The following is a 100928-nucleotide window of genomic DNA, read 5'->3' on the forward strand; positions in this document are numbered from 1 at the left end:
CACCAACAGCAACAGGGAGTTTTTAATATATCTCTCTCTCTATTGCTGCTCTCTATCGTTTCTGAGAATTTCTCAAAATAGAAAATGAGCACATATAAAAACTGCTCAAAACAATTCTTATGGATAAAAAATTGCGTGAACTACCAATTTAAGTGTAGACAGATAATGAAACGTAAACGACAATTAAATGAGAAACCTGGTTACGTGGTACTATTATCATTGCAGTTAGCCCCCCTATAGCCGTAAGACCCTACTACGGAATTATCGAATGTTGTATCGAGAAAACAGGAACAGGAACATGTTGGAGTGGTTTTTAATGACTAGTTATTTTGCCCTCGGGACAAGGTGAGTGTAAGAGGCTGTAAGTTCTAGGACTCTGGGCACTCGATTTACGCTGTTCAAACTTATGCTTACGGTTTGACTGTCCCGGCGTTACCACACAAACCAAATCGAACGTTTCATTAATCGAACTTAATCGAACTCAGTCGAGTTTAATCGATTGATTACGTTCGATTAAGTTCGGTAATTAAACACAATCGAACTCAGATCTCACAAAAAAGTTTTAGGGGGTGTTTACGTGAGAAAACTCGCACCGGCGCGAGTTTCATTCCAGGATGACTTTTTGATTTCGTAATCGAACCCAAGCAAACTTTGATTGAGTTCGATTAGGTTCGATGGTCGAATCTGGCATACATTTGATTACAAACGGGACGTTATACAGGAAAATTAACACGTGACGAAAAAACGGATTTAACGAACGTCAAAGGTGAAGTCAAACGCGAGGTAAAGACCACCTTTGCACACCTTTGTACACCTTTGACGCGCGACAAATGTTTACCTTTGCCCACGGTTTCAGGCGAGTCTTCAGGCGATAAAGGCGGTTTTTGTCACGCCTTCAACCCTTACCTTTGACGCGCGTCAAAGGTATACTTGATTAGCATCGTCAAATATGTCTGAGATTCGAGGTAAAGGTGTGGCAAAAAGCGCGGTAATGTTATTATGTCTGAGATTAAAGTCAAAGGCTCGCCAAAGGTCTGGTCAAATGGCGTTCACCTGAAGCTTAGGTCAAAGCTGCGGCAAAGGTGTCGTCAAATATGACTGCAATTCAAGTCAAAAGTTCAACAAAGGTGCTGCGGCAGGTGCTGCCACTTTAACACTTGTTGTTTTTCCAGCAAAAAAAAAATAGGGGGCAAAAAAGCCAAATTATTTTGTTAAGTATATCAGGGAATTTCGGCTATTTTCCGACAATTCCCGATTATTTCAGAAGATTTCCGAAGACTACCGAAGATGTCCGAAGACTGGAGAAGATTTCTGAAGAGAAAACCGGAAATTTTCGACTTTATTGTCGTAGTTGTATTCATATGTGAACGATATATTTTACATCGATCAAATACGAGTTTCTCGCGAAAAACCCTCCAAACAGTATTTTCTCTTGAAACAGTAAACAATAAAAAATTGGCCAATTTAACAGCAAATGCAAAAAATTATGGGTAAATAACACTAAACACTAAAAAACATGATCAACGTTTTTGAAAACAGGAAAACCAGAAGATCAGGAACCAAAAATGAAGAACAATAATGTCATCTTCTCTACTGGATCAGAGTTTTATGCTCTCTTCTTTTCTCCTTATTATTTCTTTCATCATCACCCTTCTGCAAAAAAAAAAAAGAAAATGAAAAATTTGGAAATTTCGGTTGGAAGTTAGATAAAGAAGATATGGTGTATGTAACGGGGAGGTAGTAGCCTGCGTGTCTGACGTGGAGGAACGAAAAAAGGGAGTGGGGATGGGGAGAGAAGGAAAGGGACTCCCCTTCTCATTCTCCTAACCCTGCCCTCCCAGTTTTTCTGCCTGCCACTGACTCAGGCTAAGGAGCCAGATATGTCGTGTGATACCATCGGTACAACATTTTCGTAAATTATTGTTATATAGTTTATTAATAGGTGACTGTTCAAAACATATCGATATAACATATTTACAACAAAGCAAAGCATTGAAGGTACACTCTGTTATAGTTTGTACATGGTTTGTTTTGAAAATAGTCATTGAGGGAAGGTTATTTTAGCAATTAGTCGGGTGCACTATAATGGCCGTTTCGTTGTGGAATTGAACTGCGTAGAGAGATGCTGGCCGTTTCAGTACCAAAAGGTCAGGCTGTTTTATGGAATTATTTGATACAGGGAAGTTTAGAATTGACAGAAGTAAGAATTTGCTTCAAATAAGAAGAAAAGCGTCATAATCGTGAAAATATTGCTGCAAAAAATGTTTCTACATCAATTAAAATAAGTGAATATATATCAACTTACTTTCCTTCCGCACCTTTTCTTTTATCGAAGACCAGCAATCAGCTTTAGCAGCGTTAAAACAAAGCAGTAAAGTAGACCCCCTGATTATTGGATAAACAGAAGACATATTATTATATTGCGCCATTATGTAAAATAACAAATTTTAGTACTGGCAGACCTTTGGCCAGGAACACACTACGATTTCGGAACCCGTTTTTTTTTTTGTTAACCCGTTGTTTACCCGTTATTGCATAGAAAACACGAACAAAAAAATCGACCGACTTTAAAGTTCGGCCTACTACGAGAACACGCGAAAATATGAGCGCGTGATCTGATAAGGGGAGTCGGTGGCGTTTTTATTAGGCTGATTTAACAACAGAACGGCTGTTAACGACTGCTCGCGTAAATCAAACAACTGGCTTGACCAATGGCAGAGCGGCAAATTGGGTACCGGAAGTCGAGTTTAGTCCTTTCCGCGCGCTTTCCCGTCGTCAAATGACGTTCCCGTTCTGTTGCTAAATCAGCTTATTTTCGTGTTCGCGCTTTGTCGATTTCGCGGACCCGACTATTTAGGAGCCTAGAACGGGCTAGACCACTTATTAAGGCTGTGTTCATGCTACAGCGGAAAGCTTTTCGTACCGACACGAAAAGCTATCCAGTATAGCATAAACTTCTATAAGATATGTGACTCTCCACTTTAGAAATTCACTCGGTTACAGAAATCACTTCGAAATCAACGTTCTTATGTGAGAACAGAAGCCCTATCCGGAAAAGTGTGAACATTACCTAAGAAAATACCATCTCTGCCATCTGCATCTAAAAGGTGATACATAACACCAACTAGTGAAGCCTAAAATCTGATATGGCTAGTAATTTCCCTGAACAGTCAGGCAAAAAAAAGGAAAAAGTAAAGTAAAAGTACCAAGTGTAACTGTGACAAGTTTAAATTGAATACATACCATCTGTGATGGCTGCTTTTGATCGGACAGTACCTTGAAAAAAGGAATGGCAGATTATTCAACTTTCAAGATACGTTTGGCATTCATGGTATTGCTCTTCCGCCACAAAGAAAGTCCTAGTTATGAATTTTTGATTACACCTATCATGCTCCAAAATAACCAGGTAAACTTCAGTAATGTGATAAACTGAGGTTGGCCGGTGTGTCTATTCTGGAAATTCTTGTAAGATATATACAGTGAAACCTCCATTAAGCGGACACCTTCGGAACCTTCCCAAGTGTCCGCTTAATAGAGGGCGTCCGCTTAACAGAGGTTTCTAAAAATTGCGCAATGTTTGTTAACGATTAACTTTCAACGGTTACTCTGTACTTTGATAAAGTTCCATGTTGTTAAGAAAGCTAAGGAAGCTGTGCTGTACTTTCTGCAAGACCTTGAGGTAATCGCGGATGACAATCATATGGCCGGATATCGGTCTAAACTACAGTTTATTGACAGCCAAATGTGTTGATTTATCTTTATTAATCGACTACAGTACGTATTTCAGGGACGTAATCCAATACTACTACTGTCAGTTCCGTCCGGAGTCCGCTTAATAGAGGTTTTTAACAATAGAAATTAGCCAAATACTATTTACTTTAGTGTCCACGTCCGCTTAATAGAGGTGTCCACTGAATAGGGGTTCGTTATAAGGGGAAATATAAGAAGTTAATTTCGGGACCCGGCTTAGTGTCCGCTTAATAGAGGGTGTCCGCTTAATAGAGGTTTCACTCTATTCAAAAGATGTTAACTTTAAACAGTGCAATAACAGTAGCACAGTGCCACAGGTGATTTACATTGTTGTGGCCCACGATTAGACCTGTGGGGTGCCTTCCCGTTATGTTGGGGAAAAAACGTTGCTTTACTTCGTGACGTTGCCACCTATGCGAATGAGCTGAATTTTTTTGTGGCCATTTTGTCTTTGGACCAAGAGAAGGCCTTCGACCGTGTCGATTGGTCCTTCCTTTTGCGTACCCTTTTGTCTACAGGCTTTAGCCCCTCTCTCATTACCTGGGTTTAACTTCTGGGTTAAACTCTTGCGTGAGTTGAACACCGCTTTGTTTAAGTTTTTCTGGGGAGGGAAGAAGGATCTGGTCGCTTTTGGTGTTGTGATTCATCATCGTGAGGATGGTGGTTTTGGAATCGTTTCCATCTCTTGCAAAGTCTATGCCCTCCCCTCCTGGCACAGTGGATCAAGCGTCTGTGTGTTTCTCCTGGTTTCTTTGTTGAACTTCTGGTGTTGCAACCGTTTTGGCGTAGATCCTGTGTTTGTTTTCCACACCTTTATCCCTTGTCTATCCGGCTTTTGCTTCCTTGCTCGATTCTTAAAACTTCTTGAAAAAATGCTCGAGAAGGTTCGGGCCAGCCTGTTACCCCCGTTGGGCAAGCAATTGCTTTTTGAGGGGGGCCTGCGGTCGTGTTAGCTTGTTGCACGGGCACATGGCTATTGGCTGGTATGCATTTGGTGTATCCTGGTTAAATTCCAGGGTGGTGGGGATGGTCTAAAAAGCCTGGTTTGTACTGGACTGTGGCTGTACTGAAATTTCGACCGCGGCTTATTCCTGTTTCCCTGGGCTCAGTGTCTCCGTCCAGGTGGGTGTCAGCTGGTTGCACAGGCACAGGGCTTTCAACTGGTGTGTATTTCGGGTGGCCTGGTTAAATTCCAGGGGGTAGGTTTTCCTGCGCTTAGATGCAGTTTCTTTGACTGTGGAATTTCCATACAAGCAATAAAACAGCCTGTTGCTAATGTTTTCAAGTCATCAAGCAGTTAAATTAGAGGTTGTAGGGCCTCTTTTCTTCGAGAAATGGCGTTTTGGATTGTATTTGAGAGACCAATGGCATTGCAAAATTGGGGAAACTGGGGAAATAGCTTTGCAATCGGTGACGCTGAAAATGAAACAAATCCTTAAAATGTCCTATTTTCCAGACTAAAGAAGAAAGCTTTGCATGCAGGAATTGTGCCTAAAATATTTATTTCCTGGTAAGATTGTGCTTTTTCAGTAAAAAGGGCAATTAAATTAACAATCACTGGGAGAGAGACTGACATTTTTTAGTAGCCCGGTTAAAAAAAAAAACACACACACACACACAAAAGCAGGTATATATGAAAGAATTGTCCCCTTACCTTTAGTGTACATAATAGTTACATTGACCTGCTGCGGTCCTTTCATCGACACGGACCGCTGAGGGCTTGAGAAAATGACTTGAAAGGTTTTGTTGCCTTCAAAGCTGTTATCCATGTTAATGATACCAATTTTAACTTCCTTGTAAATCTCTCCCGGAGCAAATGCCAGTTGCTCCCCAGCGGCAGCCTTGTAGTGTTTGTTTGGTTCTGCTGTCAAGCTTTTCATATCATAGCTTAAGAAAGTACAACACAGACAATAGGTGTCACTGTTAATTTAACAAAAAAATTCTCAGTCTCTGACTGGCGGAAATCCCCGACTGATTCGTCCGCAATCAGTCAACGTTGACTTAATTTTTGAAGGCGTTTGCAATATCCGATAAAATGACATCAATGCTACAGGGTAATTGCAAGAAAAAGGCACAGAAACCTAGAAGCTCTATGACGAAGTTGCGCTAGCTTGGCTGTCTTGGTATACGTAGTGCTTGAGAAAATAGCGGAAAATTTCACACATTTTGCGAAGAAGATAGCAGAACTAATGCCTAAAAACATGGCGAAAAACAGCAAAGATATAACTCAACGTATGCAACTGATTTTTGAGCAACATCGGCTGGAGTAAACAATCTCTTTAAATCCGTAATTTGCCAAGAAGGTAACTTTACATCGCTCGAGGTAAGAATATAAGTTTGTTTCTAATGTATGAATTATTGTAAATCTATAGCAGGGAGTAATTCGCCGAGGCCGACGAATAACTGGTCCCTACGAACTGGATAAGTCTTCAGATCATACTCAGTCTCATACAATAATGCTATGAACTCTTAAATTTAAACTTGTCAACCCTCCGTGGGGTAACACGTACATCCTGACCAAATGGGCACCATGCGTATGTACTGCCGTACCAAGGACAGCAAAACACTGAAAACGTTTTAAGGAGTCCCGTCTGACAACGTTCTCATCCATATCAAGCACAAAATCAAACAATTCCAATTTCAGCACTGTAGCACACGTACCAACTCCGCGATATGGCCCGAGTACCTTACGCATGCGCACAACCATATCACCCAGGCAGTGGCAGCCATGGACAGCTGTTTCGTCCTCATTAGGACTCATTAGCATAGCATAGCCCCAGACGAGAGGTCTCACTTATGATCATCCACCCCCCGGAGTTGGTACGTATTCTTCAGTGCTGAAATTGATAACATTGGTTGTCTTTACACTAGGTTGTTAAGTAAGACTTAAGAGCCGCTAAGTTTTGCTTAACCAAAAATTCGTGTGAAGGCCTAAGTAAAATCTCAAGTAACTTTGCTTTGCATCTCATTAAAGTCGGAAAGTTGAAACGATTCAAGAAAGTTTCAAGCGACTTGAAAACCATCCTTATGACCGACTTAGCTGACTTGCGGTTTTGCGATTTCTTGAGCTTTGATAAAAGCGAGACATGTCAATCAATCTTAATTTTGTTGCGTGGGAAAATAACCTGAAGTAAAAAAGAATCGGTTGTGTGAAGCTTTAGTAAACTTGAAGTAATTAAAATTTATTTGTCTTGAAATATTTCTTAGCTTATTTATGCTCTAGTGTAAAGACTACCATTGATTAAAAACACCTCGGAGGACCGTCATTTTGAGACTGTTTATTGATTATACCGGCTAGTTTTTAAAACACAACTCATGGACGCCGACAAAGTTAGCCTCGGACCCGGTTCGTTAGTGGCGAAAAAAGGCTCATTTGGTTTTTTTCCTCTACCAAAAGGCCTGGTTCGAGACCATAAAAACGTCATTGCCATTTACAAACCACGAATTATACCATAATAAGAATTCACCTTCTTTTGGCATACCACATTAGGAGCTACATTCTTCTATTTTCCCCTTTTTTAGCGTGGACTGTTTCAGTACTTACTTCACTGCAGTAGCAATAGCAAGAAATCCCTGACGGCGCATGCGTATCACTGCCATGCCAGCATCTGCTGGTATTATTATTTGAGCTTTCAGAATCTCAATTGTGACGTTCTTTGCCTCCATTGCTGTTGGCGAAATAAATTGTAGTGAATACATCAATACATTCTACATTCTCTTGAATAGACCTCTAAGAATCGTTAATCAAACCGATCGAGTCTAGCTTAGGCTAGCCCGCCTACAGCCTCCTCCTCCCCTCAAACATAATCAAGCAGAGAGACGTTTCAACTTTTTGTTTGAGAGGCGACGGGTGTACTCGGACTAACTTAGGCAGCAGTTTGAGATTGGACTTTCAGATTTCTCCTTAAATTAATGAGTTGGTAACTTTAGGGAGATAAATGCTCTATATTATGCTTTTTGAGTGACATGACATCTAACAAATGTACTGTTATTGAACTTCTAGCGTGGTTATATTGAACTATTGTGTTTTCATTGAACTGCAGAGCGGGAAGCCGCGGACTTAATCCCCGTAGCCAGAGAAAACTCATGATGTTAGTCAAACAATGCAGAATATTTTAACGGCGACTGTTGAATTCTAAGACCAAACAAAAGTTTGCGGACCTCTACGGAAACTAATTTCCGATTAATTTCAAGTGTTTCATTTGTCTAAAAATAACTTTGGTGAAATTCACATTTCCTAAGGGCTAGAATGGGCGTTTCTTTCTCTGTCCATTTATTCTGTCTTGCTTAAAACAATTACCCTGCAAAAGGATTTAAGTTATACTTCATTTAATAAGCAACCCTTTATCATACCTTCTTTAAAACTCCTGTTCCCAAGTTCTTGAATTTCTTCTACACTCAGCTTAATTCCAATAAAGTTTAGGTTGCTTATAAAGAACCCTTTTGTGTTGGATGTGGAGCCAAGCTTCAGACGCGTGTTCCGGTCTTGATCCACATAGCTTTGTCCCGATGCCATCAGATTGTCTACTAGCGTGCCATTATAATTTTGGTAGAGGACTACGTTGGTTATTATTCCGTAATCAAAAGTAAAAACTATTTGAATCCAAGAATTGAGAGCCGCCAGATCGCTGCCCGCGCCATTACCGGTGACTGTCGCTTCAGCACTGCTAGAATAGGGAGAAATCTCAAATGACCAGCCATACTCGTACTCATCTGTTTGGTCATCAGCACGCAAGCCCGAATCCAGGACCTTTAGATCTTTATCGGCTCCAGTTTTAAATAGAAATGACACAGTAAAATTCTGACAGAGATATGGATTACTGATGCACGTACCAGCAAAGTCACCAAGGTCGACCTGTTCTCCTGCGGGCACAAACAGAGCCTGGATTCCATCTTCCACCTGAGTTCTGACGCCATTTGGGATTTTCTCGCTTTTGAAAGATTTGTTGGCTGCTTGGTCGTAACCATACAATGCCTGGTTAGCAATTGGATAAAAAGGCCAGGAGTAATTAGCTGTTGAATGATGAAAACAATATAGTCAGTGGGTCAGTCAATCTGGTCAGTCACTTATTTCAGTTCAGAAACATTTATCTTTTAATGTCCCCTATTAGAACTGTTAGAGGGTCTCTTTAGGCCAGCTAGAAGACTTGGCACTTTAAGAAGCGTCCTTTTTCGCTATGGATCTTGACAAATCACTTGTAAATGACAAGAGAGTGTGAATGACAAAATTACGGCTTCGTGTAGAAAAAATATGCCTTTCTCCCAAAAACTAACAGGCAACGACAATTACCTTTCAAAAATATTTACGCCAACAAGTTTTCAAAAAACACAATTGTAATCCGTGTTAATCTTCTTCAAGTTTGTTCATCCGGTTTCCGTCCATCTATGTTTGCTGTGTAATTATACCTTGTTTCAATGTTTAAGCAGTTATTTTTACTGGTGTTACAATCAGGTTGGCGACTGTTGCGGGTTCCCACGGTTTGAATTTTGATAAGTTTCGAGACTCATCTCATTTAGGGTGATGTTACACGGGACGATTCGCAACGACGATATTTAGAGCAACACAGCCTTGCAATGCTGTAGCAATGTTTTAACCATTCGAAACATCGTCGCAACAATGTTTCCACGCTGTGTTGCGATAAAAATCGTCGTTGCGAATCGTCTCGTGAAACATCACCTTTAAATGAAGATTATTATGAATGTACAATAATAGGCTAACTGAGCATAAAAGACAGTCACCAGAAATAATTTTTTTATTATTAAGAAGAAAACGTATCGTTGCTTTATTTCGTGATTCATGCAACATTCAGAGGAAATGGATTCTTCCAGCATAATTTAAACGGAAAAAAATAGATCAACAGAACTACTTACAAAACATGTGGACAGATTAATCTAATAAGTCCTGATAAGTAGCGGTCAAAAACCCATTAGTAGTCTTCACTTCGCTGGCCCTGGCGTAGGTTATTATTTAGGATGATAAACTCATAAACTGGCCTACAGAACTTGATATAACAAAATTGCTCGAGGCTTTCTACGATCGCCGAAAAAAAATCGTCTTAGAAATTAAATTTACCCTGTTGTTCTCTGTTACCTTTGGATAAAAGTATGTCTCGAACTACTTGCAAACAGATGTAACAACGCCCAACAACATCATTGGGAGTTGTTGCGTCCGTTTTCACGTAGCTAAAAGTTTGAAAAGTTTCAAACTTTGGGCAACAACTCCCAACAACACTCAACAACGTGCAACAGGGCCGTGCTAACGGACCCAACATGTAACATTCCACAATATTGGGAGTTGTTGGCCAACAATGTTTTCGTCCGTTTGTACGGGGCATACTGTAAGGGCTAAGATGAAAGCTGTTGTCTTACGTGAAAATCCTGAAAAGCAAACCCTATGACAACGAAAACGCATTCTTTTGAAAACGCATTAGTGTGAACAGGGCGTTGAAGCTTTAACAACAAAGAACGTGTTCTACTTTATTTACATTAATCATATTAAATCATCAAAAAATACCCCCGGGGGGGGTAATACATTATGTAAGCCCGATATAGGTTTGTGCCACCCCAAAGGATATGATTTTTACGCCGTTTTGGTCTGAAAACGAGTACAGACTTCGCCCATTTTGGTCTAGAATTAGGTATTATTTTCGAGGAAACTATAGGAGAGTATGAACGTATTTACCGTTTCAGTTCCATATGAATAAGAAAGAAAGAGAAATACGCGAATTCGCAGTTTAAGAAATCTTTTTTGTTGGCGTTCTTATCTAAGTAATTATGACATAATTTCAGGTCTGAAAACGGGTGTAAAACTATGACATTTTTCGGTCTGAATCGGGGTCAGGATTTGGAGAACTGTTCGGCACACCCTCACCGAGTTTTCATAGGAGTACCTCCCCAAATACCTCAGTGATGATATAATGAATTAACAGAACAAAAGATCGCGCAACACAATAAGCTACAATAGAACACCATACTTTGATGAAACAATAAAGGAAAATTGTGAATCACGAAATACACGAAAACCTCTCCTGCATGGAGACAGCATTGTAAATCTAATACGTATTTGACCAAAGAAAAACAAATTTAAATTCCCAAAAAATCTCATCAGATCTGTAACATCGCATTCCGAAAACTCAGGGCGCAAAGAATCAGAACTGTTTTCTATACGGTCACGCCACGGGTCCTATATGTAGGGATCAAAACCAGCGTGCACAAAATACAGTCGAACCTCTTCTGGTCGAACCTCTTGTAACATAATCGTTTACTAAATTGCCTCCCTATCACTATTCCGGCATAACGGCTAAAACTAAAGTGCTCAATACTTGTCAACTTTTTCGTTTCGTGCATTTAGCTTCTTTTCAGTGTACTACAGTTGATTGTGTTACGTTCTTGCAAGCATTTTAGCTCATTTTGAATGTATAAAATGTAACCTTGTTCCCAGTTTTACAAAGTGGTCTGTCCTATTACATTACATCAATTCCTCCTCGACTCTCCTTCCACTGATAACCTTTGCAAAGACAGTGGCCGCAAAAAAAGGTTCCTGCTCAGGCCCTAAGCCTTGGTGTGTGAGTGCGTGTCGATTTTCAGCTTTCAAGTAAGATATACAAAATATTTACATCGATATGCATATGTGATCGTGAAATGTAAATTGGGGCTCGTGTGTTATACTTTACCTGCATATGTTCCACCAATGAATAGAAGGGCGAAGAAAACCCTCATCTCTTTCCGCTATCCCCGCTAAACAGAGTACAAAAGAAAATATAGCGCTAGAAATTCAAGCACGTGGAATTGTAATTGATCATCCTCAATGTGAGGTTTGTGGGCATATTGAACGGGGGGTGGGGGGTGGTGGAGGAAAGAGTCTGGGGACTTCCCTTAGTTGGCAAGATGACGGCAACAATGTTAGCATTAGGAAAAACTGTTTGAATGCAGAGGTCCACGCAACGCGTAAATATAACTGACTGGTTCCTCTTGCCGGATCTCTAATCAAAGAGATGCTGTAGCCAGACGTCGCTTAAAGTGTAAAATAAAACCAAACTGAATGCAGGGCTGGCACTACAGCAAAGGGCTGATTCAGATTATAGGCCTATAATAAATCAGCCTTTTGCCGTAGTGCCAGCCCTGCATTCAGTTTTGTTTTAATATTAGCATTGTTGCTGTGAACTTGCTGATATTTTACATATTTTGGAAAAAGGAACAGTTGATGAAATGTAAAGAAGCAAAGCTGTGTACTTAAATTAAGCCCTGCTTTGAATTTAGTAGTCAGAGCAATGATTTATACAAAAAATCAGACTTTAATGAGACCGGCTGAACTGTATTGATTCAGGTAGCGTGCCAGCAGGCTCTCCACCATAAGTGGCGAGAGAGCGCGCGAGTGAGTCGCGAAGCCGCGAGGGGCGGAGGAAAAGGAGAGCTCTCCTTTCTTTCCCCAGACTACGAGCAGTCTCTCTTTTTCTCCTTTTTCTTGGTCCATCGAGCAAAACGTCCGAGACACGCAAATGACCACGCGCGTGACTGAAGTTCCCCTCCTCGCGCACTTGTGTCTCCTTTCGCTTGCGGCTCTCAAGTGACTTCTCTCGACACCCCAAAGTGGAGAGCTTGCTCATAGGCTATGCAACACCAGGAGCCCATCAAATTTGATGGGCTCCTGGCAAGACCGACTCCTAAGAAAGAAAGGAAAAAAAAGCTAGTTGGTTCTAACGAACGCCCAATGCGTCTTGCTAAAAAAGAAAAAAAAAAACCAGAACATTAAAATATCATTTCTCGCTGAAACGGATGACCTAACATGACCTAAACTTCGAGCCAAGACCCGAACCAAGGGTCTTGGTCTTTTCCTTTTTGAAAGCCATTGCTCGAGGAACCGGGCCCATAAGGGTAAACCTTGACCAACAGCAATAAGGAGTTTTTAAACTCTCTATCTCTATTGCTGCTCTCTATCGTTTCTGACAATTTCTCAAAATAGAAAATTACGTGAACTACCAATTTAAGTGTAGAAAATGATGAAAACTAAATGATTTTCCAGTAATCGGACACTTAGGTATGCGCACAGGATTATGGGATCGCCAGGGGGCAAACATTGCAAGTCGTTACAAAGAAATGTATGGCGTGGAGCTGTTTCTCCGTTAGAAGCAGTGTCTTTGGACAGAGAATGCAACATTTTGCCATGATTTTATGAGAAGCGGAGGTGACCAATGTTGGCGCAAAGAAATTGTAAGTCTTTGTGGGATCAATGTGATGAAATCTATCGATAAACACTGATTTTCGCGAAAGGTCGACTGTGAATTTTCTAAATGGTCTCGAAATATATAATACTAACTTAGGTATAAATGAGCGGGGAATGCGGACTCATTTAAGCCTTTCCAGTTGTACTTACATGTGCTCATATTTACAACAAGTGTAATTACGCTCCGCTCGGCGGCGATCACAATGCTGTGCCGGTTTGTGACAACGATCAAAGGTAAGCTTATGTATTGTCGAATTTGATATGTATTAAATTTAAAAACAAAAACATCTTCCGCACATTAGTATATTGATTTCTTCTCGCCAAAAAAACACAAGCGAATTGTTTTGTCATGATCCAGAGCACCGATGAGTTCTAATGCCTTTTCCAATCATTTTGAAGGAAGATATAGAATCTCTGAATATAGCACATCAACTTGGTATTTATTTTCAAACTCACCGCCTTTGTATCGGAAATCTTACTCGTTCGTACGATTTCTGCCTCATCTACTCATGATTAAATACCATGTACTTTCCATGAAATATTTTGTAGATGTCACTTTGTTTATACCAAAGTAAAGGAGGATTTTTTATTTTTATGGCCCCGTACATACCTACGATTGTTGTCTAGTCATATAACCCGCAAAGCGCCGCATACTCGTCGTAAATATCACCACACGTAATTATAACTTAAACGCTTACATGAACCAATCCCCCTACATGTATACCTAAATTTGCACTATATATTTCGAGACCTTTTCTTCGAATTCTTCATGTCTGTGTAAATTCAGTAAACATAAATTTCACACTCAACCTCACGCAAGGAGTGTTTATCGATAGAATTTATCGCATTAATCACACAGAAACTTGAAATTTCAACGCACCAACATTAGTGACCTCCGCTTCTCATAAAATCACGGCAAAATGCGGCATTCTATGTCCAAAGACACTGCCTTTAACGGAGAAACAACTCCACACCATACATTTCTTTGTAGCGATTCGCAATGTTTGCCCCCTGGCGATCCCAGAATCCTGTGCCCGAAACATGGGTATCCGATTGCTGGAAAATCATTCAAATGAGAACCTTGGTCACGTGGTACTATTTTCATTGCAGTTAGCCCCCCCTATAGCCGTAAGACCCTACTACGAAGTATCGAAGGTTGTATCGCGAAAACAGGAAGGTTAAACATGTTGGGGTCCGAGTGGTTTTTACTGACTAGCTACAGCGTCCCTCTGACCAGTGTGATAACGCTCGCAACTTTGGTCTTAACAACAGTGATCGTCTTCAGACTGTTTTCCAAAAGGCAAGTGAATGATTTTGGAAACAAATTCGTGGTGATTACGGGCTGCGACACTGGGTTCGGTCACGAAACAGCCATTCGCCTGGATAAGATGGGAGTTCATGTGTTGGCGACTTGTCTGACAAAGGAAGGGGAACAGAATTTGAAATCAGAGACGAGCGACAGGCTTAAAACCTTTCAGATGGATGTGACAAACTCGCAGCAAATCAAAGATATCTACGAGAAAGTAAAGGAAATTTTGCCCTTGGGACAAGGTGGGTGTAAGCGGCTGTAAGTTCTAGGACTTTGGGCACTCGATTTATGAAAACTTATGCTTACAGTTTGATTGTCCCGGCGTTACCACTCAAACCAAATCGAACGTTTTATTAATCGAACTTAATCGAACTCAGTCGAGTTTAATCGATTGATTACGTTTGATTAAGTTCGGTAATTAAACACAATCGAACTCTGATCTCACAAAAAAGTTTTATGGGGTGTTTACGTGAGAAAACTCGCACCGGCGCGAGTTTCATGCCGGGATGACTTTTTGATTTCGTAATCGAACCCAAGCGAACTTTGAGCGAAGTGCGATTAGGTTCGATGGTTGAATCTGGCATACATTTGATTACAAATGGGACGTTATACAGGAACTATTAACACGGGACGAAAAAACGGATTTACCGAACGTCAAAGGTGAAGTCAAATGCGCGATAAAGACCACCTTTGCACACCTTTGTACACCTTTGACGCGAGACAAATGTTTACCTTTCAGGCGAGTCTTCGGGCGATAAAAGCCGTTTTTGTAACACCTTTAACCCTTACCCTTGACGCGCCTCAAAGGTATATTTGATTAGCATCGTCAAATATGTCTGAGATTCGAGGCAAAGGAGTGGCAAAAAGCGCGGCAAAGTTATGTCTGAGATTATTAAAAGTCAAAGGATTGCCAAAGGTTTGGTCAAACGGCGTTCGCCTGAAGCTTAGGTCAAAGCTGCGGCAAAGGTGTCATCAAATATGACTGACATTTAAGCCGAAAGTTTAACAAAGGTACTGCCAAATATGTTTGTTTCTTTTTCCTCCCCTCGCATCCCCTTCTCGCTCGTCTCGCCCTTCGCATGAATTCCGCGTTCGCCTCGCGCTTGGAGCGAATGCGGCGTTATTGCCTCGCTTGGTTCATAAGCGCTTGATATACAGGCTAGACCCCAACTTGAGGTTTCAGTCAAATTCAATTGCGGCTTGGATACCGTTTAAAAAGGTGGGCAGATAAGAGACTGAGTTCTTAATCTTGTAATTTATTGTCGTAAACCTCATTAGATTAGAAAGTTGAATAATGTCGATTAAAACTTTTTTAAACGCATACATAAAAATGATTTTTTAAAACCTTTTTACGATTTATTGTCTAAAGTACTCAATGCGTTCAATGCAGTCAATGGACAATCATAATGACTGCCGGAAATTTTTAAAGCACTATAACTGTTAGATAAACGCTTTTGTCATGGACGGCAACCTGAAAAATAGTTTAAAACACTTCTTTCAGGAAAGCCAGTGCTAAAATCATGGTAAGTATGGGTTACTTTTGATTAGACTTAAGATTATTATTAGCTAGCAACTCTATTAACGATGTGTTTCAAGCTACTTTTCTCGACCGATGTTAGCAATTATTGTGAAGAGAGAAAAATAAAGCTTTTAATTAACGTTTATATAAAAATATGAAGAAATTTAGGCAGCAACATTTTTGCTCTTTGCCAATTTTTTAGCAACTTTTCGGCATTCCAGTGAGGGAGAGGCCTAGTGGCACACACTTATTCGACATTTATGGAAGTGCCCAACCGGGGCAGTGAGGATCGTATTTAGAGAATGTGATCTGGAAAGTGTTAACAAAACTATCGCGGATGGCTTGAGGGTGGGTTAGGGTTAGCAAAAGTGGCCACCTGTTCGAAAGTGGGCTCTTTTTTAAGTAATAAGGATGACGTCTGTTATTTGTCCTTATCTTAGGTCTGTGGGGATTGGTTAACAATGCTGGCGTATATTTCACCGCACCAATAGAATGGACTCCGCTAACAAAATCTAAACGAGCTGCTGATGTTAATCTGTGGGGACTTATGGACGTCACGAAAACTTTTCTGCCTCTTGTCAAGAAAGCTAGCGGACGAGTTGTGAATTTATCGAGTGCCCTGGGTGAGTAAAAGCGTCTTTTTGCCGCGTCGTATCCGGACATCTTAGGTAGCTTTCCGCGTCCGTCTCAGGCGATCTCTCGAAGTGCCTACGGAGGAGCGTTAAACCATTACTCTGCGTTAAGAGCCGCCTGCCTGGATAGCAAGCGTTTTCGCGCGATGGTAATTAATAGCTGGACGAGAGTACAAGTGCTGGAAGTAAATTTTGTTCGAAATAAAACAAAATTCTTTATTATTATTTTTTTTGTAGGCCGTACTACCCTTCCGCAGTCAGCTAGCTATAGTATCACCAAATATGGCGTGGAAGCATTCTCAGATGCTCTGAGACGTGAAATGCGCCCTTGGGGAGTACAGGTCAGCAGTATTGAACCAGGATTGTTCAAGACTCCATTGTCAGATGCAGAGCGCAATATACATTCATTACAGGAATTGTGGGATGCTCTTAGCCCGGATTTAAAACAGGAGTACGGAGAAAAGCGTCTAGAGAATAGTAAGATCATCCGCTACCATCTTTATTGATTATATAACTAAGGTATTTGCTGATTTTTGGAAACTAGGTTTTAACCCACACTTAGATTACTTGGCCCTTGAGCACATGAAATGAGTACACCTTTTCTGTGTGTTTAGATAACTCAGTTTGAACATTAAAAGACTAACTTCAAGCAGTTCGTGCTTTGTTGTGTTGAAGTACATACACGTGCTAGCTGAGTGAAGAACTCGAAATTCATTTAAATATTCTATTTTGTAACTATCCCTTGCGTGCACACCTGCAATGGACGGTGAAACTGACATCATCCTGGACGAGCATACAGAGCAGGGCGAGTTATTTTCTTGCGTATTTTTAGGCGTCCGAGGGAAGCGCGAGACGGGCGTGGGTGAACGTGGAGCACCAGAGGCGCGCGATGGAAGGGGGCCTGCGCGTCTGGCGTTCCACATCAGCCCACAACGGCCTCACGCTTATCCTCGGACGCCCGGACACGGAAAAAGAACGAAACCTGTTCTTGCGTTTACATGAGACTGGTCTGAAAATAAACTCAGGCCGGTCTGACTTGTGTGCGTGATTTCATGCTCATTTCAATACCATCTTCACTTATAGTGTTGATATGAAATAGGGATTGTGACAATAGCTGTCAAACGTAGATAAGTGAGCTCATGTTACTTTTCAATATAGATTTTCTACTGGGAGCGTTTTAGCGTGGTTGTGTGCTACAACAGTGAGACTGAATTGTGAGCAATTTCGTTGCAAGTGAGACATATTAAAAGGGAGAAAATGTATCGTAACAGGAGCCCATCACAGGCTCCTGATCGTAAACAGTGTGAGTTCACTAATTTCCGAAAACATGATATGATCAGACGTTCTGGGGGGAGGGGAGAGGAGAGAGTGCGAATGTCGGCGGAAAAAGGGAAGAAGGACCGCCTGATCGCAGGTTATGTCTGACGTTGCCTCGATCGTTGGCCCAAGATGAGTAGCTTCAGCACAGGAATGAGTTGGTACCGTCGTCGTGTACACGGAAATGAACCTCAGACCGGGTTCATAAATAACGCGTACTTTCTTTTCGCTTCATTATTTTTGCTTTTTCAGAATTAGATTAATCAGTTATAAATTACTTGACTGTATGCTTGTATTGAGATACTGCAAATTACAGGCCACCCAATGAGCGTTACTTTATCTCTTGACGATTTTTCTGTCGTCAGTCAATTCTACGGTTGTCCATTGGCTTAAATTTTGTGTGCTAGCTGGTAGTTAATTCTGAAGGTTATATTGCACCAAGATCTGCTGTCTTTGATCATTACCGGTCTCCTGTAATCGACCGATCATTGCACCCCGGTCTTATGTACAGTAAACTCAAGTTCATACTGGTGTAAGTTCGTCGCAGTCTCGTAGGGGGTACCCTTTTGACTGAACGAAAATCTATTCTAAGTTTTCATTATTTTCAACATTTTTTTTATTTCTTTACAGTTAAGAATGGCATGAGAATAGTGCTTGGCTCCCAGGCATGCGCAGACACATACAAAGTTGTAGACGCAATCGTCGACGCTCTGAAGTCACAAAGACCGCAAGCACGTTACGTCCTTGGATTTGATGCAAAACTGTACAACCTTATTTCGTTATTACCTACTTCTATAGGTGATCGTCTTTTGCCAAAATTTCTCTGAGCGAAATCAAACTCAAGCTTTCAATGCGAAGTCACCCTCTGAAGTTTTAACAGGTTTTAGGTAGCACCAAATCGGTGAAGATAAAGGACCTTCATCCTCTCTTGAATTGATAACAACTAAGCCTTACTAACTTACTTGAAAAAGATCGTTTTTACATGACGTCACGGCAGCCATATTGGTATTCCTAAACGATGAAACGGCGGTCATGTTGATGTTCCAAGCCAGTCTTGTGGAAATTTAACTTTTATGTAAACTCTTTCTTTTGTTCTAATGAATTTACATTCATAGACGCCGGCTACGTGAGTGAAAACGCTCTACTGGTATCCCAAAACATAGCCTGCGTAGCAAGCGTTTAGCAAAGAAAGACCGAGGAACGACGATCAGTTTTGGCCGCGCGAAAAATGGAACGAGAGCCAAAAAATGAACGAAGGGGGAGGGGGAGAGATTCCTTCCTTTAATCCTCACCCCGTCCCTGCTCTTTTACTCGCCCCATTTTTCGCGCGGTCTTTGACTTCTGTTCCTCGTTCTTTGTCCGGAAACCGCACGGAAACTCTTGCTATGCAGGCTACCCAAAACAATGAAATGGTGGCCATGTTGGAATCCCAGACCAATCCTGTGGGAGTTGAACCATTTTCTTATGTAACAACTTTTTTTTGTTCAAATAAATTTGCTTAGCCTGCTGGCCACGTGACTGAAAATTCTCCTTAATAGACCTATTCATTCAAAATATTTCTCCGTTTCTGATTGGCTAAAAGCACACGGATAATTCATCATAACCAGCTACTGTTGACCAAATTTGGAAGAATTTGACGTCAAAAGTGTAGCAAAGTTGCAGATTGCTGAACTGTTAACCAAGAAGACCTGGGGAAGAGTTTGAGTTGTTTTCGAAGTTAGTAATGGCGGAACATTTTACTCATTTTAAGGCGAACTATTGTCTAAAAACATAGCCAAGAACAGCAAGAAGACAACTCGACGGACGACATCTGCTATTTGGAGTGTGTTTGCATACCTGAACAGTCCTTCATCTCCTAAACTTCCCTATAAAAATGGATCTATCTGCTATATGAAATTAACATCGACGGAAGTAAGCATGTTTTAGCTTGTTTTAAAACTTGGAATTATTTTTAGTGAATAATAAAGCAATTATTGAATTGGGCTTTCGTAGAATATGAAGAATTATGAAGATCTGCATAACCACTCAGCCTCATTTATTATTTACTATACCCGCCATCCTAGACTCTTGGCGTATGACGGGAAAAAAGCAATGTCACGTAGTTTCTCAAAGGGCAAAGAACCTTTTATCTTAAAGACGATAATGGCAAGTTATGGGTGGAAGTGATCATTGTTAAATTTTTTGTATGCAGTAATAACCGTAGATGTCCTCACTGCACAGGGGCACTCAACGGCAATTTTCGGGAAAATATCTGTTCGGAAGACGATTTGAGATCCAGAATTTTCGGAGCATTTGTTGTAAAATTTCTTGCTTGCCTGCCTCTCCTAGGATTTTCGAACATCTACAAAATGGTATAATTACCCATTTTTAACGGATTTTGACTCTAAGAAAGGCCACCTAGAATCTTCGGGAGCCTTTTCCTGGCTGAAATTTTCGAGAAGGTAAGTTTTTATCCCTATAACTTTCGGATCACTAGACTTTCAGCTAGGAAATCCCAACAGATGAAAAGTTTTTAGGGGATAAAAATATGCCTATATCTACCGTTTGAATACTAAAATACGTTTAACAATGCTATGTTAAGTGGTTTTGAACTACATCCTCGTTGGGTGCCCCTGACTGCAAACAATAATGACGTAAAAATTGGCGAAACTCGAACTGTTCATTTTGTACTGACTATTAAATCGTCGTCACGTTTTGAGAGAATAAAAAAAAACGAAAAAAAAAACAAACAAACAAATTTTATTACTTGTTTGTCCCCCTGAAATACCTTCACGTGACAATGCTTTTATTCCAAGAATCCTAAAGCACTAGCAGAGATGGCGGGTGGTGAATAAGGTATACTAAGGAAAGTTTATTGTGTTACGACAAATCACCAAAAAGATAAAGGCACGAGCGTAAGCCACAATACTTCAAATCATTAAAGGCTTTTATCTTCTCTTGCTCAAACTACTAAAAATGGATTCATTTGGAACGTACGCTTATAGCCATCGCATCTATACGGTCCTATACATGTCCTTAAACCAATCCATCCTGAGTCTCACATACCTCTTTCACGAATCAACCTCTTATACTTTAAAGAAGTGGCTAATAGTCTAGTCTGCTACACAGCCGTTTTTAGTGTCGGTACACAACGCTCCTCCCCACAGCTTTGCGTGACGACACTAAAAAACGACTGTGTAGCAGACTACTCATAGTCCGGAATAGTTAAATGACCTTCAGGTCTGATGTTTGCTGAAGTGTGTAAATTGTGGGGAGTCATCTCTGCGATGTGGCCAGAATCTCACCGCCATGCGTAAAGTTAATCACTTCCAGAGTGGCTGCGCCATGAATAGAAGCCTGTGTGAGCAGATGCCTTTTTGGCTTCTGTTTCACATGTAGGCTTGATTATCATCCGCTATCCGGCAAAATAAGCCCGTGCTCATTTCCCCAAAAGAGCTAGCCTGTTCCAGGCGGTTAACGTTAGATAACATCAAGTGAAGCCAGATTGGACACCTTATGAATTTTACACAACGCATTATTTCCATAATGGAACGAGACTGGAATGTAGAATGAGGCAAGTTATGGAGAGATCACAGTAGCGAGTTAAGCACTGATCTCTAGTGATTAGGGTTAAGCACTGAACTGAAAACGGTTAGGTTTCAAATATTGTAATGGGGTACGGCATAAGAACATGTATATTTTAAAAATTATTGGATTTGGCAGCTAATCCTCGATGGTGTAGTGGATATGGATGTAGGCGATAAAGCAAGTGACCTGGGTTCAAAGCATCACAGTGGAGTTTTTCTATTTCATTTTATATTACACAGTAAAGTTGGACTTAAGTTGTTCTTCATGTAATTTTACTGAAAGAAACAATCTGACTTCAGCCGATGTTATCTAAGGCTCCAAGATAGTCGGGTCCGCGGAATTGAGAAAGCGCGAACACACAAAAAAAACCTTAAAAAAGCGGTAGGAAACTGGGGAGAGGATCGCAGGGGCGGGAGACGGCGGAAATCGAGCCGTCGAGAAAAGAGCCTTTCAGGTGAAGAGAAGCGACAAACGGATTTAAGGTTTCGTTCGCAGACTACCTGGCTTTTAATTTCGCCCCTCTTTCCCTCCCACGTTAAACCCTCCTCCAACAAATATGCAGAATGTGGCACGTTTCGCAAACAGAAGCCTCTACTTCGAATATCTGAATTAAAATAGCCAACCGTAATCCCTCCATAGGAATCAGAGATTCTTGTAGTTGCGATCTTTTTAGTTCATCAATCCGGCTGAATAGCTCTTGGAGACAAAAACTTTCAAATATTTCATCGTATCTCGCGCGTTTGGTGCATGCTTCTTATATCCAAGGACGAGACGTGGAGGGAAAAAAGCTTGCCTTTACGATACCTTTTCTCCAAAATACCTTGCCAGATTAGTTGCCAGCAAAATAAATACACATGCTTTCTTTAAGCCGGTTTGTAAATTTCCGAAGATTATCAGAAGTCTAAAACAATTAAATCCACTTTAAAAAATTCTTTTATAAAGACTTTGTGAAATGTTTCTACCACAGTGCTAATCTGAACGAGACAATGACGTGATTTTGCTGTTGTTTTTTTGTTTTTGCAGTGAAAGTGGAGACTACGAGCAGTCTCTCCTCGACGCTCGCGCGCGCAGGTACTCCCCTCACTAAATCTAAAGAAGAAGAGGGAATGAGCTAGTGTTGTATCATGTACCGTTTACTCCCAGTGGCGGAGGGGAGGGGGGCATACTTCCTAGTAGTAGGCTAACGGGTATGTGCCGCTGGACTGGGTCGCATTTTCACGAATGGATTGACTATTATGGGGTTGCATTTTTATAAGAGTTACTAGAATGGGGTCGCACATTTTCAAAAAATTCAGGTGTGTGGTAGCCTGCGAACGGCAGACGTTTCTCCTCTCTCATCGCCGCTGAGAGACGTTTCGAACCGTCTCAGCGGCGATAAGCGAGGAGAAACGTCTGCCGTTCGCAGGCTAGTTGCGTGGGGATTTTAAAATAGAAAGATTTACACCACTTTAAGTTTAACAAATGTGTCAGTTGATTCCAGGATGACCTAGTTTAAAGGCTTTAAAAAGTAGATGCATAACAGAAAGTGACTTAGTTGGGATTGCGAAAATTTCCTTTTTCCCAAAGTGACTAAGATGGGGTCTATAATATGGCCACAGAATAGACTATAATGGGGTGCTGAGAGCCCCCCCCCCCCCCCCCGGGGGCGTTTACTTTGAAATAAAATTGGGAATGAAAATCATCAGCTCTTTTTTCTTCACCGTTGTCTGCATGGTACTACGCTTAAAACATCTTAATGAAGTATGAAGTTAACATACAGTACTTTTAAAACCCTACTGTTCCTTTATAATAGTGTTGATTTTGTTCTAAGTTATGTCGATTGGATCATATTACTATTGTTTTTTTATTCATTGTTAACCGGGAAATACTTGATTTTGTCTATTTTATTTTTGGGCAGTGCAGAAAATACTCCCTCAAAGGATAGCGTACGAATACAAGTATAGCCGCAACGCTTGGTTTCTGTAATTTGGCGGCATGTTAATTTTTGCTTTTTTATTGAGCCGGCCATCATTCCACATGTGGTTTTAACACCTGTAAATCTTCCGTGAAGACATTTTCCTTGACATTTTCAAGATACATGTTATTAAAAAGCGGCGTGCGATTGCTTTATTTAAATTGTCTACAATTAACCAGAAAAACCGATCAGTGGTTTAGGAATTTAGTCTAGTATAGGATTAAAACTAGAAAATCTGGGATTGATAGGGATTATTGGATGCTAGTTGTACAGATCAGAGCCGGCGGGACTTGCTCCGAAAAAGGGTAAGGTTACAACATCTGCAATATCATTGTCATCACTCAAAAAATACAATAAGCATCGAGTGCCCCTTTCCGCGAAACACTGCTTTAAACAACTTACACGTGTATCGGTCTCAGTCTGCTAGTCAACTGGTTCATTATGGCCATGTCGCTCGTAATCGTCCCAGCAGCCGTTCTTTTCTGTGTTTTGGCCTCCGTTTTGTGGATTTTGCGGAGGAGTAGGGAACACAGGCTAGCTATAGATGGGAAGTACGTTCTAATAACTGGATGTGATAGTGGATTTGGTCGGGAAACGGCCATTTGCTTGGACAAGATGGGAGTAAATGTGCTGGCAACTTGCTTGACCAAAGAAGGAGAAGAGTCTTTGAAATCAGTCACAAGCAAGAAAATGAAAACGTTTTTGATGGACGTTACGAATTCCCAGCAAATTGGAGAGGTCTTTGATAAAGTGAAAGAAGTTATTGATGATAATTCAGGTAAAGTGAACAAAATATATAATCAATCTAATCAGTGCTCTGTTGGCTTAACCAATTTTACCAGATACCTCGTCATGTAAAAATCGGCAGTGCTTCGGAACCCCAGCTTGGGGCAATCCGAACACTATGAAATAGGGAATAAATTCATTTCTTCACAGAATAACCCAAATAATCTTAAGACAGGATATTTTGCATTCATTATTCTGTAAAATTCCCGTTGAGAAGTTAAGGTACAAGTAATACGTTAATTGCTTCCGGTTTATCAGAGTGTTTTTTTTTGCGGTAACACCGCTACTCTTCCGCCGCTAAATGATTCCCTAATAAAGAACCCAGGCAACACTGACGTCAATCAAAAAAGCAACAACATAAACAACAAAGATGCAATTTTATGCAGATAATCCAGTCTGTTGTCACTGGCCTGCCTCTCCTAGGATTTTCGAACATCTACAAAATGGTATAATTAACCATTTTAAACGGATATTTACCCTCAAAAAGGCCACCTAGAATTTTCGTGAGCCTTTTCCTGGCTGAAATTTTCGAAAAGGTAAGTTTTGATCCCTATAATTTTCGGATCACTAGACTTTCAGCTAGGAAATCCCAACAGATGAAAAGTTTTTAGGGGATAAAAATATACCTATATCTACCGTTTAAATACTAAAATACGTTCAACAATGCTATGTTGAGTGGTTTTGAACTATATCCTCGTTGGGTGCCCCTGTGTTATTAGAGATGTCGAAGGTAATCAACTGAAGAAACAAGAGCGACTTGATCCGGCCGCCCGCTTTCTCCCCTCGCTCCTCGCCACTTGGGACGTGCCACGAAACGTCTCTAGCGGTCTCCAGCGGCGTTCGGCGAAGGGAGATGAAAACCAAAATAAAACAAAACAATGTTTTTGGTTCAGCCTTTATAGCACGCTAGTTCAGCCCCCAGCGAAGGTTAAAGGTAGGGCACAAAGAATATTTGTCATCTATTTTTCGATTTAAAAGGATTAAATTAACTGCAAAAACCATGGACGAAGATCCTGCTAGCTGTAAACGTTGGATCTCTGGAAAAGAGATCTAATCAGCCAAAATATAAAGAACCAAGAACGAGAAGTCCAAAGACTACTGCGAAGCTGATTTCAAACAACGTGTATTGTTGTTATAACGGCCAGCCGAAATATTGTTATAAAAAACAATACATGTTGTTTTAAATCAGCTTTGACCTCTCGTTCTTGATTTTTCAGTTTGGATTTTCCTTTTTTCGTCGCCCAGAGGATCAATTTGCAGTTGTTTTTTGAGCTGTATCCACCTGCCGGGCCACTGGACTCGTTGGTTTGTAGTTATGGTTTTGCTGTTCTGTATTCAAACAGGAGCTCCAGATTCAAAGTAACTGTTTTTACAAGTATTGCAGAATGGGGCTCTCTCTTCTTTTCCTTTTGTTGCTATCGAGGGAACATGTTTCAGAATCCTCTCCCCTCCAATTAAACTCCTTGTGAGAAAATTATTGCGTCATTGTGGCGGGAAAACTCGTCACGTGATCTGAAAACTGAACTTTGCACAAGAGTCTTGGAATTGTGTAGTCGTTCGGAGTCGTGGAGCTGATCGAATGTGTAGATTGAGTGTAGATCATCGCAATTTTTACGCGAATTGATGTCGATGAATTCTTTAAGTGTAGAACATAGTACAGAATTCTAAAATATGAACATGTGAAGAAGGAGTGAAGAATTAAAGCTAAATGGAACTGGTTGTATCACACTCACACTGATAAACAAGAAAAAAACAAAAAACGCGTTGCATGCAGGCAAATGAAGGGAAAGAGGAAAGAAGAGGAAGGAGGAGTCACCATTGGGTTCTCCGCGTATCTCCTGTTTCTTTCTTCTCTTTGACAAGGAGAGTGCAAATGTGCTAAAACAAAATTAATCGTTTTATTGCCACAGGTCTTTGGGGACTGGTAAACAATGCCGGGGTCTTGTGCCTCGGGCCTGTCGAGTGGGTACCCCTGACCCACTATAAGAGAACAGCGGACGTCAATTTATGGGGAATGATAGACGTGACCAAGACTTTCTTGCCACTCGTTAAGACAGCCAAGGGAAGAGTCATCCTTGTTAGCAGTATAGCAGGTAATAAAGAAATATTAATTAAATAAATAACGATTTACATCGCTCCATGTAAGGGAATCCAAGATTGTGTTGGATTCTGGATTCCACGCCGATTCCGGATTCCAGGTACTGGATTCCCGTTTTTGTCCGTGGAACTTGGATTCTGGATTCCAATCATTAGTGCGATTCCGGATTCTTTGAGCTGTATTCCGGATTCCAAAACCCAGGAGTCAAGATTCCACATGCAAATTTTTCCTGGATTCCAGATTCCACAAACAAAATTTTCCCGGATTTCTGATTCCCCAAGCAAAAATACATGAAATCCCGAATCCGGAATCGTGATTCCGGATTCCCTCACATGGGGCGATTAAGACGTAGCACATCCACTAAGTGGTTCTTCTTCTACCTGATTCCGGCCAAAATTGGAATTTGAAAATGTTGGTTTTTAAGACGAGGGGGAAATAGTGTAGTACCCGGAGAAAAACCTCTCGGAGCAAAGGAGAGAACCCAACTCAACTCACATATGGCGTCGACTCCGGGACTTTAACCCGGGCTTCACTGGTCAGAGGCTAGTGCTCTCACTACTGCGCCACCCTTGCTTCCCAAGGGAATACTTTCATAGTAGGACTGGTTGAATGTCTAAATACACCTTTCCAGTTCTCTTTTTACAATAACAGAGCGAATCCTCGCGCGCTGATTGGTCGAGAGCTATGGTCTAGGAGAGTATAGACCATGGAAATGACGTAATATGTCACGTAGTGCCGCTTGTTTTGTTTTTGGTTTTTCGCAAAAAAATAAATGTTATTGTAAAAAGCAAATCGACCACAATTTTCTAGGTTATACACTCATAGACCATAGAAATTACGCCATAAAATGTTGAAAACTTTGTCGTGAAACCACTCGCCTGCGGCTTGTGGTTCCACTTGAGTTTTGAACATTTTATGACGTCATTTCTATTGTCTACATGAGTGATTGTGGTCGATTTAGTATTGGCTATTTCAAAGCTTGAGCTTGGAGTTTGGGTGGGTGTTACGTTCTGACGAATTGCACTATGGGACAGGTATGGGGACGCTAAGGCTTTTATATTGGATATCACAAACTTGCACGGAAGATTAGGTAAAAATTAATCCCCGAAACAAATTCATGGGAGAACTCTATTTAACAAAGACCCTGTCTGATGTGCAACCTCAAATTATAAAGTAAAAAACATACTACACGCACTCTGATTGACTGAGAGGTGTGTTTCCATGACAGTGTGTAAAATACGCGTACAAGACTTCGTGTATAACTTCGCAATTTGTAAGAATTTTCCTTTTAATTCGCACCCGTGACAAAAAGATTTGCTTCCGAGTGTTCTTGAGGACTTAGCTAGCGTATGCTGATTGCATGCCAGTATCAAACCGAACTCGTTGGGCAGAATTTTGCCTGTTCCCTCACAAAAGCTACCCCTATAGAATACATAGGGGAATATATTCCCCTCTAGAATATTCCCATTAGCGGAATATCCCCCTTTTCTACCCCTATAAAATTGAGTCGTCTTTGTTTGTTAGTTTGATGATGTGGTTTTGATTTATCTATACAAAGGAGTGGTTTCAGCTCAAGTATTCTCGCCGTATTGTGTCACTAAATATGGCGTGGAAGCTTTTGGAGATTCATTGAGACGAGAAATGCGCCCGTTTGACGTACAGGTCAGCGTTATTGAGCCGGGCGCCAAGCGAACCCCGCTCTTACAGAAATCTGAGGTTTTGACAGACGGTCTTAAAGCACTATGGAACAAGCTTTCAGAGGAGAAAAAAAGGGAGTACGGCAAAGACTATTTTGAGGACGGTAAGAAGTGATTTTATTTGGGTGTTGTTAGGGGTATGCTCTGCCTAAAAGATTGAGGTACCAATTTAACTGCAACTAAGGTCACATAAAAAAATGAAACACGTTTTGAAAACCAGAAGTTTCGGCTACAACTTCGACCACTCTTAGTGTGGACAGGCTTCTCGCCCTGTTCTTGGGATTAAGATATTGACAAGCTGTAACACTGAAGCGAGTTCGTGTGGTCATTGCCTGTTGCTGGTTAAGCGCTTCTTTGATTGTTTTGACCTGGTTTTTTAGTTATCACATCGCCATTGATTATAGCTATAATCGTAACAGTACTTTCTGTCGCCATTTCAGTATTCTCTTATACGAAAATCGTCCTTAGATTTCGCCACCAACAAGCCAGCGTACATACACACGACATTGTTCCCCCAAAACACTCGAGCGTAGGAGGATTTTTAGTGCACTTCTGACAGCGTTACAAAAAGACTGTTGTTAGCATAGCTGACCTATTGATTTATTTCATATATCATTAACACTCATTTCTTTCACCGGAACATATGAACCCACAATTGACCTGCTCCCAACATCACCTTTATGCAGGCTGGGCGAAAAAAGCGGCTCTTTCTCCAGGTACCGTCATCACAAAAGAATCAAAGGAACCAAACAATAGAGGTCTCCTGGGGGCTGTATTGTTTCGTTGTATCGTTTCTTTTGTTGTACGTAATATGTGCCTCGGTACATACAGTAGGAACAAAAAATGTTAGGGTTCGCTTTGTTTGAAAATTGAAACTAACCTTCGCGTATACTAATTTGAAATAACCCAAGTATTTAAAGAAAACCTGAAAAAATTCAATCTTGACCGCGGGTTTCGGATCCTAACCGTTGCAAAGACCAGACGCATGATAAGCTACAAGAGACGAGGACGACTAAGAGGACAACGAGAAAGAGATTTCTCAATACTCGCGGTGCGCTTGAACCTGCAACCTCATTTTTGGCGGGAAAAACGTGATAGCCGTCCTCAAAAAAAGCAAGCCATATGCAATAAGAGGTCATGTGACTTCGTTTTTATGAAAATAGAGGTTATATGATTTTGCCTTCGAAAAACGATTAGTGAGTCTTATCTTAAATAAAATAATGGTGATTTGTGTTTTCAAACCCACACCATTTTCTTAAAATGAGTAAGTGTCTGTTGGAAAGATCATGTGGTAACGTTTACAGCACATCTGAGCGTAACTTTCAAGATGTAGGCAAAAAGTAGTTTTGGCCGCGATGTTGGAGGGCATATAACATGGCGGCCAATACAAATCATACTGCTTTGTTGAAAAATCAAAGTGCCATAAAATATCTTCCTTAAACGCATTTCCTCTCAAATTTTGGGTGTAACTATAATTTCTATGTGCTCTGTCAATTTTTGGCATCAGCAAGATTCCAACTTATCGTTAAAAGGAAACATTGGTCACGTGACGTCTTAGTGCGTGTGGCCTATTCCGGGTTTCTGGTTTTTGAGGAAAAGCGAAAAAAAAAAACTTTGAGTCAAATCTAACATGCTCGTAGACCCAGAGGCGGTCGTCATTCAGGTTGGGACTGACGGAAGTGAAAGTGATAATTAAAGAATAAATGCAAGTGAGTTAGGGACAGATGTTACGGGCTGATGTGTTAACCAAGCTTCCGGTCTTACTTAGAATGACAATTTGATGACGCTCGGCAATAGTTTAAGCCGGTCCAATAATTCACGCGCGGAGACCCTTAACTGGTGAACTAGTGCAACGATGCTAGGGCTTTTGTTTCGTATACGATCATGCATCACACTAGAAGCCTCTAAACAGGTATACACTTCAACTCGTGCAGCCATTATTTGACTATGCTAATGTTGTGTGGGGGAAAATCTTAGAGGGGTGATGCAAACAGCTAGGTACAGCGCGTAAAGAACTGTGCAGCTCGAATTGTATTACGAAAGAACAACTCAAATGACACTTACCGCGCTTGTGCTTAACTGGTTAAATCTAGCTTCCAGAAGGAAAATGCACAAATGTAATCTAGTTTTTAAGTGTTTAAATAAACTGGTGTCCAAGTATCTTACTCAATATTTTACAAGGAATGCAGATTTGCACGATTCTGCAACTAGCTAGGAGAAGGAACTCGACCTGCAAACAACAAAGCCTAAACGTAACATAGGCAAAAGAACTTTGAAGCACAAAGGGATTATATATTTCAATTCTTTACCCAATTGTGTTAAAAGAGCCATGTCTGTAAATAGTTTTAAAACTATGATGATTATAATTAAGTATTTTACCCTATAACTTTAATTTCTTATCTCTTAGCACACACTTTTTATATTGACTTAGCTAGATTTTTATATTATTATTGCTGATTTTAATCATGTACATACCTTAGGAATTTTTAAATTGTATACATCTTTTTTTTTTCTAAGGCATACTAGCCTCGTTGCCGAATGAGCTACCCTAATAAAATTACTTACTTACTTTACTCAGTACTAACAGTCTCGCTAAAGAGAGTTTGCTTCATGGCACAGTCAATTTTGATAGTGTGTACCCCTCCCTTGCTGGCCATTTTTTGATGGGCCCCACGGCTTTCTACCGAAGTGACTCTACCACTTGGCAACTTTTCATAGTAGGAGCGACTTTCTGCTGGAAAGAGAAAGTACCACCCTGGCTCTTACTTCCGTCTGAAATGCGATAGAAGTGAGGCCAGGTGTTGGACTAGAATTATATTACTCATTATTACTCATTAAATCTCTTCACAAATACAGATAAGACAGTAAGGATGTTCACTGAAGTTATTAAGTTGTTAAGCCTGAAGTTTTTTATGGTCTTTACCTTTTTTCTTTTTATTGTCAGTGACAAGGGGAGTCAAGGACTGGTGTAGTACAGCATCCAATGACGTAAAGCAAGTCGTCGATTCTATTGTGAGCTCTCTGACGTCACAGACTCCTAAGTCACGCTACGTTATTGGCCGTGACGCATGGCAGCTGAAACTGAGTGCTCATCTTCCTGAATCATGGCAAGACCTGCTTCTCAAAGATTTCCCCTTAAAACCCATGGCAATTCGTCAGTAATTTTAAAGATCGATTAAATTTAATGAAGAATATTGTTATTCAACGACTGTAAAATACAAGGCACTTCAAATAATTTTAAAGCCCCTTTAGAACCGATGAATCTTAATATCAGGTTGATTAACTAAGCACATGCTTCAAGGAAAAAAACCAACCTACTTGGGGCACCTGTAAAATAAGTTTTAATCAGTTTTTATTTACCTTATTACATGAAATTTTTGCGACACGTCAATTAGCGATTTCGAAAAATCCTTACATAGGGGCACCTTTACTTTAGCGATTTTTCGTAACTTTTGGAAGTCCCTTAATTTTCGCGATTTCACAAACTAAAATTTTGGCGAATTAAGGGTTCAAAACTTTTACGACGACAATAAAACATTTATGTGATAAAATCATAAACGATAATAGCTTCATTTAATTCAAAATCATACAACGTTCTCTAACTTTATTTTGAACGGAAAAAAAACGAAACTGCAACCGTAATCGATTCGGTCATATCTTAACGCTGTCCTCATCACTCATTTTTAAGGTACGTTGTCACACAAATTCAGTGGTACACACCATAATCGTCCGTCAAATAGCGTATTTGTGCATGAAACTGACTAGATGGTGGAATTTCATATTGTACTCACTTTAATTTAACGACGATTTAAATTTAGCGACACCTAATTTTGGTGCATTCTAATTTAGTGATTTTTCTAAAAATCGCTGAATTCGCTAATTTCAGGTAATAAGGTATAGCTCTTTTTATATATCGACAATTCACCATTTTTATGTTGTTTCAATTTGCATTTTCCGGGAAAATTATTTTTTCAAAGAAAATGAAGATTCAGAAAAAAATAATAATCGATAAATAAAGAGAAACTGAACACTTTAAGTCAAAATATTAAAAAAAGAAGTCAAATGCTGCCCCAATAGATCCATTTTAACGATTCTTTTTCTAATGTATACCCATTAACCTGTTGTTATACCATCTATAGGTTTTTGTTAGCTTTCAAATTAATAAAAAGCCTCTGTGTGATGAGAATTCTGAAGCATTTTCATTAGTGACTTTTTTGGCATGGGTGGCCGAGTGTTTATATATAGTGGAAAAAAATGGAACAATAAGGTGGATCATTTTAGGGGAAAACGAATGCATGATGTGTAAAATCCTAGTTGGCAACTACAAAATAACGAATAAATAAAACTACAAAAATGTGTCAGAAACATACCGGTATGAAGGTAATGGTCTAAACATCACGTGACTGTATTCCAGGCTCCAAGACAGTTTGTGTAGCGTTCTGTTTCCCGTCACCGCCCCTCTTTTCTCAGAGAGCAAAAGCTATCCTTTTGTTTATACTTTCTGTTAATGATTTACCGTTTGGGCTTGAATGTCAAACCAGATTATTTGCTTATGACTGCCTTATTTATATATCCATTACCTCTGCTCCAGATATGGACAAACTTCAATCTGACCTAAGGAAACTATAACTAAGGCAGAACACCTGGCAGATGGAATTCAACCCAGAGAAATATATGTTTCATTATGGGTATATCAAAACAGAGGAATCCGCCTTTTCGAGAATATACTTTCTGTAACACTACCTTAGCATATGTTGAAAAGCACCCGTATTTGGGAGTCACCCTGGATGCAAATGTGAGATGGAATCACCATCTTCATGAATTATCCTCTAAAGCTACCAAGACCTTAAATCTGATCAAAAGAAACTTCTGGTTTTGCGATGAGGATACCAGATGTCTTCTGTGTAAGACTCTTGTTCGACCCAGTACTCAGTACTAGTCTGGGACCCGCACTATCTATGTGATGTAAATAAACTGGAAAATATTCAAAGGCCAGCTGCTCGTTTTTGTAAGGGGGATTATAAATATTCTTCAAGTGTAACTTCTATGATAAAAGGTCTGGAATGGGAACCCCTGGCCTCTCGCCGCAAACAAGCTCGCTTATGCAAAATGTACAAAATTTTAAATGACATCATTCATGTAAATAAGTCTAAGTACTTGACTCCAGCAACAGAAACTCGGACTCGTGGATCTCATGGTTTTAAATATTTTATTGAACATACAAGTAACGATGTATTTAATTACTGCTATTTTCCTAGAACAGTGAGGGAATGGAATAGCCTTCCTTCTGACATTATATCTGCCAAATCTTTAGATATTTTTAAGAGTATGTTAAGCGATTACTTACGAAGAGATTAGTATAAGGTGACCTTCCACCAGTGTTTATTTATTTTTATTTTATTTGTTATTTTTTTTACTAAATTTTAGATTTTTGTTCTTAATTAACGTTAGCGTGACTTCTGCACAAGGTAGTTTCTGCTGACTACTAAATGTAGATGCAGATGTAGATGTATACTGTGAACATAGCCTTGGACTCGCTCTCACCCCCTACCCCACGTCTTCGCTGTTTTTCTTTTACTCACATCTCTTTGCGCCGTCCCCACGATCAGAACGCCGGGAACAGGCTAGATAAAGGCGGGCAGTGGCAGCCATGCACACACTCCCGTCCCCTGGGGGCCCTCAACAAAGTTTTAAACGGGGAGGCTCCGCCTCATACCATTTTTTGATAGACGGGTACCCTTTTCAGTAGCCTAGAAAAAACGCGCGCGAGAGAAGGAGACACGCGTGTCTCCCTCGCGCGCGCACATTCTTTCTTACGCCCATTTACTTCCTGGCGCCTGCTACGCAGGCTACCTTTTCATATACCCGCCATTGACAAATGGTACCCCCTTCACATACCAATTGTAGTTTAGAACTTTGCATCCCTTCTGACTGCTGTAAATACACTGTTGATAAAATATGAGTAAATCACAAAACCAGGAAACTTCTTGACTTTTTCACAGCCACAAGATCCTTCGTTCTGGTAGTCCTTTTAGGTCTTATTGCAGACCGAAGTGACGGCAGTTTTCCCTACCCGTTATATACTTCAACTATAGAAATCCCTACCCTTTCATAAACGTTCAGCGCGAAAAAGGTATCCCTTACGGGCTGAGCCTCCCCATACAGGCAATTATAGGGAGTACCTTCCCCCCACCGCTAGGACACTCTCAAATCCTTACCCAGGGCAAAACCCAAGGCAGTTCTCAAAATGTTCCCCCACCCGACTCCCGCCAGCTCACCAGTCTCCGTCATCTCCACGCTCGGTCTGTCGGCAGCGGGATGGAGGTCACAAGCTCTCTGTCTGTCTCATCTTGGTTGCTGTTGTTAATTATTGGCCTGCTGACAATCTGTCTCTTAAAATCTCTCTTACCAAAACGGAGTATTGACATACGAGGAAAATACGTTCTAATTACGGGCTGCGACTCTGGTTTTGGTCGCGCAACAGCCATTCGTTTGGACGAGATGGGAGTTCGTGTGTTGGCGACTTGTCTTACAAGCGATGGTGAAAAGGGTTTGAAATCGGTGACAAGCGATAGGCTGAAAACATTTCAGATGGATGTGACAAACTCGCAGCAAATTAACGAAGTGTTTGAAGAAGTTAAGAAAGAAGTTGCCTGTGGTAGGTCACTAGGTTATGCCCTCTGCCCCTGCTTTGTAGATCGCATAATCTTTCCTGGAAGATTTGTCCCTTCGACAATTTTTGAAAGGAAATACTCCTTTGAGTATCGTCACATGGTGTAACAAAAGCAAGTGGCTTGTTGTGGATCCACAGGCCGCTCAGACTCTATGTGTTCGTTGGAATTTTTGAACACGGGCCTGTAGCAAGCATAAAATGACTGGGGGGGCTGAGCGAGTGGCCCACATTAACTCCCCCCCCTGCTTCGGTCACTCGGTTAAAGCATACTTTTTGGTACATGTCAGATCGCTACATTTGTCTACAATACCTTCCGGGTTGTTCTTTGATTCGGATTGTTTCTTCGACCACACCAGGCTCTGTTTCACTAGTGCATGGTTTTACCCACGATAAAAGTGTTCCCTGCTCATTTTTCGACTTGTTTGGATTTCTTTTTCGGCGGCTCTTGCGAAGACATTGTAAGACTTTCAATATTAATGCGCAAAAACTCAAGTTTTACTCCAGTACAGTAGTATATTTTACACTGGGGGACCTCTAAGGGAACCAATCAAGGTCAAGAGGTCAAGTTCAGGGATTGTCTTTGGTGCATTTCGATCCATAGTATTTTTGCTTCTGACTATTTTGATGCTTAATAAGCAGATATTTTAAAGCTGTTGGTTGTTTTTGGCAGAGCAAAAATATGATTTTGTTCATTTACACAATTCCAAATTGCACAGAAGAACAACAGTACATAATCTTACTATGATCGACAGTACTTTGAAACTTAAGCTTCCATTGACAGCTGTCCATTCTAGTAGAAAAATTCCACTTTTGTAGCAGAATTTAATTCAAGTCTGAAAATTTCTCGGGGGGGCTCGAGCCCCCCCTGCACCTCCCCCTGCTACGGGCCTAGAACAGTTGGGGCTGGAAAGGGGGGGGGGGCGGTTCAGAGTTAAATTGACAGGTCATTTACTTAAATACATAAATACAAAGTTAATGGTATTTCCTTAAATAGGCCACTGCAAAAAATACCATAATATTCTCAAATTGAAAATTAAGAGTACAGTAGAGGCTCTTGTAAGCAACCACCTAGGAAACTGGAAAAAGTGGTTTTAACTAGAGCTGGTTGCTTAAGAGAATGAGCTCTCATAATGGACTGCATGGTAAAACAACAGAGGGTGGTGGCTTACGAGAGTTTCAGGAACTCATTAATAATTCATTAAAAAAAACAAAAGAAATACTGAGTGGTTTCTTATGAGAGCTTAAAAACAATGGAATATTTGAGTTCAGTTGGGTAATCCCAAAACTGGTCTCGGTCACTTATGGGAGCAGTCACTTATGAGAGCTTTTCATAACAAAGTTTAAGTTGCAGCTCAAACGAGGTTTCACAAAGGTGGTCATTACTAGAGCTCGTTGCTTTTAAGAGCAGTTGCAAGGAGAGCCTCGACTGTATTATATATATGGTGGCCTACAGTAAACTGAAAATTGTGTTACGAAATGGTCAATAACATATTGAAATCACATAATAGGTGCAATCAAGATGATCCAAGTATGGACATCATTTTTCTCAGAATTTGTTGGGATGGTGGTAAAAAGCACAGAGTTTAGCCATGTTCTTTTTCTGTAGGATATATAAAAATACGAAAATTTTCTGTCACAAATTGAGCTTTTGGCCAGTGTACTAGCATGTACTAGTATGTAGTGTTTCCTCTTTTTAGATTTGGCAAATAAAAAATCTACTTCTTCTGACTTGCTAATACTTATCTGCTGGAGAGTGAGTTATCCAGTGGATAGTGTTAACCAGTGTTACAACAACCGGAGGAGAGTGTTATCTGTTAAGGCCGTAGGCCGAGGCGGATAACACCCTCCTTGATCTCCATAATTCTTCATAAGATACTCAGCCTCATTCATTAACTGTTAATTAATTGATCAACAACCACATGTAAATAATGACGTTTCATTTTGGTTTCAGCTGGAATTTGGGGGCTGGTAAATAATGCAGGAATTTTATATTTATCCCCAATTGAATGGACACCTCTTGATGTCTTCAAACGAAGTGCAGATGTTAATTTATGGGGGATGATTGATGTCACAAAAGCCTTCCTGCCACTGATCAAGAAATCCAAAGGAAGAGTAGTGAATCTTTCAAGCGCGGCAGGTTAAGTTTCCTTGCTAGTTGAATTATATAGTTGGGGTTCCACTTCTTTTTCTTTTTTTCTGTCTGGGGGTACATTAATGTATGACATGACTTTAAAACAAAGAAAAATAAAAGCCATGTGGGAACTGTTTCTAAAAGCTAAAATCCAAAAAAGGTTTATAAAAAAAAAAAAATGCTCTAAGTTGATTCCGCATTTTATCAATCAATTCTAAATGTAGAGTTTACGATTCCTAATCAATCTGTTCCTTTGGCTTTGGGTATACCAAGAGTATTCTTTGGCTATGGGTATATTCTGGGTATACACGGGGTTTACTTTGGGTATACCCTGGGTTTACTTTAGGTATTTTCTGGGTATACTTGGGGATTACTTTGTATGTATACTATGAGTATACTATACTCAGGGTATACTTGGAGTATACCAAGGGTATACTCGGGGTATGCTATTGGTATTCTCTGGGTAATATTCTAGGTATATCCTGGGTATACTCTGGATATACTGTGGATATACCCTGGTTATACTATGTATTACTACCGCTCTGCATGTATTCTGTGCCTGCAATGTAGCCATGTGTTTTTGAAACCTGATTCACTGTAAGTTTGTCATTTTAGAACTTACAACAGTCAGTACGTTTTTTTGTATTATTTTCGGATGTTTATTTTTGAACTTTTGAATGCTGAACTCATTCTTATATAATTATTGGCTTACATTTTGGTTTTAGAAAACCTAACTCATGCATATGATATGGTAGTGAATTCATTTGGACCTACTTGAACTTCAATGTATTTTGGACTTGACACAGTCATTTGGATCTGGATCTATTCGAAATGTGGAATGAGTGTTTTCTCTGGGTATACTCAGGGTATACTATGGGTATGTTCTTAGTATATTCTGGGTATTCTATGGGTATACTCTGAGTATACTCTGGGTATACTTTGGAGAAGAAGGTTTCTGATCAAGTAGAAGAAGGGACATGGAATGTTTCAATCTCTTATCCCTTATCATTGCAGGACTTATTTCTCCTGCTTTTTATGGATCTTACTCTGTGACCAAATATGGAGTGGAGGCTTTTTCTGATGCCCTGAGGCATGAAATGTATCCCTGGGGAATAAAAGTTAGCATGCTAGAACCTGGATCCCATACAACTAATATATGTGCTCCTGATATGTTTGAGCAACAGCTGAAAAAAGGATGGAACCAACTGAGTGATGTGGTTAAAGATGAGTATGGGGAAGAATACCTAAGTACAGGTGAGTTTGATGATAAACCAGCCTCATGCAGAAGGTAGCTCTTTGGACAGATGTTGATTGCCGGGGTGAAAATTGCAAAAAAGAGCTTGCTTATTATGGAAGCTGTTGTTGAAGTTTTTCCTAGCCCAGCCAATCCCCTTCTTAGTTGCAGCAAATGTTGCTTGCCCATTGTATGTTACTTATTATCAAAGCATCCTAGCCTTTTAGACTGTTTCTTTAGCCCTTGTTTATTGAACAGCTCTTTTGTTATGCTCTGATGGCTATCATACAAAATGGGGAGGATTCCATAAGCAAGCCTTGAAAGAATGTTTGCGTCTATAAAGGGGAAAGTACTAGGTAAATTAGGCAGTAAGGTATATATTATTGTTAAAATTTGTACGGACTGGTTACTGTCTCTCGCTTACAATCTTGGACAGAATAAAAAGGATTGTCCAAGATTGTAGATGATATACGCTGAGGATACACCCGGCAGATTCTTGGAAACTGCTTATCTGCCCTTCCCCTGTTGCAACATTTTGCCTTATGGGAGACATTAGTGTTAACATTGGGTTGGGGGAAGGGTAGGTGGGTAGTTTCCCAGAATCTTATACTGACCAACCCTGTGTTGGACTAATGCATCCTCTCCACAGGGACAGGTAAAGTCCTCCTAAGTAATTTGTGCTACTGAATTAAAATTAGCTGTTCCTATAACGTGCTTGAGTTTCCTTAGCTCAAGATATTCTTTACCTATCTTAGTTATGAATTGTCATTATATTAAATAAATTGAGAGGGTACCTGAAATAAAACCCTAAGTGTCTTCACTTGTAATTCGACCTTCCAATTTGCTGTGCATAATGCTTATAAATAGAAGGGAGATTTTGATATTAGATCAAGGGCCTTATTCCACACACCTCTTTGGCTGACATTACAAGGTCGGCAAATCATTGGAAAAATTTCCAGGGACTGTATTAAGTCTCCCAACTTATGCAGAGCTCATGTAGATTCTTTGCATTTCAGTTTTTGAATTTCGATGACATTGTATTCAAGTGAGCATAAATTTACACATCTTCTTTCTACTTTTTCCTGTGTAGGGATTGACATTGTGAAGAATATATATCGTTCTTCAAATATCAGCCAAGTTGTTAATGCTATGGTAGATGCGCTGACATCAGATCCTCCACTTGACCGTTACATAGTTGGTATAGATGCACGTGGTCTCCAATTATTGTCATATCTACCAACATCTATTGCTGACTTTCTCTTCCATTTAATACTGGCAAGAAAACTTGCTCCACCAAAAGGACCTCTGAAATAACTGATTATTTACAATTGTAGGGACTTTAAACAACGACAACAGCAACTCCAATACCGAGAAAAAGACTGGGCAGATAATGTGGTTCAGTCTTGCAGAATTTTTTTCTCCCATGCGGTTTAATCTCTATATTTTCATCCCCCAAAATACTGAAAAGTACTCTTACCTTCCCTAGATGCTATTTGATGCTAAATTTACAAAATGTTTGCAAAAATGCGAAGGAAAATTAAAGTTTAGTACTCATGTTTGGTCACAACAGCAAAATACCAATTCTCATGTTGCAACATGACAGCAAAGGCAGGTGTTTTTCCTACCAGACATGTGCATTTAGTGGTTTGGGTTTACCCTGCGGACTTTTACGATGTCACTTTTACGTTGTCACGCTTAAAGTCCCTAGAGTTGTATGACTGCACCTTAAATTACATTTTTCAAAAAAATGTATTTATTCATTACAATAACACTACTATTGTTTTCTTAATAATATTATAATTCTCATTAAGACTAAGAGGTATGTTTTTTATGTCACAATTATAACAGTGATAAAATTTTAAAAGTTTTCAAACGCACAAAGTGTTCTAAGTACTAAATATGTTTACATACTCAGTAAAAATGCACAAGAGAATAGGCTAATAAAAAATACAGCAAAAGTTGAAAGAACATTATTAGTAACCTTTTGAACTAATTATATATCCATTTACAGTTAATGCAAAAAAGTACAAAAATTAAAAAAGTTTCATGTACATAGCAATAATTTAATAGTTCACAATGCAATTTGCGTTAATCGATAATGATGGAGATTAAGCAGATGTACATGCTATCATTGCTTCACTAAAATAGTTCTTTCAAGGTCTCATGCAATGTAAGACCACAAATATTCACAACATTTACAGTAACATAATTTTTTAATGAAGATGTTCAACTTGTTGAAAAAAATTAGGTGGACATTATACTTTTGCTGCTGTCATACAGGGCTGAGTTGCTCAAAGCATGGTTAGCTTTAACCATTGGTTAAGCAGTATCAAAACCAATACGTTGTCAAGGTATTAAATGCTGGTTAACGCTAACCATGCTTCGAACAACTGGGCCCAGGTCGCTACTGATTTTCAGGAACTTTGGTACATGCCAGTATTCTCATGAATTATCCTTATTCTCAATTATTTATTACTAGGCTAATATTATTCTGTTTTGGTTAAAACTGTGAGATTTGAAAAATTGGGCTTAACATCTGATAGTAATAAAATTGTCCTAGTGAAGGGCATCTAAATTATCACAAAACATACTCTGTCATGGTAATTACTGTGTAGTAAAATGTACAGTACTAAATGTCACTTCTCCACACTACAGCCATTGTGTTTGTTACCAAGGTGAATGTTGTGCAGAAGTTAAACTATAAGAACTGAAACCTGATGAACTCTTGAGTGAGCAGGAATTAAGAAAAGCATTTAGAGTCGGACTGTGCTAAAGATGCCAGTAAATTCTCACATGATCATGTGTCTCTTATTGTTTTGTTATTAAATTAATCATGTTGAATGTAAAAACCTTGATCCTCATAGACCCAGGGTCTAGCCAAAAAAGTACACAAATCGTACCCGTAAGTGTTTCGAACTGGTTCAAAAGTAAGAAGGAGAGCCTACAGGCTTCACATTCTGCTCATTTTGGGAAAAATATTCTGATTTTGGTTGAATTTTACCTATTGGTATAAAATTATTTTGTTCCCATTAGCTTTCAAGAGGAATCCAGGAGAAATGAAAGACAGAACAGGACTCCTGGCTGTGCTGAGGGAGAGAGCTTGTCTAGGGAGATAAAAGATTTGTTTCTTTTGAAATGCACATGGAAGCCAGATGCACAGACTTTTTTACTCATCTCAATGAATAAGTTACTTATAGGGCCAGTAACAAGGCAGAAAAGGATAAACTTCATCATTTGATATAACATGGTATTTCTTCTTTTAGTTGAACAAATGTAAAAAAGGCTGACATAAAAGTTTTGAACCATAAGTTTCCAACAATGGGGTAGTACATACGTGTGTGGTGAGGATATATTTTATTATCACTATTTTTACTTTTTTAATAACAAAGATACAAAACAAGAATAGACATTTCACATTTCCAAGCATCTATACTATTCATAACTTAAGGTTTTCAGTAATTTAGCAAACTCTGAAACCGAGACGCACATGATTCTTCTTAATGGCAGACATGCATGCATGGGACATAGCCTATCTTAAGAAAGTGATAATAATGGTGGTAATGCATACATTCAAATAAAATTCTTTCAAGATTTCACAAGTAAGTTACATAAAAAGCAATATTTCTTACCTCTCATACTACTAGTTATTATAATAATACATTCTTGCTAAGAATCAAGAAAATCTTTCTTGAGACAACAGAACTGCTTGCCCACACTTCTTGGGAAAATATTGCAGATATTCATTACAACTAAAGCTTGCTGAACTATAAAACATACACTGAGAATGAAATCAAACCACTTATACTGACATACAGTAATCTTTTGTGCTTAGAGTCAAAATTATTGTTCAATAAACATTATTTTAAGGCTGAAGTAATATATTGTGTGGCAACAGAAGTGCACGCGAGCAGTTTTGTTGTTTTGTATTGTTGGGCACTTGTAAAATCAGTCAAACCCTTGCCAGTCACTATACTCTTCATCTTCTTTCTCGGGATGCTGAATGCATCTTATATTGTCCTTTAGCATAGGAGTTCCCTTGCGTAATCCAATGCATCGTGCGTGAAGGACGATCACAAATTCCTCACCAGCTTCATTTTTCAAAACAAATTTGTCCCTAAGGAGGCCTTCCTTGTGTCCATCTAACTCTAGTGTGATTTCATGTCCTTTATTATCTCCTAAAATCGTAATAAGCAAAAATTGCTTTAAATACAAAGACAAGTGGGGAAGAATGATTTTTTGAAATACATAGGCTGCTGGCAGTGTTCATTCTAAGCTCTGTTTTTGTGCAATTCATGCGCTACAATAATATTGGTGGTAACATTTCTGGGCAGTGATGTTACACCTTTGGCCATGTCTTCTTCATCCTTATTTCATCTGTGCTTCAACGGGGAACTTGGTGACAGGGATGTCTGGCTGAATGTGTTGGCAGCATGCGCAGTGGGGTGTTCTAGCACCTTGGGGTGTTTTTTCAATAATAATTGCAACCCCTGTGCCCCTTGCGCATGTCCCCTCTTTTTGTGACTCAGGCATAAACAAAGAAAAGAAATTAAAGTACACTGAGTATAGCAGTTAATTTGTGTGTCATTAGCTTTCAAATGCCCACTGTGGAGACAGTATTTTTAGTTCTTGGGAATACATGCACTTAAGTTGCTGCCGGGTAGAAAGGTACTAAGCTGCTGTAAAGAGGTTACAACTAGAGTGAGACTATGGAAAGACCCCAGAACAAAACAAGTGGCTATTTTGTTAGTTGGCCATAGTGGACAAGTGGCTGTTAGTGGAAATTAATTCGACTTCCGCTTTGGTCATTTTTGGTTGACATGGACCAATGCATATTATCCTTCCTGGACCCATTTAACTTTCCATTTATGCTATAAGGATTAGATTGTAATTACCAAAATCAGCGAGGATAGATCTCTGCACTGATTCCTCATTTAGCAAATTTTGAACAATCCTGACAGAGTAACAGACTTAGACAGAAAAGCAGCATTTGGGGAAAATATCCACAGCCAATTTGCTCTTCACCTACTACTGGTACTCTTTGCAGATTAAATTTGTCCCTATCTTGGAAGGAAAGCCAGCCAAATTTTCCAAGCAAAAGAAGGACAAGAAAGTGGGCAACAAAACTGTCCATAAAAAGAAAGGCATGAAAAAAGATCGCACGAAAGGTATGATAAATCACACGAAAAAAGACTGCAATAGATTCACAAAAAAAGGTCCAAATTTGGCTTATGGACATGCAAAAATGCGTTTTTTTCCCCTCATAAATGGCTGACAGGAGATGGTTAATAAATTAACTCACCTAAATTTTTTATACTTCCTACAGCAATGAAAGGAGTGTTAATTGAGTGTGTTAATGATTTGGACTCAGGTGACACAGGGAGAGTGAACTGTATTTCATACTTGTGCTTGTGTTGTAGAAAACCCAGGTGAACATTTACTGTTGTTTTACCATGAACCTTTTTTGTTTGCAACTGTATTTCTGTATTTGCGGTCATATCTTCTGGAAAATGTACATGGTGACCTGCAAAGCAACATAATAATAAATAACTGGTTAAGTACAGTTTGACTGCAGGCAAAGTTTATTTCATCAAATAAATCCCTGTGCTCAAGAAAGCACTCTTCCCCGCCACCAAAAAACTAGCAGATACTGTAAAATTCCAAAAATTAGCCGCTCCATGTATAAGCCCCTCCAAATATAAGCCCCCCAAACCGGTAACGCAAAAAACCCTCCGTTGCCCTTAAATACAAAGTGAAACAAAGCCAAAAAGGTAAATTTACTTCCAACTATAAGGCCAGCCCAATCGATTTTGAAATGAAAATTTCCCTCCGAAGATAAGCCCCTCCAAAAATAAGCTCCTCAAAAAGGGCCTTTGAAAAATATAAACCCTGGGGCTTATTTTCAGAATTTTAGGGTAAGTCCTCCCTACTGTCTCTGACCCCTCACTTTCTTAACATAATCAGGATATCTTAAGGAAAGCCTCTTTTCATCTAATTTTTATTTTCTTTACAATATTGGAAGAGTTTCTCTATTCCTTATTTCCAGTGTAAAATTTCCCACCATTACCACAATCCTGATACATTTAATCACCTAACACTGATGTCAAACATACGTTTTGATAAGGATTCAAATTCCTGGAATCATCTTCTGAGACTCAGTGACAGATAGTTGGAAAAGATCTACCAGTGGTGGTCACTGGTGTTACAGTGACATGGGCATCCCCACGTTTTGGGAAACCCATTCCCAAAAACCTAGTGATATGGGCATCCTCTGTAACCCTAACCCCGTATCACTAGGGTTGGGGAATGGGGATGCCCATATCACTGTGACAGTGGCTTTTGCTAAGGAGAAATATAACGGTTTTTCACAAATTATTTTTGAAAGATTCAGGTCTATTCTCACTGTATCTTGAATTGTATGCTTGATGCATACGTGTTCGCTATCATGAACCCGCAGAATGGATTGGAACTGATAGTTTGACCTCAGCGTTTTCGAAAAAGTTGCGTTTTCATCTGCACACGTACACGCGAAAACAGCGTTTTGAAAAAGTTCCACTCTGGAGAGCGTTTTCGAAAAGTTCCGTTTTCATTGATCGTTTTCATCGGATACTTGTGGACGGAAGCCGTTTCCGTAAAGAAGAAGTTGCGTTTTCGAATCAGAACGGATACTTGTGGACAGAGCCTTAGTTAGCCGAATAGGTCTATTTATGAAAATGACACGACAAATTATTTATCAGACTGGATTAAGTCAAAACACTGTAATTCATCACAAAATCACTGGCTGAAAACTTATAGCTGATAATGATAATTGTCCATGTTTAAAAACAGTGACACAAAATCATTTTAATTTTGATATTACCGACGACAGAATATAAAACTTGCGCTGTATTGCGGTACAAGCGCGCGAAGACTGCCTACTCACCAAGGCGGAATCACGCACTTTCAAAATTCCGCGTTTTAAAAACCGTTAAGAAAGTGCCAAGAAAAATGAAAATACTTTAGAAGAAAAAAGAGCAACAAAAAAGAACTTTTAACGCCAAAGGATGATAAACAAGTTTAAGGTGGTAATTATAAAAATAAGCTTATGCTTAAGTTTGTTGTACCCGTCAAATCATAAGCGAGCATCACGTAAACTCAAATCTGTCGGCCCATTTCAAAGACATTTTTAAACCTCTCAAAATCCTCACCATCTTCACTATCTTCCTCTTCGTGTATTGCTCCGTGATGATGTCCCTCTGCCATTTCTCGTTGGGAAAGAAAAAGAGCTAAAGCAGGCGTACGTAATTTGGTTTCCGCTAAAAATTAATGATAGTGAGAGAGATAAACGGGGCAACTGGGGTGAGTACCAAAAGTCCTCTCTGGGATAGGGTAAGTCAGATTTTATTTTACCTTAAAAATTTCCCTCTTTCAGCACAACACATGCATTATTTATACTGAAGAAAAAATTGAAATTTATCTACTGTCACAAATTGTACTACTTCATTACTTGTTACCGAAGTTGCCTTGAAACTTAAATAAATTATAAATCAACCTCTATCACCTCCCCTAAGCGAATATGTGTGATGCGTGGTTGCAAAGCTTGTCGATGCAAACTTGCTAAAGATATGATCTGGAAGTGTGCGGTTGTGTAATTTAGTGTCCTTGTCTGCTTTTTGGTGTCCTTAAACGTAAAATTTGCATCGCATATTCGTTCAATTGAAGTGCAGGAACTCCTTTGGTCCTCTTGAGGGATTTTGCTTTCTGTTTTAACATGCAACACGACGAAGTAAGTTTGATTCAAACAACACGTGCTAGTTGCCAGCTGGTGTGTCTGTCTGTGCGTGGTTAAGCTTGATTAATCTATTAAAAAAGTTTTCCAGTTCAACTAACACCATCTTTATGACCCCAGGTAATATGGCAAGTAATAAATCAAGGTTTCTGTTCATTCAAAGTAAAGTAAGTAACATCACATCCTACTTTTTTTCTAGTTATCCAAGTTTAGACAATAACAGAGAAAATGGTGCACCAAAACGGTGCACCAATAAAAAAGCAACTTCTATTCACTCATCCCTGGCTAAGCTAAGCATACAAGAGTTTTAGCAACTTTTGAAGTAAATTAACCATTTACAGTTGTGAGCTTAGTATCCGAGGTTGACTTTGTTTTGATACAAACCTTTATCCTTTTCGTATGGAAATTATGCTTTAAAATTACCAGGTAGCATATAAAAGATACGTGATTTTTGTATTTGAATGAATTCATGGTTTTGTTTCAGAACAGCCACTCAGACTTTTTGTCGTAATGAATACAATGTAACTGGTCTGTGCAGCAGACAGTCTTGTCCTCTTGCAAACAGCAGATATGCTACAGTTAGAGAAAAGGATGGTAAGACTTTTGAACTTCCTTCCTTCCTGTTAGAGTGGAACCTGATTAATATGGACACCAAGAGGACATGTCTGTATTAAGCAGGCTCTCAAAAAAAATGTCTTGGACACTTGTTTTATTTATATAAAGACAAAAGCAGACATTTTAATGAGCAAAATTTGTTTAATTTCTTAACTGTTTCCGTAACAAGTGCATCATTAAGAAACCCAACAATCTTTTATCATAGTATTGGACTAAAATATTTATTACCATTTGAGTCAAGTCAGTGTTCTAAAAGCATGACAATGTAATGGTAATCAGTTTTCTTACTCTTACTTTGTACTGATGGTTTAGTTGGCAACTTAGCCAGGTAGACTTAATACTGGACAGAACCTGTCAAAGGCTGTTTGCCATTTCTGGTAGGTTTTTACTTGTAAGATATTTAGTCCAGACAAATTGAAACTGTCCATTTTATGCAGGTTTCCATTTAAGTGGGTGTGTATAGAGCGGGTCCTACTCTATTATTACATGTACCTCAGGCTACCTCTGATTTGAAAATCCATATTAACAAATACCCTCCTCCCCTTGGCCTATTGAAGGAAACTTCATTTTCATTAAATTAATGAAGACCATCTTTTCAGAGAATTTCAAAATGACATTTGGTAACTTTTAAAAACCTTTCTCACAGTCAAGTGAGCATTCCAGAAATTAATGGTTATTAAGAAAAGTATGAGTCACAGTGACTTTCCAAAGTGTTCCTTGCTGCAGGGTGATCAAGAAATATCTTGAATTCATAATTCAAAAGATAAAAAGATGAAAAGAAAAACTTGCCTTGTTTTATTTCTGTTTTAGGTGTATGTTACCTGTACATGAAGACTATAGAAAGAGCACACTCACCAGCCAAGATGTGGGAAAAAATAAAACTCTCAAAAAACTATGAGAAAGCCCTAGAACAAATTGACAAGAACCTTATATACTGGCCAAACTTTATTATACATAAATGTAAACAAAGATATACAAAGATTGTTCAGGTGAGAAAGATAGTTTTTTTCTCTCTGTTGGAAAAATGATAATACCCATCCATCAATATACAAGCAGTGACAGTATCTACACTGTAATAAGACTGCTAGCCATACTTAGTCCAGTAATCAGGCAGGCAATGTATCCTATTCAGAAGCTTCAAAACACTGAAGGGTGCAAACAACCTAAGAGATGACAAGGGTGTGGTAGGAGGGACTTCATTGGAATTTTCTGGTTCAAGTTACACGACTGTTTTGCATTTTTCTCTGGGCCTGGTTGTTCAAAGCTGGGTTAAGATAACCCAGGGTTAGTGTGAAATTTGAGTTCAGATATGAAAGCTTAAAAAGGAAATTCAGTTTTATTCTTTTTGTCAACAAGTTGATGATTGGATGCTCTAAAAAGAAGAGAGAAAATTATGCGGGAAAATGCTTTTGAGCAAAAGAGAAAGAAACCTGGGTTAAAATTTAACCCTGGATTAGTGCTAATAGGCCTTTGAACAACTGGGCCCTGGTCTTTTTTATGGAATTGCACTTTTTTGGGTATGGTTTGATCTCTCCCACCTGCACAAGGTAGCCGTCCAAAAGAGCTTGTATACAAGGCACAAAATACAATCACAATTCTTGGTTTGCGACCACGTGACAAGGTGGCAATGTTGGGTGTCAAAACAGTAGAAGTTTTTCTCAAAGAATTTACATGAAAATAGAGTTTAGTTCCCAAAGGAGAGAAATGCTTTTGTTCTTGACCACCAACATGGCCGCGATGATGTCACGAGCAAACCAACTATTCTTCCATTCAGAATTGGCTATGACTTTCAGAACTGATCACATCACAAGTGATACAAGGTACTGGTTGGTTCAGTTTGGGTGGTTGAGGTGTGAATTATCATGTTTCTATATGTGTATGGGCAGAAGGTGAAAGTTAAAGGCATCCCTCAGCATTATGTTGCTGGTATCCATACATCTGGCCCCAGCTGTTCAAATGGTAAATAGTGCTATCCACTGGGCAAATCTCTGTTGGTAGGCATAAACGGTGGTTTGTCTGCCCTCAAAAGTTTTACTTTTTGTTATTCTCATCTTTTTGCAGTACTTAATAAGGATGCGGAAACTTAGACTCAAAACAAGGTAGGCAAAAGAGGAAGTTTGTTCAGAATGTTAAGTTTTAGATTTGAACCTCTGCTTAAGTTGGTAACCCAACTTCCATCCAGCTGGAAATACAGTGTATGGCATTGTAAATGATAGGAATTTTCTTTTAAACCACAGTAGAAGATGGCATGTATATTTTATTGACGTTAGTAACCATTTTAGTTGAACAAACCAGACACATTGTCACAGATACATCGTATATGTATTTTTTTAGGCATGCAAATCTTTAGCTACAAAAGGATAATCTTTGGAATTTTTGCTCTTTGTGGTCACTGTGTCCAACTCTAGGTAGGACTTCTGCGGAGATAGGCAAAATAATTTTAGTGCTACATTGTCAGATGACTCACTGTAATTTTCAGCTCTGAAACAGGTGCCCAGAAAGTGTACTCCCAAAGTAGTAGAGCACTAATAGCTTTGGTTCCTGCTTTGTTTCTGTAGTAAAAAACTTGTCACCATAAACAAGAAAGTGGAAAGAAGAGAAAAAACAAGAGAGGTAATCATCATAAAAATATTTTACTTAGCAGTAGTAATAAGAGGTAGAGGAAAGGTTGCCTGATTTATGAACACAACTTGCTTTTATGGACTAAAGTGCATGCATGTGGCAAGGACGTCATTCACTCCTGGAAAATCTTTGAAAGAGCGGGGATAATAAATAATTATTGGAGTTCACATGCTTATCTATTGAATAAATAAATTCACAGCAAAACTTCTCGATTCTTGGTGCATAATTGTTACCTCCCAACCAGTCATGCTGAATTAGGTGACACTTCCTGTGTAAATATTTGCTTCATCAAAAATTTATAAATCCAAGTAATCCATGCTTTATTTGTTTTATTTCTCTTAACAGAAAAAGGCTTTGGTAGCTGCACAGCTTGAAAATGCCATTGAGAAAGAGTTACTTGAAAGACTCCAGAAAGGAACTGTAAGAATACCTTGTTTTAAATAATTATACTAAACTAGGCCAAGTTGTTTGAAGCCTGGTTATCAGTAATAGAGTAATATTTTATTGAGCTGTCAACTTGGCCATTGTCCTTTGAAAGCTTCCCTGGAATGCCTGTACATCGCTTTCACATGACGTCACGACAGCCATTTTGGTGTACAAAACAATGAAACAGTGGCCATGATGGTGTACCAAAAAATTCCTGTTGGACTGAACTCTTTTCCTGTGTAAACTTTTTTGTTTCAAGAAATTTGCACAGCTGCTGAACATATGAATGAAAGGGATCTATAAATTTACACTATGTTGACCCTAACTTAATCTCAGTTGGGGCGAAATTTTACACGAGTCTCCAAGGGTTAGGCTGTAGGTGGTTTCCTTCAATCTTAGGCCAGACCAGTCCAATTGTAACAGGAGTTCCACTATTAATCAGGACTATCCAGCCAGATCAGTTTACAGTGGAACTTCTCCTTTGGTACACTTCTATTCAGGAGACAACTCCAATCAGGGTAAAGGGACACTTTTTCTGGGTCCCAAAAACTGGGTTTTTATCTCCATTCAGCGACACCTTAGTATTCAAAAAGTGAAAAAGGGTTGATATCTTTAAGTGTACACTAATCACAATTCTGGAAGCTTTCACAAACTGAACTATCTCACTCATATAATGGTACTGCACTTGTGTGAATTCAACAAATAATGCTGCAGATTTCATTGCGTCTTTGCTGGTTAATTATTAACAAACCCCAACCTCTATTCATGATCAGGAGACACTTCTCTTCAAGGGACACTTGCCTTGGTCTAATGGGTATATTAGAGGTTCCACTGTATTTGTAAAATGGTATACGTGGATGTGAGGGGTTTTAGTAAAAAATTTGAGAAAAGACTAATATTTCATTTTCAAAATAACTGGTCAAGCCGGTCAGTTCTGACTTTTGGAAAGCACTCCCAGACTGATCCAAATGTTATTTGTTTATTTGTTGATAGTATGGAGATATTTACAACATTCCTAGCAGTGCTTTTGAAAATGTTCTGGATAAAGAAGAAATTGAAGAGGAGGAGGAAGAGGAGGAAGAGGAAGAAGAGGAGGTAAATGTATGATACAATATTTGAACTGAATTTCCCTGTTCCATAGATAATTAAACGGTTTCATTCAACCCATCACCTTTCTGTGAGTTTTTATAAAATTCTTGGTATGTATTTGAACATGTTTATTTTTCCTTTCTTGATAACAGGAAGAAGAGCCTGAATTTGTGGCTGAGGATGAAGTTGATGTGAGTGATCTCAGTGACATTGAGGTAAGGTGGAAGAGTGAAGCAAAGGGTGCTGTTTTCATAACTCTCACTGACTCCTAAGCTATGTGTTCAGGACTGCCAGCTATCAGTCCTGCTCCTGACGGGGGGAGGAGGGGAGCATGACGGAAATATATGGGGAGCAGTTAGAAGAAAGTGTATGTAATTGTTAATGTTAGGTATAAAGGTTACTTTCTTGCGTGCATTACAGTCAAGGTGGCTCTTACAACCATAAATGCCTACAATTTTCTAGGACCTGCAAGCTGATGAACTTGAACAAGAATCAGAAAGTGAGGCAGAAGAAGAACAAGAACAGGAGAAACCCTTTCAGAGAAGAAAAGGAAGGAAAGCGAAAGTGGAAATAGAATACGAACAGGAAACAGAACCAAAAAGAGCCAAAATTAAGGTGTAACCAATCAAAAGTCATGCACATATGCGTACAGAAGTGCTTTTGCCAAGTCCTGCAGAGCAGGGGACTTGGAGCAGGGCTACTGAGATCACCAAGTCAGGAAGAAGGGGATGTGAGGTGAAGGTGGAACACAGAAAAGGGATGCTTCAACTAGAGAAATGCTTTTACAATTAATTTTGTGGTAAGACTGGAAGAAAGAAAACGGAGACTTTTCTGAAGGAAATGGAAAGTGGGAACTGAGGATATTGTATGCGTTTCCTTGGAAGCTGTTACTTTTTCAATGTCTTGTTACCAGTTACTAACTTAATGAAGATATCTTGCTTGTAACTTTAAGCCTATGTTGACACTATGCTGGATAGCTGTTGTGCTGGCATGAAAACCACACCAGATATTGCTTCTGTTCACACAAAAGAATGGTGATTTCGGTTTGCATAGTTTCTGTAACACAGCAAAACTGTGCCATGCCAATTGTAAGTGGAGCATCACATATCAGATAGGTGTCTGTGCCTCACTTTGGTGCGGTGTGAACAGGTATTTGGACCATAGCAGAAGTAGATAAGAAGGAGCGAGGACTAGAATCAACTGAGATGGAAGTAAATGTTTAGGAGTGAGGAGTGGATTTAAGTTCACCAAACCCTCTCAGCCAACCGCTCCAGCACAATGTTTGATGTGTGTGAACAATTGTTCCAGTCCTGGGCCATTGCTATTCAAACTTTACAGGATAGATTTTTGTGTTGGTGTGAAAAGCTATGCGGTATAGCATAGACATAACCTAAGCCACTTGAAATTACACAAGAGACCAGATCTGAACTGAGAAAAAGAATTTGTACAATTTAATAAAAATTGTCCAAGCACTGATCGTAATTATTTAATACATAGATTTAACTAGTCTTAACATTACCATCAGCAGATTTGTGTATAGTTATTAAAATAGTATGCACACTTCAGTTTATTTTGCACGAATTTTATCACAGTAATCATTGTTTTTTTTTTTGTAGTCGTGGATGTGTTAATTAAGGACCCTAATTTTTGATCCAGGACAGCCATTTTCTTCCCCAGAATGTTTGAGTTGTTGATTTACCAAATGAAAATCTTTGATTTCATGAAATAGGTCCTTGAAAGTATAAAACCTTGGAAAAACTGGCAGCAGAGAATATTAATCTTCTCTTAATTGTTTTAAGTTATTTTGTAGGAAGTAGGATAACTTATCCAAACCAATGTCAAAGTCCTGACCTGTTTATTTTGTACATGAATTGCTCAGTGTTTGACAATAACAAGACACAGTGTTAATGTTATGCAAGGTCTACACACTAAATTACACATTGCAAATATGAAGTTTTTCGGTGTTGCGGATGGCTGCAGTCACCAAACGATGCAATAAAAATGATTGAAAAGACACTTAACAATACCTGCACCACAACTCAAAAGCAAAACAACAATAGCTTCCACAGGCCGCCTCCACAACACCAAGAAACACCTCAAATGTGACTACTTTGTACAGTTTGCAACCTTTGAGTGCAAAAACACTGATAGTCACAAAAGCATCAAATAGTAAAAAAGTCTTAACTGGTATTAGAAGAGACCTTTTCGTGGTTTTTTTCCAACTTTTGACGTGGAGAAGTTAGTGAACATCCATCTAATCTGCTGGAGAGAGCGCCTTTAATTTATTAAAATTGTTTAGTTTGAAAGTGATTTGTTGAAATGTAACAAAGATACAGCTCTCAAAGTTGAGAGATTTGTACACAGGCAGCGCAAGGTCAGTATGAGTGTTTAATCATTAATACGTGTAGTAGCATACTGTGTAATCCTCAAAATAGCCATGATTATAAAGGATTTGTCTGGGAATTCAGGCAATAGATTCAAAAAGATAAATACTGACAGAAATTTTCACTACTAATAAAATGCTTTACCTTGCATACTAGATGTGTTCTTGTTTCCTGTGTGGCTATTTTCTTGATCCATTGCAGTTTAAGCAATTTCCTTTATCCCGAGTTGCTTAAATCGCAATGGATGGGGGAAAAAACACACAGAAAGCAAGAATACATTAAGTAATTAAAGGTAAAGCGTTTTTTATTGAAATTTTCTGTGAGTATGTTGTTGAATCTGTTGCCTGAATTTCCATACAAATCCTTTATATTAACGGCCATTTTAGGATTACACAATATTAATGGTTAACACATATTTATAGTTAAACACGCATACTGAGCTTGGGCTGCCTGTGGTTTGTATAGTGGGGGGAACAACCCTGCCCCCACTATACAAACATCTGTTTTCGCAACTTTGTGGAGCTATAACTTTACTCGCTCAAGACAAATCGCTCTCAGACTTTGCGATATTACTAATTTTAAGGCGCTCTCTCCAGTGGTGTCAAAGGATTTTCCCCAACTGGTCCTAGTCAAAAGTTGATAAAACCAAGGAAGGGTCCATTTAAAAAGGGCATTCTTATCCCCAGAACTCCCTGAGAACTGATTAGAACAGTAGTGGTCATAAGCAAAACTGTCAGGCATTCTGCGAATAAAACATGATCATGCAAGAAATAACAGTGTGTTTGTTCATGGATAGTGGAAAGAGTGGCTTTCTACAATCCATGGTTTGTTCATGTGACTTGCAGCCATTTTGGTTTGCTTAGGAAACTGTTTGCAAAAAAAGTTGAGTTTTGAGTGGACCACTGTGCTCCTTCAACATGGCCGCCATTCCTTTGTTTACTCCTCCAATATGGTGCAGTGATGTCACGTGAACAAACTCCACAATGATCCTATGGATTTACTCAATAATAACTATCCCCTCTTGGATTTTACAAAAATGAAAACTGTACATACAACATTCTTTCTGTAGAATAATTGTACATTATGTATGTTACACACCTTTTGAATATTAATATTAGGGACTGCAACTTTTTGTAGAAACAAAATATTGCAAACTTAACAATACGTTTAGATCAAGGCTGATCATACCTATCTCAGGAATCAAAGCAATTTATGACAGTAATCCCCTCCCTTTAACAGAGCTGCTTATTACGTTGTCAATTACCAACCATGACCAGAGCCTGTGGGTGAAATAGAGGATACTACATGGCCACGTGGAGATACGAAATTTCTCATCGAGTTTTGAGCGGCCAATGAAATACCTAACCATTTCACTTAAATTAATGTTTTTTTTGGCTGCAAAAGGGTCAAATGAACGTATTATGTAACCATAGCAATGGTGACCTTTCCATGTGTTAAGAAAACTTGACTGTTATTTTCACGTGAAGATATGTTTTCACGCGAAAGCTCACCTGGTATTTCATTGCCGTTTATAATAAATTGTGTTATGTGACCTCTTAGACAGTACTTTTTCAATCACGGTAATAATATTATTATAACTTTGTTTCAGTACCTGGTTTTCTTCAATTGATTTCAATTTGAAGAAGAGATGGAAAGTATTATAGTAAACTCAACTGTAAGACAGACAATATACATTTAGAAAATGTCCACTCCATGCAGAGGAGAGTTAGGGCCTGCACAGTAAACAGTGTTACAACACTTAATAATTTTGCACTGATAGTATTAAAACAAACTATAAGTGAGACTTCTGAATCAGTATTATTTAATTATTATTAAATTATTATTATCATCATCATTATTATTAATTTTTTCCTCCACAACCAGCAATCAGAATCTGAAGCAAAATGCAGGAGCAATACTATTACCATGTGCAGTCTATATCATTTGTTAGTGGTCTTGGACCAAATAAGCGATTTTGTGTTTGAAATCACTGCTATGCAGTCAATACGAAGAAAAATAACAAACCTTGACAGGATTACATAATAAGTAGAATATCTGTACTACCAGTGACAAAACTCTGATTGAGACAACCAATTAAAAAATAACATTTGCAGTCTTTAATTACACAGTTTTACAGGTGCTGTTACATTAAAACTTAAAAGGATTGCCCTGAAAAGAGCATCATACCATTTTTTGAATAATCATCAGTGATGAAATCAAGTGGAACAAAGCTGCTGAACAGGCAATATTAGGGCCATTTATACGAGGAAAAATAAGACGTGTCTTACATAAGACGCGTCTTAAATAAGATGCAAACTTTCCGTATAAACGGCACATTTTGTCTAAAATAAGACGCGGCTTAGCTAAGACGCGTCTTATTAGATAAGACATGCTCGTATAAATGGTACAGTTTGCGTCTTATTTTTCGTCATATAAATGGCCCTATTGAGTAATTTACAAGATTTAGAGGCCGTGGAACTCATAAGCAGTACTTTACAATTAAATTATTTAAATTAAGATTCTTTTCTCTGTATAACTGCTTACATAATTAATTATTTTGATTGTTTTGACTTTTGAAGTTTGACATTACATGAATAATGGTCACAATCATACAGCCAACTCTCTACGACGGACACCTTTAGAACTGGCACAAGTGTCCATCTTAGAGAGATTTCTCTCTTAGGGCCTGTTTACAAGGAGAGAGGGTTACCCTTGTGCTAGGGTTACCCTCGCAAGCGGGTTACCCTATCACCCGGGTCAACTTTACTGACGTGTTTCAAAGTCATGTGTGACATTCTTTGTAACGTCCAAGATTTTAAATAAAACTTGAACTTCTCTATAGAAAACACGTTAAATTCACAAGAAAACGGGAAAATATTATCACCCTATACAGAAAATGTTCATAATTTAGCTCAGAAATTAGATAATTCCATTTAAATTGTCAAGATAACTGATCATGCATGATGGAGGAAAGTTGTCCTGACACACTAACACTCAGGTAGAGTTACTCTAGTGTCAGGGCAACCCTACCAGCCTTGTAAAACACATTGTGTAAAAAAAGAGGAAATGTGCGAGTGCTAGGGAAAACCAAGCACCAGGGTTACCATCCCTCCTTGTAAACAGGGCCTCATGGACAGTCGAATAAAGGGAGTAAAGAAAGGCAATGACCAACTCTAGGTGTCTGTTTTACAGAGATGTCCATCTTGTAGAGGTGTCCGTTAAGAGAGACGCAACTGTACTATTTGCCCAATTCACTATTTATAGTAATTAAACTTGAGTACAAATACTAAACCAAACATTTATCACATAGCAGTTACAGTGCTAAATTATACCAAAAACATGTCTGCTTTTGCATTTATTTTAATAATGACTTTTCCCTTGTCCACTATTAAGTTTATACCAAATTTACACTGATGTCATATTGCCCATGTGACTGGAATAACAGTATTGTCTGAATAGTACAATCTGCACCTCAACCAAGGTTAAAAAGAACTAAAAGTCAAGAATTTATTTTTAATAATTATCTTAATTACATTGATCAAAACCACCTGGCTCACCACTAAAATATTTTTAAAAAATGTTAAAGGTTTAGTGGCATCCTACGAGGACCTACCATCATTATTTTTCGCTGTACACCAAATGAACAAGATAGTGACTACACTTTCCTACTTTGTTCAAGTAGATTTAGAAATAATATTTTGATAACTTTTTACTTTGTACAAAAAATTGTTTCTTGAATTTACTGTCAAAGATCATCATCCTGCAAACACACAACCAAAAAAAATAAACAATAAGTGACTATCTCTGTCAAAAATGTCAGTCTAAAATATAATTTTGGCCAGAGCAAGTTCAGACATGCACCACTTGCTTTCATTGTAAAATGGCTTGATAACAAAGGAAGGCTGCTGCTAGCAGTAATCCCGGCAAAAGACCAGCAGTACATTTAAATTATTGATCCTACTGTACTCTGGCAAAAGACTACATTGAAAGATTAGGGATTATCGAATATCTAAGAGTTTCTTTATCCAGAATTATGGTCAATCAAACACCCCATTTATCTTGACTAGGCTGATTTATGGCACAGGATGGCTGCAAGGCAATACCCCCACAACAAAGAATTACGTAAACTTGCACTAATAATCATCAAGTTTCCCTGACCTTCATAATTACGTATATTTGATGGATTATACAATGTAGTATGAATGTAAATGTATAAGCCCCAAGTACAACATTCCAGTCAGCCTATTCAAATGTAAATGTATGTATGATGTTTGCCGCTTGCAAATTGCTGTAAACGGGACTTTCAATCTAGAGTTCTAATATATTAATTATGATTTCTAATTTCTCTGGTTATGGTTACTATGCCTCTGTTTAGTAATGTGATGTAAATAGTCGTTCTTAAATTTAGGGCCTGTAACTAACTCATGCAATGTTACCTTCATAGCAAGTGTGGTGGGAGTGCATGGGGTAGGGGAGCAAGGGACACCTAGTACTCCCATGCTACACACATTATGATGACTGGAGACAAATCAGGGTCTGTAAGTGATGTACTTGAAGACTACCAAGAATTTTCTTTTTTTCTTTTCTTTTTTCTCCCCTGATTTATACTTTGCGATGTTTTCAAAATTAAAACATGATTAACTCACTGATCCTGAACAACAAGCCATTCCCCTCTTTTTTGGAGGCTCGGGTGGAGTATCCCCAACAAGATCAAGGGTTGGAGTACCATTTGGGCCGAATACATTCAGTTCTGCAAAGCATTCCATCTCAATCATCTGCAAAAACATAGCATAACAAATTTTGACATTTTTTTTCTCAAAATTTAGGCTAACAGTATTTTGTATGAGACTAATGGAGGCTTTGAAATAGCTTCATAGTGGAGTCTTAAACGGAATATTACAGCTTGAACTCTGTCTTAGTCTGGTCATTGTGTTTCATGTTGTTTGACACTGCTCGTGTTCGGGAAGTATTGTCAAATTTTCATTTACAGTGACTTGTAATTGTTCAACAAATGTGAGAAAAAAAGCCATACACCCGCTCCCTTTTTCTCATTAGTTTACCTTGCTCTGTTGAAAGCAGAGTGAAAAAGTGAGATACAAAGAAAAAACATAAGAAATTTCAAATAGTAACAGTTGGCTTAATGTGGGTTAACAATACTGTATTCCCCTTTAAATAGCTTAGGGAGAATTTGAGGTAAGAACAAAAATCACTTAGAGCCTTTCAACTGGATAAATTATCCAAACAGTACCTGCTAAGAGTGTAAATGACTTAAAAATATTACTTTCAATTACTATTAGTGGCTGATAACTTGATATGGGTAAATTAAGTGTGATAATTTGACACAGAGGAAAACAATTTGTTATTCAGTTTGTTTTTTATCTGAAAAGAGAGATACATGACAGAACATATTTGAATAATACTCCTAACAGCTAAACACAGATATTAGGAACTACCTCTGATTGCCAAGGGATTGAGACTGATCCACTAGCAAATCTCCTATAAAAATCATCATCGCTTTCATCCAAACGGACGCCCTTCACAGAAGAGAACTGTTCAATGTCTAATACATCTTTGCAGTAGACGGCTCTAGGCTGGGGATAAAGCATTTCTTTAATTAAAACAAACATTATGTATAACATTATATTAGATGTAACAAATCAGGTAAGCATGCAGTTTATTTTTATTAATTGAATACTGCCCACGGTGCAATTCAATAGCGTAGGGAAATGGGATTTTTGTGACCAGTAGTGTTGAGACACACCTTTTCTCACTATCTGATGCAAATAAAATGTAAAAGACCACCCCAAATAATCAAGGGGAAGAAAAATATCCATCCACGTCATGTAGATCAAGTTGAATAAAACTCAAGGTCCAATGTAACGGCTAACACTGGAAGTGGACTTTTTGCACTCTTCGGCCATGATTTTGAACAAATTCTTGGGCAATTCATCTTTATAAAAGTAAACTAAGACACTTAGCTATACAAATTTGGTAGCGTCAAGGCACAATAAAAGAGAAGAGCGCTCCCTTCTGGTTGATGTGCATCGTTAAAAAATGTCACTGCTTAAACTCTCTATCGATCACACAACACCTAAGAACTCACATCAGGTACAAATGGAGGTTTGAACATTCCCGCTTCCAACTGAGGCCAGTTAATGTTCCTAAAGAAAATATGTTTCTTAGCTTCCTCTCCACCCACATCATTGTATCCTAGTCTATTAGACACTTCCTTTTGAAGGGCCTGAAAAAAAAAGGCAACCTGTAGGTAAATAACTAGTCTGCAATCATCACTGAAATGTTAAAATCCTTTGGGGCCAGCCTGTTTCTCACACTTCCTGACAACCATTCAGACCTGTGAACCTATATATTCACTATAATATTATAACCTTGCCAAAACTACAAAATTTACATTTCCTTGCCCCTTCTTATTAATGGCTTTGCCCTAATTTTAATTATTTTCGCAATTTTCGCTGTTTCGTTTAAGACTTTTCTTGGCCTCATTTACATTTCCTCATCACTTTTTGTTAATGGACACGCAAAATTTCATTATTTTCGATACTTTCACAATTTTTGTAGCACTCTTGTTAAATTTTGTGACTCTTGTAAATTTCCTAACAGAGTTCAATCCTAAACATACTCTAGGCTAGAACTGGCCATACATGTTTTTAGATGACTGATTTGAAATACACTTGCATGCTTGAAATCAGGTTCAGAAGTTGATAGGACTAAACATACCACAATGAAGATTAACTATACATGACTTTCTATGGTAACTGATTTTCTGCATTTTCAACAACCACAATCCTTAACTACTCTGTCCTCAAAATAGCAAAGAAATTCTATAGGACTTTAGAGTACCCAGTTCCAGGACCCATGGACCTACTCCGTAACTTGGTAAGAGACTGTGAAAGGTTTGAACCCAGGAGTCATTTCAAAAGTAACTTGTTTTTGATCGTCCGGGTTAATGTAGTCCTGAATAGGACTGTTGTTGATGACAGTGACTGCCGTTTCGACAACCTGTGCAGTAGTCATCTTCAGAGTTGAGTTGTATCACGTCAGTTGGTGGTATTATACTCTGGTTATTGACCTGATTGGTCAATTACGTCGCGATGTTATTGGTCATCTGTCAGTTAAGCTGAGATGTTATTGGCTATGAAGACTCGTAGTGTAATTGGTGCGTTTCGATCAATCTATTGTCAGAGTCATCTATTGTTAGTCAAATTATCAGTAAAATTGTCAGTTCCCTAGTCATTTGGCAAGAGACTGCAAGAGACCAGTACTCACCTGACCACATATTAACCTTGCCGCAGAACTGAATTTCTCTGTGTATGCTTCCTGATCCTCTTTGACCCTCCGTTCCACCTCATCTCTCTTTACCTTTTCTTTTCTTGCTCGAAATGGAGACTGCAAAACAGAACAATGGATCACATTTAGAAGTTCACATACAGGGCTGTCACTAAGGGCACTTAACAAAAGACAGAGCTGACCAGTCAGAACGGTCATTTTGAATGAAACATCTGTCTTTTGTTGAAGTTTTTGTGAAAGCCTATCACTGCTGTACAAAAATAACATGCCATTCAGGTATTGACTGATCTGACTTGACAGTCTTGATTTGGAATTCTCTTCATGCCTGAACTGGTCTGGCTAGCCACTTCTGACAAATGGAAAGCACCTGAGGCTTAGATTTCGAGTTACTGTCAGGATAAATACAACAAGCAGGCAGGGAATCAAACAGCTACGGATTTCTTTTGTTTCTCTTAAAACAAATAATAATTAATACATAGGCATTAGTAATTAACTTACTTTTCCTTGAATCATCTCAAATATAAGACAGCCTAGACCCCACCAGTCTGGTGAAAATGTATAACGTTCGTTTTTGACAACTTCAGGGGCTAAAATATAAAGTGAGCAGAATCTATCAATGAATCATGCATCATTTCATTACACCAGATCTAGCTGACAGGAAATTTACACCACATACCCATATAGCCTATTGTTCCTACTCTCCCTCGTATTGTCTCGCCATTTTTTATTTGAACAGCTAAACCAAGATCTGAGATTCGAACATGACCATAGTCGTCTAAAAGAAGATTTTCTGGTTTCATATCCCTGCAAGGAAATTGAATGAACAATCATCAACATCATTTTTGTTACATTAATTGGGATTATCATTCAAAGCAAATTTTTCTTTCTTTTCATTAGCCGAGATCCCACCACGTGACCTGCAAATAACTGCCTACAAATAATGGCCTGCTCATGTGCAATGCCGTCCAACAGTGTTTGGCTGCAAATAATATTCTGCTCATGCGTAAAGGAAACTGGGCTTTTCTCCTTCTTGCGATCGCTCATCTGAAAATGGCAGACCACTTCGCTTCCCAAGGATATTCATTAAAAAAACAAACTTGGTGATCAAACGATAAAACAATTTATTGAACTCGGTTATCGCAAAATATCATGATTTGTCAGTGTCTTGCAGATCAAATTATTTACCTCAGCCTTCGGCTTCGGCAAATAATTGATCTGCTCGCCAAAGACAAATCATGATATTTTGCTCAACCTCGTCCAATAATTGTTAATTATTCTTGCACTGCCAAATATTCTTGGCTATCTAAGAAAAGTTCTTTATTGATCTGGATACTTTCCACTTGCACAAAATGTGCATATGCAATTAACTGTTATCATTGAGATATTCTTGCCTGTTTGTCCACCTGATAAGATCATGGTTCCTACTCTTATGAGCTCTTCAAATCTCATGACTTTTCTTGACTTTTTCAATGACCTTAGGTTTGCTGTCACTTTTGAAATTTTTCAAAACTTTCCTTGTTTCAGGGCATTTTTTTGACATGACACAGTTCAACAGCCACAAACTCTGGTGTCCACCAAAATGTGTGCCGTTAACACTGTTTAATATTACCATGTAATTTCTCGTCTCAATCTTTCATTGTCCTTGCTTTGTCATCTGAAGTAACTAAACTACCAAACAAAATTTTAATTTTCCATGACTTTCAAGGACCGGCAATTCAATTTTGAAGGCCTGGAAGATGAAATTCTTAAATTTCATGTCTTTCTAGGTTTTTCATGACCTGTACGAACCCTGTGAGACAGCACAGTTGAGAGATTGGTTAAATAAATCAGTATCATTTTTTGGCAATACCGCATACCTGTAAACTATTCTCTTGGAGTGTAAATGAATTAATCCTAACATGACTTCTGCTGCATAAAATACTGCTCTTTCTTCTTCAAAACCGGGATTACCCATGTTATGAATATGGAACTTAAGGTCTCCACCATTCATTAGTGTTAACACCATACAGAGTGCGTCCTTGGTTTCATATGCATATGCTAAACTGACCTACAGAAAAAAAAAATTATAATAAAAAGTCCATTTCTAAAAAGACCATGATTTCATATCAGCTACTGAAAACAGCGGACAATTTACCATATTTACCTGTGTATAATATGCACTTTTTTCGCCAAAAATGTTTTTCAAAATTCAACGTTCGTATGATCCACAGAATCCTTTGTTTCATGAGCAGTTGCTTAGACTCTTATATGCCAATAATGCTAGCTGTATACAGTTGTTTGGCTATACATGAGAAAGATGTTTTCTCTGTGACACAGGCAGCTCGGAAGAAAAATCCAAATACTCCCAACGAGAGTTAAGCCTATGACCTGGTAACTAGGACACTGAACTGAAGGAGACTTGTGGGAACGAAGGCCACTAAACTAGGTTTATGTGACAAACGTGGTGGTGAATTTTTCTTCCGAGCTGCCTATGTCACTGACTAAAATAGACTGTGAGCAGTCTCTCTTTTGCTCTAAAATCTGTGAGAGTGCACGTGCAATGATGCAAGTGTGCAAGGTGTGCGAATTTTTAGGGCGCCAGCATGAGCCAAAAGAGAGACTGGCCTAGTTTCATACAGCATTTCTGAAGCCTTGTGACGGATTGACAGCTCTTGTCACTTTTCAATTGTACAGGCACCCACACAACTCATCACTCACAAGTTTGCAGCTCCCACACCTGGAACACTCGCACTTTTGGGTATGCGCTCTCGCTGATTTTTTATCCTTGGTAGAAATCTATTTTCCTTTGTTTCTGTGTATAATAATGCATGGCTTGCCTCCCTGAATCAGGTGATAAAATTTTACATCATTATCTCTATAATAACAAATTAACGATCTGGCACATGGTCAACAGAAACCACAAGTGGCTCACTGTACAGGTTTCTCCTGAGGGGTGTAAAACAAACCAACTTAGCCAGTGACAAGCCATGCAAACGACCTCATTAACGCCATGCAAAAGAGAAACCTTTGCTCGCAGGGTAAAAAAAACTGAAAATTGTCCTCTAAATCTCTATTTACCTGTACCTACCACAAATCTGCTGTCAATTTTTTCCAACAGCTGCTTCTCGTTTAATGCCATTGCTTCTCCTTTCCGTCTCTTTATCCGTTTCTTTTCCAGTTTTTTCATCGCATACATTTTACCACTAATTTTACTCTGACATGCACAGACCTTTAAAACAAAATGTTGAGTTACAGATTGAGTGTTAAGTCACTGACAAAAATGATGACAGGTAAAAAGTTGTCCAAAGCTGAAAAAAAACAAACATTCTGGCTCCTGAGAACAACTTTGCACTAATTTAAATTGGAGTAATTTCCCAGGAAGACATGAATTCATAAACATTATATGTGTTACCATAGATACATAGATGGAAAAAGGTCACTGGAGCTGGATGCTTACATGCCTCCACTAAAGTTGTAAGGGTTAGATGGACACTTAAGGGAGCTTGCCCAGCTACAAATAAACATTGGGAATGTAATGTTTGTTTGTGTTTGGATATACTGTTGTTCTGACAACATTGTTATTCAGTCACAGGCATAAAATTAAAGTGGTTTTTTGAAGTGTAACTGGATGTGTCTGTGAAAAAAAAAACCCAACACTTAAAATGATGTAAATTCACTGTAACGAACAGTGATATGAAGTTGATTTATTATAATACAAGATTCAGGGGCGAGTGAGATTTCATTTTAGGTGTCTGCTTACAGGAACTGAAAAACAAAGCCAAAATCTACCTTGTACACCCTGAAAGTGTCCAAATCAGCTACGGCAATGTAAAAATACAGAGTTAGCATGGGAGTTGAAATGGGGTTTTGTGAAGGTAGTTGTACGTAAGTAGAACTAGCTGTCAGCCTATGAGAGTGCCCATTAAGGTGGCTCTGTTAGGCACTTTGCACTTGGACAAATTTTTCACCTTATCTTTTTTAGGTTTAATGCAAGTATTAAGAGAGCTTCCACTGAATAAAAGGAACCTTAGATTTCCAAAATGACTTTAATATTTGGGTAGAAGAATCAAATGATTTCAAAGAATGAGAGAAATTTAAAAAGCCTGAATAGCTGACTCAGACCTTAGGTTCATGCTCGATTCTTTTTCAAAAAATCTTTTAAAAACCTATTAAAACTGCATTTAAACAATCTTACCTCTCCAAATCCACCTTTTCCTAACACTCTATAGTGGCGGAACGTCTTTTTCGTTACTGGTTGTCTGATAAAGAATGAGACATCCTGATTAAAGTTTTTATTTCAGTTTACTATAGGTCAATGCTACACTACTGAATAAACAGGTTGAATCTTGAGTTGCCTAAAACTAATGGCCTAACTCCTTACGCGTCACATAGACTGCAAAACAGTCCGTATTTTTGCGTATTCAAGTACGCGCGAGCAGTCAAACAAAAGGTCTGGAATGAGGCTGAAAACAGAGAGCGAGACTGGGGAGAGACGCTAAAAATACGGACTGTCCATTTTGCATACGTTATATTCGTTCGAATTACCCACTTCTCCCAGCCACGGGCAATTCCCATTGGCTAAATTTCGATGCAAGCTGTCACCAAGCTGTCAAGTAATGTTTTCAACATGTCATTCACGTTTTTCATACCGAGATGAATTGCTAAAGCTTTCGCTGTAAAATGACAGATGTTGATCGCCTGGATTTGCTCGCAAGAATTGGGATTTGTTTTAAAATCGGAGCAGAGGGAAGCTTTGGAGTTGCTACTCAGGGGAAAGGATGTTTTCTGTGTTCTACCAACAGGATTTGACAAAAGCCTTATTTATTGGATGTTTGTTCATGCAAAGAGTTCTTCAAGTTCCGTTCAACGGCCGACCGTCATTGTTATCTCACCTGGCTAAAAAAGCGGGATCGGTAGGAAACACACGACTTTTACCTCATGCAAACATGCCGCTTGTTCCAATGGATTGTTTTCTCTGTGGAGTAGATTATGCTTTGGAGGAAAATGTTTTGACTGAGCAAATGTGAATTTTGGCCGCTTATTAAATATATTTCATACTGAGAGGTCGTGACACGCATATTGATTTTCTCTGGTAGGCATGATTTGCCCTCTGACGCAAGAGCATTTTCTTTCTTGGCCCCTTTAGAAATGTAAAGCTCTTCATTGCGGCTGATTAAGGGTTTTAGGTTGTTTTATTTCTCCAAAGTGCCTCCTGGATTTGAATAATTTTAAGCGATTTTCTTTGTGTCCGTGAATGTGACTTTTTCCTGCAATGTTTTGTCACGCGCGCTGGGCCAAACTCGTTAGCGTTTTTGGCAGGATTTTAAATTCTCACAGATAGTAATATTTACAGAGCTAAATCACCAAGACGTGGTTTGGAATGAGGGGATTTACTCATTCTTTTCAATCGCAATAATTGTTCATTGTCAGTTGGCGTGTTCAGTTCTTCTCTAATTTGCGAAAGCATCGCCGTGCAGTTCCCCGGGGCAATTTCTAACCATTGTTCCGCACGGAAAGCAAACTGCTCTTGTGGAGAAAGATTCTCCCTCCTCGAGGACAACGAAAAGTTCGTTTTTCAGTAGGTCGGCCCACTTTGGTAACGTTTCCCCTTTTCTGGTAGGCGCAACAAACGCATTTTCCGAGCTTATCCATCCATTCGTAAAATTGCCGAACTGTGTTTTGAAACAAGAGCCGCACATTCTACAATTTGTCCGAAAGCCTCGGCTCTTTCGGCTTTCTCCCTCTTTGTTGTCATACTGCCACTTTCACTCATTTTTGATCCTCCACTGTATATACTACATTTCAATATATACACTTCATTTCACAGGCAAGCAACGCCAAAAACTGCTTTATAATTACTGGATTACAGCGTCAATAATAACACGCCAGTCTATCAAATTCACAAAGAGGGCGGAGTTGCGAACAGATTTTTGACAGCTCGACGACATTTTTGAACCCCCTGGTTGGAACGAACTCATTGTATGGAAAACGGACGGTCGGTTTTTTTTCTCTCGCCTCACACGCCCTACGGGCGCGTAAGACTCTTACGCCATGCTTTACCGATTTCTTTACTGATTTTGAGAAAAAAAACCACTGTTTTGCAGTCTACGCGTCACAGTGCAACCCTGATACAACAAACCCTTATATAACCAACACCCCGGTATAAATGCATGAAGCAGGACCATGATTTATTCTACCCCCATTTTAATGAGCGTGTTTCTCAGTCCCTGGACACTTTGTTATAATCAGGGTTACATTGTCCTTGGGTTTCTTACTAAGGCTAAATTCACATGGTGCTGGACGAACTATCAACCAGTTGACAATTTGCGAGTTTAGTTGTTCTGTTTACACAGAACCACTATAACCAAGGTTCTAGTTTTCACTCCTGTCCACAATACGCGAAAATTATTATAAATGACATCCATGCTATTTGCTCAGGGCCTTTCACATAATTTGTTAACTGTCAGGGATTTCATGGGCATTTCTGGTGTAAGATTGAGTTACAGAAAACATAGAGCCAAGGTGATTTATTATCACATGCACCCTAATATGGAACCACTGCATAAAGACTGGCAAATGCCATAAAATTGCAGCTAACATCACAGCTTAAATTAATTTCAGCAAGAGTCAGACAAAAGCGAAAAAAAGAATAAGGTGTCACTTTAAACTTACGTCAATGTCACCATTGAGAGAAATGCTTTGCTTACTGGGTGACACTGCTTAAAAAGATATTTAGAATGTAATTATCATTTTCTTGTTCTATTTATGACTAACTTCATTAAATCATTAACACTCCATTATCACTTTTGCTAATTAATGCAAACAAAGGCAAATATGTACCTTTCAAGCCACTTCCACTGTAGATATCTAGCAAAGTACATTGTTTGTTGGTAGTCTTCAAATGGCCTCTCCCCCAAGAAATCATTGACCTCCCTACAACAGACAAGTAAATATGTATCACAACATGCAGAAATATACTACATAATCTGTTTTGAAAGAAAACTGTCTGCCATAATTGAATTTAATTTTCCCATAATGGAGGGAAAGGTTGTAAGAATGGAATCGGCAATAATGCTTTGAAATTTAAATCCAAGTCAAGATGCTATGCACAACTAATGGCATAATGGCTACACTTTGTGTGTGCCAAACTTTTGCATTTCAAACCGCCAAATTTGTGCACAGATGAAGCAGGATTTACATGCATTTTGCAGGGTGAGCATTTTGCAATGATGTGAGCAAAATAAATAGGATTTAAAAACAACCACCCTCATGGCATCCTTGTTTGAGAAAAATGTGTTGGCCACATATTCCTTGGCTAAACACTTAGAAAACTGCTAAAACTGCTGGATACATAAACAAGCTATGAAATTTAACTTCAACAAAGGAACATACACTGATTGTTCGAGTTCAGATAAATACAGTAAAAACCTGCATAGAGGAACCTAGTGGATTAAGAACCTCCTGGCAGAAATACCCCAAAATACAAGAACGTGATCAAGCAGGTTCTTATGTGGGTTACAGTTAAATTATGACAAACAATAATTTAAGCTAGCAGTGTAACTTTGATATTGCAAATTTAAGTATAACAAGACCATACAATACTGTTAGGATTATGATAATATGGTTCAATTTGAATAAATACTGTATATTTAAAGACCAAACCCAAGTTTATGTTTCTGGTAATCAACAATCAATAATATCATTTCCTTCATAACAACTAAATAATTATTTTTGCCAGACTTGAAAAAGAGGAGGTTCTTATACGCAGGTTTTTAGAGTAATAAGATCAAAGCAACATCTCAAGAAAACAATTTTAACATACCTGACAGCATCTTTGAAAAATTCCATTGAAAAATCATCATCGGCAGCAGTAGAAACTGTACTGATTGTCTTCTGTGCTGTATCATCCATAACCCCAGCCACTCTGTAGTTATTTTCAATTTCAGCATTATCATGCTGGACAAACAAAAAATAGGTATCAAAGGATGAGGTTTTCTATAGGTTAGAGTGTTAAGCTCCACACAACAAAATCCAAGGGTAAACTTTAAAAAAATGATCAGTGGAACTTGGAAGTTCTTATTTCATGCAGTAGGAACAGGTGCTGTTAAAATAGTTCCTTCTAACTGAATCTTTCTACCATGACAATACCACTGCAGTCAGTGGAGCTGTCATTAATGGCCACAACTGGAAACAGCTTATATCAGGTGAAATGATACATATATATTTATTATGTAGACACCGGTGTTTTACTGGAAAATATACCACTCGTAAAATTCATAAAAACTACATCCGGGACCTTAGTGGTTTATTTTCCATAATCTCACACGTGAGTTTATTGATGTCATAATTTCGGTAATTTCCCTCTATTATTATTTTTATCGGTGTCTTTTTGTCTATATAATAAAAAGAACATTACATGGCGGCTTGAAGATATGAATTTTATTTTCTTGTGGCAAAAACAATATTTTACTCACTCCCTGTGCTCGTTTGTAAAATATTGTTTTGCCACTCGAAAATAAAATTCATATCTTCGCGCCACCGTGTAATATCCTCTATGTATATACTTTATTATTTTTTATTTATTTATTTATTTATTTTTAATACTTTTAGATTTCTCTACAGTTAGAAGACAATTTTGTACAATTAGATTTTTCTACAATTAGACTTTCATCGTACTTCAACTAGATTTTACTTTTTGTATATACCCCTATTTTAAATCCTTATATTTTCCTAGGGTAGGCACCCTGCATGGGTCTTAGTGTCCCGTTCGTGCCGATCCCTTTTGGGCTTTAATTCTTTATGTTTGTATATTTTCAATTTTTTTTTTCTACTTTATTTTTTCGATTTGATCTTGCCAAATAAAGTTTGACATAACGAAGGTGTTATACGTGATGGTACACGTGTACAGTACAAGTCTACCCTTAGCCAAAGAGCACATTGCAAACACTACTATATACAGTCGAACGGTGTTAATATGGACACTGAGGGGGGCCATAGAAAGTGTGACCCGTATTAAGGGGGTTGAACTTGTAAAAACTGTAAGGGTTTTCTTTCCCCAGGGAACAAGCGAACTGTCCATAATAATGAGGTGTCTGTACTAGGTGGGTGTCCGTCTGTATCCGAAATATCACACTCCTGATGAAAATTCATAAGCTATGGCTACTTGAAAACTCAATCAACATTGTGGTTAATAAATACACTTGTAACAAGCTAGATTTGCTCTTAAACAGTTTGATCATGTCAGTAAGAGAACTGTGAGGCTGGGCTTGGAATTTATGATACTTTAGTTTTAAGTGTTTTTTTTGCTAATTTTATTGTTTCAGTTTGTGTACATAAACAAGCCTTATGTTATTACTACTGTCACTTAGAATCAGACAAAAAAACTATTTTAACTCTTTAATATCCAAATACAAATTCTCCAAACTGATCTCCATACATTTCCTTACAGAATTAGTTGAGAGAATTTGTTCAAAGATCAAAACATTGTCCCTTAGGTAATCATTTTATTTGTTCTTATAACCTTTTCTTTTAATTATGTAGTGATATTGCTAGGAGAAAGTTGATGTTGGTCACTCTTGGGATTTGAAGGGTTAACCAGATAATTAGTAAATCAAGCAAATTGTAAGAGAAATAATCTATTGCTGCTACCAAACAAACACAAAAATTTATTTCGAAACATAACAATTTATACTATCTTGTTTATGTTCTTAATAATTACATTGATCAAAGATTCTAGCTTAAATGTAACAAGAACACTCTTAATATCAGCATTAAGTCTAGCTTGCTTGGAGATTAGATACGAAATGAAGAGGCGATTAAGTCTACATGAAACAGGATTTACTCACTAAAGGTTTTTCACTTTCTCCTTTATTGACAGTCGAGTATTCTCCAGGATATTTACTTTTTAGATTGTATTTGACGATTTTTTTCTGAATTGATTTAGTTTGCATGTTAGCGATCACCAGAAATACTTATGCAATCGCAGGCTATTCGCATGTATAATTAATTGCAAATTCAACATCACTTTTTTGTTCAAGATATAGAGAATTATAGCGGGAAGATCTCAACTTTCTTTAATATATTGAAACCTAATAATCAAACCTTCAAAGGATAACAATTTCATGGACTGAATCTGAGTTTGGCATATCTATCACTAAAATCATTTTCAAATACCACTATCACTTTGGTAGTTGTCTGAAAACATCAAATCTAGGATATCATCTTAATCTGTCCTTCATGACATTTTTTTGGTCACCATGAAGTGGCCTGATTCTCTTAGCTTTCGTTCGAGAAAACATGATATTCTAATTGAAAATAAGAAAGAAGGGTAGGTAACTTCGTAAAACAAAACAAACGACACAAATATTCGAATGATGGCTGTAAAGTCAAAAGATACATTGTGACAAATTGTGTTATTGTTCGGATGTGAATAATTTAACTTGTAACTATCGTGAAATAGTACTGCTTATGAGTTAAATCCAGTAACACTGTAAATCACAGATCACAATAAGTTCACTTTCTATTTCATTTCGCGATGTGAGGAGAAAGGAGTAGTAGAACCTACAAAACGTGACGTTCTGTCGGATTTATCTGTGCTTTCAGTATAATTGTCCAAACATTTATTTACTGATAGGGACAACCTGTAGTTCTTACAATAAACTATTTATCTAGAATGACTTACGGGCGTGTGATCTTAAAGCGAGCAGCTGCAAGAACCAAAAATCTGATCTTAGCGAGAACTGACATGCTGGCTGACCGAATTATATTACTCAGAACACCGTTACTGTATAGGACTCTGTATAATTGGCAGGATTTCATTGGAACAAAGAGAACTGTTATTTCCTAGTGAATGAATAAACAAGCCGTATTTAGGAAGTTAGTAAACTGGTGTACAACGCGATATGTCTTGGGAAAAAAGCGTTTCGAAATAGCTCGAGTTAAACACTTGATCAGGTTATTAATATTAGCTGGGAAACATATACATGCTAAAGCGATGACTATGTTACAACAAGCGATTGAAAATTTTTGACGCGTTTCACAAAGTCTGAGGATCTTGCTAACCAATATCGTATCATAAAGAAGCAAGGAAAAGTAGTATTTAAGGAAGCAAACACAAAAAAATTGAAATGAAATACAGCATAAGTACAGGCGTTAATCTACTGTGCGTGGCATTCCAAATCGCTTTGGGGTTATTACACTAATCATTAGCTCGGCCTTCCCTTTGTAGTAGAATCATTGTATCACAGACGGGTCTTGGAAATTTATACATTGGGACCAAGGTATACTCGAGAACCGTGCCATCCTAGTAAGGTTTCAATTATGGAGAACGAGACCGTAATAAATTTCAGGTTGTGTCGGACAGGTAGAGAGATAAACCAATCGCAAGTGTAGCGGATGCCATCAAAACGTGAGAACAATTTTAATTTGACTAGTATTCGGATCTTTAAATTATATATGACGCTCTTCATTAACGTATGAAAAGTGTAAGTAAACCGGCAAAAAACCCTTCGAATTCCGTTCCTTTCGCTTTCGCTCTGCAGAGAAGAATTACTTCGACGATACGAAATGCAATAAATTATCGAGTGTGTATTCGAGTAAGATGTACACAAACAATTCCAGACTGGTTTTGGCAGACGATTTTGGCTCTATTAACGATTAGACTCAGCTGGATCGGGGGAAAAATTGTCCTACAAACAAAAACGGAAAATATCCTTCTTTACCCATATTCGCCGCTTACCGTTGCTTGTTGTGGAAGATGCTTGCGTACCAGCTCCTTTGCCAGTTCAGGCTTTTTGGACGCTTCAGCTTTGTCAAATGCGTCCTAAATCAAAGACAAGAAAGAAAAACAATGATTTCTTTATGGAAGCTTCCGCGGTATAATCGTTAGTGTCCGCAAATTACGGAAGAGTGTTCGCACATAGCATACAAGATAATCGCCAGGTGAGCTTTCTCGTTCCTTACCACTTCGTCGAGAAAGTTAATGGCTCGCTGAAGTCTCTCGCTGCCGGAGCAAAACTGTCGGAATAATTCCCTTCCGATGGGCTCTTGTACACAGGTCCTGTCATAAGTGAGCTGAACTGTGTGTTGAAAACATACAGAAAGTAAGTCCGACAAACTGGAAAGCGGTTCAAACAAATCCGATAGACTGTAGGCAAGGGGACAACTAGCGAAAACACCAGGGAAAGTAAACTCCAAGGAAATGCAAGAGACAGCTTACTCTCGTTTTTCAAATGTGCAGATATTGTATGATGGGGAAACTTTAGCAATTCCCTCCATTTCTTGCTCCTGCCTTTAGTTTTACCTGAAAAATGGAAGAAAAAATGTCAAATATACGAAAAGTTAGGCTGCTTAGTGACACTCTGAGCTCGAAAATGCGAGAGCTCGCAAACGCACACACGAGAACAGGCGACAATCGACTCGGCGAACTTGAACGATCGCTGTTTATGAGACTCACTCTCCATGAACACCGACACGATACTCACTCTCTCGTGCTTTTAAATACACAGTGTTGGCTACAATATTTTCTAGTTCCATAACTTGGACCAAATCATTAGGAAATAAAGGTTTGTAAGGAAACCACCCACAGGAATATGGCTGTCATGGACCGAAACACAACCTAGGTCTCTGATTGGTCAAGCTGTTTCTTTAATCACGTATAGCCTTTCTGCAGGGCACCCTGGTTGAATTCGCCTCAGGAACACCCCTGATGGCTGATACGTGGAACGCTACTGGCTTACAATGAGATGAAGAAAGAGATCTGCAGCTCCCAAGGCGATTATTTAACGACAAATACGGTATGAGTGGAATCGTCAAGATCTTTTCAGGTTCACAAATTGTTTTTTTTAGGTTCTTTCGACTCTCGGACACCCCCTGGGGACAAAGGGGCACTTTTAATCGAGTACCACCCGTGTTTGAAAGGATGAAATATAAAGGAAGCAATCATATCACCAAGGTTAAATAAAATATAAAAATAATAATAATAAAAAAACAAGTGAAAATTCATCATTAATTACTTTGTCAACCACCGATTTTAAGAAAACTGAGTTTTTTACTATGTTTTTCTTTGGAATTTTCATAGTTGAGGGTATCCAAGAACGAAATTGCGCCTTTATCTTTCTAGTTTGTACAAGGAGAAACTACAACAATTCTTGAAATTCAATACGAAGGTATTTTACCTTAGTTTGATCATTTTGTTGAGGATTCAAGAGAAAAAATTTTCCTGCGGTGCAGTGGTTAAGATGGTAGCTATTTTGTATTTTTCCAGACATGATCCAATAAAATGAGTAGCTTATTAAACATTTTCTCCTGCATTAAGTAATTAAGAACATTCTGAAATACATTTAAATTTCCAGTACATATGGGCTAAAGATCTGATCGTAGGAATGGTAAAAGTTCCCTTCGTTTTATACATGGAGCTGCATGAGCCCAAACTTTAGAACAGTCTGCCAAGAAAAGATTGACCAAGCCATCATGAGTTCATATATCGCGCAATATTAATTAAAATTACTTTTAATTTCTAATCTCTATATAGTAAAAGCCGTAGATGCTGTACATATTAAATTGTATTTTTAAATTAATAATTTATATTTTCATCCGTTTGAAGCACATTTGATCCATTTTCATTAACGCTATATAAATCTTAATTGTTTATCAAAATGATAATGTATTCATCATGATCTAGCCGATTTTTTTGAAGACGAACATAACGAAATTTGCAGCCATTTGAGTGATCAAGGGCCAAAAGTTTTTTGCGCTCGATCAGAGCTTGAAAATCACACTAGCGAAGGAAAAGGAAGGGAGAAAAAGAAAGAGCGATCGAGGAGGAAAAAAGGAGGAGAAGAGAAAAAAGCAATGGATGCAGTCTTAGTTCTTATAATGGCTACTTTGGAGATAGTTTTTGGCCGAAAAAAGAAAAAGAAACTGTATGACGGAAGAGATCTATTTGACGGTAACGCTTTCAAATATCCCGCTAGATATACAAAATGTACTGTGCCAGAATTGTAAGATAAATTCAAACCTGGATATTTAATTGCTATACATTCCACTTTTATTTTTCAAGGTAGACTTCTGAAAGTAGCTTTCGTAGAAGTGGAAAAATCATAAAACCTCAATATGGTGATAAATCAATAAGGTTTCACCTTGGACTGTGAGCAGTCAGAAGCAGGACCCGTCAAAAGTTTGCAGGGTGGCAAGCTGAACAGCGCGCGTGGCTATTTTCTCGTCTTGTGTGTTTTAGTAGCCTCACACGCGCGTGACGACCGACGAAGAACGTAAGTCTGCGTGAGAGGCTTGTGTTTCACTACATGGCAGGTTATTCCAATTTCTTCTTAGTGACCTTCTAGTCCTGTTAGGGGCTGTTCCAAGCGCCCCTAGGTCAACGTTATGATTTTGATTATGATTCTTTCTTGGATAAAGTCATTCATTCCCTGTGCGTGGCACAAAATCAAAACTTCCTCTCTTACAGGAAAATAGGATAAAACAGGAAAATACAGGAAAACGTTCCTCCCCAAATTTCCCAAGGCAAGTGTTGTTATTTTTGTATCATTTACCAGGTCCTTAGTCCTGTTATATATTCTTTAGATACTGTTGGTTTTCTAAATATTATTATTACTCCTCCCCCACCGCTTCCTCTACTGCATTCTCTTACTTGGCTTTTCGGTGAACAAGATTAAGACGCTTAAACCAGCGGAGACATGGCACGGAGTTCATGTTAAAACGAAAACAAATAAGGAAACGTCAGCATAAATAAAGAATTTATGTAGGTTCATGTTAATTAAGTTAAAGTATAAATTGTAAGGCACAAAAATAAATATTGACACAACAATAGCCTCGTCTAGGTTCTATATCCCCTAATTTGTCCAGCAATCACTAAATGGCATTGCTGGTATGTTAATCACCCCCATGTACATACGCAACAAGCCAACTAGCTAACAGGCCATTTCCAAGTTCCAAAGACTTTCACTTTCACAACGAGGCTAATTGCAAAACCATTCTCGTGAAAATACGGTTTAAAATAACTTCAGTCCTTGTACTTTAACATGGTCGAATGTAATCAGGGAGGACATTTCTAAAGGAGCCTTCACAGTGCTTTGGTGAAATCACGACGAGCATGATCCAGTGTGCTTGCAGAGAACTTAGAACCCGTGTCAAGCTCTTACCTATCACCTTCTGAGTCCTGTCTCCGAATACTGCCCGAATCTGTTGTTTCGACGACAAAATGGTTGAAGAACATGACGTTTTCTGATGCCCAATACCTGGAATCAATAAAATTAGAAGCTTTTCTGCCTTATCCCACACCTTCTAGCTTGCTGAAAGAAAAAGGATGCAGTCAACTAAGAAAGAGGAAACGCTGACTGCCAAGATTGACGAAGCAGTTCGCCAACTGAAGAAACAAAATAGACTGACAGCTAACGACAATCACAGAGAACGTCTTCACACCTGAATTACCGTAAATCCTCTATTAGGTATCCCCTCTCAAATGAGCCCCCCCCCCCCTCTCTAGTAAGCCCTCCTTTTCAGGGGAAGAAAGTTAATAAGCCTCCCTCCCCTCCCCATTATTGTTATTCACTGATAAATAGTAGACTGTGTATTAATCAGTCACGACTCCTTTTAGGAGCCTATTGCGACTGTAAAACTTCGTGTGGACTGATCCAGGATGGTTTATTCACCAGCTGGATCCTCGGCTGCATGATCTCCAACTTCTTCCACTTTACATTCTTGTCCTTTTTTGGAGAACTGATACCGTCTTCTTTTTAAATAAGGCCCACCCCTCAAATACGCCCCCCCTCCCCCCCGAAGGCTAAAAAGAGAGTTTCCGTTTATTATTTTACAGTAGTATATATTCTGAATATTCGTGGTTTTTCCTAATAAACCCGATGAAGAGTGGTATTGGCCAGTCGAAATATTGTATACCTCAGCCTTTTTCACGTTGTTTGATCAGTTTTTGCAGTAGTCTTTTTTACTTTAATTCTGTAGAGAGTTTACAGTGTACTCAGTTAATTTGAGTTCAGTAGATTGAGCTGACCTGCTTGTATAAATTATATGTCACATTACCTTAATAATTGTTAATTCACTTGCGTGAGGAAAAAAAACAGAAGAAAATGTATCTCTGCAATATTCTCTTGGTCCTGTCTTGGTGTGATTTAAAACCGTATTAGCAAGGTGACGTTTCTGAAAAAATTAGGAAGCAACTGGATGCCCCCGCTCGCTCGAGGCTCAAGGCAAATCAAGGCAGGAAATTTGAAAGAGGAGGATATTCATATTAATCATGAAAATCATAAAAAAAGTTGTGCGTTAACTTTCAGTCGAGTCAAATGCCATATTTAATCTTTGTGACATGCATTTGCATGAGAAGTGTTTCCTCTTTTTCGTCTCGACGCGAGCCAACATGTTGTGGAGAATGAGGGCACATGTGAAACTGAAAAAGACGTTAAAAATATTTAGGTTTCTAAATCTCTATAAAGTTTTTGTGAATATGTTTAAGTCTGGGTCAGGAAGTCATTTGTGTCGTTTAAGTGAACGTTTAGGAACTACGCCCGACGGAGTAAAAAAAAAGCAGGCTTTGATGTCTTCAACTGACCCTCCCTAGCGAAAGATAAACGATTATCTTTAAAAAAACTTTTTAAGACTACAAATGATTGAAAACAATCCTCTACTTACGTTACCCAGGTTATCTTTCTGTTTTCCTGTAATAAATCTCTCGCCGACTACTGTCCTTTATATTAACGGTAAAAACAGGCCTCGACCTTCCCAAGTCTTAGACGCTTATAAAGATGTGAATTATTTTTATAATTCTTTAAACTATTCTTAACTCCATAAAAAATTCCAGACTTTCAAAAATTTAGAAAAGTGAGTAAAACATGAGAAGGGTTGCTTACATGTTCTTATGAACATAAACTTTCCGCGAAATATTTTTAATCATCGCAAAAATTATAGTCTTCCGTTATTTTTTCGCCGACAATCACTCAGCTTGAACATCCTTTGATAATGGCAGATAGGTGCCAATTTTGTCTTATTGTGCCTGCTAGCTATGCATTGTTTTTCATTGCTGGGGATATTTGTAGTGCAGTTTCAAAAAAATAACAAATTAGAGATCTTGAAACATCGAAATTGATTGGCGTATTTCAGTTTAAAGAGCAATCACGGTATTTGTTTTGCAAGCGGTCAAATAATTTATGAAAACAAAAATTTTGGTACAAATTCTGACGGGTATGCGACCTTCTTTGTGGAAATCGATTACCGAAGAATTAATATCCAAGAAAAAAGATCAGGACCATCCGAAATTATGGGACATATTTCAGTTGTGGATTTCATATATATCATCCAATGTTTACGAAAATGTGACTGTAATCCCCCCTTAAGTGCTTATTTACACTCAAGATAATGAGTAGGAGGGTTATTCGGTTGGCTATATATAAACCAATTGTGTTTCTATGAAAAGAAGCAACCCAGAAGAGCATCTTCGTTCCCAAGGCTTTTCCCAGTCTCAGGAAAAGCTATGGGAACAGGTTTGCGAGAAAAGGGAGGTAACAGAGATGAAAGTTGGAGGTGGGGAGGGGGAAGGGTGTTTTGAAAGCTAATGGGCAAGGGATTTTTGCTTGCTGGTTACTTAGGTTAGTGTCAATCTTTTTTTACTGTTGCTGGATCCATTTTCTAACGGGCCCAAAAATTATAAATCATTATCATACTGCATCCAACCACATCAAATACCGCCCAAAACAGTTTGGGAATCAACATGTTTTAAAATCACATCTAGCAATGACGTTGACTGTTTATACGGGTTCGTTATAGTGGGTTAGGTTCATTTTTAGAAAAGGCAGCAGTCCATGATGCGTATATGATGCCTGTATTCTCTGACGCAAGTGAACTGTTGTTTCAGGGGAAATGGAACGCAATTTTGGGCATCTTGGAAACCTCGAATTTAGTCAGTCATTCCTTCCATATCAGTTTATGTTGTTTGTTTGTCGCTTTCTTTTGTCGCTTTCTCACCCAACCCTGTTAGCTCCGAGAGATGAAATGGATTTGAATCATGATTGTTTTGTTTGCGCTCTAATCTAAGTAATAATAACATAATTTCTGCCCAAAGGCCAGGTTTGAAAACGGGTATGGATTATAGAGATCTAGTCTGAAAATGGGTGTGGAAAATTACATTTTTTGGTCTGAAATCGGACCTTTGTCTCCCCCGAAACGTCCCCAGCGGCGAGGAGCGAGGGGGAGCGAGGAGAGAAGGCTGTATTCGCAGGCTAACGTTACAAACGTTTGAAGGGGAGGGTGAGAATGGTACGTGGGTGTGCTCTTTCCCCGCGCGTCTATCACGTTCTCTTGCCCCTAATTCCCTCTTCCCATAAGAGTCTGATACGGAGCCGACAATTTTGAATGGTGTTACATGTTACGTCATCAAGAGATCTGGGGTTTTATATTCCTTTGGGAATTCGACAAAGGTGGATTTCAAAGGCCCCAGTTGATGATGATAGCTCAAGATCAAGAAATCATTCGACCATGAAGCCGGGTGTGTTTGGGAAGCGAAGCGAGTGTCTTTAACTTTATTTCTCTTTGACAGAACAGATTTAGGTTTCTTAGGCCGAGCTTGGTTTGAGCTGTAAGCCCAGAATGCCCTTTCTTCGAGTGCTTGAGGTGAAAGCGACGAACTTGCCTTCTGTTGACGGGAAGAAGGGGAAAAGTGACCCGTACGCCAGTTTGGAATGCCAAGGTACCCCTAACGTGTTTTTGTGTAGAAAATCAAATTTATAAATGAGCTAGATAGAAAGTCTCAAATTAAAATAGGTCATCGTTGGCTTGTGATGTCTTTGCTACTGGGGAATTTGGGAGGGGCTTGGATGGTACCAGTGTGTTACCTGTATGAAATACAAACGCAAAGCAGTCGCTGAAGGCATCAATAGTTCTTTTCACATGTTGTAGCATGAAAGTTTTAACTTTCGTAAAATTATTAAGTAAACAATGAAAGTGAAGGCTGGGACGAAAAGGAAGTAATTTTACAAGATCGAGAACTTTCATACATATTATTGGTTCAAAATATGAAATTCCGTAGACAGGAAAGTGTTACATATTGACCACGGATCATAAGCTTTTTATAGAAAGGATATCAAGTTCTGAAATTCCATTGGGAGTTCCAGACCGAATGATCAAGTCACGTTCAGGTTTTATTTTCTGGGGTGTAGTTCCTGGCGACTATCGCCCTAGCTGTTTCGATCCTCCTTTGACAGTGAAGCTGGCTCTTGGAAACATTGCTCGAAGGCTTTAGGTCAAGACTATAGCCTTTCCTCAGCACCAAATATGTCCCGTCTCCGGGTGCTTGAGGCAAAAGCTACAAACCTGCCCAATGTGGAGAAGTTCGGAAAAAGCGACCCATACGCGTCTTTTCAGTTTCAAGGTATCAGTCGTCTTTGTAGATTTTTATTGATGTTTGTTTATCCTGAAGAGCTACCATAACCTAGTTTTATTTGCCCGTACGTGCTGTTAAAAGGCGAGATTTCTCTTGCCTTCCTGAAACTGAAATAGGTAGTGCGGAGCCTTGGGTTACAAACGTCGTCCTTATTCAGATGATATTGGACTGTGAGCCTCTGATGGATAATAAAAAATGATCTTTTTGCTTTTTATACCTGTTTTAAATGATTGGTGGCCTTGGCAACTCACAGAATTATAATAGTGAATTTGATTTTAGACTCGACGAGAAGGTCGGAAGGTGACAGACCGGCAAACCTTTTATCCACATGCAGGCACGCAACACCGGCCGAAACAAAACAAATCTTTGTGTTTTTAATTAGCTTGTTTTGCAGCATTGTCCTTTGAGAAGCTTCTCCAAACAGCTGATATAAAGCGCTGAATTATTGTTAATGTTATTCATACCCATTCATTCGGCATGAATAATTTATGATAAATTATGCAGAATTATGTTTTTGCGGCTATCGAATCCCAGGACAACATGTATGATGGCGGATGAATGAAGATCAAGAAGCCAATTCAAAACATAAAATATTGCCACCATGCTTCGCGTTGCGGTGAGCAGCGCTGTAAATTTGCCCAATGTAGAGACGATTGGGAAAAGCGACCCGTATGTGTTGCTCACTTTCCAAGGTTCGTGTTCGGTGTATTTTATCAATTTTTTAGTGCGCTTTCGAGGTTTGTTTCTCGGCAGAGGAGGGGCTTGCGACCATGCGGGTAATATTCAGCGATTGTACTGTAATCTCCGCTTTCTTGCTTTGTTCATGTTAGTGTTTTTAACAATTTTTTTAGGGGTCAAAAAAAAGACAGAGGTGATTAAAGATGAACTGAACCCTGTTTGGAACGAGGTAAAGTCGTTTGGAAGCTCTTTAGCGGAAAATATCAGTTTGAATTTTGTCGCGAATGGCACCGCTAATCTGTCAATTAATAGTTGAGGGTTTTCCTCACAGTGTTTAAGTTAGTTTTTTATTTTAGTATGATTTCTTAATACTTTTTGTTTTCGTTTCTTAAGAAATTTGAATGGGATTTAGGTGGCCAACAGCTCTCTGTGGAAGAAAATCTTATCGTCCATGTCAAAGATTGGGAACGAATTGGAAGAAATCGGTAGGCCTGACCTGAAACGTGTTTAACCTTTAATGTATATATTAAAAATTTCCCTGTTCTTTCTTTTATTATTATTTTTTTGCTTTTTGTAGCTAGCTTAACCTGCTAGAGGTAATATTTCTTTCTTCCTTTATTCTCAAAGTTAGCTTTTAAGGTCTTTTGTTGTTTTTTTTGTTTCATTGCGCGAATGAGAAACCTGATAAAGCTTATAAAAGACGCTTTTTAAAGTGATACGAATTAATATTTTTGGTTAACACAGTGTGACTCTAAAATGTTGTTATTTTTCGCTTAAGGAAACATTTCTGGGGAGGTAGGCAAAACGAATAATGTACTCCGTTTTGTGAACCAGCGTACCTCAGCAACAAATGAAAATTTTAAGCTCTCACTGACGCTTCTGTCAAATTCCAAATTCTGCAAATTTACGTTTCTTATATTAAAGCTTGGACGCTTCCAGTTGTGATAAAAGAACGCGCAATCTATCGTTTAACATCTCCTTGTTCGTCTTTTTCTGCCAAAACAACTGGTGGAAGGCAGTTAATTCGACAGAGGGCTAGGACCTGTCAGAGAGAAATGTTTAGCTCATTTTAGCTTTTAGCTCCTATAAAAAAGCTATTTCGCGAAAAAACGCGCGAATTTTATCACGTGTGCGAAAGCAATTTGATATCTTGAAAGCTTATAATTTGAACAAAAAAGATTTGGGGAGCTTGAAATGCCACGCTGTACCCTCAGTCTTTATTTTTGATCTAGCGACATAAATAGATGAACATTATAACGTCTTCCTCTGTGAAAATTCCCGATGTTTGCCAATATGGCAAAATGGAATAAATTAAAACCCTTTGAAATCTTTATAATATGAATGAAATTCAGTCCCTGTTGATTAGGTCGAAAAAGGCCAAAAAAGATAACAAATCTCTCATTTACTTTTCTTGAGTTTATTGTACATTTTAATCGCTGCCCTTAAAGTTTTCCAGTATTATATATCTCCTAGGTGATTCAATAAAAAAATATGATATTCATATGGGAGGCATGATTAGTGTATAAAACTTTTCAGTTTCTTATATTTCTTTAATGTTTTTAGTTATTTGGGATATTGATTTAAATATTATTTGAAGGAAGAATGTAAAAAATAATTTGTACAAACTTCCTAAAATATTTTCCACTTTTCAATTAAACATGCTTTTAAATTATTCATTATCCTTGATCCCTAAGTAAATAAGGAAGCTGTATACCTGAGTAGCACAAAAAAAAATATTTTAACACTAATAACTATATGTGCATTTATTTTGAAGCACAGTAGCAAGGGTATGAATATTTTTATATCATGTTTTAGAAAAGTATGATTCAGCAAGTGCCAATACAAAGAATACTTATAATAAATTCTTTAAACAATTCAGATCTCTGAGAAAATATTTTTTCATAGACAGTCTAAATATGGGGGTGTTATTTTGATGTCAAAAATCCATATTAATATTTTATCAATGCAACTGTGATGTACATGTAATTATTATTATTTTCTTCTCTTTTTTACTGAATAACAAATCAACTCCCTCTCCATAAGGAAAAACAAATGAAAAAGGAGAAATAAAAATCTAAATTTAAATTTAAAAAAAATACTTACAAAAATAAAGGAAGTTAAGTGTTGGTATTGTTGATTGATTAATGAGATATGCAGTTTTACCCTTTATATTAGAATAATACAGTAAAATCTCTCACTGTGATTGCTTCTTATAAGTGACCACCTTATGAGAATACCAACTTTGTAAATAACTGTTTTTTTCTCATTGGCTAAATACTGTTTCAAAAACTCTCTTGTAAGCGACCACTGCTCAATTTTGTTACTTAACCGTGACCACTGTTTCGGCCACAATTTTGAGGTCATGCTTTTGTTATCTGTTTCTGGTAAGAGATTACTAGGTATGATCATGTATGACTGCAAGAAAATCATTACTCAATTGTCAAAAAAGTGCTGAGAGATAATAACGGTTGACTTGCAAAAAAAGATGGATGTAATAAGATCTGTATGCAAACAAGCTGATTGTTACAGTTGCAAGTAATGATATGGGTTGAAACTCCAGCTGATATTTCTTCATCACAGAAAAATAATCTTGTGCTAGTTCTTCAAGAAACAATAATAGCCATTGTTTTGACTTCCCCAACCGAGCAAAAAAATATTTGGTAGCAGCCATTCTTCAAGCCTCTACAGGTCAACCAGGTGTTGATTTATTTAGAGCAGAGGGTGGTTGGCGGCTTGTGAAAAAATGTATCAGGCATTCCTTTTCCCCCTCTCTTCTCAAAAAAAAAAAAAGAAAAAAAATATTTGGGAGTTCTCCTCTCCCCAGGTCAAATATATCAGTCCTTTATATTTTTGTACAATTTTTAGACTTAATTGCTTCATATTGAGAAATCATGATCATACAGTGTATTTTTATCAAACATGAAGCAAGTATTTACTTGGTTCTATAGTGATTTATGAAACTGTTTCCTTATTTTTATGTGCATTTAACTTACTGACCATATATTGTTTGTCTTCAGGCTGCTTGGCACAGCTACCGTCCCCCTGAAAGATCTTGTGAAGGATAGCAGTCACACAATGCAAGCTGATGTTAATTTATTGGATGGTAATAACAGAATGACTCAGGTCTGTGAGCTGATTTTAATAATAATTATTGACCTTTTTAATTTTAAATGTGCTCAAAATATTTTTTATGAACACAAATTTAATTTTGTGTAACTTTAGGTGACTAGCAATGCATTTCTAGCCATATGCCTAGTAGTCCTAGTAAGGCAAGGGTACTTTAATTAATCCCATCAACTCAACCAACAGTTTTCTTCAATTCCACAATCAACTACAGCAACAATCTTTATTTGTACTCGCTCTCGTGCTCAAACAAGTAAAAATTAGAGTACTGGCTGCCTGGAATAACCATAGGGGCTATAGCAGAGCTAGGCAGCCAGGTGACATCAGCATTAAATGGAATTTAATTAAAGGTCAACAAGAAAACTGAAGCATAAGTGGACACTTAAAAAGAGAGAGAGAGAAGAGAAAAAAAAAAACTATTTCCATGCTATGAAGGAAGTCTAAAATAGTTAAATTTACTGGTATATATGAATACAAAACATTAATATAAGAAGAGCACACAATAGCTATGGCGACTAATAACAAGTTATATATTAAACTATGGAAGAAAAAAACATTAAGACTTGGAAAGGTGACAGAATTTAACAAAAGACTAATTTACAGGTAATTTGGGAAACAACACAACTGCTTATAAGAATACAAGTAACTAATAATCTTTGACTGCCTCCTTGAAGTTTCAAATAGACAAGGTTTTCAAATTTTCACTAGTTGAGTTCCATACTTTGGGGCCCTTAAATCTTATGTTGAATATTCCATAATTTGTTCCTACTTTAAGTAAAGTATAGAACATATTCAAGGCACTTCTTGTATTATTGTTTTGTCTTTTATTGACTTGTGTGAAGAAAGTATCAAACACAGATGGTAGACGTCTATTGTGAAATTTATACTTTAAGACTGCAATAATAAGAAAGACAAAGTCAGGCAGTTTAACAATATCTAGGTGTTTGAAAATTGGACTAGAATGTTCATGAAATTTAGAGAAAGGTCATCACACTCATTGCTCTCTTTTGTAAAAGGGACAAAGCTGGGCAGTTGAAGAATGGGTGTTACCCCTAGAAATTAACCCATGGGTTAAGAAGGGATATATTGAGGCATAATATAGTTTAACCAGAATATCTGAATTCACATAATAATGAAGTTTAGAAAGAAATGCTCATTTTGGTCAAAATGCTTACAAAATACATCATTATTTATGCATTAGGTTCGGTACATAACAAGTTCACCGTCTGAATCAAAGCTGTTCCAAAGTTGTTCCACAGTTGAAATTCCCGGCTAGGGTAGGCGTGAAGAATGGCTGAGCTGTTCCAAATTGAAATAGGTGTTCCTAATTGATTCGGACGTTGAACTTTTCACGTGCTTAATTCAATGTGTTAGGTTCGGCTCATGAAAAGATTGGCGTCTGAACCTGGCCTTACTGACTTTAAAAGGAAAAAATAAAACTTTCCCTCCTCCATCTCCTCCATGCAATGTTGTTCCTCTGTTCAAGCTACCTGTAGAGAACAACAACACCCTAACTCTGAATGGAGGGGAGAGGGGAGGGGTATAGATTGTTTTGTTCCATTACCCAATTTGAGTACAATGTCTCAACAAGTTTGTTGCCAATTGTATTTCATTGTTGACTGTACTATTGTTTTCTGTAGGCCAAGCTGTCACTGCGCTTGGAGTACATACCTCCTAAACCAAGCAAAAGTGCAGAAGGAGACATATTTGCAGCAGTGGATGAAACAGATCTTGGAGCTGAGCCAGGAGAGGAGGGTTTTGAAGATGAGTTAGGCATGGATGAAGCAGAAGGGGGAGGTGCAGAGGGTGTTGGTGAAGGTGTCAGGTAAGTTCTGTAGTCATTACTTTACTTCAGTAAGGGTAGCCACAATGAGGAGTACAATAAAGTCTTCATTTTTAACTTAACACTTCATGATCAGCTCAGCATGTGTACTTACAGCCAATTTAGTGCTCTATTACTCACCATACTTGTACAGGTTATATACAAATTTGGGAGACTAGGGTTCTTAATGATGTAGTACTACATGTGTCATGGTACTCTGGTTGGAGGGCTTTTGAAAATATTTATTATAGTGTTGTTACATCTTAATCATCAGCAGGAGTTTGATGCACAATTTACAACTGCAGTATGTAAAATCAACCATTTTAACACTTGGTCTTTTCTAATTGGAAGGAAAAAACGCAAGAGAAGACGGACAGCCAGACACAAGTTATCAAATAAACCTCAAGATTTTCAGGTACTTTCTGGACACCTTTGGGTTTCCACCACAACCCCTTTCTTGAACGGTTCTCAATTCCTCATTTGCAACATGCTTAGAACCATGAATTATTATCCAATGGATCCACTTTAGGACAAACCCCCGCTGGACCCATTCTTGATGCCCCTTGCCCGTTGCTCATACAGCCCCACTTGAAAGGGACTTTGATCTTGTCGTCCACAGAATCACCTAAAAATGACTGGATAAATGTTAAGTCCCATTTTTGAACCACCCACCCTCTCAAAAGCCAAGACCAAAACTTATAGACAGACTTAATTATATCTTGCTTAGTTAATGGTACAGGTATGGGTGTGCATTTGTGCCAACTCTCCAGTATTATATTATCCAGGAGTCTCCCAGATACGACATCTGATCTCCTGGTCTCCTGTACAGGTCACCATATCTCCCGGATGAAATCATCTTTTGAGCTTTTCTGTGCCTTTAATAGTTTGAGATTTAGCCCATTGTTTAGCTCAAAACGTGGATTTTTCTTATCCGCAGTATGAACATCAAATGAACATGTTGCGATCTTACAAAAAATTAAATTTCTATTCCACTTTTAAGACTGATGTTAGTAGATCAGAATATTTAGACCTTATTGAAAATGAAAAACACTGCCAGGCAGTAGCAAAATTAAATCAAGTAATCACAAGTTAAGAATTAAAAATGATAGATACCATATTCCTAAAATTCCTGAGAAACTTAGAATATGTGCCAGTTTTGCTAGCTGAATAAAGTAGAGAATGAAATTCATTTTCTATTAGGATGAAGAGATGAAGGTACTGGTCCCATGCCCTGCAAATGGCTTTGTGTGGCTCGGATGACCACTTAAAATGGTGGTCCCATCTCCAGTAGGACATGTAAAAAATTAAATAGTGTCTCCAGTTGGTACTTTCATGCTATATACATTGAAACTCAAATAAAGTGCATTTTTTCAACAGGTTCGTGTTCGAATTATAGAAGGTCGGCAACTTTCTGGTTCCAACATCAGTCCTGTTGTCAGGGTAACAGTGGCTAATCACACACGCCAGACCAAAGTCAAGCATTCAACAAACAGACCTTTCTATGATGAAGTAAGTGGTAGTGTGTTAATGTAAAATTATTGTAAATACTTTTAGAAAATGGTTTGGCATCATTGTAGGATATTAATTTAAAGAGAATTCTACTGCAGTGTGTGTGATCTCAGGGTTTGATTTGATCCTCTACGGCTTCTCTGAATAGTCTGGTTTCCATTGGGGCTGCCTGCCCAAAGTAACTATATGGGTATTTTAGGGCCTTTGATGTAGTTGAAAAAAAGAGATATTGACAGCAGCACATGCTTTGGCTGCCTTGTGTGTCACTAAGCTGAGGTTAGGAATGGGGTCATTTTTGTGGTGCTTCAAAGTGCATTGTGCAATAGTTACTCAAAAGGTTCCAAATATATCTGAGAAGCAGAATAAATTAATGTTGACAAGTTTTTGAGTTTGCTAATTATTTCATAGCTTGTGAGCATGCAAAAATAGCTCACCATTTAGGCGAGTTGCAAGAAGTGATGCGAGAACAGCATGCAGAAGGAGACGTAAGTGTGAGGGGCAGGGCAAGAAAGGGAGAGCTAAATGTGAGGATCTCTTATAAATTTTCATTTCCACCCCGGAAACTGAAGGAAACCGCAACGCATGAAAACTGTCACCGGAAACAAGAAATGTGTCAGCCGTTCGAAATTACCCACATCGGACCAAACCAAATGTGCCCCTTATGCTAGCATTCTGGGAGCAAAATATTACAATTTCGCACAAAGACAAGACTACTAAAAGAAGACAATTGGTCTGGCCGAAGCTTCTAGTCTGAATTGTAGCCTATAAACAATACAATATTCCTTGAAGTTTGATTTGGCCTGATTGAGTTTCATTGCTACTTTTTGTCTCCAGTGGCTCTCAGTGTAACAGTTCTTATATTATCCACAGCAAAAAGATTTTGCTTACATCTAATTTACATTTTGCCTTTTTCAAAAGACAAGTTTTGATGCTCCTTTTTAATCTCTTGTATCTTGCAGACCTTCTTCTTCAACTTTCAAATGTCTCCACTTGAGCTGTTTGATGAAATAATCAGTTTTGAGGTATAGTTTTGAAAAATATAGAACTCCCTTTGTCTGCAAACCTTTTAAAGGGAGTAGTCCATCACTTTGAATGATGAAGACTGATTCATTATTTATAGAACTGATAGATACCCATTTTAAAAATCATGGTTAAGTATGTACAAGTGCAAGATAGAACAGTTGACAACCATTGGTAAATGAGCCAGCTATCCATGGTTCATTTGCAAATTAAGCTTACCTGTCATTCATTGCTTATTTTGTCCAAAACAGGTCTTTAATTCAAGGAAGTTGAGAGCAAATGCCATGATTGGATATTTCAAGGTAAAAGTATTCTGCACATACGGTTTTACCTTATTTCTTCATACAAGGGTGTGGGTCTTCTTTTGAAAATTTCACTTACCAAAGTTGATGAGTTGGAGGTGCTTATTATTAATTTGCCTGTTTAATGCTAAACCTTAGGAGAGCAATTGTTTGATGCCAGGAGGGGTTTAATTATTAAGGCAATAGAGAAGTCGTTTTATCATATTCCCATAGAAGCAAAATTTCTGGATGACAAGAAATTGAAAGTGTCACTTAAAAAGTGAATTCGCACTGTTTCAAACTTCATTGATCTTATTCAGTTTCATTCAATTTGTCAAGTGTTGGCCAAATTTTAAAGGGTTGGATCCAAAAGTACCATACCTAAGTTGAGAAAAAAAAAAAGAAATTAGGAAGTTTCATGTTGCAGTTGTGCAATAATGGCTTAGAAATGTAAAAAAGCGTGATGCACATGCAAAGTTGTCGTTTTGCTTATATAAACCTATTACTTTTTTCCCGTTCTCATTGCCCTCATTGTGATCCAGAAAGTTTGCTACCATGACAACATGATGTCACACTTATCTTCTCTATTAGAACTGTGTTAGAGCTATTGTGAGGTACAATGTATTAAAAGGGCTTGTGTACATTGGAGTCCCCCTCTGTTTTGTAAGCCACATTATTTTTTTTTAACATTTTCTATTATAATAATGGTGGAGGTTCTATAAATAAATAAAATAAATAGATAAACCTAAATGAGTGGTTAAAGACAGGCTGTGCAATATTATTGAAAGTTGGTGTAATTAAAACAAAAATATGCAAGAGATTTGCTTGAATTGTAAATTATTAAATAGCTCATTTTTGTGCTGTAATAATTCTAGCTTTGTCCTTTATTGTTTTGATTTTGTTACAGAGTGATATTGGCTTTTTTTACGATGAACCATGTGAGTAGAGTACCATTGACTCCTTTAACTTATAATGATTTGTAGGATATCACATTGTTCTTGTATGTTAAACTGGCTCGCTTGCCTCTCTATTTAGTATACTGCGTGTGCTTTCAAAGATGTCACTGATTTAATTTTTCCTAGCAAAAATGATTGTACGTGGGAGGGAAATAAATTTCTCCTTCAAGAGGTGACCCCACCAAGAGAATGAAGCTTAATAATGTTCGGTTAATCTTCTATTAAGCTCCCCTCTCAAATAAACCCCCCACTTTTGAGGGGAAGAAAGTTGATAAGTGCCCCCTCTCTTTTAAGCCACCCCTTCCCTCCCCTTGTCATTCTTCACTGATAAATGATAGACTGTATCAATCAATCAAAACTGTAAAACGTTGTATGGACTGATCTGGGATGGTTTATTCACTAACTTGAAGTTCAGATTTGTTTTTGATCCTCAGCTGCATGACATCCAACTTCTTGTAACCTGAACTTTTTCACTTTGTGTGATAGTTCTTTATGGAGAATTGATACCATGGACTTCGGTAAATTAAATACCCTCCCCCCCTCTCAAATAAGCTCTTCCCCTCAAATTTTTTTGAAATAAATAAGCCCTTCCACCCAGGGGGCTTAATAGAGGATTTACAGTGTAGTTAATTTAATATATTTTGATTTATCTGGAGGTGGAATCATTTTTTCCCTTTTTTCACAGCTCATGCTGTTATGAGAAAATGGGTCTTACTAACAGATCCAGATGACAAGATGGCTGGAGTTAAGGTAAGGAAAAAATGTCTTGTTTACAGGTATACATGTATTTGACAACCTATGGAGTTTTTGAAAAATGCCCCAGGTGACTTCTGATAAACTGCCAATTTGTCCTTACTAGATGGTCTTGTGAATCAAAGGAACAATTTCTTTCTAGTTAAGGAGTCTCTTAATGGCCCTTTTCAGCCAGCATTCTCTAACGCAGCTGGATAGCATATCTTATAAGGTTTTATGATCTGTTTTTCTATCTTAGTTGGTCCTTAGCTACTGTAAAAAACCCATTAATTTTATAGTAATTCACTGTCTGTTATATGTAATAGAATTAGCAGAAATATGCATGTTTAAACTAGTGCAAGGTTATCGTACTGTGTGCTTCTCTAAAAGTGGATGCCCATTGACTGAGCAGTTAGATTACTGAACTTGTAAATGGGAGTTCCAGAGGTCAAATTGGTCTGACTTTGCCCCCTGGAAGGGATTCAAGATTCCGCACCGCCGATTCTGCATTTCAGGCACTGGATTCCTGATTCTTTGCCAGTGGAACTATTGATTCTGGATTCCCTTTGTTAGTGGGATTTGGGATTCTTTGAGCTGTACTCCAGATTCCACAAGCAAACATTTCCTGGATTCTGGAATCCGGATTCCCTTATGTGGGGGAACTGACTGCAACCTGGATTTGTTTTGACATAGTCCCGAGTTCAATTTTTAATCCGTGACCACACATGTAGATAACCAACTTGATTGTCTTCAGTTAGTTGGAATTCTTAACCCGGTTATGTTCGAATTAGATTATTATTTCAGTCATTCAATGCGTAGACCCATTATTTTTGCTATAAATAGATCTCTTGCAGAGTATAAATAAAGGATTATTATTATAATTATTATGATTATGATTATTATTTCTAGGCTAATGCCCTACCTAGGACAGAGCCTGGTTGGAAACAGTTTTTCTCTTTGGATATCACTTGTCTATACTAATACTTTGCATTGCAGCCGTAGTTTGATTGTAGCTATAGCTGTATCACATTTCAACGTTTTTTAAATTGGTATGCAGGTCTTTGTAGATTTGCATCCATAATTTTGAATAGGGCATATATTTTAAGTTAATTCTGCATTGTATGAATATTGCATTCAGACTATGTATTAGTACTTTCATCTCTGTAGTGGACATCCCTCGAAGATAGTAACAGCTGTTCACTTCTGTTAGCTGTAAGCTGTACTCTCTCTTAAGTAGGATTTCATCTAGGATGGACCTACAGGGGCAGAACTAGAAAATTCCAAAAGAGGGGCCTGGGAAACTTGCCAGCAATATAGATACTGTTAACTTATGGGTAAATGAGCTTTCACATCTCTGTCAATAAATAAAGCTGTAAAAGACAGTTTACAGAGAATTCTTTAACATTTTAATACAATTTTAGACAAAAGGAGAGGCTGTGGACCCCTCAGAGTCGTGCTAGCTCTGCCGATTTCTGATAGTAGTCATTTGCTTTCAAGTACAACAATAGCTAGTGTAAGGCTAGGAGAATGACTCATTTGGTTAGCGAGTCGTCATCTATTGCAAGTTACCCAGTGGGCAAATAAATTTTGTTGTTCCTGAGCAAAAATGTGTCATTAGTAATAGAACCTCTGATCACAATTCTTGGAGGTCTTGCATTGGCATTAATAATCTGGCACAACATCTTGTCCTTCATAATAAGCAAACTGATTTTCTGATGTTGGTCTCGATCACCTTATACCTTGGTCAAAAGTGGCATCAAATTTTGTATTTCTTTTGTCTTTATGACAATTGCCCTCAACGCCTCATTTCAAGTTAAAATTTGTTTTGAAATTTTTATCATTCTGCATATACAATCCTGGCAAAAAAGGGTTAATTAACATAAATTTTTTAAAAGAAGAGAAAAGAGAAATTTGTATGTAGACTGTACAATAACCTGCAGGGTGATTAGTTACCTAGTTTATATTGTGTTTGATGCCTTTGATCCTACAAACTCATTGTACAATTAAGTGACTAATTGAATACCAGGATGAAGATGAAGATGATGAAACAACCACTACAGGAAAGTCACGTGGAGCTACTGGAAGAAGAAGTGGTGGAATTCCAGCAGTAAATATCCTGTTGTTTTTCACAGATCTGTTCATCCATTGTTGTCACATAAAAAAATTGCTTGAAAAATGCCAGTGATACGCTTAAAATCGTCTGCATGACATGTTAAACGACCAATAAATTCTTTCTACTTTTTATGCGAGAATAGTAAATTTTTGGTGTCTAAAAGTAGAATAAAGCTGGAACACTGTAATCGATAAGTTTGGTTAAAATGACCAGCCATAATGTGTAAAGTCTTAATTTCTTGAATGGACTTGTAAATGTACTGATTCAAGTTTTGTATACACGTGTGAAGGCATGTGAGTCAATCTAGTGAATTAAGTGAAGAAAGTGTGAAAGAAATCCAGGCAATAAAAAAATAAGCACAAGTTGTAAGATAACATCATTAAATTTTATTGCCCTCAACAACTAAGGTTGTTGCTCCAAAAAAAATTGGAATCTATTAGCTCTAACATGAGCTACATTGTATCAAATTTTGTAAGCACATTTGTGAGAAAAATCTAACCTAGGAATTACAAAAGTTTGTATAATGTTTGAAAAGTATTAAACTATCACTGAAATTGATTTTAACAATTCAAAATTATGCCATGATTTATTGCATAATATATTTCCAGGAAAATAGTTTGATTTAATGCGTAAAAAGTTACATGTAAAGTGTTGTTAATTCCTTCAGTAGTTCTTTTTAAATGTAATAAAAAAGTGCCAAGCGATATTTATAATGGAATGGCCTGTGATTGGTATTTTGTCGTATTTTTATAACAATTAGAAGTTCAAAACGTCAGCTTTTTGACATAAATGCTTATGTCTTAAATGATAATCACATAATGATCATAACGTTAAGTTTAAAGGTGAATTGTCAGTTGGTGCCATAAAATAACCATTTTTATCAGTATAATTATCAGAATTACCCCTTTGATTATTGTATACGTAGCTTGCCTTTTAAAAATTCTATAAAGACCTTTTTATATTCAGAAGTTTATGTTACAACTGAAAATAAAATTCCGGTTAACACATTTTAACCTGGGTTGATCGTTAATATTCTGTCTTCTGGCCCTAATTCATGAATAAAGAGGGTGAAGAGATTAACCTGAATTTATTTTTGAAATGTAACATTTGTAAGTCTTCATGTTATTAATTGTAACTGGAAACGAATAAGACAGCTCCTTAGTCGTATGCTTTTCACGGACATTTATTTGTAAACCACTTAAATGTTACTACATAGCATAGGTAAAACCAGATCTTCTGGTGAAAACTTTCAAATGTAATGAAATTCAGTTGAAAATAGAAAGAAAAATAATTTAGCATCATTCTTCCTTAGAGCCTGTAAAATGTAAACCTTTACTTTATGAGCTGTAACGTAGGAGACCTTATATAAATTATTCTGGGTTGAGTAAGATTGAGTTATTTATACGAAGTTAGTGTAACTAATAAAAATAGCATTTTTCTCGGTATGTAAAAGTTTAAAATAATATGAAACTTCATTAACTAAGTAAATTTTCTATCCTTTTTAAAGCTTAAATTATATCATTCTCATTTTAATTATTTCTTTCCTATTCCTACTTGTTTTGATTTATGAAATGTTCAACAAAATGCGCGTATCGTGATTGTCAGAAGGCATTATGTCGCCACAGAGCACTTCCCTTGTGTCACACGCGCGTGCTTTGTCGTCTTTTAATACTGTCGGTTTACGTCGCCATTACGATTACGCGCAATTGTTCGAACATTTTATAAAGAAAATTCACTTGATGTTTGTGTATTAGAAAAGCACGTTGGAAACTTCAAGAACATGACAGAAAAGCAAGAAACTCTCTTCTCCTACTTCTTCTCTTTTTTACATCTCATGTTTTTCTTTTTTCCCACGCGTTTTCAGAATTCATTCAATGATGCAGTGGACACAATATTCAATTTTATGACGTTTGGTTTACGTGTTGCAACTGACTTAAGTTATTCTTCTATTTTATAGGGCTATGTTAAAGTGACTGTTATGGTGCTTGGTCCTGGTGATGAGGCCCCAGTAAGTTTTGGCTCAGTTTCGAAATTTGTTTTTGTTTTCGTATCTGAGTAAATCTCGTCTATTTATTGTCACATTTTATTCGACATTTGTGGCTACAATTTCTTTTGTTTTTCAAGGGCGTCTTTCGACCTAGCTTGTGTGCAGACGCCTCCTCCTCTCAGAAAAAAATTGGGAAAGGGGTCCCTTTTGCCGAGGAGAGAGGGTGGCTGTACACCGGCTTGTCGACTCTCTTGCATTTAAACGAACCAAGAGAAACACCGAGGTTCTCGGAAATAATTAACTAAATTAACTGCTTCACTTGAGACCCAAGACTTAAAAGGATTTTTTTATGTTACTGGCACAACAAAACATCCAGTCGATGCAATATGAAAACAAAGTGAAGCTGCCAGTCTTTTTATTCGAGAGTGATAGAACAATGTTACTTTCTGGCGTTCTCCTCAGATACCTCTGGTGGTAAACAGATTTACTTATTAGATGTAACATGATCTGAAAGTAGCCAATAAGAGCATGCTTTGTACGCTATATGTTATTCTGTGAATAGCGCCATTTCCAGTTGTCATTTTTTCTCGAAAAAGTCTAACCTTTTGTCTTACATTCTTGATATTTAACATAAATGAACCTTTTATTTACAAGCTCATTTTCTTCCTGCAGTCTTCCTCGAAAGGTGTAACAGAAGATGACACAGATGACATAGAATCGTGAGTAGAAAAATACGTTTAGAGCTTTCTTTTCTGTAAGATTGGTAAGTTAAAAATAAGGCTGTTCTTTAACCCATTTGCTCTAGAAATTTTGTCGGAAACGCCGTTTGAAGTTTTTATTAGGTTTCCCTGATGTTAAGTGGAACAAGAGTTTCATTGGGATTCACTAGTTACGTTGGGATTCACTTTACGGCCGGCTTGACTGAACCGAATCATTCGAGTATGTTTGAAATATATCCTCCGTGCACGAATTAGCTGACAAAATTTAAAACTTAAAAACTGATGATCTCACAACTGGTACAATGACGTGAATATGAGAGGCCAGGGGTTAATTGGTTAATATGTTTCGTCAAGTTTCGTATGTATGACCGTATGTATAACCGTTCCTCAATCCTTGTCACCTCTGTTTTTGAAATGCTGTGACAATTTTGCCTTCTTCTTGAGCCTCATAGCTTTATGTGGCTATAACAACAACAACAACTATTTATTTATGAACAAAAGATAAAGTTTTACAGTATTGTATGCCCCGCAAATAGCTATGGGACTAATCCAGGGTGTTGCATGCTATTCCGTTTCGGGAAACGTTTTCCGAGCAAATTAATTTGTTTTCAAGCTTTCCCTCTTGACGTCGTTGCAGAACTACATGACTGTGAAGGCCTCGGGAAAATCCGTCCAGGAACTAGGCAATCGGGTGCTTTAACAACGACGCGGCAACAAGGACGTCAGAGCAAAAGCAATGGGTTTAATAAGGAAAAAGATGAAAAAAATAAATAAATAAATCGGGGTGATCCTTCTAGCGCAGTCCTTCTCAAACTTTGGGGGCGGGGGTTGGGAGGAGGGGAGTTCGAACATTAATAATTAGTAAATCTATTGAGTATAACACCAATACTTGCAATCATTAATGGCCGCTGTTGACGTTTGATCACCTCGTGATTAAAATATGGCTTTTTTTTTTTACCAGTAACCTACTACAGCCCTCTGGTGTGATGTTACGCCCAGCTATCTTTTCACTGAAAGTCTACAGAGCAGAAGACATTCCTCAAAGTGAGAACATGTTTTTTAATATTATCACATGGCTCTTCTCTAATTTCTTTCAGCTGTTTGAAAGCAACCAATATTTACCTTTTACTGTCTTTCTTGTGCCGAATTTTTAAAAGACAAATGCAGTTTACTATTACAAGGTACGACAGAGCTAGAGACAAGACTGGACTGAAGTATTATGTATGCTTTTTTGCTCTCTTAGTGGATTCCGGATTCTTTGAAGGAGTAAAGAAGGTCCTTCATGTTGGCGAGGTAGGGTTGTTCAGATATTTTCGTGTCATTGACTTAATGCCTTCCTGCCACTTGTTTTCTGTTAAGTTTTTTGTTTTGTTTTCAATGGTGTTCAATTTCCACATCAGTAACATCATTATTTATTTATCTTTTTTTTTTCTCAGGAGCAAAAAGAATTAGTGGATCCATATCTTGTATTTAGCTTTGCTGGAAGAAAGGTGAAAATACATTCTAAAAATGATAGTGAATTATTCCGTACAGATGTAAATTTTTTTCCAAAGGCAGATTAGTTTTTCTTTTTCACTGGAAAAAAATATGCCGTATGTTAATTTGCGAGGTAAATTGAATTTGTACCAGACAAAAGAAAATTTAGCTGCCAAGTTACCACAGGCCTCAGTTGTTTCGATTTGCTTCCGTTAATATTAAGCGTTGTCCAGAAAATAGGCCAGGGTTCGTATAGTTCATGGAAAACCTGGAAAGTCATGGAAAATTAAAACCGTGTTTGGTAGATAAGTCATTAAAGTTGTCAACGCAGGAAAAATTGTGACAAGGACAACTAATGAAACAGTGCGAACGCCATGCATTTTGGTTTAGGCCAGATTCTCCGTTTGTTGAAATGGGTATGCCAAATAATTTCTCTAAAAACAAGGATAGTTTTGAAGCTTTTCGAAAGCGACAGCTTAAGGTCATGGAAAACTAGGGAAGGTCATAGAAAAAGTCGTGGAAAATCATGGAATTTAAAGAGCTCAAAAGGGTACGAACCCTGTAGGCTTGATTACCAGCTGTGGTTTGGGAAATGAGGCCACTGTCCTCCCCCTCCTCCCTCCTGGCTGTGTTACTGATATGTTCTACATTTCCGTTTAACAGGCAAAGACCAGGGTCCATTACAATTCAGATCATCCCGAGTTTAACCAGGAACTCAATGTACAGTTTAAGGTGAGCGTGTAAGCGTACAAATTGCCAAATCCTGTGTGTCGTGTTTGACATGTAACTGAAACCTGTTTGCGACAATTCGAAGGGCTCATGTCACTTTTACAGCGGAACACTGTGGAAAGCAAGGACAGAGTAGTATAGTATACAAGGTAGCAAATTTAGCTGCAGTAATTAGTGTAAGTTTCGGTGTGGACAAGCAATTGACCAGTGTTTGTTCTTACAGTTCCCATCTATGTGCGAGAGACTGAAACTACAAGTATTTGACTGGTAAGAATAAACATTTCCTTGAAACCTGCTTTCTCGTTTCTCTTATGCTTTTATTTATCGTCAACCCTAGAGGATTTTTGAAGTCCTGTTTAAGAATAAAACTTCCTAGTTTACGATCTTGCAAAATATTTGATCTCAGGGATCGACTTACAGCTGATGACTGTGTTGGAACCGGTTATTTGCCCATATCTGCTATATCTGGACAGGGTGATGATGGTAAGGCTACTTGACTATTTGCCTTTTTGAAGGATCTATTCGATTATGCAATGTTTTGTGTGACTTTTGTAACTTCAATTTTTACACTTGGTATGGCCAACATCCCAGCATGGCACACCCAGTAATGCAGACTTCTCGTACTGGCCTCAGTGTTTGAAAAGCTGGATAGTGCTATCCACCAGATAAATCAATATCCAGTGGATAAATGTAAGGGAAACCAATTGCACTATCCACTGGATACAGATTTATGCGGTGGATAGCGCTTTCCACCTTTTGAACAACTGGGACCTGAAGTGTTGCCACAGTCCGAGATTTGCAAGCCTGGTCTACTCTTTGAAGGGATGTCCAGTGTAGTGCTCAAGTTAGAACCAATTTCTTCAAATTCTGTTTCTTCAAGTTAAAGTGGGTTTAGCTGACTTTAGGGATCTCACACAGCCAATCGGGGCCAGTTAACGCGTATAGTATGGAGATATCTTCTGTACCGTCTCACCTTTTCCTGTGATTCTGCTTTTTTTTTCTTGCAGGGTTTCTTCCTTTGTTTGGTCCATGTTTCATCAATTTGTATGGTTCAACAAGAGAATACTCGGATCTGCCTGATGAATACGATGACTTGAATTTAGGAATTGTAGGTTTGCTTATGAAACATTCATACCCCTGTAAACCACATGGAAATAGGCTCCTAATGTGTGACGTCAGAAAAAATTATATCTGTGAAATTATGGAATTTTTCGGGGTGTTGTGAAAGAACAAGACCCAAAAAACCTAAGCATTCCAGGGCAACTTGTCTTTGAGATATTGGCTCAGTTATGCTCTGATGACTTCATACAAATCCTCCTAAATTTGACTCAGTTTCATAACATTAGGAACCGAGTCAAATTTAAAAACGGGACTAGTATCTCCGGGACAATTTGCCCCACAGTGCTAGATTTTGGCAAGTAGGTCTTTCAAATGTTGTTCTTTCAAAATATCCCAACGAATCCCTTAATTTCAAAAATTTAATTTTTGTGACGTCATCACTTAAGAACTCCATAGGGAGACCTTGACATGCCTCAACGGTTTCATTCGATATCCAAATATTCTAAAACGTGGCGTCCTTAACAGGCAAACAGCGTCGAAATGTTAGGATAAATAACATGAGCAGTGACGCTTTTGTTCTTTTTTTTTCTTTTTAGGGTGAGGGAGTTGCATACAGAGGAAGAGTTCTGGTGGAATTAGAAACCAAACTGGGGCCGTCGTCAAAAGAACCCGCCGAGGATCTTCAGAGTCATGAAATAATCCGTGTCCAGGTACAGCCATTTGTCTGATGATAGTATCTTATTCCTGAAAAAAATCTTGGATCAGAGACTGTCACCGTTTCTTAGTTTTGGAAATGGTTGTGACATGCTTGTCCAATTATTTTTTTTTGTCTGATACAGGTTTATAATCAGAATTGTTGGGTTCAGCGGTGCTGGTGACACTATCCCTCTCGCCGAAACTAAGGGTGGATTTCTACTGTCGCGTAAAATTTACGCGCTTACGCGCGTAAAGATTGCGTGACGTGCGTAAATTAACTGGAGGCAATGTATCAGAGGTCGCGCCTAAACTTACAGGTTTACGCGCGACTCTTCATACATTCCCTCTATTTTGTTTACGCGCTTACTCGCGTAAATATTAAACGACAGAGGAAATCCACCTTAATGCAAGCCTTTGCTTTGTCCTAGCTTGCCGGCACATTTTGTGTAAAACGCCGGGCTCTGCACGTGTCTTACCCAATGAAGTGTCCTTAAAGGATAAACTGCTACATATTGACTCGAATTGTTTTTTACCCCTCAGCCTTACTTGCGCAGGCGCAAGTTTAAGCTCTTTGCTTGTTTCTTGGAAGCAATGATGATATCATGCACAGACGGTCCAGTAGAGTTTGAAGTCAGCATAGGTTGGTTCTTTGATTTACATTAGATCTTTTACCTGCAATAGAGAAGAGAAGTGATGACATCACAGAAAGGACAATGTGATAAATCTCCTCTTGCCAAAAATCAGCTTATTGGTGCAAATTGGCAGGGAGATAGAAGCGACGTTATGCTCCGATGACTTCATATAAATCCTTCCGTTAATAGGCCTGACATTTTTAAAGGGATTTGTATGGTGTCATCAGCCCATAATTTCACAAATTTGAATTTTTGTGATGTCACCCTTCTCTTCTCTGTAGCGTTGAGAGGTTCGTCTAACGTTTGTCTTACGGCGACGTGTCGACCGCGTCCTGTTGATCTTCATTAGGCGATAATGCCGATTTACTGAGTGGGATTATTAGTAGCAGAGTGATTGCTTCTGATTGATCCAATGATGCGTTACGAATCACGCTCATGTGGCTTGTTGGTTTCGGTCGGAAGCATTGTTGTTGAAATAAATTATTCCTCGAGCGGTCCGCAGTGGTACCGATCGACTGTCATGTTGGCTAATCGTTGGCATTCACGCTTCTGGAATCTCAATTGTCCAGTTTCGAGTTTGCTATAACCACTGAATAAAAGAAGTGAAGACGCTTTTTTGAAGGCTTAGCCTCCATCTGAAGTAAATATATTCACAAATTCCAACTAGAAGAAGATCGGTTTATTACTTTGTTTGTCGCGTATTTTCAAATTTCAAACACTTACTTGCCGGAATTTGTGAATGTTTTACTTTATGTCGACGCTAACCTTTATGAATGTGTCGTTAATGTTTGTATTCAGCGGTAATTTTTAATTCGAAAAAGGACTATTCGACTGTCCCTATTGATGATAATGGGGTAAAGACGTGGATAGCTTTTGTATCAGCGAGGTTCGTACTAAAAAAACTTAACCTTTTATGCCAATGCGGATGACGCGCGGTGTTATTGGCGTGTGCAGAAACGACTGAGGCTTGAGTTCTTGGAAACAAATGATCATTACTCTTAAACGAACTCAAGGTTAAATGTCACTTAAATGTAAAGGTTATTTAGACCTCATAAATCTTCTTTATATGGTAGTGGTTTCCTCTCTTTTAGTCTTCGTGAATTGAAAGTATTTGTTGACTAAAAATGCAAATAAATATAATCCTACTTGGAAAGCCGGGAAGTAAGAAAATGTTCGTATTGTTGTTCTATCGTAATTAGGGAACTTTTAAGCAGTAGGCACCGTAGTGACTAGTAGTTTGATGTATGTTCAGTTTTGAACCGGACTCACAACAAAGTCTCACAGGAGGAAAGTTGTAAAGCGAACAGAGCGAGATTTTTAGGAGGTGAAGCGGACGAAGGAGCGACGAAGTCGATATTAAATAGGACGAAATACTTTTTCGAAAGTCTCCTTTTAAACCAGCTGAAGTTTATATATTTTTGACGCAGGTAATTATGGTAACAAGCTTGATCAGTCAGTTCCTCCATCGTCTTCAACCACCCCTCCCACAAATGCAGTGTATGATGGCTGCTACTACTACTACCTTCCATGGGGCGACACCAAACCGTGTGTGTGTGTTGACAGTCACTGGGAAGACATCTCATTCAGACTAGACAATTTAAATATCTTAACAAGACTGTGTGAGAGGCTGGTGAGTATGGGGCTTGATCAAAACTGTGCAATCGTGATAATCTTAGCGCAACCTTATCAGAAAAATATCGAAATTGAAACAGTTTAGAAAGGAAAGTGTAGTGGTCGGTTTTCCCTGTTCTTTTTTCTGCCTTTAGAGGGGAAAGAACGTGGATAACATTCCGCAAGTAAAACGATTCCTTGTTGCTCACCAGAACTTATTTTTCAACTAACAGGAAAAAAACATGGAAAAAGTGCAACTGAGTCTTGAAGCCAATGCACCAACGGCAGAAACTGCTTCACTTCTCATT

At 38.2% G+C, this 100928-nt stretch overlaps 8 protein-coding genes across 8 annotated transcripts in view; 5 read left to right on the plus strand and 3 right to left on the minus strand.

The window, feature by feature from the left end:
• Window positions 1–3026: 3026 nt before the first annotated feature.
• Window positions 3027–11554, minus strand: LOC140934731 (uncharacterized). Its single transcript, XM_073384305.1, has 6 exons — window positions 11424–11554; window positions 8104–8763; window positions 7295–7418; window positions 5405–5637; window positions 3244–3276; window positions 3027–3100 (listed from the first exon to the last, which is right to left on the minus strand). The coding sequence occupies exons 1-6, from the start codon at window positions 11467–11469 to the stop codon at window positions 3027–3029; spliced, it is 1170 nt and encodes a 389-aa protein (XP_073240406.1). The 5' UTR covers window positions 11470–11554.
• Window positions 11555–14145: 2591 nt separating this feature from the next.
• Window positions 14146–19676, plus strand: LOC140935801 (retinol dehydrogenase 7-like). The gene is made up of 4 exons (XM_073385364.1): window positions 14146–14524; window positions 16242–16424; window positions 16671–16910; window positions 18381–19676. The coding sequence occupies exons 1-4, from the start codon at window positions 14158–14160 to the stop codon at window positions 18575–18577; spliced, it is 987 nt and encodes a 328-aa protein (XP_073241465.1). The 5' UTR covers window positions 14146–14157; the 3' UTR covers window positions 18578–19676.
• A 4013-nt stretch (window positions 19677–23689) lies between these two features.
• On the plus strand, window positions 23690–31106 carry LOC140935802 (retinol dehydrogenase 7-like). Its single transcript, XM_073385365.1, has 4 exons — window positions 23690–24049; window positions 25968–26150; window positions 27714–27956; window positions 30797–31106. The coding sequence occupies exons 1-4, from the start codon at window positions 23713–23715 to the stop codon at window positions 31012–31014; spliced, it is 981 nt and encodes a 326-aa protein (XP_073241466.1). The 5' UTR covers window positions 23690–23712; the 3' UTR covers window positions 31015–31106.
• A 3064-nt stretch (window positions 31107–34170) lies between these two features.
• On the plus strand, window positions 34171–39587 carry LOC140933701 (short-chain dehydrogenase/reductase family 9C member 7-like). The gene is made up of 4 exons (XM_073383312.1): window positions 34171–34510; window positions 36477–36662; window positions 37671–37910; window positions 38981–39587. Exons 1-4 carry the CDS (start codon window positions 34171–34173, stop codon window positions 39202–39204), a joined length of 990 nt encoding a protein of 329 aa, XP_073239413.1. The 3' UTR covers window positions 39205–39587.
• Window positions 39588–41225: 1638 nt separating this feature from the next.
• On the minus strand, window positions 41226–45186 carry LOC140933702 (adipose-secreted signaling protein-like). The gene is made up of 3 exons (XM_073383313.1): window positions 45075–45186; window positions 43190–43411; window positions 41226–42065 (listed from the first exon to the last, which is right to left on the minus strand). Exons 1-3 carry the CDS (start codon window positions 45127–45129, stop codon window positions 41836–41838), a joined length of 507 nt encoding a protein of 168 aa, XP_073239414.1. The 5' UTR covers window positions 45130–45186; the 3' UTR covers window positions 41226–41835.
• A 45-nt stretch (window positions 45187–45231) lies between these two features.
• Window positions 45232–53565, plus strand: LOC140933704 (protein MAK16 homolog A-like). Its single transcript, XM_073383315.1, has 10 exons — window positions 45232–45652; window positions 45776–45822; window positions 46140–46249; window positions 47081–47259; window positions 48332–48369; window positions 48829–48883; window positions 49238–49312; window positions 50312–50413; window positions 50560–50622; window positions 50870–53565. Exons 1-10 carry the CDS (start codon window positions 45638–45640, stop codon window positions 51026–51028), a joined length of 843 nt encoding a protein of 280 aa, XP_073239416.1. The 5' UTR covers window positions 45232–45637; the 3' UTR covers window positions 51029–53565.
• A 2321-nt stretch (window positions 53566–55886) lies between these two features.
• Window positions 55887–72703, minus strand: LOC140933703 (G protein-coupled receptor kinase 5-like). Its single transcript, XM_073383314.1, has 16 exons — window positions 72558–72703; window positions 72293–72376; window positions 72037–72152; window positions 71813–71896; window positions 67898–68031; window positions 66916–67008; window positions 64271–64334; window positions 63164–63304; window positions 61953–62143; window positions 60773–60900; window positions 60595–60683; window positions 60076–60195; window positions 58895–59032; window positions 58245–58382; window positions 57438–57566; window positions 55887–56551 (listed from the first exon to the last, which is right to left on the minus strand). Exons 1-16 carry the CDS (start codon window positions 72607–72609, stop codon window positions 56537–56539), a joined length of 1716 nt encoding a protein of 571 aa, XP_073239415.1. The 5' UTR covers window positions 72610–72703; the 3' UTR covers window positions 55887–56536.
• Window positions 72704–78555: 5852 nt separating this feature from the next.
• Window positions 78556–100928, plus strand: part of LOC140933706 (myoferlin-like) — a 56321-nt gene continuing 33948 nt past the window's right edge. The window contains exons 1-25 of the mRNA XM_073383316.1: window positions 78556–78784; window positions 80329–80384; window positions 80549–80640; window positions 83173–83278; window positions 84919–85103; window positions 85452–85515; window positions 86478–86609; window positions 87569–87631; window positions 87881–87931; window positions 88818–88848; window positions 89552–89616; window positions 91625–91705; window positions 93669–93719; window positions 94371–94417; window positions 95379–95461; window positions 95661–95710; window positions 95854–95907; window positions 96557–96625; window positions 96846–96889; window positions 97029–97105; window positions 97630–97730; window positions 98278–98391; window positions 98918–99017; window positions 100437–100639; window positions 100854–100928. The exon at window positions 100854–100928 is cut by the window's right edge and continues 32 nt beyond it. Coding sequence (XP_073239417.1) covers window positions 78685–78784; window positions 80329–80384; window positions 80549–80640; window positions 83173–83278; window positions 84919–85103; window positions 85452–85515; window positions 86478–86609; window positions 87569–87631; window positions 87881–87931; window positions 88818–88848; window positions 89552–89616; window positions 91625–91705; window positions 93669–93719; window positions 94371–94417; window positions 95379–95461; window positions 95661–95710; window positions 95854–95907; window positions 96557–96625; window positions 96846–96889; window positions 97029–97105; window positions 97630–97730; window positions 98278–98391; window positions 98918–99017; window positions 100437–100639; window positions 100854–100928 — 2094 coding nt within the window. The 5' untranslated portion in view covers window positions 78556–78684. The remainder of the gene's footprint in view (window positions 78785–80328; window positions 80385–80548; window positions 80641–83172; window positions 83279–84918; window positions 85104–85451; window positions 85516–86477; window positions 86610–87568; window positions 87632–87880; window positions 87932–88817; window positions 88849–89551; window positions 89617–91624; window positions 91706–93668; window positions 93720–94370; window positions 94418–95378; window positions 95462–95660; window positions 95711–95853; window positions 95908–96556; window positions 96626–96845; window positions 96890–97028; window positions 97106–97629; window positions 97731–98277; window positions 98392–98917; window positions 99018–100436; window positions 100640–100853) is intronic.

This window comes from Porites lutea, chromosome 4 (assembly GCF_958299795.1).
Source record: "Porites lutea chromosome 4, jaPorLute2.1, whole genome shotgun sequence".
NCBI classification, from domain to species: Eukaryota; Metazoa; Cnidaria; class Anthozoa; order Scleractinia; family Poritidae; genus Porites; species Porites lutea.

Excerpts from the sequence above, each read along its gene's own strand:
- LOC140933704 (XM_073383315.1), top strand. Across the intron at positions 46,250-47,080 it reads TACAGTTAGAGAAAAGGATG|GTGTATGTTACCTGTACATG; the intron begins GTAAGACTTTTG and ends TTTCTGTTTTAG. Across the intron at positions 48,370-48,828 it reads AAACTTAGACTCAAAACAAG|TAAAAAACTTGTCACCATAA; the intron begins GTAGGCAAAAGA and ends TTGTTTCTGTAG.
- LOC140935801 (XM_073385364.1), top strand. The coding sequence starts at position 14,158 with ATGTTGGGGTCCGAGTGGTTTTTACTGACTAGCTACAGCGTCCCTCTG. Across the intron at positions 16,425-16,670 it reads GAATTTATCGAGTGCCCTGG|GCCGTACTACCCTTCCGCAG; the intron begins GTGAGTAAAAGC and ends TTTTTTTTGTAG. Across the intron at positions 16,911-18,380 it reads AGAAAAGCGTCTAGAGAATA|TTAAGAATGGCATGAGAATA; the intron begins GTAAGATCATCC and ends ATTTCTTTACAG.
- LOC140935802 (XM_073385365.1), top strand. The coding sequence starts at position 23,713 with ATGGCCATGTCGCTCGTAATCGTCCCAGCAGCCGTTCTTTTCTGTGTT. Across the intron at positions 26,151-27,713 it reads CCTTGTTAGCAGTATAGCAG|GAGTGGTTTCAGCTCAAGTA; the intron begins GTAATAAAGAAA and ends ATCTATACAAAG. Across the intron at positions 27,957-30,796 it reads CAAAGACTATTTTGAGGACG|TGACAAGGGGAGTCAAGGAC; the intron begins GTAAGAAGTGAT and ends TTTTATTGTCAG.
- LOC140933703 (XM_073383314.1), bottom strand. The coding sequence starts at position 72,609 with ATGGAACTAGAAAATATTGTAGCCAACACTGTGTATTTAAAAGCACGA. Across the intron at positions 71,897-72,036 it reads TTAACTTTCTCGACGAAGTG|GACGCATTTGACAAAGCTGA; the intron begins GTAAGGAACGAG and ends TCTTTGATTTAG. Across the intron at positions 60,196-60,594 it reads TTGAGATGATTCAAGGAAAA|TCTCCATTTCGAGCAAGAAA; the intron begins GTAAGTTAATTA and ends TCTGTTTTGCAG.
- LOC140933702 (XM_073383313.1), bottom strand. The coding sequence starts at position 45,129 with ATGGCAGAGGGACATCATCACGGAGCAATACACGAAGAGGAAGATAGT. Across the intron at positions 43,412-45,074 it reads AGAGGAAGATAGTGAAGATG|GTCACCATGTACATTTTCCA; the intron begins GTGAGGATTTTG and ends GTTGCTTTGCAG. Across the intron at positions 42,066-43,189 it reads AGGAAGTATAAAAAATTTAG|GAGATAATAAAGGACATGAA; the intron begins GTGAGTTAATTT and ends TTACGATTTTAG.
- LOC140933701 (XM_073383312.1), top strand. The coding sequence starts at position 34,171 with ATGGAGGTCACAAGCTCTCTGTCTGTCTCATCTTGGTTGCTGTTGTTA. Across the intron at positions 34,511-36,476 it reads TAAGAAAGAAGTTGCCTGTG|CTGGAATTTGGGGGCTGGTA; the intron begins GTAGGTCACTAG and ends TTTTGGTTTCAG. Across the intron at positions 36,663-37,670 it reads GAATCTTTCAAGCGCGGCAG|GACTTATTTCTCCTGCTTTT; the intron begins GTTAAGTTTCCT and ends TTATCATTGCAG.
- LOC140934731 (XM_073384305.1), bottom strand. The coding sequence starts at position 11,469 with ATGAGGGTTTTCTTCGCCCTTCTATTCATTGGTGGAACATATGCAG. Across the intron at positions 5,638-7,294 it reads GCTATTGCTACTGCAGTGAA|CTATGATATGAAAAGCTTGA; the intron begins GTAAGTACTGAA and ends TACTTTCTTAAG. Across the intron at positions 3,277-5,404 it reads AACTATTATGTACACTAAAG|GTACTGTCCGATCAAAAGCA; the intron begins GTAAGGGGACAA and ends CCTTTTTTCAAG.